This window comes from Suricata suricatta, chromosome 11, assembly GCF_006229205.1.
Source record: "Suricata suricatta isolate VVHF042 chromosome 11, meerkat_22Aug2017_6uvM2_HiC, whole genome shotgun sequence".
NCBI classification, from domain to species: Eukaryota; Metazoa; Chordata; class Mammalia; order Carnivora; family Herpestidae; genus Suricata; species Suricata suricatta.
The window spans coordinates 22,023,463-22,167,641 of record NC_043710.1 but is presented as its reverse complement, the minus strand read 5'-3'; the positions used below and the strand labels follow the sequence as shown (position 1 = coordinate 22,167,641).

The following is a 144,179-nucleotide window of genomic DNA, read 5'->3' as shown; positions in this document are numbered from 1 at the left end:
TGTTGCATGTCCATATGAAAGATAATTTTGAAATTAACTCTTGGTAGGTCAGACTATTATACTTTGAAATTTTTAAATAAGATTATTAGTGATATATCAACTTACTATTTATGGGATGGTGCATTTATTACAATTGACCTGAACCAAGAACTTTGCTAATAAACCAAAAGAGAGTGTAGTTGTTGAGTTAAATAATATATAAACTATTTTCCTCAAAAGAGATAACACATTCTAAAAAGTATGAGAATGAGGTTTTTATATTCCCCAATCCTATTTTATTAAAAACTTATTTTCCTTTTACTTCACTATAAGTATTTTAATCACTTTGCCAGTTTTCTTTATACTTCTAAGTGAATTTTTAAATATGTGATATGTTGGAAAAGCACACAAATTAAAAGGATCCAGCTTGATGTGTTTTTTGAAATAAATATACATTTGTAATCAGTGTCCAAATCAAATATCTTATCTTAGTTCCACCTCTTTTACTTTTTCCTAGTCCTTTGTTTTTCCCAAGTTTACCTCTATTACCCCCAATTTAGGAATTTCTAATTTAACTCTTTAATTCACCAATTAAAAACACATACAGACACACAAGGTAATATAACACATAAGTAAGACAATGGAGACAAAGACTGAAAGAGAAATGGCTGCAGAGATAAGGATTAGAAATGTAACAGCATGCTAGATCTACACGTATGCCAGGGAAAGCTATACGTTTCCCTCACTTGCATTTACCTGATACAGTTTTCTCTTCTATGTTTTGGCAATTTGCTATTCACTGCATTTAGTAGTAGTATTTTAAAAAATTAAAAATCCTTTTTGGGGGCTTTTTTAGCACAAAATTAATGTTATTTAGATATGAAAATCTGAGTATTTATATTTTGGTCAAATAGATAAAGAAATATACTCTCCTCTAGATATTATAACTGATTAAGGGATATCACAACAAATTAGCTAACACCTACAGATAGCCCTCAATCAGTGGTGATCTCTGAGAAAAAGTTTGCTAATTCAATATTGATTTATTCAAAACAGCCTTTTCCACTATTGTTTATCCAAAACTAATTGGAGAAGGCACTCTTAAGAATTGTCCATCTTCGGTTTATTATAAAGAGGGACAAAAACAGCAGCATATTAACATGTATAGGAAGGAAAAATCTCTCATCCAAGACAAATGACAAATTTTAGAAATTCCACAAAATTATTTTCTCTTATACTCTTTTTTTAAAGTTAAAAAAAATTTTTTTTTAATTTATTATTGAGAGAGAGAGAAACAGAGCATGAGTGGGGGAGGGTCAGAGAGAGAGGGAGACACAGAATCCAAAGCAGGCTCCAGGCTCTGAGCTAGCTGTCAGCACAGAGCCTGATGTGGGGCTCAAACCCATGAACTGTGAGATCGTGACCTGAGCCAAAGTCAGTCGCTTAATGGACTGAGCCACTCAGGCATCCCTAACCTCCTTTTAAAAAATACATATTTAAAATTGCATGGTTTAAAGTCCTCTAAGAAGCCTCCTCTATTGTTTCTGTTATGTTATTAAGATCCTTTAGTACAAAGTTGTTATGATTCGCAGTAAAAACAGAAGCACTAATTCGCCAATGGGGACAAAAAATAAATAAATAAACCAACCACATAACTGAAAGGAGAGGAAAGGGAAATCCTAAGAGATGTAGTCTTTCACTTTCCTATTCAGCATTTCTTAAGAGAATCCACTAAGACACATCATGTGCAACAATTCATTGCAGAAAGGAAAATGAAAAAAATCTAAACTAAGAAATAATCAGATGTATTCTCATACCACCAATGAGAAATTTGAATCAATCCACTTAGGAAATTCTACTTCTTATTTTACAACTCATTTAACTTCAGTAATTTCACCAGCTAAAAGTTTTCCTTTTGTATCACAAATGGCCCAAGATGCAAGGGAATGTTTTTGAGACTATAATGCATCCCATAATTTGTCATTGAGGCAATGTTGAAATTTGCAAAGAGGACTTCTGAAGAGCTAGGAGTAGCCAGTGAAGCAGAGGCATGAGATGGTAGGCTAGGGGTTTGGGAAGACATTACCACAGTCACTCACTCAACATTTTATCTAGAATATTCTTTGATGCGATTGGAAGGATGTCTTAGTTTCCTATGGCTAATTAACAAACTATGGCAAACTTGGTGGCTTAAAATAATACGTTTATTCCCTTATACTTCCTTACCTAGAAGTGCAAAAACCTGTTTCAACTGGGCAGATAGAGATCAAGGTGTCAAGCCACAGTGTGTGTTCCCTGACTCCTTTAGGGGAGATTCTGTTTCCTGCTTCTTGTTTCTGGTGGCCACCATCGTTCCTTGGCTGGTGGCTACATCATTCCAACCTAAGTAATAAGTAATCACACCGCCTTCCTTCACTTCTTCTCTCTGTCTCAAATCTCCCTCTGCTTCTCTCCTATAAAGACTGTGGATGACTGAAACCATGGAAACTGAAACCACAGATGGGGGGGGGTGTTACTCTATGGGACATTTTTAGAATACCAGACATTACTTTTTACATAGAATTTCAGAATAAGAAGATATAGAATGCTGCCTTTACCTCAGCCTTATTATAAAAATAAAAACTTAGCCACTCAAAGATAGCAGCTGGCAGGAATAACAATATTTCACTTTTTCATACTCTTAAAATTACAATTGCAATGTTTGACATACATTTTTAAAAAATGATTGCCTCTTTAGAAACCCTTTGAGGCAGATAGGACAAAATTTAAAGATCTCCATTTTGCAATGGGACAACTGAGACTCTGAGAACTTAAGAGATGTACTCAAAACTAAACAGCTAGTAAAACATCTCCTGATTTCAAGTTCAAAACCATCTCTCTCACCTTTTAGCATATACAGTTTTACTATAACTCAGATTTATGTGGGTTTTTTTTTTTTTTACTTCTCACCCATATTCTAAGGAATAAAATATCACAAAGTTGTGACCCAGTGATTTCAAGATACAAAACCAACCTTGCCTATTAACCTCTGTGAGATTTCGAGTTAAACTTTATCAAATATTTCAATAATGGTGAGACTGACTGTGTTTTCTTGCAGTTCAGAGAATTAAGCTCTTCTAGGAATTGAGCAAGCAAGTCAGCATCAGTAGGGGAGGAGCGAGTTCCTGGCCCTTCTCAATTTCTCAGTCTACAACACTCTTACTTTATATGTTCTCCACCCTTTTACAGAGACACAAGCAGGGATGTATCATATACAAACACCATACTTTCTAAAAAGTAAGGATAACTTTAGAGTTGAAAATAGAATCCGGAATTTTCTTGGTCATTTGGGTAAAACGCTACTCTAAGAAAGAGAATTTTCTAAAGAATTATTTTTAAGTTTTATAAAAATTTACTTTTGAGAGACAGAAAGAGACAGCGCGAGCAGGGGAGAGTCATAGAGAGAGGGAGACACAGAATCCGAAGCAGCCTCCAGGCTCTGAGCTAGCTGTCAGCACAGAGCCCCACGCGGGGCTCAAACCCACGAACTGTGAGCCAAAGCCTGAAGCCGGACGCTTAACCGACTGAGCCACCCAGGTGCCCCTAAAGAATTTTTTAAAAAGCAAATGAAAGATGCAGGAAATAGGTTCCCTGTGGGTTCAAGATGCCGTTTCTGCTTAACATTCATGCTCTTGTCTCTTAGGATTTTGTTCTTACTGAGAAACTTAGAAATTAAAAACACAATAATACAGTACATGGGTGCTAATGTATTATTCTTCCATCATTTTCTACAAATGATTAACAAGAGAAAGTAAAAGGTTAATTTTCTAATTACATACTCCCCTGAGGTAAATTATGCACGTTATCACATCCACTGACACGCTATAATGGGCACTTTATGGAAAAGCGATTTTCTCGAAGCTGTGAACAATCGACTGTGTATTTTTAGGAATCAAGTAGGCAGCAGGCGAACCAGTGAAAAGACCCGCTTCTACCAAAAAAAAAAAATGTGTTTGTGAGCAGCTTTTGTCTTCAAAGCAGGCTGCAGCGTTCCCCAATAACTCCATCTAACTGTATTAAATGTGAGTCAAGAGTAAGCTGTGGAGTTAGACCTGGATTTGAGTTCTGGCTCATAGAGGTACATGATCTATAAGCATATTCTTACATTATCTACACATTTATTTCTTCATTGACATACAGAAATTTAATGTGAGGATATAATTCAATGCTAAAATGTGGTGATATATGTATAGCAACTAATGCAGTGTCTGCCACATATTAGACTCTAATACATTATAACTGTGATAATGAGTCATGAGAAAAAGTGAAATTAGGAAGTGAAATATGTGTGCTAAGTATATTCTTAGTTAGAAGTGTGTGTAAACAGAATTGTCTCAGAACATGCTCCCATTTAGTTCTTCCCTTGTGAGGAAACGAATATAATTCTTGGAGACAGAAGTAAATGGTTTTTTGTAGTATTTTTATTTCTAAGCTGATAGTATCTCTATGAAAAACAAAAAAATTAGGGAAGAGAGAGAATTGTACTTTTTGCCCAATTAATATATAAAATTTGTGCTCCTGAGTCTCTTTAAGATCCATCCTCTGGAGCTTCCACTCAAATTATCAGGGAGCAATCATGTTGGAAAAAACATAAATGAGGAGAAGAGTATTAACAGGATGATCAAGAAGACTGGTGAAAGAGAAGTAGCCTAAGGCCAAAGATGTCCCAGGGACTTAAATCTGTTTTATATCCCTGCTTCCATCACAAAAGACCCAAGCTAACAGAGAACACATATTTTAAATAACACCTCCATTCAACTATCATCATTAACATTGATGTGTTCTTGCATTTTTAATCTATCAATATCAGTGAAAAATGAAATACTAGGATAAGAAAAAGATACTTGTCCATTTTAAGAGGCCAATACTTTTTTTCTCTAATGATTTCATGGGAAACGCGTTATATCATACTCCCTTACATATTTTTTTGAAGTAAACTTCTCTCTAATAGAAATAATGTTGGTAATGAAATGGGGATAGAATTTAGAGTAGAGCCTAGGTTCAATCTTACTTTCTCTGTAACTCGCAACAAATGACTTAATCTCTGAATCACAGTTCTATTACTTGTGAAATGGAGACAATGACATCAATATGGGGGCCTGTTAGGAGGATTAAATATAAATACAAACCAAGTACTTGCCTCAATGCTTAACCAGCTAAGTTCCTAAAGGGAAGATTTTGAGTATGTGAACAAAGTACTTTTTTTTTTTTTTAATCATCTATGGATTTTGTTGGTGAGGGAGGATTTCCTGCCCTAGAGTTATGGATAAGGCCAAACACACAGGACTTGACTGAACAAATAACAACCCATTTAATAAAATGGGTCATTTAAAAATTTTTTTTAATTAAAAAATGTTTATTTATTTTTGAGAGAGAGAGACACAGAGCATGAGCAGGGGAGGGGCAGAGAGAGAAGGAGACAGAATCCAAAGCAGGCTCCAGGCTCTGAGCTGGCAGCACTGAGTCTGACAAAGGGTTCAAGCCCACAGGCTATGAGAACACGACCTGAGCAGTAGTCGGACACTTAACCAACTGAGCCATCCAGGCACCCTATAAAATGGTTCATTTGGCTGGGGCACCTTATCCGTGGGAACAGGATGAAGAGATCTTAAATTTAGTCAATTAGAGACCCTCTGAATTTCTCCCAATGTTAGAGTAACACCTAACATTGAGTATTTTTTAGTTCTGAAAGCAAAGTAAAAAGTTTAATCTTCCTGTGGTCATCTTCATCCAATATTTTCCTTAAAAGAAAAAAAATACCAGGATATTTATAGTTTTTAGAATGACTAACAATCCCCTAGATAGTACTGTAATCTGATGACAATTTTACACAGAAAAGAAGGAAGAGGATAAGGAGGAGAATAATTACTTAAGCCAAGACTTCTTGGAACCAATTTGGGAAGTTACATCAAGTGATAATGCTGGGTCTATTGATCTAGTCTTTGAATTAATATTACAAATTTGGGTAGAAAATGCAGGGGGAAAATGGGATAATGTATAATTTAATTATTGTCTGGTTATAGTAAAATAAAATGAAAGTGGGATAAAAAAGGGTTTATCTTTTGATAAGATAGTAATTCGACAGAGCCAAGAATAACAGAACAATGAAATACCATTTGTTAATGTCCGACTTACTCCATCTCATCCATCTGTCATATACCTCAGCCTTCTTCTGTCTTAACCCCCAGCCATCCCTTGTGACTGAAAATGACATCTCTTTTCTTTAACTACATGATTGGAAATTTCATCAAAATTTCCCTTTCTCTAGTTCAGCTCATATTGCATCTCTAAATTTATTCTTTGTCTAATATTTTGCATATTACAGATACAGTAAAGGAAAATTTTAGATCAAACTTCCTAATTTGACAATCCTTTCTGGCTCCAACATCTCTCATTATTAATCAAGTGGCAGCAAAGATTTTCATTCTGTCCTGGTTTCAGAGTATAAGAGAGGAAGAGTAGTGCCCAGTTTCCAGCTTTTTCACTCTTAAGTAGACATCATAAAATCTACAGGAGGAAAAAAGTATCTTAAAATTCACACTTTTAGAAAAAAAGTTCTATGAGCAGCAACTTGAAAGATAAATGGCGTGTGTGTGTGTGTGTGTGTGTGTGTGCGTGTGTTTTCTTCTGAATTCCAAATGGCTTGGCTTGGAATGATCAAGGGCCAAAGCCTAAAGAAATGCAAAATAAAATGTATCAAATAAAGAAAAGGAAAATGAGAAAACAAAGCTAAAATTCCAGAGCAAACTTCAACTTAAAGAAAATTACAGTTCTACCTGCGACAGCAGGTAGATTAGTTTAGAAGCTGTCTGGGTTCCCTAAAAGAAGCCCTATACTCCTCTTCACCACTACTCCCCACTTCTACACCAGCCTTGGGACTAGTGTGAATGAGGTTTGTATTTGGTATAAAGAATATAAGCATCTGAAGAGCATAGGGTGTTTAGACCATGGATGTTAGTAGAGAAAAACATGACACAATAGGAGCCTTCTGAATTACAACTCCACAGAGGCCAGGATGGACAAGTGACAGCAGGTGGTGTGGGATGCCCCTTCTTCCATACCAAGGCAACATAAGCCTCACCTTCCCCACTTTCAAATAGAAAAAGAAGAGAAGAGGAGGCAGAGAATACTAAATTAACTTGGTTGAACTAAAAACTCAAAATTTTAAGCTCAGGAATGATATAACTTGTATGAATTTACAGGATTGATTTCCTTCTCCTGAATAGAAGTAGAAGCTTAGTTTTACTAATTTCCATAAAGTGGTTATTTTTTTGTGCCTTATTAATGACTATCAATTGTAACCTGTCTACATGGATAACACCATTAAAACAATAAGGTATTTTCTTTTAAAGTTTGAAAAAAACTAAAGAAATAAAAAGACACCTGAAACCTGGAAGGTTCTCTCTTAAATATGGCAATGTAACCTATATTGGATGCTTTCTCCTCAGCTAGTCCATTATTGTCTGAATAATCAAATACTAGGCAAACATAAAAGACATAGATATCAAGCTAATAAGAGGTATTTATGAACTTAAAGTCTTAAGGTTAAAGACCATCCATGTATGCAAGAAGCAAGCATATAATATGGAAAGTATAAGATCACATCACACTAAAATAATATAAGAGAAAATGGCACATGTAATAAACTTATGCCAGAGTCAACTCCAAGGCATGGTAAATTGGGACTTAGCAACGTGGTGATCAAAAGATGTGATATCATCAACTTGAGTCAATGTATTCAATGACACACCAACTAGGTGGTGGGGCTGTCCCCCTTCATGCCCTCTACTGCAAACCTGTTTACTACTTTGTCCATTTCGAACACATTGTTGGCTTTTATGGTGTCTTAAAAACATCTTAGACTTTTATTAATTATAAAAAACAAATTTTTAATGCTTATTTATTTTTGAGATAGACACACAGCGCATGAGCAGGGGAGGACACACACACAGAATCTGAACCAGGCGCCAGACTCTGAGCTGTCAGCACAGAGCCCAATGTGATGCTTGAACCCACAAACCGTGAGATCATGATGTGAGCCGAAGTTGGACGCTTAACTAATTGAGCCACTCAGGTGCCCCTATAAGAAACTTTAGAAATCATTCAGTCCAATATTGCAAAAATACAGGAATCTTTTACAGTTTAACTGTTAGCAAATAGGCAACTTCATGAATCCTTCCAATGATGGAACATGTAATGCTTTGTTGGTCAGCTAGATTACTAGAAAGCTAGTAATTTTTTACAGTGTTCTAATAAATGGAACCTGTCCTAGTAAACACTCAAAGTTCTTTTCAAAATAACATGTAATAACAGAAAATAGCATTACATAATGAGCCATTCAATATGGCAGTCATGTTTGACTGCTTTACCAATATGCCTTTAGTTGATTTTCACAATAAGACTACAATCAGTATTAATATTTTCTCCTTTTACTGATAAGAAAAGTGAAGCAGAATATTTAATAAGTTGCCAAAGCTAGCAGAGTGCAGATTTAAATCCAGTCAGACCCTTGAGCATAGTTCTTAATCCCGAACTCATGCTTTCTCCCCAGTGCAACATATATGTTGTGATTACTGTTAATTAAAAATTCTTAGTTATATGTAGTGAATGTCAATAGAAAACTAGTCAGATATAATTTAATTAATCAAATTACCATGACTTTTTCATAATATTGTTGAATATTTACTGAAAATCATTATAAAATAATTGATACCAACCATTGTTATATTAGAATCTGAGACCCAGGAACAAAACTAATGGGACCTATATTCATACAATTTAGTAGTGACCACATTAGATCCAAAATACCTAATCTCTTGGTTTTCAGTACAGTGAATCTTCTGCCAACAGATTTCATTATATGCTAGGATATCAGGGTTTAATATGATGTGTCTGCCTCCATAAACATTAAAATCCAGTTTTAAAGAACAATGTGCACACACAGAATTTCAGTAAACTGCTATGTGAGGCAAATCCCTTCAGAAAGACATATATAAGTGATAGAGTTGTCAACTATGAGTTGATGTAATCCAAAACAGCATCCTGGACTAGGGCAGAAATAGGATGATAGGTTATCAGTCAGCTCCTTCTCTCTAAATGTGCCCTTGCCAAATCAGTTGCAAAACAATTGGAATATTTCCTTAAGATGGTCATCTATGGATTGTACTGAATAATTCTGCCATTGCTGCTGTTGTCTTAGTTACAATTTTCACCAGCATGTTTTATTTTAAGATAGCATCCGTCTTCACGTGTTTGTTTTCTTAAATGCACTTACAGGCAGTATGCACTTTTGATGTGGTGTGTTCTTGGAGATTGGATCTTAAAGTGGACCTGTCAGGCATAACCTGAGTGTGCAGACTTAGACTTGCATGTGCCCTTAGCCTCATCTGTTCAAAACCTGGTGGAAGTTTCTTAATGATGTATGATGTAGTGGCAAGAAGTGAACCATATCATGTTTTCAGGAAGTATTTTTAATGTTTGCTTATTTTTGTAAGAGCACAAGGGGGAGAAGAGCAGAGAGAAGGGGACAGAGGAACCAAAGTAGGCTCTGTGCTGACAGCAGTGAGCTAGATGCCCGGCTCTAACTCATGAACCATGAGATGGTGACCTGAGCCAAAGTCTGATGCTTAACTTCCAACACTCAACCAACTGAGCCACCCAGGCACTCCTGTTTTTAGGAACTTTTGATTTAGCACAGCAGGGTAGATGAGAGCTGCCTGAATTTCAGAGCAAATCCAGGTCTATGTTTTTGTAACAAAATTTTGTTTTACTTTTATATTGTCACTATACAAGGTGAAAAGAACTACTCTGGTTAGGAAATTGTCCTCACCAAATTGTAGTATTACAGTTTCACCTTTCTTTGGTGGCAAATCCTGAAGGAATACAATTTATTTGAATGAGCCTAGCTGATAGCATGTGGACTGGAGTCTTGAGAGAGATAATGTGCAAGCAGGGGAGGAGCAGAAAGGGAGAGAGACACAGAATCAGAAGCAGGCTCCAGGCTCTGAGCTGTCAGCAGAGAGACTGATGCGGGACTCAAACTCACAAACCGTGAAAAAATGACCTGAGCTGAACTTGTACACTCAACCAACTGAGCCACCCAGGCACCTGTTTTTTCTCCTATCTTTAAAATGGAGTGATCATAAAATCCAACACACAGAGTTTTGGTGAGAAAAATGAGAAAAGATGTGAAAACGTTTTTCTAGTGTGCCAAGATCACAACTATATGTTAGTCAACAGTAATATTATCAGTTATTTTGTTTGAAAACACTGTCATTATAAAAATAATAGTTTAGAAAAAAAGTTGTTTTAGATTTTATGTTTTTACATCTATTTATATTTGCAGGGTTTTTTTTTTCCTGTGCAAGAGAGGTCTCACTATTACATGTTAAACACATACAGTATCCCATGATGGTCTCACAATTCATTATCAGTCTATGGGATAAAGCAATTTTATTCCTTCTCACTCATGGGTCTGTTTTTTGCACTTATAGTCCACTTAGTCTCTAATTAGGAAAATAATTATTATTTTCCTTACTCTACTGCTCATTACAGAAGTCAACTTTTTTGCTTAGTACTTCACTAGTAACACCTACTACCTCTTCCTCAGTCCTCTCCCTCCTCCCATAAAGAGTACTTCTTTATGAATAGTAAAAGGTTTGGAGTTGTAAACATTTATGATTATTTAGCAAAAATAAAATTTTCTCATCTCCAAAGAAGAGAGTTATTTTTTACACTCTGAATCAGAAACGGTCTATGAACAATGTATTACCGATCACTTATGAATATTCCTGAATACTAAAACTTTCATCTGTCCTTCATTAGTTTATGATGCATTTTCTACAATAAAGAAATTCTCTTAAAATATTCTAAATAATAACTTACTTAAAATCATCACCATTATTCTAATTTACTTTTTTAGATGTTCAATATTCACTTCTCTGAGGATAACTGATTCCAAAAATACTTGTACAGAAAAACCTCTTAGACTAAAATACATAGGCTACAAATAATGATACAAAGAGTTAAAATTAAATGCAGCATTTTGGTTATTGAAATCTAGTGCAGATGGTTTACCTTGATAACAACCGGCACTTGTCATGCTTCTAATCTGCTCTGCAATTGGATGAGTAATTACTAACTGAAGGTCTGTATGTATAAAAATAGCAAAAAAAAAAAAGGGGGGGATTCCTATGAGATATCTATTTTTTCAGATAGCAACATAGAAATGTCACTTGAAATAGATCTATAAAGTTGTATTTGATTCTAATGTTGGTGCTTGAGAAAAGAGGATAACATATGTTTGGGTTAACATACTTCAGGGAGAGGAGCATTTGGACAGAGTGGGCTTGACTGAAAATGCTATGTTATCAACCATGACCTAGTGAAGTGTTCTACAAGAGTAATTTTTATTGTAGTAAGGCTCTGGAGTGTTGGACCTGAACAGTGAAATTGAATCACTCATGAAGTCATGCCAGATGTTATTCATATCTGAAGCTGATTAAATGCATACACTTCACTTAGAGAAACTTAATATTGAGTTATTAAAATGGGAGGCTGTCAGTTTCAGAAATGATTGATGGCTGGAATTGGAGAGATTTACGAGTTAGGTTTGAAGTATCTAGAACATCCCTAACATGGATTTTTTTCAAGTTGGAAAATGATTGAATTATATATATATTTCATTTTTCTGCCAACTTGCAACGGGGACCGACTATAAACAAGACTCTGAGATGGATTATGACCTATTCCCAGATAAGTGGTAATTCATAGCTAAATGAGTTATGAATCATGCTCTCAAAATCTGGATTAAAAAGTATATGCATATCTAGAGGGACCTGGTAGCTCAGTTATTTAAGTATTTGACTTTGGCTCAGGTCATGATCTCACAGTTTGTAGGTCTGAGGCCCACTTGGGGCTCTCTGCTACCAGCCAGAGCCTGCTTCAGTACTCTGTCCCCCTCTCTCTCTCTGCACCTTCACCACTTGCTTTCTCTCTCTTTCTGAAAAATGAATAAACATTTAAAAACTTTGTTAAGATGGCAAATTTTATTTAAAAAATGTATGTGTCTATTCAAATAGATATGTCATGACTGAATAAATTAAATACTATAAGAAAAGTACACTGCTGAGGTCATTTGCTGTTGGGTCAGTTTCTATTTGAGTTGAGATTAGATGAGTAAGATGTGGGTCTTTTAAGATTTGATCACATAGACCCACCACATGAAAAGTATCCCTAGACAAATGATGATACTGAATTAGGAAAAGGGCTGGCCTGCATTAGGGTCCCAGCACACATAAAGTTTTGGGTGTGTGAGATATGTAAAGGATGGACTTAGAAAGTAAGATGGTTGCAAAGGACGGTAGAGCCAGATCATAGAGAAATCTGAATGACAAACTCAGAAGTTCAGGTTTCACTTCACTGACAGTCCGGAACACCCAGAATTTTTGTTCATTTGTTTTTTTAACAGAAGAGTATCTAAGGATCTAAGTTTTCCTTAAAGAACACAGAGATTTCTCTCTGCTCCCCCAAATAAATTTTAAAAAGAGGGGGCATCTAGGTGGCTTAGCAGGTTAAGTGCCAAGCTCTTGATTTCAGCTCAGTATATGTTCTCATAGTTGTGAATTTGAGCCACATTTGGCTCTGTGCTGGCAGCATGAAGGCATGGAGCCTGTTTAGGATTCTCTCTCACTCTCTCTATGCCCCTTCCCTGCATTAAATTGTACTCTCCCTCTCTCAAAATAAATAAATCAACTTTAAACAAAAGAGCACTGGACAATTCCCTATAGAGAAACCGATACAGTCCTATTGTTGGTTTTGAAGATGGCTTTGACTTTTGTTACAGCCACCAAGGGTGTGCGTTCCAAATTTTTCTAAGTTGCTAATCTTGTCCTCTTTGATACTAGGCTCCTATAGTATATAAAGTAAAATGTTAGAGTATCCAAATTTTCAATGGAATTATAAGGACTTGACTAATACTTTTGGACCAAATAACAATTGAGTTGACCCAGAATTTTAGAACTCTTCTGTGAAAACGTTTTGAAAATAATACCTTAAAAAGCCTTTGATACAAACATAATGCCTCTAGATATAATACAGTGTATTTTCATTTGCATTCAAATGAGAAATTTATACCATGCATATACAACTTTGAAGAATTAAGTTAAAAAAACTTCAGGAAGGAAAAGAGAGAAAAAAACAGACCCCAATTCAACCTGCATTTCAGTATGTAAGCTCTGAGTGGTTTAAGTATCTTAACTGAGAAGTCAAAGTTGACATGAAAAGATAAAACATTTCCTTTATTTTCCCAGTCTGAATTCTGAAGGTAAACTGTATAATTCATGCCTTCAAACTGAGAAAGATGCCCAGTTTGCCTTCTACTATAACTAAAATGCCCCTAGTTTCAGCCCTGCCAAGGGCTTGTTTTTTGGCATTAGAAATAAGGGCCAGATGGCCAGCCAGCATTCTCAGCACCCCATGGCGATGAACAAGTGACAATTTGCTTGGTGATCAAACATCATTTAAGGTCTTTTAACCTTTGAAATCCAAGATATCATAGTGACAGATTCAATTATTATTTAAAGTACAAACAATTACTTGCTCTGCTCCTACCTTCTCCCCACTTATAACCAAATAAATACTCAAAATTACACTGCTCAGGTATTAAGCCTCTTTGCATATCTCAGGTATAAAATGCTTTATCACATATCCCAGATGAGAAAAATGGCCATCCAGGCCATGGACAGGCAGATAAATGGAGATTCAAGCGGCTCCCTGGAAGAGAGTAAACATCCCTACACACAGAAGTATTAAGTTCCTACATGCATGGTCGACTGAGTTTTACAAAAGGTGCCAAGATAACACAATGGGGAAATGTAGTCTTTTTAGAAAATAATGTTGAAATAATTGTATATCCATATGCAAAAAGCAAGCCTGGACCTTTTCCTCACACTATATAGATATATTAAAATGAAATAGGTCACATATCTAAGTTTAAGAGCTAAAACTATATAACTTCTAGAAGAGAATATAGGCAAAAGTCCTTGCAACTTTGGATTAGGCAGGTATTCCTTATATAGAACACACAAGACACAAATCATAAAAAACAAACAAACAGAAAACTATGGGTCCAGTTGCCAATAGGCTTATTTTTCTTTTGAGGGCACTTCCTTCAGAGAGTCGTCATTGTCCATTTTATTCTATGTTATAGTTTTAATAAAACTTTGTATTTTGCTAAACTGTGAGATCCCTGAAGGCAGAAACATTTTTCAAACGATTTTTCTTGGTACTTTGGCATCTAATACAGTGTACATTACTTTAGAAATACTTAGTAAGTGTTTATTAAGGGGGAAAAAATCTAAAAGATAAACTTTTCTCCATTTATTCTATTGCTATAAAATATTGGATCTTATGTATGTTTATGTATTATAAAATATATATAGTATATGTTATATATATGTATGTGTGTTTAATTTTAGATCTAGAATCAAATGTCTGTCATGGAAACCCCAGGGAACAAAGCCAGGGCATTAGTTTCTCCTTATGGGAAATATAGACATCTCAATCATAGATTTGAGCTTTCATAGTTTTATATTAATATAATAAGATGTCATATACAATCTTTTAACCACATGATATTGGATTTCCTTAAACAACAACAAAATGATAATGCATGTCTTTTGCTCCATAAACAAGAACACAGAAAGATTTATTTTCCTCTACCAGTTCCTAGTTTAGACAACCGTGGTTAGAAAAGCATGCTCGTTAGCAGCAAAATAATCAGATCTCATAAATTCTACACTGGTTGAAGTCGGTCGTAAGATTTTGAGGAATCTGCTTTCCCATGGGCGCTATTGATACTAATTCCCCTCCCATTTGATCCACTTACTCATAACAGTAAAGTTTGTCATTGCCCTTATTTTTTGTGCTGACCTCAAAAGCAGGAAGAAGTGTATAGATTTCTGGGAGGGGAAAGGTTACCATGAGCTCTACCCTCTCACTCCCTTCTTGGAAGTCATTCCACTTCAGATAATCACAGTGAATACCCTTACTATTCACTGCATAGAATCATCCTGGAACAAATTTTAACTTTAAAATAAGCATAAATTTTCTGCAAGTCCCAAAGGCGAAGTCAGGGAAACAGATAGAACTCTGGAGATAGATAAATTCTTTCTTTACAAAGTTATTAAATTATTAAAGTTTCATGGTGTGCTATTGCAAGAACAAACTTGTCTCTGCGAACTGGATTAGAAAGATGTCACCTTCAAGTCTCCTCTCATTACTATTTGATGTGTGTTGAACACTAACAGGGAGCTTTGACAGCTTTGGATCATGCTGTATCATCAACATTAAAGATCAAAAGGGAAAAAAAACAAAAGAAAACAAACAACAACAATAACAAAACAACGAGCAGGCCCTCTAATCCCTCATAGAGCTAGACTGGTTCCTACTGAGAATTTGAAGAAACTTTGCTTATACATAAAATACTTTCTTTAGTGACCTAATTTTGAACTAGCCGATGATACTATCAATCTAAGGGGCCCATTCGGTGTTAATCATCCTTTTAGATAACTGTGCATGCAAAATACTGTCTCTTCATAATTCCAAGTCTGTATTACGCTTCACCCTGTAGCTAAAGCCATTTGAGTCCCAAATCAAGGCCTTTCCCTAAAGCTCTTCCTAGTAATGTGTACCTACAACCGGAAGAAAAAACATTGCTTCCTCATCTCTGTTGACTCAACTTAATGTTTTACTAGACTACTGTCCCATATTACTATAATATCTACTGACATCCCAGCAGCATTTCTTTCTTTTCAGAAAAATATATATAGTCCTTCCCTAATAACCCTCCAGGTACACTAGTCTTTTCCTCAAATACATCGTACTTATTCTCACGTTTTCTTTTCCTAGAACCTCTTTTTTTCAAAAATTTGAATGTCTAATTTCTCCTTATTTAACAGGACTTAGATCTGCTGTCATTTCCTTAGAGAAGTCTTCTAGGATCACTCAGTCTAAAGTCTTCTAGGATCACTCAGTCTAAAGATACCCAACCCAGTTACTTTCTATAGCATAGCATAGCATCACTTATTTCTCTTCATATCACATATAACTGCCTGATATTATGTGTGTAGCTATGAATTCCCCTTCCCAACCAAGCCCTAGTCATTACAATGTCATCTATGAAAGCAAAGACCTCATCAGTCTGTTCATACCCATTAAAACTAGTGTCTAGAACAGTACCTAACATCCTATGGATATTTTATAAATGTTTATTGATAAAATGAGACAAAGAATAAAGAAAGATCCCATGTGAACAGGATTTCATCTTGATAATCCCACTACTCATGGAAAAGAAACCCACAGTTCAGAACAAACCATATTTACTCCCACTTATAAAATAAATAGCTAGGAAGTTCTAATTCTGCACAAAGCATGGATACGATGGGGTAAGCCTTAAAAACTATCTACAAACCCTGCTCTTCCTTAGGATCAAATGGTTTAATTGAGGAGATGCTATGTGGTAAAAAGTGATGACGGCATAATGTATTAAAAGAGAAATACAAGCAATATCCATGGGATTTTATACATGGACGAAGTCACCTCATCTGGGTGACTCAGACACCCATCAAACATGTTAGTGTAAAGGTGTTACAGAGATGATCCAGACAGAGCAAAGAGGATACTTGAGCATCAGATGAGCAAACTAGAATAGAAAGGGAGATATTTAGCAGGCTTGGTTTTAGAAAAAAAAGCATGAATGCTATTGAAAGACAGGATAAAAAGTCAAGCTTTTTTAATCCTTCAGGCCAAACCTTCTAAAAACGCAGTACCTGTATCCCAGAATTTGGGGGGTATAAGAGGAACCAAATGCTATACATTCCCCATATGCCTGAATCATCAATTTTACTTCACAGTAATTAATTTAAAATGTGTATTGGAGAGAAATGCAATGTGCATTTCAAAATGCATTAAATACGAAAACACAGCAAGAATTTTTTAAATGTCTAGATCATGGTGGGTTACTTGAGGATATTTTGGTTGGAAAAATATTCAAAAACTAATGTTATAGCAGAGGTCAGCAACCTTACTCACAGGCCATATCTACCTTTCTTGTTTTTGTGAATATAGTTTTATTATGATATATACATATCCATTAATTTAGATACTATCTATGGCTGCCTTTGCAGTACAATACTAGATTTGAACAGTTATAACAGAGATAGATAATGCAAATAGTAAATATTTTAACTATCTGGAACTTTAAAGACATTTTTTGCTATCTCCTGCCATAGGTAATGGCAAGCCACTTAGTATTTTTCAGGAAGAGTGAAGTGTAATAATAGAAGGTTTGAATTAAATTTTATAGAAACATATCATATGAGAGCAAGACAAATATGTTTCAGAAGCAAGACAACAGGTTAGGGAGAAATGAAAGGGTCCAAGTCAGTAGTTACAAGTATCTAGAAGAAAGTGGCAACAACATGGAAAACAAGAAATAGGATAAATAGTTTTGCAATAGAACTGAATACCAAATAAATAATGGCATGGGGAAAAATGAAAGTTGATTGAGTGCTAGAGTCTAGGTTGCTGAGGAGCCAGGGAGCCAAAGTAGGGAACGTAGAGTGATAAGTCCAGGGTAAAAGGACATATTGAATATGTTTGGGAACTTCAGCAGGGTTTACTGTGGACATATTCAATGGACTCCACTTGAGCTGAAAAGCAGAAATCAGAAACATAAATGGAAAACAACAGGTTACTTGGATGTATTACTTATAATTCTAAGAGTTGCAAAGGAAGAATTTGAAAAGAAATAGTGCTAAACGTAGAGAAACAAAATATAAGAATGGGGGAAGGAGGAGAGTGTTGAGATAGACACCTATGCTTATTTTTTACTTTAATTTACCATCTGATTAGTGGGTCTGTTCATTCCTCAACATGCTTCTAGGAGGCAGTATACCTCATCCCATGGTAGGCATAAACGACTAAATTGCGAACCAATGCATGACACATTTCTATCAAGAGACACTACTTTGGTGCTAAAAAATGCAAGGGACAATTTTTCATCTCAGATTCAAATGAGTGGGTGACTTTTCTAGACACAAGAAACAATATACTGTGTCTCAACATAGCACAGAAATGCAACATAGAACACTGGAAGAAGAGAAAATTCTCCTTCCAGATTTAGCAAATAACCAGTGGACCTTTTATTGAGCATATTGAAGAGAAGAGATCTTCACAGAAATTCACAATAAATACAAGAGTGAAAGCCTTCCTCAAATAGAATAAGGGCCTTGAGATAAGAAAACAATCTGTTCCAGTGTGGACTGAATGGTACAAGAACAATCTGGAAGAGAAATAAGTGGAAGCTGGAAAAAAATGAAACTGAATCAGAAAAGCAACACATGGACCTCCTCAAAATCTCCCTTTAACAACTCTAGTAGTGTTCTATCGGTTCTTTATGTTGGAAGTCATGTGATATTTACAATTAGTTGAATACACTTAGAATCAACTGTAGAATTACATTTGGATGATTCTCACTCCTTTGTATGGATTTAGTTGTCATCAGTCAAGCTTTTGGTTAACATACATGGTCACAATTAAATAAATTCTCTAGTCAGTAAAATATAGCTGGCTGGAATGAATCCAGACTGACCATTTTGGTAAAGCCTATAATGCTGAGTGTGGGAACCAGATGAGTGGCTCCCTCTCAGAACACATTTTTTAAAAGAATCATTTCCTTTGGTGTATGTTAGACTTGGCCTTGGCACAAGCCTTCTTTCTCACCTTACTTACTCAATTACACTGAGAAATCCTCTACACAGAGTGTTTGGGGATTTGAGTGTTAGGAACTGCAAAAAATATAGTTGTGCACAACATAGTAGTCATCTACAATAAGCGCACTTGCTGAATTTTTTCCCTTTTACAGACATGTTTCAGTCTGTTTCATCATCTCTAATATACACGGCAGTACATTACTTCTGGAGAGCAATTCTATAAACACACACACATGTTTATATATTTGTATGTATGTGTATGTATACATATGTGTGCATTCACATACAAAAACTCATTTATAGACATAAAATATACATATACACACATGTTTATAAATGTATGTATGTGCACATATACATGTGTGTACACACACAAAAATTAATTTATATACATAAAATGTGTATATATGTGCGTGTATATATATACATATATATACACGCACATATATATATTTTATTCCAAAGATGATGCTGATTCTCTGAAAAAAAACCTGAAAGTATTCACTTTAAGTGTTCGCATCAAATATGTGAGCTCATACACTTAGGGCAGAGAGGATCAGGTGAACATTTTAATCCTGACGGCCCTTATATAGTATAATTGACCATTATTAGCTCAAAGTGGAAAGATGTGGACAACCTACTAGATGTGGCCCATAAATTATCAGTGTCCAGGAATTTAACCTGTCAGTATATTCTCCTGACCCGCAATTAGTCTTGATGTGAAAGCATTTAAATTGATGCATCCACTCGAATTGCTATCATAGTTGATAAAATAGTAGTCTTTGGAGAAAGGTAAAAATGAGGGGAGACTAGCAGGAAGGAATGAAATATGCATGCTTCTCACTATGGATATTTTCAAAGTAAAATCATCAGTCCTTTCCTTCTATTTCATTACTCAGCCCAAATGCCATCAAGCCAAGTTGAGTGGGAATTGTACACAGGGACAGAATTACCATGGCAACCAGATTAAAAATTTGTTTCCCTGCTGACAATTTAGCTCAATAAATAATACTTTGTTTTTACCTTTCTGAAAAATTAGGTGGAAGGTAATTCTGGCACTATGCATAACCATCAATAGATTCAAGCTATGACTTAGGTTAGTTTTCCTAGGGGTAAAAACTATTAATAATTCTGCATCTCCTACAAGATAAAATAAAGAATTACAAGTGGCTAGGAATTCAGACTATTATGATCTGTAAGTCACCGATGTCCTGATGGGTATTTCAAGTGCTGTTTAGTCATTTATTGAAGGTCTCAGTTTTCAAGGATCAGAGCATGGAGTTTCGAGGGAGATCTCAAATAATCATGATATGACAGAGAATGAGATAGACTTTTGTTTCCAGTGGTATGGTGGGACAAATGCCCTGACACACCTTTTATGTGGTTATCTACAACACTGTGAAAATACTAAAAATAAAAGTGAAAAAAGTATATCGTTGCATATTTAACCATTACATATTCCCCTGTAAAACCCAACAGAACAATCAAAAACACTTAAATAAAATGTTCATTATTTTTAAAATCTCAGAGAGCTATGCACATAACAATTCTAAGGACACAAAGCTGCAGAGAGCAATGACCTCTTCCTGAGGGAACAGGAACCTGTCACCTCCGGGGGGCATTTACTGAGTGGACACATTCACAGAGCAAGCCAGCTATAGACAGAGGGATGAGCCTGGCAGAAAAGAGTGCACTTTAAATGGCTCTGGAATAACTAGTTGTACATATGGAAAAAATAAATTACCTGAACACTTTCCCATACCATCCTAAAAACATCTATGAGATGAATCATAGACCTAAATGTAAAAAATTAGATTTATAAAGTTTCTAAAAAACAACTATCTTTAGAGTCAATAGAAAGGAAAAGACTTCTAAAAACACAAAAGATCAAACAATAAAAGAAAAACATAAGGAATTGATTACAACACACTAAGAACTTTTATCAAAGACATTTTTAAAAAGACTGACAGACTGAGAGAAAAGTATCTATACTACATGTATCTGACCAAAAAAAAAAAAAGAAATACTGGGAATCATATGTATATTATCAAAGATCTATTTTAAAATAACTTATATCTGATAAATGATATTTATCTTTTATAAAACCTATATTCATCATATACAAATAGAAAATACAAATCAATAAAAACAAACAACTCAATAAAATTGGCACAAAACACTTAAAGACCCCTCACAGAGGAAGATATGCAGTCAGTAAAGATATGGCAACAGATCACGATCATTATAGGTCTGGGTATGTGCAGGATGAATTGTATTAAGGAATTGTATTTCACTTATCTTGAGCCAAATAATTTAAGGTTTCAAATGGATTTATAAGTGTGACTTCTCACATTGGGATATTTCTTTTCTATTGTTTTAAATGATAAGCTATTTGGATCTTCTCCAAAATCACAGCACATAAGACACTACCAAATTTGTCTTCTGTTAAGACTATACTGATTGAATCAATTTTCCTTTTCACCATGTATATGGAGAAAGATCCAAGCAATCATAGACAATGGGCTACTTGACAGCTTATATCAAATAACTTACAAGTATATAATGATTTTTTCATGCTCCATTTCATTTAATACTACTTTTGAATGCTACCTTCTTGAAAAATTAAAGTTTATTTATTTTTGAGAGAGAGAGAGTGAGAGAGCAAGCTTGAGAGTGAATGGCAGAGGAACCGAGAGAAAGGGAGTCACAGGATCTGAAACAGATTCCAGGCTCTGAGCTCTAAGTACAGAGCCTGACATGGGGCTCGAACTCACAGATGGCGAGATCATGACCTGAGCCAAAGTCGAATGCTTAACTGACTGAGCCACCAGGTGCCCCTTGCATGCTTACCTTTTAATATGAGTATCATTTTTATACTGTAGATGTGAAAATTCAGGCTTTAGAATACCAGGAAATTTGCCCCCAAAGAATACCATTTATAAACATAAAAGACACAAACCTTGAAATTCTAACTTTAAATTATGCATAATTTTCACAAACCACAAAATGTTTGCAATGTTCCAAGTTAAGACTGTCATCAGAAGTGAATTTCATGCTGCCCTCTGAAAGCCTTCCTTTTTATACGAGTGTAAGTGAACTGTACCTGGAACTGAGAGAGAAAAGCAACTTTCTCGTTGTCAAAATAGGAAGCATATCAGAGTATTTTAAAGTACAAGTCCTGAAGCCATTCAGATTTGGGTCTGAATTTCATCTCTGCAATTTAGTTGCTTTGGGACTTTGGAAATATTGCTAAACATTTCTCACTTTAAGTTTCTTCATCTATAAAAGAAGTAGAACAACAGTATATATGATACAGTGATATTAAATGAACTGAAATGATACACAAAAGTACTAGTCGACCACAGACATAAAGCTTGCTATTAGTTACATTAATAAGAATCGGAATAAGGAATCAAAAAGGCAGAGGAAGGAAACCTCTTGGAGCTAACATTTCATCTGAAATTTGTGCTCATATAAAATACTACTCTGAGAAGATTCCTCAGCAGAGGCCTGAGAAACTTGTTATTTAGTACTTGGGGAAATCTCCACCCTACTTACTGTTATCACTTTGATTCATGCTCTTCTGCTTCTTTGTTTTCTTTTCCTGCCATTTTGGTATTCCTCATGTCTGATGCACCTCACACTGCCAATGCACTTGACTGCTCAGCCTTATACATCAGGGAAGGATTATTTATTGTAACCACTCATTTTTGTTTCGGTACATCTAAAGTCAAAAGTCTACACATGTGTCAGCATAGTGATAGATGTATAGTCAACAAAGAAGGGATTTCAGCAAATCCAGGATTCTTCCATAATTTATATATCTAATTTAAGCAAATTGAAGGTGGTAGGTGTTTTACATAAATGTTATCAAGAAAATAATTTCCCCAGACTACACTATTTTGATTTTGCAGTAGTCTAGGTACCTAACTGTATTTCTTTTTTTCCAGAAGAAATTAATGAATTTACCTTTGTTTACTTCTCTGATAAAGCTTAACCTCCAACAGTAATCCTGAAATTGCATATTTCAGTCACAAGATGAATTGTTTTTTAAGTAACAATATAACTTTACATTCCTGTGTGTCTCACTTATCTTCAAAGAAAAGGATATTTCATTTATTCCTATAGAGAAATTAGGTAGATGCACGTTTCTTTGTGTATGCAGCATTAAATAAGTGTTGAATGAATGGCTCATTTAACTGATGGATGATTATCTGATTAAACTGATAATTTTTCTCTGACTTAAGAATACTAACTTAAATTGACTTGTCTTGATACCATTTAAACCACATATGAACTAGAAAAATAAACAAAATATATCACAATTTTAGACTGTCTGGTTTTTAATAAGTGTCAATTACTTTTAGATCCTTAATAAAGGAATAAATGAATATATGTGTATATATATTTTTTTCCACAGAGCATAAAGAGAATACTAGTACCAAGTAATGTGCACAAGTGTGAGTAACTAGTAGCTTTCTTAACAAAACAGAAACAAATTTGCTAACTACTTCTACCATTAACAGGTTATATCAAAATTATAAGTAATTAATATTAAAACTTTCAAAAGCCTATAATTAAATTTTAAATTTGAAATATTTACCTCAGATATGATTTTCTGTCAAAGAGTCCTTATATGGGTACAACTCTAATAGAAAACAAGATTATGAAAGAACTATCTTTAAATTAGGGTATCAGGGGTGCCTGGGTGACTCAGTCGGTTAAACATCCGACTTCAGCTCAGGTCATGATCTCACGGTTCGTAGGGTCAGCCTGCATTGGGCTCTGTGCTGACAGCTCAGAGCCTGGAGCCTGTCTTCAGATCCTGTGACTCCTTCTCTCTCTGACCCTTCCCTGCTCACACGGTCTCTCACTCTCTCTCAAAAATAAATAAAAACATTTAAGAAATTTAAATTAGGGTATCAACAGAAGAACAATAAAGTTTCTTCTCTTATTATCTCCTGTTGTGGCAGTTAATTGGTCTTTTCTAGGCCACATGAATGGCAAACTTCTTTAATTTAGCCTTACAAATATGTATTTTAAGGATGCAATTATAATCAGTCAATATTTAAACCAAACTGATTATAACCAATATATAACCAAACTGAATGTCAAAGAAAGGAAACCAAATAATGTTATGCTTTTAAAACAAAGCATAATTTTAAAAAAAGGTATTTATCTTTTACTTTTACCCACAAGATATCTTGCAAAGTATTGGCCACAAGTTAGGTAACCTATATTAAATGTTGATTGATTCATCCTTCAGTCTAAAGCCTTAGTATTGTTTTAGGAATACTTATTAAAATTGGTAATAAACTCCCTCAAATAATTGAGTCATTTTTCCTTAGACTTCTTTCTTCTACTCAAAAAAAAAATTAAATTTGAACTCAGCAAGATCTGAACTTCTGTGTTGAAGGGGAAGAAAAAATATTCCTCAGTTGAAGGTTCTTCTAGCTGGACTAAGAATTAAATTTACACGAGATACATTTAAAGAAGAAAAAAAAGGTTTATTTTCTGTGCATGGAGGCCCAATGATGAAATTGAGACCTAAACAAAAGACCAAGGCAGCCATAATATTTATATTTTTCAGACAAAGAGTTAATAAATCTATGAGAAATTGACAGGACAAAGAAGATTTACCTTTAGGAGTTGCAGTTAGTAAGGAATTCTATATAGAATAAGGGCTTGGGTAGTAAATGAGTAAAAAGTACAAAGGGTTTTTACACAGCATTGTCAACCCTAAATTTCCTATATCTGGTGATAAGGATGTGTTTTTATCTCCTGGTAAAGAGAAGGTATCTTTCACTTGGGAGATTTATTTTGTGCTACCAAGGGGACAGAGGAGGATCTGAGCATCCTTCTTGCACAGTTTATCTCTCAAGTAATTTGGATTTAATATGATCAATATGCCAAAGTGGCACATTTTGGGTAGCTTGCCCTTGGCCTCCACAGGGTCATACTAAAGACTAAATGCCAAGGTGAAAGCATCAGTTGGGAAGACGATTAGAAGCTTTAAGAATCTACTATTCTTCCATACCTCAAACCACAAAGCATATTTGTTTAGTTGATTCACTGTGCTTTGATTACTTATCATTTGAAGTTGTTAGTAAATGAAACTAGGCATACATTTTATAGATATGAATGCATTATATGTGTTTTTGAGTCCAGCATTAGTCAGTGGTAACTTTGTTCATATACTGCTATTAACTTATGGGTTAAAGCCAAGAAGGACCCTTGGGCAATTTGGAATTCAAATAAAAATGCTTCTTGATTTATCTTCTTCATAATTCAATCAGAAGTGAAATAGCCAAATATATACAACTCAAAAACACTTCTTAAAGTTTTCATTCAATTTTATTGTTTTCTTCCCTCAACAGATTCATACATTTAACTTTTCTATTTAACTTAATAAGGGCATCTTAAGATAAATAATGTCCCGAGATACTTATTGCCAATTAAATTATTTACCAGTTTCATATATTCACAACCCCTACTTAACTGTCAAATCATTATTTTTGTTTCTATTTCTACTAAAGCTACCAGCGCCAAGGTACAACAGAGATACTAAGAATATTCTTAAACTAAATGTTAGCTCCGTACTTATCAGTACAAATGACTCTCATGTAACTTGATATCAAGACAATAGTCAATAGTTTCACTGGGTTCCCATTATGCTATAGTCTGGAAAATGAGCTAGAAATTTACTAATAAAAGATTTCTGGATCACAGGGATATTTGAAAAGAATATATTCTCTAACTTGTAATTTTCATATTAGAAATAGATTTCCAGTGCTTTTTTTTTTGAGATTTAACCTGAAGACTTTCAGTTAGATAATCTATAAAACATTATCTGAACATCTTGCTACATATTACCCCCATTGTAGTAATTTAAATAAATGGTAATATATTATGGTTGAAATGACTACATCTTTGAGAATTCTATAGACAAGGCATATGAGTTTCCTGCCTGTCACATTTATAAATAAACATTGAATTGAATTGCTTTTATAATATTTCATCATTGGATGACATTTATTCCTACTTGAGATTTCAAATGAGCTCAAGTAATGACTTCAGAGTCAAGCCGTGACCATATAAATATAAGCTTTGAGACAAACAAGTGGATTTCCTCTCTCTGTCACAGGATTATATATATTTGCCATTGCCAAGCAAGACGACTTTGCATATGCCAGTAGAATCTCTTTTTGTAATGGTGACCTTATGTGCTTTTGACATCCTCTTTCCATTTGATGAAGGGAGGGACTCAAGTCAGCTTTGGAAGGGAGAAGCCTCATGAATAATAGTTTGACACAAAGTCTTCAGATACAGCATATTATGCTGTGATAATCAAATCCCCCTGGATTTGCATCATCTTTTGATTTAAAGTAGAGCCTACACACCAGAGAGAAGATCAAACTCTAGCACATGTTATTCAATTTTTTGTGTTCCATATGGTCCTTGCATAAAGTGACTGTGTCTTTGCTATCAGATTTAAACATTCTCTCCAGTTTTCCATTAACTGATACAGATTCAACCACACTATATGTCATATTCTGCACTAGTACATTCGCTTTTACTATTAGCCATAATGCCTTTAGCTAATTATTACAAATAATTTTACCAATTAGAAAACTCAACCCTGATCTGCATCCTTCCTGGGAGCTCTTTGATCTCTCTCTTGGAAAACTCCGGTTTCTGTCATCTTGGTGGAAAGTAGAGTGAAGATTGGTTACTCTCATGGTCAAGGCTGGCAAATCATATGAGCTCTCTGGTGGCTCCAAGTCTTGTGCAAGAACATGGGGAGATTTGATAATCAACCTCTGCAGCGGCAATGCCATACTGCAAACCAAATTATCACTGACATTATTATGATCCTTGCTACACAGTGCTCCCCATCTCCCTTGGTCTTCCTCCTATTTAAACTGACTTCTTAGTCTCTTGACTGCTTAAGACAGACTAGAGGTAATTTCTGAATTTGCAACCAAAGTACCCCCGGTGAAGCTAAGACTGTAAAGGAGGTATAATCATTCCTGACATGTAGAGCTGGTAATAGCAGAACAAAATTATGCATTTAGATCAATTCTAATACTGACTCTAATCTCTTTCCCCTACATCAAAGTTTCTCTCTTCAGATAGCTAGATTCTGTGTAAACATTTTTTTAACTCAATAGCTCCTTAACAGAGTAAATATGTTTTCAGGATGAAAACAAATGGAATTAATTCATACAGTGTTTCATTTGTTATCTGTTTTCTCTCATGATGCCTAGAATCACAATTGATGCTCCTGAGGTTATCAATAAATAAAAAGCTGAGAAAAGGTTTATCATAAAATTCAATAAAATTTTGGCATTGAATAAATAAATTTTAATAATATGGAGACAGACCAGCTAATTCAATCACACTCAAATTCAAGTATATAGCTCTCTTTTATTTGGTGTATTTAATATGTACAAAGATGAACACTGTTTTTATTATCTGATCAAAGAAAATCTGAATATGTCTTCTGTATCCATGAATTTTTGTTATATCTTTAGAAGACATGAATCTAAAGTCTTAAAGGAAATATTTTGATTTAATTTAACCTAATTTGATTTTTAATTATAGAAACATGCAAAATAACTTTTATTTAGAGGCTTATGTTTCTTTCAACTGAGGTCAACGTTGAAATACCCACCTGTCAAGCTTCCAGAGCTATCAACAATTCTAATGCTTTGGGTACATACACATTTTAGCATCTTAAATGCATTCCATTTCCTTTCCACTAAGTATTAATTTGATCATATCACAAATTCGTACTTCGTTAAAGAATTCTGAACTAATTCAAATTTAGCTAGATTTCTCCATCCACACCACATTTTTTGATTTAAATAAATTCCTCTAAGGTAGGGATTACCAAGTCTTTGATCTCTCATAAAAAGAGACACGGAAGTATAATCTGGTACATACTTCCTAAGTTTTCTGAATGAATGAATTCATTAAAATATGTATGCCTATATATTTTAATGTGGCTCAAAGATCTGTGAGAATATATCAAAATTAATCTCTTAAAATGACTATATTCAAGATTCCAACTTCTTTCAGAAGTCTATGCTATATGATTACAAAGAAAGTCTGCCCCAAATTTCAAAGACTTGGCAGTGAATTAAATGTAACCTAAACTATACACTGAAATAAAGGTAAGGTCTTTTTCAATTACTATAAAAAAAATCAGGGTACCTGGGCGGCTTAGTCAGTTGGGCGTCTGACTTCGGCTCAGGTCATGATCTCATAATCCATGGGTTCAGGACCTACGTCGGGCTCTGTGCTGACAGCTCAGAGCCTGGAGCCTGCCTCAGATTCTGCATCTCCCTCTCTCTCTGTGCTCCTCCTCCACTCACACTGTGTCCCATCTCTCTTTCTCTAAAAAGTAAATAAGCTTTAAAAAATACTTTAAAAAACCAAACAGCAAAGATTATAAATAGATAAGTAAATTCAATGAATAAATAAAATCAAATTTTTATAACCAGTAAGCATCTTAATTCAATCCCATCATTTCACAAAAAATCACTTTGAATTTTATTTTTTTCTATTTCTAAAATCTACCTTTATCTGAAGTTTTAACTCCATAAAAAATGCTACACTTTCCTTAAACATAAACCCACAAATCTTTATTGAAACCTATCTTGCACAGGCTGACTTGGGTCATATATCAGTCCAGTTGCTGCCCTTGAATTGCAGTGACTGTAAACCACAGCAGTCAAAAAAAGTTATGTTTCCTTCTTTTTTGTGAAGAATTTAAGAATTCTAAAGTTAGGAAACATAGAAGTTTTATGTTTAATGTTTCAAAATTTTGTTTTTATCTGATGTGAAAGATTATAAAACCCACTAAATTTGATAGTCAAAATCACATTTAAAATAATCGTTCTTTTGTGTTTTGGATTGGAGTTTCATCAGATTTACATAAAATGCCTGAATTCTCTAAAGTTGACCCTCCTTTACTTTTTTCTTTCTTTTTTTTTTTTTAGTTAACTTACATGTTCACCACTGAATAGGTCTCTCTAGAATAAACACCCGGTTGCCATAAGATTCACAAATTAGTCCATGTCAATAAAATGATAAATACCTATTAAAGTGCTTCAAAATATTTTCTTTTTCACAGGGTACTGTTTATTCATAGGCTCAAGAAGTGGTATGGAATAATCTAAGGTGTGAAGTAAAATAGTTTGGAGAGGTGTGTATTTGTGCTTAAGATGGCTACGTTAGAGACATAGTTAAAAGGAGTATATTCCTGTTCACTTCCTTTGAAAAAAAATTTTTAATGTTTATTTATTTATTTATTTATTTTGAGAGAGACACAGAGCATGAGTGGGGGAGGGTCAGAAATAGAGAGAGAGGGGGACACAGAATCAGAAGCAGGCTCCAGGCTCTGTTCTATCAGCACGGAGCCTGATGCAGGGCTTGAACCCACAAACTGTGAGATCATGACCTGAGCTAAAGTCGGCTGCTTAACTGACTGAGCCATGCAGACACACCAAGTTACCTTCATTTGAAGGAGTGGGCCAGCAATGGTCTCTAGTCTACAAATTGAATCAAGAAATTTTCTTGGATGAGAAATAAAGGAGCGAGAGGTCACAAACTATTCAAATTTTCCATTAAGACTCTTGGTTCAGGTTTCTCATGCTTGTACTTTCATGTCTGACTTTAAATTTAGTACAACTCATGTAAATGGCATGTGATGTACTAACAGGTGTAACTTTTTCTTGGCCTCCTTCCCAAAACCTAAGATTTCCAGGATAACTATGTGTTGGCTGTGCATCATCTAAGATATCCTAATCTGTACAACTGAATGTTTTCCCCTAAATTCTATGCAACATATTCCCTCACAGGACCTGAGTATTTTACTGAAGGCGAGCTCAGTACCCTGCGTCGTTAATTCAATCTTGCCCTGCCTAATTGGTGGCATAAAATAATCAGTCATAATCCTTAAGTTTCAGTTTATTCCTATATCACCTACAAATTAAACCCTGAAAGCTGAAATGAATAGAGATGTGTCTTGTCAGCACAAAATAGAGAGATCTAGTAAGTATCTTTATCGTGTACTTTAACTAACTGAGTTGGGAGCAGTGGCATCTTATCAGGTCCCTTCCCTTCCCTTCTCAGCTGTCTTCCATGTATTCCAGATCCTTAGAGAAATTTGTAAAATCTATAGAGCCTTTTGTTATACCTCTTGAAGAAATGGGCATGGGAGACAAATCACTATTTTAAAGGAAAGCATATGGAAATTGTTGAAGGACCATGTAGCAAAATATTGGGGAAGAAGGAGTGAAATAGGAGAAAGACCTAGAACATCTATTTAAACTAACAGGTGGTAAGTGGCAGATAAAATTTATTGACAGTTTCCATGAAGGTTTTGAAAATATTTTTTAATTTAACTTGCATGAGGATTTAAGCACACATAGTTCTTAGAATAATGCTTGGCATATAGCCAACACTATGTGTGTGTTAGCTACTATTAACATATTGTTATTATTGTTACTATTTTATTCCTGCAGTCACCTGAAGTACTGGGTTTGACCTTGTGTTTGCTTGTTTGTCTTGTTTTTTTTTTTTTTTTAGTCTACAAATTGAATCAAGAAATTTTCTTGGATGAGAAATGGGTACTACAGAAAAGTGGAAAACTTAAAGACACTTGGGCTACCATACTATGTAGTATCACAATTTTCCCCTCTTAACCTGGCATATTCTCCATTTAAATAGATTAAATGTGAGTGTATATTATATGTATTATACACACATATTTAATCTGTTTATTAGCATGAAGTAGGTAAGAAAAATTATCTAGGTTAGAGCTTTAGTCATAAGCTTTAACCCTCATGGGATCTGTGCCTTGTCAAAATAAATAAATACAGAAATTAAAAAAATAATAAGTTCTTAGAAACTTGACTTCTGTCTCATAGGCCCACTGTGAAAGTTAATTACATTAGCTTTATAAAATCCTTTTTATCCAATTATTCATTAAAAAGTAATTATTTTCATGATGAGCATTATTAGCACTAGAGGAGATAAAACTGTGAAAAGGATGATGTCTGCCCCCATGGAGCTTTTATTCTTGTCATTAGGAGATAGAGAATGAATAAATAAGTACACATAAATAAACAATGTAATTACAAAGTGTGGGGGCACTAATAAAGCAGGCAGGCTGACCTGATAAACAGTAATTCGAATGTGCCAGAAAGTATCTCTGAGGAGGTCCCTTTTGAGCTGGGACTTGAAAGTTGAGTAAATGCCATACAGAGAGAAAAATAGAAAGTGTAAGGAGTCTGAACGTGGAGAGAAGTTGACATATCTGAAGATCAAGAAAGAGGTAAGTATGCCTGGAATGCAGTGAATAGCAAAGGAGATCAGATGGGAGACGGAGGCAAAAGACAGAGTATATATGAGCCATGTATAGAGTTCGATATTATCGGAAATTCAAGAGGAGCCATAGAGAGACTTAATGAGAATGATGGTGGGTGACATATTTGATTTTCTTTTCTAAAAATCACTGGCTACTATAAGGAGAAACCGTTGTCAAGAGATAAACACAGAAACAGGGAAACTGCTTAAGAGTCAGGTGTTAACCAGTCATGTAGTGGCACTAGAGATAGAAGTCAAGGAGGCCTATTTTTATTTTGGAGGTAGAAACAACAAGGATATGTGGATTGCTTATGACTGATGAAAAAAAGGAAACAAAAGTGTCTCCAACTTTTTTAGCTTAAAGATCTCAATGGGGGATAGTGCCATTTACAAAAGTGGAAAATTCAGTGGAAGGAACATGTTTTGATTGACATATTTTATTGCAGTGGGGGTTCGTGAGCTTGAAGACATACACTCGCTATCTTTATGATGCTACACTTCCAAGAGAAGGTGACTCAGACACTCTATGGGATCTGTGGTGACACAGAGTTGGGATCAAAAGCAAAGTGTACTATTCTAAGCATAAAACTGAATGACTTTAACCAAGAAGATTATATACGGAAGCATGATTAAAAATGAACTCAGGAGCATTCCAAAATTTAGAGACCAACTACAGAGAAAGAGAAAAAAAGAAGAAAGAAGAAAGAGAAGAAGAGTAACAGAGAAACAGAGAAAGAGTATGTAGTTTAAAAAAAATAAGCAAGTTATAACACACCAGAAACTAGAAGAAGAAAGTGTTTCTAAAAATAATGGATGGTCATGGGAAAATTACTTAGTGTCTTTGTGATTACTCAATTTCCTGTCTGTAAAACACGATGATAATCTTACTAACCTAAGAGTATTTTTGTTAAGGTTAAATGAACTAATATTTTTAATGCACTTAGAACACATTTGGTACATAGGAAGCTTGATAGAAGAGTTTGCTCCTAAGAAAAGTATAAAAGACTATTGAAGTGCTTGCTGACGGTTGAGTAAGCAGAGGATCTGATGATTAAATTGACGATTGGTTTGTCAGCACGATAGTTGCTGTAGCACTAATTAGATATTTGAGTAGCAAGGATGTTAGTAGATCACAATGTGTCAAAAAGTGAACAAGATTATTAATAGAAGAAGCTACATGGATAATTCTGTTGAGAGGAGTGTGTGTGTGTGCATGTGTGTGCCTGTGTGTGTGTGTCCGTGCGTCCATAAAGGCAAACAACTAGGTGGAGCCTTGAAATGTGTTTGGAGACAGAACTAAAAGAGAAGTTTTAGGGGCAAGTGGGTGGCTAAGTCAGTTAAGTGTCTGACTCTTGATTTTGGCTCAGGTCATGATCTCAGAGTTTGTGGGTTCGAGCCCTACACACTGACAGTGTGGAGCCTGCTAGAGATTCTCTCTTTCCCCCTTCCCCCCCCCCTCTGCCCCTCCACTGCTTGCTCTTTATCTTTCTCTCTCAAAATAAATAAACTTTTAACAAATAAAGAGTATTTTTGTTAGATGGTAGACATTAAAAACAAAACAAATTCTGGAGTAAAGCTCTGAAGAAGAAAATAAAATGCCTTTTATACTAGATTTTCAGTAAAATAGACCTAGTTTTCTCATCAAGGTATTTTATCACGGTCAATCACCAAAATATCATTAAGTCAGTACACTTTCCAGAGCTAACTTAAGAAGTAAATCCATGCTATCTCAAGTTGAATGAGAAAGAATAGATCAACTCATAGATCTGAAATCCCTGAGTAGGATAGCCTCAGGTATGAGTCAAAGGCATCAAATCCCTATCTTTTTTTCTATTGTCCATACACATATTTTCCAGGTCTAATATGCTCCTAGAGTAGAGAACCTGGAGGAAAAAGAAATATAGTAGAACCTTGGTTTGTGAGCATTATTTGTTCTGGAAACATGCTTGTAATCCAAAGCACTTGTATATCAAAGTGAATTTCCCCATGAGAAATCATGGAAATGCAGATGATTTGTTCCACAACCCAAAACTATTCATGTAAAAATGATTACAATACCGTAATATAATACAAAATAATAAAGAAAATAAAAAATATAAAGAAAAAAATCAAATTAGCCTGTACTTACCTTTGCAAACCTTCATGGCTGGTGTGAGGGAGACCAGAAAGAGGAGAATTACTGTGTCAGATGATTTTCACTATCACTAATGGGTGTTAACTACAGGACAGTATTAATAAACTCATCATCTCCTGTATTTAATGCAAGGGAATAAGGCAGCAGAGGAAAGGGTCTATATCTGCAGGCAATCTGACCCAGAATAAAGCAAAGCATTCCTAAGCTTACTCTTGAATGAAATAGCAAAGGACTGTCCACAGGTGCTTTGAAGTGACAAAGTGACAAAGACATCTACACTAGTACCAGTTGTGGGCACCTTCCAGCTTTCTGCCAAAATCACCGATTTCTGCCAAACACCAAGGCCTGAGGCCAAGCATCTGTGCATGGGAGATGATCACATACCATCCTTGTGATAGAGACAGAGAAGAACCATTGGCTCAGTTGTGATCATGTGACGTTCGGTGTCACAAACTGCTTGTATTGCAAGACATCGCTCATTTATCAAGTTAAAATGTATTAGAAACATTTGCTCTTCTTGCAAAACACTTGCAGAACAAGTTACTCACAATCCAAGGTTTTACTGTCTCTGTCTTGATTAATAGTTTTGGTGAAAACATTTGCAAACCTCTGATTTCCCTCTCTAGCCTCAGTCAACACCAACTCCTGAATGTAGCCAGGGACATAGAAGGCTTAATTAAATTGGCCAGGACTGCATACGTTTTGGGGATTCAGGAAAAAGTGGAGTCAACACCAACCTAAATGAATAAAGGGTAAAATACGTTTATTTTAGAAGGGAGAGAAGTTGTTTCCAAGGAGGTGCTCCCAGCCCAAACAAACAAAAAACAAATATGTGTCTATTCCAGCCGTCCAATAAAGAAGAACAGCTCCCCCCCTCAGTTGTACTCTCTCCTCTTTAACTTGGTCTTTGATCTTTTATGTTCTTTCTTAGGGTGACTAGCAGGCAAGTCACCGTGCTCTGCTATTCCAGTTATAGATTACCAGGGCTTTGCCTCTTTCATTACAAATCTTTATGCATTTGAATTCTAAGTCTTTCCTAAACAGTGTTTTTTTTTTCCTCCCTTTCATTTTTCCCCTCTTTTTGTTTTACTGTGTGGTTGCTTCTTTCTCCACTCAATAATTATCCTTTTTTTGGACTCCATCCTAATGAAGTTATATTTATTATTCTCTTCTTGCTTCTCCTCTCTTGGCTCCTGGCTTCCTCTCTCCTATTACATTTTCTATGGACTGGAGTGCCTGGGTAGATCAGTTGGTTAAGTGTTAGAATTTGGCTCCAGTCATGATCTCATGGTTCATGAGTTCGAGCCCCACATCTACTTCTCTGCTGTAAGCACAGAGCCTGCTTCAGATCCTCCCTCTCTCTCTCTCTCAAAAACAAACATTTACATTATCTATGGAGTACTTATTTGTAAAGAGAAATACCAGGTCATATACCCTTCCACTTCCTGGTCAGTGGTAATTCTGCTGTATCATTGGAGACTTCTCCCTACACAAGAAAATATTTTTGTGTTTGTACCCCCAAAAGAAATTCTGCATTTTGTGTGTGTCAAGATCTGGATGCCTCTATTAAAGGGCTTCAAGGGAAGGAAACTTCCACCCTCACTTTGAAGGGAATTTCTTAGAATAGAAAAACAAAACTTCTTTAACATTTCCTATGCTCGTCATTTTTATATGTTGTGTTTTCAAGGCCTAGACAGAAAATGCTATTCTCTTTCTGCTGAATATGCAGTAAATAGCTATCTCTTCTCTCTTCTCCAGTATTCCAATATATCCTTCACATGAGTGGAAGGATGGTGACTGTAACCGGACACAGGCTTAATATTCAACTTTCAATTTGCAGTCTCTGCACAGTGACTCAGACTTGTTCTGTGCAAAAGTCAAAGTACTGCCATCATAAAACAAAATGCTCAAAAATATATTAATTACATATTTAGGAAAAATTCACATTTGGGAAGAGGTGTTCAGCCTCTTTCCGGGTCACAGTTGCATTCTCTGAAGGACGACCTCAGTCTTCTGTTTTAGCAACACCTTGTGATCATTTCTGACTTGCGACATCATGGTCCTCCTTTAGAACAACTTGCCAGAATTAGTGAACGGGTTTTTACTGATTCCTCCAGTGGGGGGTATTTTAAACATTAAGTCTTGCTTCAGTATAGTCCTAAGAAGAGGAGTTTATTCAGACTTAAGCAATGAAATACTTACTCTACCCCCAAAAGCTCTTTATACACTTAATGAGAACACAGGAAAATAATATACTATTTTAAAGTATTTTCATGGAAGGGAGGTGAGAGAGAAAGATGAAAAGTCACCTGGTAACTCACATCTCTTTTCCTGTTCCTGCCAAGGGCACCTTCTCTTGTTCTTTGAATGAATATTCTTGTAAAACTTCAGTTTCTTATCATACCTTAACATAATGATGTGCATTTAAAAAAAATATTAAATGGGACCCCTGGGTGTCTCAGTAAGTTAAGAATCCGTCTTTGGCTCAGGTCATGATATCACGGTTCATGAGTTTGAGCCCTGCATCAGGCACTGCACTGACAGCTCAGAGCCTAGAGCCTGCTTGGATTCTCTGTCTCTCTCTCTCTGCCCCTCCCCAGCTTGTATGCATGCTCTCTCTCTCTCTCAACAATAAATAAATATTTAAAAATTATTTAAGCACATATACTAATCTCTACTTCTTCCCACTTTCTCTCAGTTCCTGACTTTAAAGAAACTACATGGAAAGTTACAGTCCAACACATTTTTACTACTTCAGATCCCAAGAAACTAACAGACTAAGGGAAGCATGATGTACTATGCAAGCCCTACAATTGTGAGAATCCAAGAAGTCAGTTCTTCTATGAAAGGCTGGAGACACGAGGGGCCCTGCCATCAGCAAATTTTCAGACAAGACCACCCTGTCCCAGGCTCAAGGGCATGTCAATATGAATGAGTTTCTCCAACTGAGGCAAACAGGACCTCTTCTGGAGACTTTCATGAAAATAGTTGATATGAACTAAGAGACATATTGGCAACTGGGAGACATCTCTTTAAATCAAACAGGCACATTATTTACAGTTTCACATATCTGAAAAACAAGTGTATCTTAAATGTACAAGAGTGACACATAAGTCAGTATTCAAGTACATCTGAATCAGTTGATTTTACAAGATTAAAATAAAAATTTTAAGTAATAACCAAATTTTCTTTTATAGTTAAATGCCGGCGAACTTTTCTTTGTCATTGGTGATGAAAATAATAATGCACAGTTCTAAGGAATAACTGCAAAAATAAACTGGTGACAGAGCAAAGCTGACATCCTACCTTGGCAGAATCTTAGTAGTGTCTTCAACAGGGATGTGGAGGTAGTAACAAAGGTTTTTTGGACTAGTTTCAGATAAGGGCTTGATTAGCTGTTTTGTTTTTGTTTTTCTTTTGTTTTCTTTTTATTTGCTTTTTTTATAAGCTCTTGATTAGACTTGGGTAAATTAGTGAGTAAGAGTCAAAGAATAGTAGACAGAATGAGGCAGGGCTTAGAAGTAAGGCTTGAAGAGTAAACAGATGTTTAATACCAGCTCACTGACTGCTCTGGGAAGGGGACAGGTACCCTAATAACAGTAAGACTAGTTGCTTGGTGTTCAAATAATGAATTTTTGAAAAATTCCTGAGACAAACAATAAATTTGAGTCACACTGGTAGAACTATGTCATAATTCTTTTTTAAAAATTTTTTAATGTTAATTTATTTTTGAGAGATGCATGCAGACTGTATGAGTGGGGGAAAGTCAGAGAGCAAGAGGGAGACACAGAATCAGAAGCAGGCTCCAGGCTCTGAGCTTTCAGCATAGGGCCTGATGTGGGGCTCGAGTCCACGAACTGTGAGATCATGACCTGAGCTGAAGTCAACCGCTTAACTGACTGAGCCACCCAGGCACCCTGAACTATGTCATAATTCTTATACAGATTAGGATTATAAAATGCCAAAGTTGTGCCTTCTCAAATTACTCACTTATACCAGTTTTATTTATTGTTAAGTTTTATTTATTTATTTTGAGAGAGAGAGAGAGAGAGAGAGAGAGAGAGAGAGAGAGAGAATGTAAGACACCATGAGTAGGGAAGGGACAGAGAGAGAGAGAAAGACAATCCCATGCAGGCTCAACCTGATGTAGGGCTTGATCTCACAAGTTGTGGGATCATGACCTGAGCTGAAAGAGAGTCAGACACTTAACCAACTGAGCCACCCATTTATTAAAGAAAAGGTTAAATTAATGGGCAAAATAAAAGGTATAATCAACAATATGTCTTTTATCACTTTTAGCCTAACTAGATAACCCAAAGGGGGAAAAAGTGCAATTTTTATGCTGGAGTCTTAGCTAGCATCAAGGAAGAGAACATAGGTACTATATTATATCATTTCTAGTGCCTCTACCAACCCACATTTTTGCATTAAAGAGAAATAGGTAAAATATTTATTAATGGTACAGGGCTTTAGGATCAGAAATACCTTCTGGTTAGACTGATTTAGTGATGCTTTGACTTAAAAGGACTAAAAGATAGTGTTAAAAAGGAACAGAAACAATATGGAGTCACTTTTGCTAACTCGCACCAAGAATTAATACCTAACACAACTGCAGTTGCAGCCTCTCCCAGCAGTGGAATTTAAAAAAAGAAATTTAATGTTTATTTATTTTTGAGAGAGAGACAGAGTGTGAGCTGAGGAGGGACAGAGAAAGAGGGAGACACAGAATCTGAAACAGGCTCCAGGCTCCAAGCTGCCAGCATAGAGTCCAATCAGGGCTCAAACTAAAGAACTGTGAGATAAGGGTGATGTCACAGCGATGTCATGACCTGAAACTAAGGGGGACACTTAACTGCCTGAGCCACCCAGGTGCCCCTACCAGGAGTGGAATTTTAAACATATTGGTCTGGAATTTTTAGATCAGCACTAGTAAGGTAATCTGCATGATCAACAACACCCAGCTGCCCCCCGCCCGCGCCCCCCCCCCTCCCCCGCCAACTGCTGCCTTTTCCCCTAAGGGAAGGTGACCTTACCAGAATCAATCCTTCCTTTTCTTTTGCTAAAAATGTTCTCATCCTGCCTGTGTCTGCCTATAAAGGCTTCCATTTTGCTCAGTTTTTCATAGCTCCTATTTGCTAGATGGGATGCTGCTGATTCATGAGTCTTGAATAAAGCCAATTAGATTTTCAAATTTACTCCATTGAATTTTGGCTTTATAACAATACTAAGCAAGACTCTGAAAATTTCAGGAAATATCTTAATAGTGTTAGAAGTTTTATAATTCCTCCTATTATTGTGCTATAAGTATTCAAGGGGAACAGAATTTGCCACACCAAAATACACCTCTTTGAGATAAGGTTTAACTTGAGTTGATTATTTTTAAGAAACAGACACAGGTTAAGTGAAGTTAAACATCTGTAAGAGAAATTTACATTTGTGAGGGAAATCCCCATTTGTAAAGTGTCTCCTTCTCGGTACTAGAAAGAGGAGGAGACTAAATTATTAGAAACTCTCATCAAAGGAGAAGAGAGGAACCTAAACCTGCATAACAACTTTACCCTTGTTTGCTACTGTGCTTGTGGGTTATTCTTCCTTAACTGGCTCTCTCAACCCTTGCAACATCTTCTTTTATCTTTAGCTGGTGATGGTATTTAAAGTGGTCACTTGAACCATTTCAGAGAATTACTCAGTTTTCCTGGACATCTCCCATGTATCCAGCAGGTGCACGTTATTAATCTTCTGTTTGTTTTTCTCCTGTTAATCTGCCTTTTTATTATAGGGGGAGGGAGTCCTCAACCAAGGACCTAGATGAGTAGAAAGAAAATTGTTTGTTTTCCCCCATGATGCAGTGAAATAACTGATTACCCTTGAAAATTTCAAGTTACCGAAACTCTGTAGAGCTAAGTATTGAAATGTCACCTTGATTTCCCCTTCAAAGATATGCTTGAGGGTTGGGCACCCATAGAAGTGTCCAAATAATTTTTCATTTGACACTCAGAACAAGTATACATTATCTCTTTAACTTAAAATCTACAGTATATGAACATTAAAAAAAAGCACTGTAGAACCCTAAAGACCTAACGGTAAGCCCAAATGTTGGCTTCACAACAGAATTACATACTCTCTGGACTTGAGGTGGTGGTAGTGATGAGGAAAAACTCTCTAAAGGCCTAATATACAAGGGAAGCCATTTTGGATTTCTTTCTAAGTCAACACAACTGTAAGTAAACTTTGTTCAAATCCAAAACCTCATTTATGGCCTACCAGGCATGCACTGTACATCTGTTTTGTGAATGAGTAACCCAAAGGAAAACTATCTTGTCCTCAAAATATCGATCATTTCTTCTACTCTCCACACTACTTTATTATTTGAGATTCCTGACTATATTCTAATCTAAAATCTTCTGAGCTTTTACAAGACGTAGAAAGTAAATAACCCTGTGAAAAGTGTTCATTCTCCAGAACACTTTCTTCTCTGTGAAAAGCATGTTTCTTAGGCAGCTGTTTTTAACTCGGGCTCAAATAAAATTCTCTTTCTTGCTTTTAGAGATTCTAAAAGGTTTGCTCAATTTGCGTCAACAGAAGTGGGAAGCAGAAAAGGGTCAAAAACTAATTTTTCCCCTCAGATACAACTTACTGTTAAGCAACAATTCATCCATTCATCTAATTAAAATGTATTATGTGTCAAGCATAATTCTAGGTGAGAGTTGTAGCAAAATAAGCTACTTTGCTGCTCATGGAGTTCACATTCTAACTGAGTCACAGAGAAAAGAAATAATCAGGTTACTATATAAAATCACAGATAGTTGTTAGTGCTACAGGGTAAAGAAAAATAATGACGGGATATTGAGAGAAAAATGATGAAGGAAAGGGAACCCAGAGGAAATTTATTATTCTACATTTCTTTCCCCATAAATTCTCTTTTCTTTAATCTTTCTTTCTCAGTCTTCAATTAAACAGATTATTTATCTTGAACTACCTGTTGTCTTATTGTTTCATTTTTATTTTTCATAGCTGTGCCATTTCATTTTATAATTTTAGAAAATATCTCATTTTTATCTGACTTTTCTTCATTATTGTTTGCTTGTAATATTTTAAATTATTAAGGGCACTCTTTTACTTTGTGATTGCCCCTTTATCATTTCAGTCTGCTCTGGTTTCATGACTGCAATATCTTCTCAAATTTTTCCTGAAAACATTATATATATATATATATATATACATATATATATATATATATATATATATATCTCTGTTTAGGTATTTAAATTGTGCTTTCTGAGTTATTATTGTTTCTTTTGGCATCAATTATTTCATTTATTGACTTTGATCCTGATATTTTTGCTCTTGCTTCCAAACTAACATTGATTTTTATTCATCTTATTGACAAAGTATGAGGTTGGTAGTATTCATTTAGCTCTTGAGGCAGGTAAAATAATGGTCTCTGAAAGATGCCCATGTACTAATCCATGGACTCTTGAATATGTTTTATTAAATAATGGCAAAGAGTAATTAAAGTGACAAATGGGATTAATGTGCTATCAACTGAGTTTAAAGCAGAGAGACAATCCTGAATTATCTGGTGGGTCCAATGTAACTATAAGTGCCCTTAAATGTAAAGGCAGAAGTGTCAGAATGGCATAGGGTAAAAAAAATACTACTGGCCATTGTTGACTTCAAAGGTGGAAGAAGGCCATAAGGCAAAAAATAAAGGTGACTTCCGGAATTGAGAAAAACAACTGCAATAAAACAATAAATCAAGGAACCAAATTCTTCTCTGGATCCTCCAGAAGAACTGCAGCCCTGTGAACTTCTTGATTTCAGACCACTGAGACCCACTTTGGACTTCTGGCCTCTAGAATTATATGATAATAATAAATCTGTATCATCTTAAGCCATCAAGTTTGTGGTAAGTAGCTGAAGGAGCTATAGGAATCTCTTACAGCCATCCTATAAATGGAATTTCTTTCGGGGTTTTCTACTGATCTTCAGGTCTTTTACTGAAGCACATTGTCAGTTTTAACTTTCAGATGGGAAGGGTACAAGGTAGGATGAACTATGAGTGATTCTCTTCTCAGTAGATAAAGTCTATACTGGCTTGGTCCTTGATACGGTTAGCCTGCTCCAAGTATATCATTCAATTTTTAGAGTATACGGATCATTTTAAACTGACAGTAAATATTGTTGGTGCAACTACAGCAGTGGAAACAGAGCAATTAAAGGCCATTTGCATGAACATTCTATAGCTGTTAGCTGGCAGTAATTATTATTTAATATCTGATATATTCCATCTGCTTTTGGTTTCGAGGAGTCCCCCAAATTTTGGATATTCTAATGTTCATTCTCCACCTCATACCTTAAGTTTTCATTTCTGTTCATACATTTTTACTCTCAATGGAATTTAGTAAAGACATATACCTACTAATCAAACTTACAGTAGAAACCAAATTTAGTTCTTCTATTCTTTCCTTTCCCTAGAAGTAACCAGCTCTAGAATGAAAACTAATAGCTGACCACTCTTGAGTGGTTGAAGCCTTTTGGACCAGATACTACTCAATGCTCAGAAAATAAAATTAAGTATCTCCTCTAGGCCCATTAACCTAAAGAAAGTGCTTTTATTACAGAATGTTAGCATCAGAGAACCTATTGTGCCTGAATAGCCATAAAATGCAGGGGCAAGGGGGTTGATTTTTGCTTCTTGTGCCCTCAGAAACTCTTAGATTACCACTTGCAGGATCTTTCTACACATGTAGTTACCTATAGACCATGGATTGCTCTGCTGCATCAAATTCCTGATTCCAATTTATCCATATTCCTACAGATTTTACAGCCTCTACCTCACAATGGTGGTTGCACGTCTTCATCCTGCATGTACCATTTGGCTTTACAATGACTGACCTGGCTTGTCCTCTATTATTCTCTTTTTTGTTATAATGCATGACACTTCATGAAGAGAAGTGGTGATCCTCTTAAACCATTGCGAGCTGACTGACTTTACCACACCACTTACAATTAATCAATAGATTGCACGGACAGAGGAATATAGACATTTTAAAAAACACCATTAGTGGCACCTCGGTGGTTCAGTTGGTTAAGTATCTGACTTTGGCACAGGTCATTACCTCATTGTTCCTGATTTCAAGCCCCATGTCAGGCTCTGTGCTGACAGCTCAGAGCCTGAAGCCTGCTTCAGATTCTGTGTGTCCCTCCCTCTCTCTCTGCCCCTCCCTTGCTCATGCTGTATGTGTGTTTGTCTCTCTCTCTCAAAAATAAACAAACATTAAAAAATTGTTAAAAATCAATAAAACCTTATTCTTAACATTTCTCCTGATAGCAGAACTGTAAGTGATGGTAGATTAAAATATTTCTACTCAGTGGTGCCTGGGTGGCTCAGTCAGTTAAGTATCTGACTTTAGCTCAGGTCATGATTTTGTGGTTCATGGTTCAAGACTTGCATTAGGCTCTCTGCTGACAGCTCAGAGCCTGGAGCCTGCTCTGGATTCTGTGTCTCCCTCTCTCCATCTCTCCCCCACTCCCACTCTCTCTCAAAAATAGACAAACATTTTAAAAAAAGGATTTCTGGAACGCCTGGGTGGCTCAGTTGGTTAAGCCTCCGACTTTGGCTCAGGTCATGATCTCCAGTTCCTGGGTTCGAGCCCCATGTCAGGCTCTGTGCTGACAGCTAGCTCAGAGCCTGGAGCCTGTTTCAGATTCTGTGTCTCCCTCTCTCTCTGTCGCTCCCCTGTTCATGCTGTCTCTCTCGGTCTCTCAAAAATAATAAAACATTTAAAAAAAAAAGGATTTCTATTGGAAGGAGGGCCACTCTAGCAGTGCTGGTCCAGAGTTTATACATACAACAAAGAGTTTACATATATAGCAAAACCTTGTTTCTATTTGGTTGACCATTGTACTAGTCCAAATTAAAACCTTGATTTTTTTTCTATGTTTCTACCTGGTTTTTTTTGGATGTTGAATAGTATATATACTTGCCTGAGAACATTCTCTGACAAAGGCAAGTTTAATCTCCTAGGGACCATAATATCACATTCTAGAGTGAATTAATTCATATACCTTTGAAACCAAATATTCCTTTGAACATTGATTGCAATTGGCAAAATAATATTTACTGTATCCAATCAAGTGGGTACAAGTATTTATAAACAGGTAAGATTTGCTCTCAAAATAAACCAGTACTTTTGGCCAATTCAAACATTTGATGAGCCAAATCCTTAGTTTTCAACCATGTAAAAACCTGACAGATTAAGTTTGCCTGCCTGTCAGAGACCAACCTTCATGTCAGAACAATACCTCAGAGATATGCCTTACATTGTGGGAGTACAATTGATATTCAAGCCAGTTTATAAAATAACAGATATGCTAATTTCTACACAGAAATGGCATTACTAATTAGTCTCTTAAGTCAGACTATTTTAAATGTAAAAATGTATGTGCATCTTTCCTGCAAAATCTTTGCAGAATGGAAGTCATTACCTAATGACTCCAACATATGGTGGAGGTACAAACAATATGTTGGAAGCTGACTTTTAGAACAGTGAAGAGTGAGAGATCACTGCATACATAATAACTTTAATTTCTAAAGGAATACTAATTAGATAAAAATCTAATGAAGGATACCTGATTGGCAGCAGCAGGGAAGGATGTCCCTGCTGTCCAGACTTAAAGCCTACTAACAATTCTCTCTTCTATCAGGAGGATCTTGGGGGAAAAAAGCAGAAAGCATGAAAAGGTAAAAGGAAGAAAGGAAGGAAGGAAGGAAAATAGGAAGGAAGGAAGAGAGAAAGAAAGAAATACAGGAGGAGAGAGAGAAAGAGAGAGAGAGAGACAGAAAGAAAGATGGAAAGATGGATGGATGGGTGGAAGGAAGGAAGGAAGGAAAAAGGAAGAAGAGGAAGACCTCTGCTAAAAGAGGTCAATGTCATTTCTCATATAGGTGTTTTCCAATAGGTCTCTCATATTTAAGCTGAGGGCACAGATGCTGATAATGGTGAACAAGAATCTTTGCAATATAGTAAACAGCTACAATTCACTGGCCTTTCAATATATCTGGCTGTAATATTGTTGAAGCCATTGGACTGATTTGGGCTATATATTTCTAAGAAGTTTAGGACAAATAAAAGGAGTGTATATATGATGTGTAAATAGGATGGGAAGGGAGAGAGGGAGGAAAGGAGAAAGAAGTTGGGTAAAGGAAGACAGTTGACAAATGGTAAGGGCAAAAGAAACTTGAACTATATTCAAGGACTTAAGACGATTGCCAAGAAGTATCATTTCTTGCAGTGAAATTAGTCAATTCCCATTATTTAAACTTAGTTCCTATCAAATATCTATAGAAGAAAAAAAAGAAAAAATGTCATGAGAAAGTAATGGGAGAAGCTTACAACTAAAAAGATGACCCCCTGGAAGGCACAAAGCCAGTTTCTATTAACTGTAGAAGGAATGAAAAAAATCGCAGTTCTCTGTGACAGGAAGCTGATAGCAGGAGAAGATAAAGATTCAGGAGCTGGAGCATCCAGGCATGCAAGGCACTGCCCAGTAACATCTGAGTAAGTCTCTGACACTTGTGTGACTGTAACATCTGAATGAGCACATATTGTTATGGGGAGTCAATAAATTTTTAAATGAGTATATTGTGCCAGTGATAATTTAAACCAACTCTCCCTCTTCAATCCTGAAGTAATTTGTTTCAGCTAATAGTATCCTTTCTTGTGGAACTGATATCCTAAAGAAAAATATGGATTGCTGTGGCATCTTTAAATGGATCCACTTAACATCGACAGTATTTCTGGATATATATTAAATGTCAGAAAACTGTAAGGCTTCATTCTCATTTTTAGTAACAATTAGGTAATAATGATTGGGCCTCATTCTAGAGGCAACCTCAGTTGTGATTAAAAATGACAAAAAGAGGGGTGCTTGGGTGGTTCAGTCGGTTAAGCATCTGGCTTTGGCTCAGGTCATGATCTCCCGGTTTGTGGGTTCGAGCCCCGCATCAGGCTCTGTGCTGACAGCTCAGGGCCTGGAGCCTGCTTCAGATTCTGTATCTCCCTCTCTGTCTAACCCTCCCTGCTCAAGCTGTCTCTGTCTTTCAAAAATAAAAAATAAAACATTAAAAACATGATAAAAAGAACCATGACTGGGGTAGTTTGGTTACTGAATCATTTTAACGTTTATCCTCTTTATTTTTTTTGTCTAAGAAAAGGAGTTTTTTTTTCTTTACAGATAAAGATTTGTTCTTATCCTTAATATTACCTTTGTCTCCAGAGTAGTCTGTCACTTTTAGAGCATGACCGCTTCATCAGAGTTTCTCAAATTGTATTTTTTTTTTTTTGGCTTTCAATAGCAGGTGATTCCTACTTCTAATTGGAAGTGAAACTCAACCCTATCTAACTATAGTTGACAAAGTGGACATTGTGATCACATTAGAGTTAGAGATCCATTTTTTTTTTTTTCCTTTACTTGTCAGATACAGATAGAATTAGATGCCTTTTTGAGGGAAATAAGGGCAAATAGTAGAAATGGATTCAGGAATTGATGTGAGAGGGAATTAAGAGTTCATACATCATAACATAATTGATCTAAAAGTCTCTTATTCATGTGTAAATGTTTAAGAATTTTCCATGTAGAACTAAACTGGGTCCTGTAGCTCTTCCAATATGATGCTCCTCCAAGTAGATCCCAGAATTAAAAAGCTCTATTGACAAGTTCTGGATTTTTATGTCTTTTTTAAAACTTTTTAAAATGTATTTTTAATCTTATTTGAGAGAGAGAGAGAGAAAGTGAGCATAAGTGGAGGAGAGGGAAAGGGAGAGAATCTTTTTTTTTTTAATGTTTATTTTGAGGGAGGAGGGGCAGAGAGAAAGAGGGAGAGAGAATCCCAAGCAGGCTCCATGCTATCAGTACAGAGCACAACAAGGGGTTCAATCCTACGACCCTGGGATCATGACCTGAGCCTATTTCAAGACACGGACGCTCAACCAACTGAGGGTATTGTATGGAAAACAATTTGACAATAAACTATTTAAAAAAATAAATGCTCAAATAAGAAAAAAAATTTCTTTATCAAGTGTTCTTCATTTTGGTTTTCCTGTACTCCGATCTCTTGTCTCTAACTTCATTCATCTGTGACTACTCTGAAATTAAATCATAACTAATAATTACTATATTATGATTAGTTCATTTATCAGATTTTTATTAAGCAATGTCCTAAAAACTGGTTGGACATATAATAGTTCATGAAATGGTATTTGATCTCCCAGTTTTAATACTGCATTGGGGAATCAGAAAAGAAATAATAAACAGATAGTTCAGTTATTTTCAAAGAATAACTTTTCTGAAATAACTGATTGGAGAAATAACTTTATGAAGAAATTAAAAATTTAATAATGAAAAAGAGAATATGTGGTAGGCAACATTACAGAGGGTGTTTAGCCAAGTCTCCCTGGGGGATGATATCTGAACAATGTCAGGAATAACCAAAAGAATCAAATATGCAAAGATCTAAAGAACAGGTATTCCAAGTAGGCAGAATAGAAAATCTAAGTATAGTGAGATAAGAATGAGCATGGCATTTCCCAGGAAAAGAAAGGAGGCCAGAACAACTGAAAGTTAATGAAAAAAAACTGTAGAAGACAAGGACAGAGAATAAATCGAAGCCAGATCTTACAGGCGAGTTTTAGAAGGATACTTTAGATGAAGTGTTAATCATTCCATGAAAACTGGATATAGGGCTGGGGATTAATTATTAAACCTCATTATACTTCGGTGCTCTACAGGCTTAAAAGAAAGAAAATGATACAAAGACCGTTTAAATACCTGTGATGGACAAAAACGTATTTAACTTATGATTGGCTGTAAATAAATACTAAATAATAAATAAATACAATTTCAACTGATTTAGATATTCTTTTATTTATGTTTTGACGGTCTCATTCATTCTATTTAATTTTTCATTTCGGGGTCCCATGCTAATACAGTTGAGTCAAAATGCCCAGCAACAGGCGTTTGATTGCTGTTGTTTCATATGGACAATGCGTTTTCGCGAGTGAACGCGCTTCAGTGTAGAGAGCAGCTGTACAATTTTCTACTCACTACCGGAGATGTTTGTGCAGAGTGGGCACTCATCTCAGGAAATTCAAATCCACTGTCTTCAGCCGTCGCAAGGAAACGGTCATTACGTAGAGGACCGTTCTTAGCATTTCTTCTTCACACACTGGACTCTCACACCACTTCCCCCAAACTCTCCAGCCCAGCCAGGAGCTACAGAGCAAACACCTTCCAAAATACTCAAGACAGGTGAATGCTGTTGTCACAGGAAAAACTAGCCTTTGGAAATAAACTTGCCATCCCGAAAAACTTCACATCCAACTTGGATCTGGGGCCACTGGATTATTTCTCTCAAACTGGGGAAGATCGCATATTTATTTTTAAAAATGAAACATCATGGTGTTTTCAAAATGGATTTTAAAGTAGTTATGGGTGACTATCCTGACAGTATGTGGCAGAGAAGGCAGTGTCCGTTTTAGGTTTCATTTCAATACAGGCAGACACTTATTTCTTGCAGTAATAGTTTGGAGAATCATATACCATCTGTAAGGTTTAATTTTTATTGGTTGTGTTTATAACAAATATATTGCTTTTTTTTCTCATTGGGAAATAATTCGAACACTATGTAATGAATGGATTTAAGTGTTAAAGCCCATTTTCTCTTCCACATGGATCATCAGACAATCCTACTATCCTCTCCAGTGGTAGCCATTAGTTATAGTTTGACGCTTCCTTCTGGATCCCTCAGATTCACCCACAAAGGCATTTAAATACACACACCCACACACATATATACTGTTTCATGTCCTCATCCTTGAACACCAATTGGAAAGGTTGTCTGCTTCATAAAAGCATATTGTGAAGATCTATGAAAGTAAACACAAACTTCATTTTTTTAAAACTTAGCTTCAAATTTCAGGTGCAGCTGTCCCATAATTTGTCAATTAATTATTCTTCTATTGCTAGACATAAAATAATTGTTTTAAGGTTTTCTTCTGGGAAGATTTCTAACATCATGCTTTTATACACCTTTTCTCCCTAAATAAATTTGAACATGAAACTCAGACTTCTCACCATGACCATACCTAGAACTTCACTCTAAATTTCTAATTCAATGGAAATAAAATGACACTATAACTCATACAGAGTTCACAGCAAATCTGAAAGAATGTATCACCCATTACTAATATATGTTGAAAAATAAAAATCTCATTGTAGAAATTCTGCATCTAGATTATTTTCAATTTTCATAAATATGTTTCTTACAAATACTTTTTCTTTTACTAACATTTCATGGATATAATGAGTTGGGCTGAAAATGGCATGTACTACTCTTTTACACAAGAGTTATTTTGCATCTGTTACTCTAATGTCCAGGTAATGGAAGATACAGGGCAATTCAATAAAATGAGAGAACATTTTGTTCCATTTAGCAGCAAATGGAGAGGTTACATTCTCCAAACATTTGCCAGCTAAAAGCTGGATCATCTATTAAAAATAAACGTAACCAATTAATTATGAAAGTAAAAGAGATAAACAATTAATATTCCAGAATAGAGAAGGGAAAACTCACATGGTACACTATCTCAGTCACTAGAAGAAAGTGAGTCTTAGTTGTGTTTATTGTTGTTGTTGTGTTTGTTTGTTTGTTTTTGCATATACCCAACACTCCCCGGATCTAGCAAGGTACAAAGCTAAGGGATCAGTGCGTAGACTTGTAATAATACTTGCAACAATAAAAGTATATTTAAATAAAAACACATATTATGCTATGGACTTTCATAGATATTTAATAAAAGGCTAATACTTCCTTTCTAACATTTTTGGGTTCTCTGTATCTACAATAACCACCCATGAGAGAATATTTTTGCTTACTCTGAGAAAAAAAAATATAATGTTATATTCACTCATACATACAAACATGCACACACATACAAATGTAATGTATGTATTTGATTAAATATATGTGTGTATAAATAAATATTCCTTATCGCAACCCCATAAGATAAATGCTATTACCCCGATTTCTTAGATGAGGGATATAAGTTAGGAAGAGAATATAAGATTTGTCCCAAATCACATAGCTAGCTAAGGAAATATTGAAATGAAACTACAATTTAGTATGATTCTGAATCAAAATCTAATATCCATTCCACTATTCCAAATGCGCACTTGTTTAAAAATCTTGGGGAACCTGGGTGGCTCAGTCAGTTACGTGTCCAACTTTGGATGGGGTGATGATCTCACAGCTTGTGGGTTCATGTCCTGTACCAGGCTCTGTGCTGACAACTCAGAGCCTAGAGCCTGCTTTGGATTCTGTGTCTCCCTCTCTCTGCCTCCCTTGCTCTTGCTCATGCTCATGCTCTCTCTCTCTCTCTCTCTCTCAAAAATAAATTAATTTTAAAAAATCTTAGTTTGCAGTAGATATGATTACAATCAACAGCTAAACTGATGTAACTATAAAGCAAGTGGTTCTGGGCTAAGAGATGAAAATAAACTGAAAGAAAGAAACACACAGAAATAGACCTTTTAGTCATCGTGGCATAAATATTACTAGTGAGACTCCATTGGAATTACTTATGTGTATACATATGTGTGTGTATGTCATCCTAAGTATTATTATTCCAAGAATTTGACATTGTCTCATTCAGTCTTCACAGTGACCCTTGTGTATTTGACTTCTAGGTCTGGTGTAACAAGGTGCCATAACCTGAGTGGCTTAAAACAACATAAATTTATTCCCTCATAGATTGAGAGGCTATAAAATCTAAAATCAAGTTTGCAGTAGGGGCTTCTGCCCTCTGGAGACTGGAGGGGAGAATGCACTCTTTGCCCCTCCCACCTCTGGTAGTTGGCATTCCTGTCCCTGTGTCTCCATCACTCCATCTGTGCTTTGTGGCCACACTACCTCTTCCTCTTCTTTTGATATCAAATATCGGTTTTCCATACTCTTAAAGGATACTTGACATTGGATTTAGGGCCTATTCAAATAACCCGGGATCATCTCATCTCAAGATCCTTAATTACTTCTGTAAAGACCTTTTTCAAATAAGCTAAAAGTCACAGGTTTTGGAGATTACATGATTGACATATTTTGGAGGACCCTTATTTAGCCTATTACCCTCTATAAGGTAGGTACAATTATTACTACTTAATGAGGATGGAAATGAAGCTTATTGTGGTTAAGTAAACTAAAAAGGATTTCACAGTTTTTCTAGGTCAAAATCAGGCTTACAGTGTACATTTGTCAAACTCCTAGCTTATTACATGAAATGCCTCCTAAGAGATCTGATCATCTATTGATTCCAATGTGTGCTAACAGGGATTGGGTGAGGGTGGGAGGCGGGTTCCCACATCCCCAAGAAATTCTTGGACAGTAGCTAAGTGCCCTACAATTCAGCTCAATTCCGATACCACCATCCTGGAGAGAGCATCACCTCCCAGTCCTACAAAACAAGTGTGTGTGCTCCCCCACCCCCACACACTTAAGATGCCAATCACAAGTTCAGAATGTTACCTGTGCTTCTGATTGACCTACTATAGGTTGCATGTTCCAATACCCCCCTCCTTGGGTTTGATTAATTTGCTACTGTAGCTCACAGAACTCAGAGAAACATTTTACTTACCAGAAAACTATCCTTATAAAAAGGATATGCCAAATGGAAGAGATGTATAGGACCAGGTATTTGGGAAGGGGTACGTGCCCTCTCCAGGCATGCCACTCTCCCTGTATCTACAGATGTTCACCAACCCAGAAGTTCTTCAAGCCTCATCCACTTAGGTTTTTATGAAGGCTACATCTCACAGGTACAGCTGATTATATCATTGGCCATCAGTGACTGATTCAACTTCTTACTCCTTTCCTCTCCCTGGGGACTGAAAGTTCCAACACTTTGATCACATGATTGGCTCCCCTGGCAACCAGACCCTCCAGTCTTTAGATGGAGTCCAAGAGTTACCTCATTCACATAATAAACTACAACTTTATTGCTTTCATCATAGCAAATTCCAAGGATTTTAGGAGCTCTGTGACAGGATAGGGAAGAAGACAAAATATATTTATTACATTATAATAAAAAATTATAAATCACAGTATCACACATCCTTATACCTAAAATATTTTATGTGCATGTACTCATTTTTAAAAGGAATTGGATATATTTTTCTTTCTTTTGTTTTTCTTTTTATTTATTTATTTTGAAGGAGAGAGCCAGGGAGGGGCAGAGAGGGAGGGAGAAAGCAAGAATCTCAAGCAGGCTTCACGCTGTCAGTGAAGAACCCAACACAGGGCTTGATCTCACAAGTTCAGAACCATGAATCATGACCTGAGCAAAATCAAGAGTTGGATGCTTAACCAAATGAGCCCTCTAAGTGCCCAGAAATTCTATATATTCTTATTCCATAGAATGAATTAGTCTCTGTGAGTTAATTTCTGGGGTGTTTTGAGGAAATAATAATAATAATAATGCCTTTGAGTATTATTATAATGTAAAGATAGCTCTATTGAATGATCTCAGAAGTGACAACTGGCTAAGTGCCTATTATCTAGAATAGTGATATCAGATAATATAAAGTCTTTTACAACACTAAAAATAAAGCCACTTCCATTATTTCAGTTTATCATTATTGCAGTTTTATAAGAAAATGGATATTGTCCTTAACTTTCCAAGGGCACCTCTGCAACACATTTATAATCATCTCTTTTTATTTAAGATTCCCTAGAATAATTAAGCAGATGAATCATTCATGATCATGAAATAGTTACCTTTAAGTACTGACTAGCTGTTAATGCAAAACTCTCTCTTACTTAGGCTGAAATGCAACCAGTAGGCATTGACACAACCACATACATATGCTGTTAAAACATGAAAATTTTTCTAACAGGGCAGGTAAACAACCACCGTTCAAGCTTCCGAGTGTGCCCCTTCCATCGGCCTCAGATCTTGGTCTATCCCCTGGAACTCACCAGGTCTACCCAAAATTCAGCAAATTATTGACAGAGGCAGAGGCTTATTTTCTGTATGATTTCTGGAACAGATATTAAGCACATGTGATGTATCAGTTAAATTAATCCCCATGGGCTCATATGTTTCTTAAGGACCTATATTTTGCTCTGCTTTGTGCCTCCTACATGTACTACTGCTCAGAAGTCATGCAAAAAAAGGAGAAATAATATCCCCTGTACCCTTCTAGGCTCTTGGCTAAGATTTCCCAATATAACCAGATAGATTAACAAGAGAAAAACAAATTGAATTATGTACCTACACAGGGACCCCATAAAGAGATTGGACTCAAAGAAGTGACCAGAACAGAAAGCTTTTATAGCTTTTAGACAAAGAAACAATACATTTGTGGAGAATTAACAAGACAAAGGGGTTTGGGCTGGAGACAGTAAAATAGTGAAGGAGTAACAAGGTCTGTTAACACAGCCTCCTAGACCCTAAATTCCTGTCTCTAGGGATAAGGATGCTTCGTGATAAGGGAGAGCACTTTTCACAGGTAAGATTGATCTCCTGCTTCCAGGGGGACAAAGGAATATCAGAGTGTCTTATATGTTGGCTGTTTCTCAAGTACCTTTAGTTCAAAACAATCAATATGTCAAAGTGGCTTATTTTAGGGAGACATACTTGGAACCCTTACAGCCACAGTACCAAAAAATGAGTATTTTTGATATATAATAAAGATCTATTAAATTATTTTTCAAATACAAGTATTCTTAGAAGATACTGTCTATCTGATTCACTTGAGTAAGGATTTTTATGACTGCTGATTTGTATTCTTTTCCCCTTAACTATGTATCCTCCTTGAAATTTTACCATTCTGAGTGATTTTTTTTTTTCTGTTGTAATTCACATTTAAGCCTAAGTGCTCATTTCCAAAACACTGTTAGTCAAAGGACATATTCTGGAAGAATGATTCTATGCCTTTGTTTAAAATTCTTTCATCAACAATTTTGATTTAATGGATAGAAAAACCTATGAACTGGAAACAAAAAAAAAAAAAAAAGGAAAAAAAGCAAGAGCAGGGAAAGAAACCCAGGGTTAACAGTAGTCAGCAAATTAACACTTGTCCTGTGATGAGCACATGAACGCGATCAGCAAAGCCAAACTAAAGGAATGTAATTTTACATATATTGTCAACCTATCAATAACTGGGTATTGTACTGTGTAATCAACAAAATAAAGCATTCTTGGGTTTTTTTTTGTTTTGTTTTAAAAACTTCACCTTCTTTCTAAAACTTTAAGATATAAGAAAGCTTCCCAGAGAGAGAAATCTATCCCATCTTTGCCCCTACTCCATTCTTTCCCCTAATTTTGCTGCCATTAATAAATAATATATCAGGCATAAATCTCACATCACAGACCAGGTGAAAAATAAAATTATTTTCCCTTCCCTATAATACAACTTAATTTTTAATTTAAGCTTCAACTCAGACAGGATTTGAAAATTTAGGCTTGGTCATCTCAAGGACTCAGTGATTTAAAGTTCTCACCTGCCTTATGATGGGCTTTAGCCTACTACAGCCTCTTGGAGGCCATTTGGTTGTAAATGAATGCACTGGATAGGAAGGTAGCTATCTAGTCTTAAGTCAATGCCACCTCTCCATGGTGACATATACTGAGATAAACATTGTTCCTTTAATAAACATTTTGTCCATCCACAAAAATAAGTGGGGCAACCTAAGTTCTATCTGGTCTGTAGCCATTAGCCTATGGCTACGTTCTTGACCACAGGCCTCTCAGCTCTGATTTAAGCTCATGTACTTCAGCTCCTCTTGGGCACTCAGGTAACACATCACTGTTTTTACATCCCACTGTTGTTCAAGGAATGCTAAGTATATCCGACCCATTGACTGTATATATCTAACTTAGGCCATCTCTTCTTTTCCTGCTTCTAAAGCATGCTAGGCGTGCAGGTACTCTGTGAAGCTGGCTACCTTCCTGGCTTCTTGCAGGTTGCCCCCTGCTTTTACAGCCTCCAAACCTATTTGGAGTTTCTGTCACCCCTCTAGACCTCTCATTTAGCCTCATTAGGAAGGCAGGGCACAGAATCTATTCTCTCTGATTCCTCTTACCCCTATGTTTAGCTGATGGAATTTTTATCTGCCATGGGTCAGAAAGTCTTTGATATGTTGTTAAAGGCGAAAATAAAATATTCTGAATCTTGCAGAGTTTAAGATGTGAATCCTAGTAGTTAAAATTTTTGCATTCCAAGCAATTTTTTCTGCTAAAAATTATTATGCTATTAGTCTCAAAAGTCAACTTAAAACCCCCAAAACCCATTAGAACATGTCATATACATTTGTCTAAACCCATTGGACTATACAGTTAAAAAAAAAAAGAAAATTATATTGCATTTAAATTATACCTCCTGGGGCACCTGGGTTGCTCAGTCGGTTGAGCGTCAGGCTTCAGCTTAGGTCAGATCTCACGATTCATGGTTTCAAGCCCCATGTCGGGCTCTGTGCTGACAGCTAGCTCAGAGCCTGGAGCCTGTCTTCAGATTCTGTGTCTCCCCGTCTCTCTGACTTTCCCCTGCTCAAGCTGTCTCTCTCTCTCAAAAATAAATAATTTTTAAAAAGTTTTTAATTATACCTCCATATAGTTTATTTTAAAAAGGTAATAAAAATTCAAAATTTACTGTCTCTATTTCTTTGGTATTTTCTCTTAGTCAATTAGCATAGAACACCCTAACTACTATATTATATTTGGAATGTAATAACTGAGATAAGAAGATGCAGGAAGGAGGGAAAATGCAAAATAATATCCTCTGAGATATTAATAACAGCAATAGTGGTTGGTGATGAAAACTAACACAGGTTCCTACTGTGTGCCAAAAAACCCCACAGAATCTGTATCAGCTAATCCTCACTACAATTCTAAAAAATCATTTTATGATTAGCTAGATTTCACAAATAAGACACCTGAGGCTTAGGAGATTAAGATCAGACAGTCTTTGTGGTGAGGAGTGATTTAAAAGCCTACAGTCTAATTTCTAAGTCATCACTCTTAACCACAACTCTATACCAATACTTAAAGGTATTTTCTTCTAGTTAAATCTATGATCATAATACAAATGAAAATGATAATGGTAATGTTATGATGATGATGACATGGGAAAAATACGCTGTTACTGGCCATTTTTAACATCAACACCTGTCATGCTCAGGGTCTCTACATTTACCCATTTACCTCAGTAAATCTACATTTTCTCATTATCTACTCTCAAAAGTCTTGTGACAGTGTTATTTTTATTATCTCAATATTAACAATGAGAAAATTGAGTCTCAGGGAAGATAAATGGCATGCTGGGAATCTTACAGCTAAGAAGCGTTACAAGGTAGACAGGAATGCATGTTTGATTGGCAGTAGACCTCACTCCATCACTTTGGTTCAGTCCTCTCAATAGCTTGTTTCTCCCTTTTAAAGATAAACACATTATTTCTATTGTTACAATGTTTGTATTCCAAAACTGAGAAACTTAACGATAGTCTATTATTATTGTTCATTTGGGGTTGTTAACTAAATAATAACAATAATGTCACTTATTTTCAAGAACAGTACATGCTGTCATCTTGCACAAAGATGGGGGCTGATAAGATGGGGAGAAATAGAACCCCTTCCTCAACTTTGGTTTATATTGATACCTTCGTGTATATATATATATATATATATATATATATATTCATATTCAGCTATCTATCTGTCTTTTATCTGTCTTTATCTATAGTTCTGTTCAATTTATGGTGCTGTTTTGTTTGAAGGCAACATGTGAAGATAAGATGAAAAGCGGGTAGAGAAGGGCAGTAACTTTTTATAGCTCCCTTTTGCTCTCCCTCACTACCGGTTGAAAAGTAATGCATTATAACACTTCTTGAATCCAGAAACGCACATAAACTCACAAGCAATTATTTACTAGTCTCCCATGGGTTCTTAGCACTTACTGTGAAAATACATTGCTCTACAAATTCAAGAGGTTTGGGGAAAAAGGGAAATGCAAGGCTAATGGAATAACTCCAGCCAGGACATTCAGAGCCTCACGTGAAATCCATTCAAAGCAAAGAGATCTTGGCCAGCATTTGAAGATCATAATGATGTGAAATAAACAGGAAGCAACAATTGGATCTTTAGGTTGGACATGTGGATTTGGGACTAAGGTATTAGGAAGCCCTAGAGGGTAGAACAAGGGGAAAATGGAAAGCTTGAGAAATACAAGATGAGCTTTGATGATCTCCAGGCAGGCATGAAGCTAGACGCAGTGTTAAAGCTCCATTTAAAGTTGTATTTTCAGAGTTATTTTCTTCAATACTGCTTAACACTGTAATTTTATTAGCCAGTGGACTGAGACAAAGATGACTTCAGCAGCTCAACGTAAACTGAACATGTCTTAGCAACTCCCATGAAAAGTCACTGCATTCTAAATGACATGCTGCCATGTACAGCATCAGAGAGAAAAACAGTTTTGCTTTAGGGAGAAAATCATGCTCACCCAAGAAGATTTAGTATTTACATACTGTTGGAAAGATCTCTATAACCTCAAAGGCTAACACCATTTTATTCCTCCAACAGTTTTGCAACAATTTGTAACCCTAAAAATATTTAAACAATTTAATTTTGCTTCAAAATGTGAAAACCTATAGGAATAAATGGTTCTTCCAGCTACTGTTATTTGGACAAAAATATATCAAGGATATAAAGAGCATAGGTTTCATGTTCAAATTAACATTATTTATTTTAAATAAGTTTCATAGATGAAAAACTAATTCAAGAAGCCCAGGGAAGCAGTGATTTGCAAAGGTGAATCTGTTCAAATATTAGCTGAAACAACTGAATGATACAGAGTTCAACATTTCATTTCAGGATATAGAAATTAGTCAATTCTGATTTTAACCAGTTAAACTGTTTACAGGTACCCTGTATTAGAATATATTGGCGCTTTTGAAATTAAAAGCAGTACCCAGGCTAAACTAGAATCACGGGTTTATTAAAGTTGATATGCTTTTCTGGTTTATCAAGCCATATCATTATGGAATGAAGTTATTGGGATAGAGAAACTGTAAGAGTAACAGGGGAGGTACATGTAGCAACTACGATATATGGTTGGAACATGTAGGTGAAATTGTACGAGGTTCAACGTTTTGCAACCACCACGTAAAGCCATCAAATTGAACAGCACACACTACCTGCCATTGTAGAAGTACGTGAATGATTAAAAGAAAGAAAGAAAAAGCCCATAGAGATAACATGACTCACCTAAGTTATGGACCATTAAACTTATGATGCCCTAGGGGCCATGGAACCAAACTGCACTTTATTGCTCTCTCTTGCAAGGTTTTCTTTATTTACACCTTTCTTTTCTCACAGATTGGGAAAAATAAAAAGTGAAAGTAAACTATAATGGTCTCAGGTCTGTAGAATTCTTATATCTCCTTCAAATCTTCATAAATTAAAAAAAAAGAATATTTCTCAAAAAACAATAGCACTTTACCAAATTCTCAAGGGGAAAATGGAAATATGTATCCCATGAAATTATTATTTTATATTGAAATGACATTTTCTCTTTCATCATGTAATCACCTTCAGTAGTCTGACGAAGAAAATATAACAAATGGCATGCAGTTGCCACAGTAACATTTTTTTCTTACATATAGACAACTTTTCCCCCTCTTTTTCCATTTCCTTTGCTTCGTTTTAATAGGATAAAAGCCTCTGCAATAAAGGCAATTTTACAATTTCACTAGTCCTAGTTTCTGGTTTTGCTTCATTATCATGAATAAATTTGAAAAAAAGATATACATCCTAATAATAGAATATGTTCATACTTAATTAGTTGGCAGCATTAGTTTGAAGACACAATGCTACTGACAAATATAGTGGTTTCCTGCTTCGTGAGGTAATTAATAGTGTTGTTTATTGTTCTGTAAGTTTTCTCTTTTGTCAGACATAATTTGTTAAGTAAATTAGACACTAAAATGCATATGGACTTAACAGATACCAAATAATAAAGTATTATCAAAGATTTAATGATACAGAAATAGCTCTGGGAAAAAATAGTTATTCTGATGCAAATAGTTGCCATGGAGATAGCTTGAAATCACTGTGTGATTTTTTTAAAAATATATTTTAGGAACATGTGAATTTTACTAACATTAAAAAAAATCTAGCCTATACCAGATTTACCAAAAACTAAAAATAAATTTTAAAAACCCTTAGCTTTATTTTCCAAGTTTTCATATGTTTCTATTTTATATCGACCATTTGGATATCAACTTGTCCCACTAGTGAGATGTTTACTCACAAATATGAAAACCATATCAAATGGCAGAAGAAATTCATGTACTGCTTGAGAGGGATTGGACTAAATGAACTTCATTTCATTACTGAAACCAAGGCTGTGTAGTTTCCCATAGACACACACACACACACACACACATATGTGTATGTGTAGTTTCTGTGTAATTTCTCATGTACACACACACATATACATAAACATGTATAAAGATTATACATATATAAAGATTACACACATAAATATACATATGTAATTTAATAGACTGTAAGCAGGAACACGTGCAGTGTCAAAGTCAAGATTAATCATTAGAAATTCCTACATAAATTATAAAGCATAACTAAAAGCCTCCACAAAAGTCTAAGTGTAAAATACATAGTATATACTCAATAACAGTTAAGTGAGCAAATTAATACTCTTTAGTTATGCCATTTATCCCACCCTCATTTTAATAATATATGTTGAATCCCTGTACTATATTTAGTAATAGTTCCACATATGTAAAGTTCAAAATAAAAGAAAATATACTATCTAAATCCAGTGAATTAATTATACTCTTGGGGATACAACACCTAGTATTGAAAAGCAAGCATCACTTATACAAAATAATAATAGATAATAGATGATCATCCATTATTTTTCAAGATGCAAAGCAATAATACTCGTTAAGTCAAAGGGAGACTGAGGGAAAGGTCATCTAATACTGCCATACATAGAGGAATAATTCAGTGACTATGTCAAATGAGTTAAATTAAAATAAGTCTATGGATGTACTCTTATATATTGGTCTTAGAACATCATCTGTCATAAATTTTGAAAGAATAAACAAATGAGAGAAGACAACCTTCGTACTCTTTCACATTTATTTATAAACTACTCTATGTTTTCCCTGACCAGTAGATTGCTTTCAGATAATATTGAATTATGAAAAATTGAGCCAAATATTTATGTGAGTGTGCATATATATGCATACACACATATAGCTAGTGTATACACACACATATAGCTAATCTTAATTAACTAATAATATTATTTGGCAAACATTTGTTTAACTCTTTAACATCTACCATCACATTCTGGTTGATTACTTTATTTGATCTCTGTAGCAATTCTGAAAAATATCCTTAATGAAGTTTCACTGATTGAGGCACAGAAGCAAAGTAGTTAAGAGTCTGGATCAAGGTAAGGACTCAAATCCAGGCTTTTTGCTTAAGGACCCCACATACTTGCAGATATCATATTTCTTTTACATTGTTTCAGCTTCACATATTTTATTTTATGATTTGAATGTTTCCTCTAAAATCTCCTGGGCCTCTCTAACAAAATCACTGTGTCACAATCCTTTAGATACGTACCAATATTTCTGTGTCACTTCTGATATGTTGCTGATTCAAAGGCAAGTGCTGAAGAGCTGTCCAAAGGGTGTGAAAACCTAGAGCTCCCTGTCAATTACACAGTCTACCCAAATCTTCTCAAAAAGATTATTATTGAAGAAAAATAATATCATTATCAATAATTAACAAAAACATTACATTGAAGCACATATCTGGAGTTTCTCCAATTTCTTACTATTGCAATCTTTTCTTACTGCCCTGGGTAATTTCAAATAGAGGCTTCAACTGTGTGTTTGAAATGAAAAAGAAGTGAGACTAATTTTAAAGAAGAGAGAAAAAATGAAAATATTTAATGGGTATCTAATATGTGCTTTTCATAGTGTTGACTTTTTCTCCACAATTAATCTTCAAGGAGATCATTTTGATACTCACTATAAAGATAAGGAGAATACATGGGACAAAGGGAGATGAACGCTACTCAAAATATCATGCAGTTAATAGGTAACAGCCTTGAGATTAAACCTAAATTTTTTATATTCCAAAGCTCTCACCAAAAGAGCATACTCACATTTCATCATTTGTAAAAATAATTGTGGGGGAGGATTAGAGATGTTTATAATTTATTTAATCTTCATTATAATACTGAGAAGAAGGTATTTCAATTATCATTCCAAATTCATAAATGGGAAAATTCAGTTGTAGAGATAGTTATGCTGCTAATAAGTTACAAAGATAATCTTCTCAATCTTTTAAAAATTCTGGTTTATGGCTAAGTCTGGGATAGTAACTGACAAGAACACATGAAGTTTTCCAACTAACAATAAACATAAACAGAGCAAACATAAGGACAAATCACAACTTCAGTTTACATCTTGATATAGAAGGGTTTTATGAATTTATATCTTCATGGTCTGCAGATATTTGACATAAAAAAGTGAACAAAGAAAGCTGTAGATATATTCTCATTCTTTTCTTTTACATGACCAGAAAACATTTAAACTGATTTCTTATATACATTTGTATATTCTTTTATTTATTTACCCCAAAATTATTTATTTCATGTTCAGGATACTAGGCATATGCAAGTGAATAAGTAAGTGATTATGTTAAGCATAGATTCCTAGAGCCTACATGTTAAACAGAAAAAAAGCAAACAATTAAATATATAATATGTGGGATGTTAGGTTGTTATAAATGAATGGAAATTTACTCAAACAGAACACATACGTATGGTGAAAGCCAGAATGGGGAAAGGATTGATTCAAATTTATGCATAAAATCTTGTGACCATATAACGACATGAAAGAATTTCAGGAACAAGTCTTGCAGGTAGTTGAGCAGATAATTTTCTCAAGTAGGAAGAATAGCAAATTAAAACAAAACAAAAAAAAACTGAAAAACAAGAGGAAACACCAAGTACGCTGAAATGGACTCCATATCCTCCTGAGTATCAGGAGCATGAATTAGAGAGATAATTTGGGGGAAGCAAGGGATGGAGTCAAATCTTATACAACGTCATAGACCATCTACTCATATTTACTCTGAGTGAGATGAAAACAAAATGGAGTGTTTTGAGCAGAAAAATGTCATCTGACATATTGTAAAGGATTCACTCTGGCTGCTGTGTTAAACAAACTAAACAAAGAATTCATTTGAGAGATGATAGTGACTTGAACCATTGTGGTAATAGTGGAGGTTCGAAAAAGGGTTTGGAGTCTAAACATGTCATAAACGTAGAGATGACCATATCTGTTGTCTCATAAAATGTAGGATATTTGAGAAAAAGGAACATCAGGAATAAGTCCAAATATCTAGTCTGAGCAACTGTGAGAATGCATTGGCTGTTAACTGAGAAAAAAACAGAGGTTAAGACAAGCAGATTGTAATGGGACTGGGGAAAAATTGGAGTTTAGTTTTAGACATGTTAAGTGTGAGACACACATTATACATCAAAATGGACAGTTGAGCAGGCAATATATGAATCTGAAGTTCAGGGAACAAGTTAGAGCTGGAAATATAAATTTGGGTTTATCAATGTATTGATGCATATAAAAATATGAGACTAAATAAAGTTGGTAAAAGAAATAATTCTGAATTTTTAAAAAATAATGAGAAAGTATTCAAGGATTGAGCCTTATAGAGATATGGAACATGGTGATGAATCAGCAAAAGTTAGTGACAAAGAAGTCATTAAAAAAGAGTCCTGGGGTATGCATTGTCTTGAAAATCCAGTGAAGGAAGTATTACATGGGGTAAGTAATCAATGATGTCAAATGCTGCTAACATGTCAAGTAGGAAAAGAGCTTAAAAATGACCATTGAATTAACCTCAAAAGGAGGGCGATAAATGCAGTTGATAACAATGATGGTAAGTAAAGAAAGAGGTTTTGTAAATATGAGAGATATTATAGCTGAGCATATTGGTATGACCATCACAAAGGTTGGTCATTCTCAATGAATGATGAAACTGATGATCCACAACAAAATGAGAGAGGAATTAGTGATGTCCTTGAATAGGGGAAATGTGGGGGATTGGCCTTCAATAGAAGCCATAAAAGAGAACAGCAGTAAAAAAAAAATAGTAGTAAAGGAAAGACCAATTATATTGTGTGATCTTATGCTTTCATATCCCCCTCCGTATAATGAGTATAATAATAGCATTTACCTGATAAGGCCTCTGGTGAGATTACCTGAATTAATAGAGGTACAGCAATACCCTGAACACGAGCTAGGTAAAAGGAGATGAGCTGAGAGTAAGGTGAGGGGAGAGTAGTGTTGGAAAGGTGATAATATTTAAAAATAGTTGTAACAAGTTACATGTTATCACTAGATAGAAACCCAATGCTACACAAGTAAGAATTATGGAATATTTATATCTAAAAACTACATGTCATGGAAGATAGCGAATTTTTCAAGATTCAGAGGGGTGCGTAAAATTTTTAAGGAGACATAAGTTCTAACTGGGAAACATATTCTTAAAAATAAAATAAAATGTAGTAAAGAGCTATCTTTTCCCAGTAGAGGAAAAGACTAAATGAGAAACAATCCAAATTCTTCCTGAAATGTCCTTTCCTCTCTATTGCAACAACTATCCATGAGCCAGGTGCACTGGTGATACAACCCTTCAAATTATTAGCTGTAGTTTTCAAATAACCAAACTTCTCATCTTCCCTTTTCTGTCTTACAATGTTCCTTCTCCTTCTGTATTTTTCTACCTGGTAAACATATATCCACTTTTGAAGAATTAGATTAAACAAGTCTCTGTGTAGTTTTATTAATAGTACTTATAATACATTGCATCATCTGTTTATGTATTGATCAACCTTTATGAGACTACAAGCTCTTGAGGGAGAATCTTGGTGCTCTTAGTTTCCCCTCTGTCATAGCAGAGTGCATGAAACATTGCAGATATGGAATAAATATTTGACTAGATGAATTAATTCAGGAAGCTATGAGCTCATTATCAAATAACTAAAATTCTCAACTCTCATAAACCCATAATTGTGATAAATACAGATAACTGACCACATTGTTATAATATTGAGATATCTTTGTGGTACACCAGAAAAAAAAATTTAGATATAGGTATATACTTAAAGAATACATACAGTTAATAAACAAGTGTACATGATGTAATCTGTGCTAATCAGTGGTATTTGAAGTTTACCTAATTTCCCATTTATTATTTTATAAACTGTCTTAGACTACAACAAAGTCTCCTTCCTCTAAATCTGTCAAGAACTTAGCGTCTGTATTATTCACTTCACTATTAATCATGTACTGCCTTATGATCTCTCTTACACTGTTATATTAAATAAATTGAAATAGGTGAAGCGGATTCAAGAGGTACAAATTTCCAGTTATAAATAAGTCATGGGGATGTAATCTCAGCCTAGGGAATATAGTCAATAATGTTGTAATACCGTTTGTATAGTGACAGATGGTAACTAGACTTACCATCGGAATCATTTCATAAAGTATAAAAATATCAAATCACCATGATCATGTACACCTAAAAGTAATAGGTGTTATATGTCAATTGTTAAGAAATATGTTTTAGTTTTTCTCTTATTTATTTATTTTGAGAGAGAAAGAGAGAGAGCAGGGAGGGGAAGGGAGAGAGGGAGACAGAGAATCCCAAGCAGGCTTCAGGCGGTCAGCACAGAGCCCAGAGCAGCAGGACTGGATCCCATGAACTACAAGACCATGACTGAGATCAAGCCGTAGCTCAACCAACTGAGCCAACCAGGCACCCCAATTGTTAAGAAATCCTAAGAAAATCCAGGGAAAATTTCAAGGAAAGTTCACAGAAAAGGTGGGATCTCATTTTTATCTTAAAGGGCAAGTTCAAGTTTTACAGTTGAAAAATGAAAATAGGAACATTCTTAGCCAAAATAACAGAATATGTCAAATAACTAGATATTTAAGTAACGAGGAATATTTCTTTTTTTTAAATTTTTTAATGTCTTTTATTTATTTTTGAGAGACAGAGAGAGACAGCGCGAGCAGGGGAGGGTCAGAGAGAGAGGGAGACACAGAATCTGAAGCAGGCTCCAGGCTCTGATCCAGCTGTCAGCACAGAGCCTGACGTGGGGCTCGAGCCCATGAACTGTGAGATTAGGACCTGAGCTGAAGCCGGCCCCTTAACCAACTGAGCCACCCAGGCGCCCCAGTAACTAGGAATATTTCAACATGACTAGAGAAATATAACAAGCTAAATTGGTTTCAATTTTCAATTTAAATTAGGTTCAATTTATCTGTCCACTACCAATCCTGTCCATGCTAGCTAATTGATCTAGCTCCTAGTTCACGGGAAATACTTGACCTCTTCACTATTTAATATTATCCTGAAAGTCTGTATCTTATTTATTCTTCAGCTAAGATCACATGCATTAGCATATGAAGAAACGGTATTTAAAGGGTTTTGTTGATAGAGATTGCCCTAGTCATGAGAAGATAACTTGTATGTCTTTGCTAGAGTAGAGGAGAAATGATATTGATGGGCATGGGGAAAGGAGACAGACAACAGCACATCCCAACCCTTCTTTAGGCCCAGGACAGTTGAGAGAAAAGAAAAAGTACAGGCAGTAAAAGAAGTCAAAATTGAACTGCTGATTTCTGCTGTGTGAGCATCTATTTGGAGGGTGTGGAGGAGTATGCTAGCTAGGCATGCTCAGTCAAGTCATGGTGATAGAAGTTTAATGATAAGGTTTGAGAATAGAGGTGATTAGCTTCTGTGGTGGTGGGTAAATCATCAGACCTGCAGGCTGGACAGATATCTTGGCTGGAGCTGGAAGTCTATAGATACTCATGGGTCAGGTGAAATAGGAAGAGTTAGCGAGGGAGATCTAACAAGCTACAAGAGACAGATGACAGTTTATCTAAGTCACCATCACCAATGCCAACAGAAGGAGCAACACAAAGGTGGACATGAATTAAGTCCTAGAGATTCCAGGAATAAGAAGGTATTATGCCAAATATTCTGAATCTTCCATTATAGAGAGAAATTCCCTTCATGGGGATGCCCTATACTGGGGAGGGGAATGAGTGGCCCTGAGTAAGGCTGAACATTTGTATCACAAATACTGAAGTAAAGGCTCCCTGAATGGAATATTTAAATGATAAAATCAGTCAAAACTTTAAGCAGGATTGAGCATGTATTTGCATTCTGTAGCTGTTTTCCTGTTATCCAAATAGTAGAAACCTCAAGGTGAGTGGGGTGGATACAGAAACACCAGGTTCTTTCATGGATAAATAGAACATGAGAAGTAATGACTAGAGACCGACCTGTTATGAAATGATAAAAAAAGGAATATAGGGTAACTAAAAGAGGGAAGAAAAGAAAAATTACATTAGTTGTTTGCTTGCATGTTTGATTGTTTGTGAGGGAGGCTGAGGATATTTGTATATTGAAAGGGCAAGAGTCAGTGAAGAGAGATTGATAATATAAGAGAAACGCTTTGGGACACTGTACCAGAAAATAATAGTTAACACCCAATATCTGTTGAGTGGTTAGTAAGTGTCAGGCGCCATTTGAAGATTTTACATGTACTAACTCACATCATCTTCACATCATCACAACCAGCAGATGAGGTGGCACCCAAAATTATCTATATTTTATACAATAGGAAACTGAGGCACAAAGATGAGGATGGAAAGATTGGATAGCCCTGACTTATATTTTCATTATGACTCCATAAAACACAGCCAGTGCTGATGCAATGTGTATCATCAATGCACGATCAAGTGTCAGTTCTATAATAAACACGCCATAGACATACTGGCACAACACTGACAAATGAAGGTTGATGCCTGATGGCAATTTCCCAGCCATCCCATGACATCATTGTTTTAGCACAGACACAACACTGAGCTTTTTATGTATCATGGAATTTTATATGTTATTACACTAAGTGGCGTTGTTGCAAACTGGATTCTCTGGGAGGTAAAAATACAGTATGTTTATTCAGGTGTGTCCCTGAGATGACCTTGTGGAAAAAAGAGATAGGAAGCAGGGCCAGGCAGAAATCGGTGTAAAGCTGTGATACAGGCCTCATAACAGCATTATCTCAATTCATAGGAAGTTTTAGAATTAGAATGACCTTTCATCATTGTCCCCAGTTGAGCCAAGATGGCCAAAGCTTTATACTCCTTCATCTGTCACAGGATCTACGGAGTATGTGACTTAAAGCAAGGGGCTAATATTCAAGTACTTACAGCAGTTTCAAAACAGGACAACAATCTCTCACTGACGGGGCAAGTGGACAGCACATTACAGTGTCTGCCACAGGCTTTTTTATAGATTGAACCATATAAAATTGCCATTTCTGTATTTCAAAGGTATCAGAATATCAGCTCTTTCATATGGTTCAGATTAATATATATTATTTATGGCTAAGTTGTTTTATGTAAAAATTAGAAGGGTACTCTGTAGTCATTTGTAATATGGCTATGGTTGGATAGACCAAGTATATTTCTAAAAGGCCACATAACTAAGATTCCCAATCGGGTGCTAACAGCCTAGTAAAGATATCAAGCTAGTGCAAACTCTAAAGGGGAGAGAATTTTATGCTATTATATTAAATGACATTGTTGCAGGTACAATTATTCATATGTATAAATATATTCCATTTTCATGTTTGTTCTTACCTAGCACATAGTCCTGGAAATTTCACATAGCAAGGACTCCATAAATAAGTTAACTTTGGATAAAATGATCTGTTGAGAACATTATCCATATGTATTGCTGGTTACAGTCTTGCAAGTGTAATATGATACGGTGGAATAGCCATCGGCCTGGGACTTAGAACGTACTTCTTTTGTACTTGCGTACACAACTTTGTTGTTGAGTATATTGGTTTCCTACTACTGCTGTACAAATCATCACAAATTCAGTGAGTTAAAACAATACAAATTTATTGTCTTGAGGTCGGACATCTTAAATAGCTCAGTAAGACTGCATTCCTTTTGGAAATTAGAGAGGAGAACCCATTCGTGACCTTTTCTCACTTCTAGAATCTGTTTCTGAAGTCATAACTCTTGCTGTCTCACTCTGCCCTTCTGCTTTCCTCCTACAAGAACCCTTGTCATCACATTAGGCCCACCTGAGTAACCCTGAATAATCTGACCATTTCAAGTCCTTTACTTAACCACATCTGCAAAGACCCTTCTGATTCTGGCAGGCCATGGACATCTTTGGGTACCCAGTGTTTAGTCTAGCACACGGGGTGATTTGATGCAAATTGGTTATCTTTCTTGGGCCTCATTTTTCTTACCTGGCCAAGGGAATAAACTCTCCCACATATCTCAGGGCCCTTCTAAATTCTATGCTTATGGATTTTATGACTAGTTAAGAGCAATCCGTGCTTTAAGTTTTCTGCTTTACTCTATGGAATTGGTATAAGGAGACATATCAAATTATCATATGATAAAGAATAGTAGGGATAACATCAGAATGTGAATAATTTGTAATGGAATGCTAGCTTGAGAAACAATTGAGAATGTTGAATGTGATGGTCCTCCCATCCCATACTCATACATACTGTTAATTTGAGCATCTTGCACTTTCTGGATGTCTTGTCAATCACATGTCCAGCTCATATCTAAAATATTACAAACTCCAAGATGCGTGATACTCCAAATTACAAAAATATGTTTTATTCAAAAAAATTTCACCATAACTGAAACATAATTGACGCATAAAACTGTAAGACATTTAAGGTGTACCTTGTGGTGATTTGATACATGTATACATTGTGAAAAAATTCTCCCAGTAGTTAATTAACACATCTAAGTCCATCACCTGTCATATTTATCATTTTTAAAATGGGAACATTGAAGTTCTACTCTCTAAGAAAATTGCAATTATACAAAATACTAGAACTTCATCCTTCTTCATCTTACAGCAGGAAGTGTGTACTTTTTCACCAAACTCTGTATTTCACCAACTCCTGCAAGTCCTTGGCAATCACTTTTCTACTCTCTGTTTCTAGGAGTTAATTTTCTTTTGAAGCTTTCCACTATAAGTGATATCAAACAGTATTTGTCTTTCTCTGCATAGCTTATTTCACTTACATAATGCTGTCCAAGTCTATCCATGTTGTCATACACGGCAGGATTTCCTTATTTCTCATGACTAAAACTCTTTGGGAATATAACAGTAGTATGAATTACTTAGGCATACATGTCTGGCAACAAACAAAAAGCCACATCACTTTTCATGTAAGTGGGTTTTTTTTAAATGTTTTATTTATTTATTTTGAAAGGGAGAGAAGCGTAAGCCAGAAAGGCTTAGAGAGAGGGAGAGAGAGGACCCAAGCAGGCTCTGTGTTATCAGCACAGAGCCCAACACTACTCAACCCAACATCAATGGCTAGATCCCAAGAACCTGAGCCAAAACCAAGACTTATATGCTTAACAAACTAAGCCATCCAGGCGCCCATCATGTGAGTTTGTGAGTTTGCTAACAAGAGGAGAAATACTAGTTGTCACTAATTTAATGTGTGTGTGTGTGTGTGTGTGTGTGTGTGTGTGTGTATGGTGTGTGCTGTGATTGCTGTTTTGTCATTCCAGCAACCATTAGTCTTCCAGGCAGTTTATTCCACAAGGACAGTTCTTGGGAATTGAAATTTCCCTGGCTTTCTTTTGTGTGGAGTGTATTGTTTCTTCCATCTTCAGATGGGAAAGGAAAAAGAAAACTTTTTTCTCCCCCTTTGATTGAAAAAAAAATACGTCATATTTTGTTTACTTATTTTAAATTATTTATTTATTTATTTTTAGAAAGAGAGAACGTCTGAGCAGGAGAGAGGCAGAGAGAGAATCCCAAGCAGGCTCCATGCTCAGCACAGAGCCCAATGCAAGGCTCGATCTCACAACTGCAAGATCACGACCTGAGCTTACATCAAGAGTCTGACACTTAGCTAACTAAGCCACCTGGGTGCCTCCAAAACTGTTATATTTTAAAAAGGAATGAATCAATTTTTTCCTGGTCTTAGCCCATTTGGGCTGCTGTAACACAAATACCACAGACCAAGTCCCTTAAACAACAAAAATCATCCTCACAGTTTCAGAGACTGGCAAGTCCAAAATCAAGGACATTATCAAACTTAGTGTCTGGTGAGAACCTACTTCCTGGTTCATAGATGGCTGGCTTGCCACATATAGGAAGGGGAGAGGGAACTCCCTGGGGACTCTTTCTATAAAGGTGCTATTATAATTCATGAAGGCTCCACCCTCATTGCTCAAAGGCCTTACCTCTTAATACTATCACCCTGAGGATTAGGTCTCAGCATATCAATTTTGAGGGGAACACGTTCTGTATATGGCAATTCTGAAATCCAGGTGAATCAAAAAGTGTTTCTTGTTTGCATGCCTTCAGGATAAACACACATACATTCATCTGGGCTGAGGGCTTTCCCACAAACAAGCACTGTACTTTGATTTGCTGACTAAGAAATGAAAACTGGCTTCACAAAGTATTGAGATAAGAATTCATATAACCTGTTGCTTGCCACTCCTTACTACCAATTGATCCTTTTTTTTTTTTTTTTTTTTTTAGTCCCTCTAATCTAATCCTTATAGCCTTCCTTTTAAAAGGCAATGACAGGGGCGCTTGGGTGGCTCAGTTCGTTTAGCGTCAGACTTCAGCTCTAGTCATGATCTCACCATTCCTGGGTTCTAGCCCTGTGTCAGGTTCTGTGCTGACAGCTCAGAGCCTGTAACCTGTTTCAGATTCTGGGTCCCATTCTCTCTCTGCCCCTTCCCCACTTGTGCTCTGTCTCTCTCTGTCTCAAAAATAAATAAACTATTAAAAATACGTTAAAAAATAAAATAAATGCAATGACAGTACACCAATATGTATACATGCTTTATGCAGGCATAAATTACTATGCATACATATTCCTTACGATCTAGAACACTGCGCACAAATTAACAAACATAGAAGACTTTGTGATTTTAATCATAGCTGTAATTTTCATTGTCAGTTCAAGTTCACAGAAGTAATGGGTTCCACAGTAGTACATTCTCCTCCCCAACCTTCCAACGTAAGACGTCTCCCTACACTTACAAAACGCTGTTCATTGAAATGAAGGAGAAATGAACATAATAGTAAGATTCAAACTGGATGATGAATATACTTAAACAATTTTGCTTTTGTTTGAATTTAATTGGTTTTAATTACACTCTGCCTTGCTTTATCTATCAGTGGTGCTTTGAAGTCAGAGTTGAAAAGAGAATGCTGAATTATTCTTTTAAGAATATCCTGATGCATATATCAACCTCAGTGAATGTGAACTGTTCTCTCTCTCAGAATAATAGATGGCCTACTACATTGGAAATGCAATTAAATTACATATTAAATGCATACTCTAACTAACTGAATCCATCACGGTGTCTGATTTTTGTGGGTATCAAATAGCAAAATGAATCAAAGGTTACTGAACAAAAGTGACATTTTTCAAAGTTTTTCCAGATGTTTTCTAATTTCCTTTTTGTGCCTAATTTTCATTTAAAGTTCTGATAAAAGTGCTTTATAATTTGTTGCCTTGTTAACAGTATCTTGTCTTGGGACCTGTTGCTCTTAAGACCATCTTTTTTTTTTAGGGTAAAAATATACAATTTAATACTTGAGGTTGTATGGCACTGAAGCCTTGGTGATGACTTTGACCAAGGCATTAGCAAGTCTTGTAGTCTCTGTCAAAATGGCTCCCTTACTTATGCCTCTACAGTAAGGGCAGCCTTCCCTTAGTCTCTAGCCCATGAACCATTACATGACAGTCCATTTAATGAAAGGTCACATCTTCTAAAACAAACTGGGTCATGAATTATTAAAGCTACACAAAATGAAACAGTACAAGAAAAACACAGTCCTTTTGGTTAGTCCACTGATAGTGTCTTAATCACTCATTTTTTTCCCCACATTTTTATATAAACTTCAGTCAGCTAACATATAGTCCAATATTAGTTTCAGGAGTAGAATTTAGTGATTCATCACTTCCATACAACACCCAGTGCTCATCCCAAGTGCCCTCCTTAATACTCATCACTTATTCAACCTATCCCCCTGTTCACCTCCCCTTCAGCAACCCTCAGTTTGTACTTTACATTTGAGAGTCTATTTTGTGGTTTCGGTCTCTTCCCCCCCTTTCCCTTTTATCTGTTTCATTTCTTAAATTCTGCATATGAGTGAAATCACATGGTATTTGTCTTCCTCTGAGTGACTTATTTCACTTAGCATAATACACTCTAGCTCCATCCACACAATTGCAAATGACAAGATTTCATTCTCTTTGATGGCTGAGTAATTGAGTAATATTCCATTATGAAAGTGTGTGTGTGTGTGTGTGTGTGTGTGTGTGTGTAGAGGTGGACAGATGATTGATTGATAGATACATACACATATAATACATCTACTTTATCCATTAATTAGTCTATAGACATTTGGGCGTTTCCTATAATTTGGCTATTATTGATAAAGCTGCTATAAGTATTGGGGTTCATGTATACCTTTGAGTTGGTATTTTTGTATCCTTTGGGTAAATACATAGTAGTACAGTTTCTGGATTATAGAATAGTTCTATTTTAGCTTTTTGAGGAATTTCTGTACTGTTCTCCCAAGTGGCTGTACCAATTTGCATTCCTACCTATGGTGTAAGAGGGTTCCCCTTTTCCCACATCTTTGTCAATATCTACTGTTTCCTGTTTAAGAAATTCAAATAGTTAAAATTGAATTTTTTATTCATTAACCACAATCCCTCCTTTTAGTAGTAACTGTTTGCATGTGTCTAATTTTTTAATGAGCAAAATTTTAAATATAAATCAATATCACACTACAATCCTATTCTATATTTTAATTCTTTTATTTTGACCTAATATATAAAGAATATTTTCTATATCTTTGAAGAGTCTCACACAATATAATTAGTAACTACATAGTATCAGATGGTATGGTTTTATAATGACTTATTAAATCTTCTATAAGTATATATTAAATTGTTTCAAAAATTTTAATGTATTTAAAACTCCTTAATAAGCATCCCTGTGGAGAAATCTTTCTGCCTTTCTAATTATTTCTTTAGAATGAATCCCAAAGAGATGAGTTGGTGAAACAAAACAATAGTAAATCTTTTTAAGGATACCAATGCATTTTGCTAAATTGCCCTAAAAAATAAATGTATCCAATATATACTCCCATTAGAAGAATGAGGTTATCATCGACCCCAAATTCTCACAATATATATAATAGTTTTGAAAATTCATAAATTGCTAGTGAAAAATGTTATCTATATTTTTAATTCTTATTTGACTACTAGGGAATTTGAACATACTTTGACTAAAAAAAATTGTTCTTCTTGCCTGTGATTCGGGGCAATTGAGAAATACACTATGTACAATTTTTTTAGGTGAGAAATGGAGACCGAGGAGTGACATGTGGAAGGGAATGCAATGTGCTGGTGTTACAATTTTCTAACTTTTTTTGCCGTATACAAATATTTTGATGACAACAAAAGTTACGAAGAAGCAAAAACCAAGAGTGGTGAATCTGTTATCACCCAGTTATTTGGTTTCTTGTTTACATTCTCCATTTCTGGAGAGGTTTTGGAGATATCAACGTAGAGCCCTCTCCTATGGATCAGCTGTTTGCCAAGGCTGAGAGAAACGTCTTCTACATTCTTAGGTGAGGCTGCAGAAGAGAAAAATGCCTTTCAAACAGGACTCTCTCCTGAGGAAGGAAGAGTAACTTCCAAATCGAATACTAATACTGTTGATGTTAGGATCTACAGAAGGCTGACAGTACAGCCTTGGGAACATTTTTGCTTTGGTTTTGAAGATGCTTTATTTTCATCTTTTATATTTTTGAATTTTTAAAAATGAAATAATGATGAGGAAATTAAGTGGACTTGTAAGGAAAACTCATCAGGTGGGAATTAAAGCTATCAGGTGTTCCAAACAGGGAAACCAAACCACTAATCTCTTAGTCAAACATGAATTTTGCCAAAGTAGCACTGTCCACTGACAATGTGCCATTAGAGATAATTTGAGAATACACAGATCAATATAGCATCAGGAAAAAATATCCGGTTGCTTGGTTAAGCCAGAGACAAAACCCAGAAATCTATAGGTCACCTCTAAACCTAAAACCCAATTCACTTAACCAAGTATTTGGTAGCACAGTGTTTATGCTACAATGAGTTCACAAAACTCAGACATAGAGATTTAACATAAAAAAGAGAGAGAGTTCAGATTTCTTGCAAAGTGTTTGATAATAATTGGCTTGAATTTCCACGTAGCAAAGATCGGTTGTTATTGAAAATGCTCACACGTCTTTAGACAGGGCACAACTTTCCAGTTACCACAATCCTCACCACAAGTTACTGTCTCCCTGACACTGAGACAGAATGCCAATTGGCATTTGTCATTTTACTTGTGGCCTCTTTTACTTCCTGTACACTACTTCTCAGACTTTGGAAGAATCTAAGTTTGTGATCCCAGACTAATACGTGTTAGATCATTCACCAATGCATCAGGAAGGAAATAGTACAGAATGCTCCAGAACTAGAAATCATGTATTTTGAGAATTCAGGAAGACATAATTCAACTGGGAATGTTTTTCATTCATTCATTTTCTCTCTTATTTATTCATTAATATTTTTTGAAAACCAACCACGTACCTGGCATTGTGCTGGCTGTTAGATACTGTAGTAAACAGAACGGGTAATGCTCTTTAAACAAAGATAAACCTTACAAACTTGATAAAGTACATAAAGAAAAACAGTATGCTAAGAAATCATATGAGAGGAAATGGATTTTTTAAGAGGGAAGAAAATCAGCCAAGTCCAAACAAGATAGCCAAATTATAAGCATGTGACTAAAACATGATTGATTAAAAAGAGCCTTAAAAGAATCTTATAATAATAGAGCTGAAGAATAAAACATGCACTAATATAAAAAGAGAATATTTACTATATATCATAAAAGATAGCATAGAAGAAGAATCTGTCTATGTCTATAGAAGGAGGTAAAACACATATTAAATTCTGTATAGACAACATATGTATTCAATATATGATATATACATATAGATAAGTATATACATATATATGTGTGTTCGTGTGTCTACACACAATTATTATTTAGCAGGCACTGAATTAAATGAGATGGTATGTATCATCTCATTTCTCTTAACAACTTTATGAGGCAGGCCATATTAATATTCATGTTTTAGAGATGAATCCATTGAGGTTCAGAAAAGTTAATCTTACCAAAGTTTATATAGCAAATGGCAGGATCAGGTCTCAAGCAATCTCTGATTCTAAAATATAAAAATAAAACAAAAATAAAACATCTCATCAGAGTTTTCTATGACCTAGATAGAATATCCCTCAAGATCATCTAGTTTGCTTCGTTTAAAATTGGACCCATCAACCAACCTCCCACCTAATTTTTCATATGCTCATGTAGCCTTCTCCAAGAGAACATGGTGCCCTAGATAGGAGACATGCATTTCTGTCCATGAGAATAGCACATCGCACTGTAAATTCCAGAACTGGCATTTGTTCATTTAACTACTCTTATTTGTTCTTGGATACATAAGTCAATACCCCAGAGTTTAATCAACTCTGGGTGGATTGAAACATTGAGGTTTTGGAGCCTGCAAAGTTTGAAAGTATTGGGCTTGCTTTGAGCTCAGCAAGTGAGAGTCAAACAGATAGGCTGGGGTGGAGAGATGTGCAAAATGCCACTTAATCACCTTTAAAGCCTTTTAAAGTATCTAGCTTTTGATCTGCAGTTAAACTGGCTTGCTATTACTCTGTCCTGAATTTGACAGACTCTTCCATGTAGCATAGTTGCTGGCATAACTGAGCAACCATGGGCTTCCTGCAGGTGCAAATTCTCTTTTGCATGCTGAAGGGTGCTCCAGAATGTACTCCTCTACACTGTGCTAGCTCTGAAAGCTAGGACCCAAAAGGGGCTCAGCCATGCCAGCTCTCTTTATGCTCCCACACTCTCAAGAAGCACTTTATTTGTCTCAGTTCATTTAAAGGCAGAGAGGGCCACAGAGAATGAATAAGAAACAAACACATTCCGCTAAACTCCTGGATGGGCCTAGAAGCAGAGGTGAGACTCTGCAGAGAGCCAGATCCAGCTCATCTGAACCTCTTGCCTATGGAAACTGTAAGCTACTAAATGGAGGTTATTTTGAGGTGCCGAGATTGTGGTAGTTTGTTACTACCACCTCTAAGAATAACTTCTTGAAATATGGCAGACCAAATAAAGGCCAGTGAGCTGGAGGGTCCCGACTGAGCAGGCTACCTTTCTTTGGCTTTAACATTACATCTATTTTGCATATTTCACCTAATTTCTGGTAATTAACCCCTTACCAGATGTATGGTTCACAACTATGTTCTCCGAATCTGTGGGTTGTCCCTTCACTATGCTGATTGTTCTGCTGTGCGGAAGCTTTTTAGTTTGATGCAATCAATGCTGTTTGTCTGTTTCTGCTTGTGCTTCTAGGGTCATATCCAAAACATCATTGCCCACCCCAACGTTAAGAAGCTTTTCCCCTATGTTTTCTTCTAACAGTTTTATGGTTTCAGGGCTTACATTAAAGCCTTTCATCCTAGGTTGAGAGATCAGGCCTGGGCACTGGGGGATTGGGGGTTTGGTCCCATCAGAGTTAACACAGAGGCTGTGTCTACAGGGGCCAGCTTGGCACTGGGTTGGCCTGGAGCCTGAGGCCATGGGGCTGCGTCTGGTGAGTAGATCTCTAAGGCCCTCCTAGTTCTGGTCTTCAGTCTAGAGCCTGAGGGCCTGTTGGCTGGCCTGGTACTGGTACCAGTGCCTGAAGCGAAGTCAGGTACTAACTCCTCTCCCCTCAACCCATGGGGAAGACCTCTGTGCAGGCTGCCTAGACTGTGGACAGGGTGTCGGGAATAATGTGAAACTGTTGTTCCTATCGTCTTGAATAGGTCTTTTCTTGTTTCTGTGCTAGACTCAGATGCTGTAATCTGTCACCTGGAGTCCTTAGCACTTGGGAAGGTATTTTCATGCATGGATAATTATACAAATTGATATTTCTGTGAAAGAAAGAACACTGGAAACATCTATGCTACCATTTTGCTGATATACTTCCAACAACTCTTTATAGAATCTACCACTTTAAGTTCAGCAAAACTTCATATTTGGACTCCAGATTGTAAATGTCCAACAAATTTTGTAAAAGAAAAAAAAGGACTTTGCTATTTAATTTCCAGCCTATATGTATATGGTTAATATTATTATTATTTTAAATCTTTAAGGTGACATGTCTGTATGAAAAGAATTTCGTTGTTTTCTTAATGTGTACTTGTTAATAAAATGTGTTGTGCACAGCAGAATACCTGGGGAAACATTCTATTTTATCGATTGACTCGATTATGTTGCTGAAGAAAATAAATCTTTAACAATAAGAGATATTTACTGTCCTGTCTACAGGGAGAATAATCAAGAGGATTAGCAGCATTAGAATCACTTTCATAGACATTGTAGAAAAGAGGACAATATATTATATATGTCCTAAAACAAACTCCTTGAACATTATTTCTTTCTAATACAGATACATATTTTAAAATTATTTACTTTATCTGATAGAAAAGCCTATCCTCATATAGGAAGCAAACATATTACTAATAAATTAGAATATATAACATATATTTTATAAGAATGGTTACATTTATAATGTGCTTTGTGAAAGCATATAAGTCGCTATGAATATTTGAATAAAATCCCTAAGTCAAATATGTAGATTAAAAAAATAACATAGGGGTGCCTGGGTGGCTTAGTCAGTTAAGCGTCTGACTTCGGCTCAGGTCATGATCTCATGGTTCGTGGGTTTGAGCCCCACATCAGGTTCTATGCTGAATGTTTGCTCAGAGGCTGGAGCCTGCTTCAGTTTCTGTATCTCCTTCTCTCTCTGCCCTCCTCCACTTGCACTCTGTCTCACTCCCCCAAAAATAAATAAATGTAAAAAAATAACATAGATTCAATAATATATATTATTGGGTTTTTTCTATTTCCATTTTCACTAGCCAAAAGTACCCCAAAAAGATGAGATATCATTAAGTAGGGACTTTAAAAAATAAAGAAAATAAAATATGTTCCTCCTTTATTCATAACCATAATGTAGTCATATGAAGAATACTGCAAGTATCTTTAGCATTGGAATTCACAAAATCATGATGATATAACATGGATTTACAATAAAAAATGATGGCAAAAAGGATATAAAAACGTCTTGTAGCTTCCAACTGGAGAAAACACCAGGAAACAAAAAAACCCTTAAATAAGAAACTACTAGAATAAAGAGGGAAGCAGGAAGGGAGGAACTTGTGAAGACAGATAAACAGGAGTGAAAAGAGAAAAAAAGAAACTTCCTTTAATAATAATAATAATAATGGCCATGAAAGTCACATCTGTGAGACTCAAAATTTCAAATACAGTCAAAGTCACATCAAGGATGTAAATAATAATATTGTACCTAATTTTATAACAAAATTACAGTAGCATATGAGATGTTTAATCCCAATAAAACTTTTGTTGATGAAATTTTAGAAGAGAAAATAGGTAAAAATCTCTTTGAGTTTGACCACAGCAATTTCTTGCTTGACATCTCTCCAGAAGTGAAACAACAGCAAAAAATGTATTGGGACCTCATCAAGATAAAAAAACTTCTGCACAGCGAAGGAAACAATCAACAAAACTAAAGACAACCAATGAGGTAGAAGATGTTTGCAAATGACATATCTGATAAAGGGCTAGTATCCAAAATCTATAAAGAGCTCATCAAACTCAATATCTAAAAAAGAAATAATGAAATGAAGAAATAGGGGGAAGACATGAATAGACACTTTTTCAAAGAAGACATCCAGATGGCCAACAGACGTATGAAAAGATGCTTGACATCACTCATCATCAGGAAAATAAAAATCAAAACCACAGAGAAATACCACCTTACACCTTTCAAAATGGCTAAAATTAATAAATCAAAAAACAACAGATGCTGGCAGGATGCAGAGAAAGGAAACCCTTTTGAACGGCTGATGGGAATGCAAACTGGTGCTCCCACTGTGGAGAACAGTATGGAGGTTCCTCAAAACATTAAAAATAGAACTACCTTATGACTCAGCCATTGCACAGCTAGGTATTTCTCCAAAAGATACAAAAATTCTGATTCAAAGGGGGCCATGCACCCCAATGTTTATAGCAGTGCTACCAACAATAGAAAAATTATAGAAAGAGCCCAATGTTCATCAACTGATGAATGGTTAAAAAAGATGTGGTGTGTGTACACACGTACACACACACACACATACACACACATACAGAATGGAACATTACTCAGCTTTCAAAAAGAATGAAATCTTGCCATTTGCAACAACGGAGATGGAACTAGAATGTATTATGCTAAGTGAAATAGGCCAGTCAGAAAAAGACAAATATCATATGATTTCACTCATATGTGGAATTTGAGAAACACAACGGATGAACATAGAGGAAAGGAAGAAAAAATAAAATAAAAATAGAGAGGGTGCCTGGTTGGCTTAATTGGTTAAGTACCTGACTCCTCATTTCTGCTCAGGTCATAGTCTCATTGTTCATGAGTTCAAGCCCTGCACTGGGCCTTGCACTGACAGTGTGGAGCCTGTTTGGGATTCTATCTGTCCTTTCTCTTTTCTTGGCCTCTGTCTCTCTCTCTCTCTCTCAAAATTATTAAACTTAAAAAAGATAAAAACAGAAAGGGAGGCAAACCATAACAGACTCTTAAATACAGAGAACAAACTGAGGGTTGCTGGAGGAGTGTTGGGTGGGGGATGGGGTAAAGGGATAATGAGTATTAAGGAGGACATTTTTCAGAAGAGCAGTGGGTGTTATATGTAAATGATGAATCACTCAGTTTTATCCCTGAAACAATTATTACACTGTATATTAACTACATTAGATTTAAATAAAAGTTTTAAAAAATATATATTTCCTGAGAGTGTTAATACTTATCAAGTCCTTTATTCTCAAATAAGTCCAGAAGTTGAAAATGTACATAGGTTCAGCAACATAATGGCAAAGTTCAGATTAAAAACGTTTAGTGCATAAATAGGTGAAATCAACATGCTTGCTTACATTGAAAGCCTTGATATTATTAGGCATGTATTTTAACAAGTGTCACTTAGTGTCTCAGTCAGAGAAAGAACACAGAGGTCATGAGAAGTTTGTAGCAGACCTAGAACCCAGAATATTCACACAAAATAAGCCCTTCACACATTTTTACTGGACTGCTAGTTTGACCAAAATATATATGGAAATAGTGCCTGGTTAGGAACCTACTATACATTATAGAAACGAAAGTATTTTTCCTTCAGTGCAAATTTAATGGTGAATTTATCAAGACTGTGCAAAGAAATATGTTTTATTAAATATTGCGGGAAAAGCCTGACCCAGATAGATTTAAAAATGAGATGGGCTGGGGTAGGGGGAATTAGGATTATATACTTCAGAATTTTTTTTTTTTTGTTCTTTGAGAGTTTTATGCATTGCAGAGTTTTGTGTTGTAAAACTAAGTCTGTATCGGTTATTATTGAAAGAAAAAAACATACTGTAATTATTATGGAATAAGGGATTTATTGTAGGACTAAGAGGTAACATAAGTATTGAAGAAACTGTAGAAATAAGGGTCAATAAAGAAACTTGTAAGATCAGAGAGAGGTTCTTAAGAACCCTCCTCTGAACAGCCCTCCTGAAGTACTGACCTAAGGACAAGGGCATCTCTCTCTTTTTTAATTTTTTTTTTATTTTTGAGAGACAGAGAGAGACAGCACGAGCAGGGGAGCATCAGAGAGGGAGGGAGACACAGAATCTGAAGCAGGCTCCAGGCTCTGAGCTAGCTGTCAGCACAGAGCCTGACACGGAGCTCAAACCCACAAACCATGAGATCATGACCTGAGCCGAAGCCGAAGCCGGAAGCCGGAAGCCAGAGGCTTAACTGACTGAGCCACCCAGGCGCCCCAGGACAAGGGCATCTTTGCAGCACCTCATACCAGCTGCTACAGTGGGTCTCAAAGGAGAGCTGTGGAGTTGTCCTTGAAGAGAAGTTGCTTGTCTGGTTGTGGGTCTGGAGCCGCCGTTGCTCAGCAGAACCTTGTGCAGAAGGAAGAGCCGGACGCAGAGTGAAGGAAAAGAGAGGATGAGCAGGGATCAGCCAGCACCTCTTCCTCTGTCTCCTGTCACATGAAGCACATCTAACACACTGGGGGATTCTGCTTCCTCTTCCACTTTGCACAGATACACCAACAATTTTTCATTTGGACACCTCTACCTGAAACACTTCCTACGTGATTTGAGAAAACTTATATCCAGCGTAGGCATGTGGGTATAATACAAAAGCCATCACAAAACATCATATGATAATCTGCTTCCTTCCTTTCTTCTTAGTTTTTTTGTCTTTTTTCTTTTTATTCTTCTTCAAAAAACTAAGTAATAATCACTTTCTAAATATCAATGATTATGCTAGGTGTTCCAGTATAAGAATTAGATAGATGGATAGCTAGCTAGCTAGCTAGCTAGTCTCTCATATCATGTAATTTAGTGTCTAGTTTCATGCCTTACTTTCTTGAATCAAATCTCCAAACTGGTTTTCCCTGACTAGGAAAGACCTACCAAGAGAATGGGGCCAAGGGACACATGCCCTAATAATACTTTCAGGAACCAAGCCCATAACTAGAATATGCCAAGAGTCTTGGCATAATATCAAAGGGAATAAAGAGGTTTTTAGGAACACAAGAGTCTCCCTAAGGCTTCCTGGTATAAAGCATAGTATAGCTTCTAAAATCTGCAATGGGGTAGGACAGTATCCTTTGTCTTTTGTATGCTAAAGAAAAAAGGTAGGAACAAATATCCACCAATACAGTATGGCTTCCTTGGATATCATGATTAATATTATCCATGAAGGCAACCAAAAAGTGTTGCAAAGTATAAAAGTTTCAGCACTAGACCCATAATTGTTACAAGCCCATCATGAGAATATTTCTACAAAGCTCTGTCAGTAAAAGGATGAGAAGCCTTCTTTATGTACTTAAACAATATTCGTTCACAATTGAATCAATTTAGCAAATTAAGGGTGAGAAGGCACAACACACTTTTATTATCCTCATTTGCCTGAAAAAAATCATTAAAGCTTCCCATTACCAAAAGTGGTGTTTCCTCTGCCATATGTTGAAGCATGAAATGGGGATGCAAATCTCTCTCTGCTTTCTCTTATACATTTACTTTCCTTCTGCCTAGTGATCACATCCTTCCAAGTCTAAACAAGGGACAATGTCATACTTTTTAAACCCACAGATAAGCTGATATGGAAAAAAAAAAAGAATTTCAAAAAGCTTGGTTCATGGATTTCCACTTTGCTATTAAATCTTTGACAGTTATCCAGGACCCTCAAGGGGGAGAGAAAAAAAAATCCTAGCTTTTTGTTTACACTGAGAAGTTACTGAGGTGGAAAAAGCTATTAGGATCCAAACAGGGAGGTCTGATGTCTCTTACTTATTCCATGGGGCCTTGACTAGATCTGATTCATATTCTAGTGGATTGCCTTTGTGGCCTGCTGAAAGCCATGAACGCTTTGACAGCAAGAATGACTGCATCACAAATGAGCCTTCCTTTCATTTCTCTCTCTGCTCCCCCTGAGACTGACTTTATTATGAGGACTCAAATATACTAGCTTCAGGTTCTCCTTTCTTCTTGATTCCATGGTGCATGCCTTGACTGCCACATTCTTTCTACTGGTGCCTTGAGGGGCATTTTCCAGGTAACTGTCTTTGGTTAACATTCTTTGTTCATTGTCTCAAACTGATAGGCTTGAAGAATCTGTTGGTGTTATAAAGTGTTTGTGAATGAAATCTTGGTAGTGAGGTAGTTTGTCCACCAGAACCCTAAATAATCCTCCAATAACTCAAATACACACACACACACACACACACACACACACACACACACAGGATGACAGTTTCTGATGAACTGTAGTCAGTTTATGTCTAAAACTTAAGTTAAGCTTGGACTCCTCATTGGGCTATCTTCTCTTTTTTGAGAGGACACACTTAAAAATTAATTTGGTTTGAGATAAATATCAGGATAATTTTTAAGGAGTAATAAATGTTTGTTACTGTTAACAAATAATATCTATAAAACTTGATAAAGACTCATTGATACATAAAACATAAAAATAAATATTTACAAAATCCCACCATTAACAACTGTTACTGGCATTTGTTTAAAAATGTCCCTACAACTTGTCTGTGCCTATGTACACATACATAAGGTAGGAGATACATTAAAAAATAGCATTAGGGGTTTAGTTTTACTTAAATTTAACCAAATGAGAAGAAACCAAATGGAACAGAAGATACATGCATGACTAAACTCCAAATAAAATCTCTCTTCCCAAGAAGTCCTGTTGGTTTTTTAGAAAATTCCTCTGAAAATAAGGAAAAATATCCTGACTTCTTTATGAGATTAGATACCTGTTAGTATAATATTATAGTATCTATTGACTCTTTACTCTTGAATAAAGATGTCCACTTTCCTTCTATTGATCTATTATATTTTGTCATTTTTACATTAACTACATCATTATTATAGTTTATAATGAAAACAATGAAAATTCACTTAGCTTGGTGTTAAATAACTTTGGTGTCTTTTATCACTATCACAATTCCTATATTCTCATCTCTTTATTTTTTTAATTTTTTAATGTTTATTTAATTTTGAAGGAGAGACCAAGCATGAGGTGGTGAGGGACAGAGAGGGAAACACGAAATACAAAATGGGCTCCAGTGTCTGAGCTGTCAGCACAGAGCCCAACACGGGGCTTGAACTCACAAACCTGAGATCATGACCTGAGCCAAAGTGGACTCTTAACCAACTAAACCACCCAGGCACCCCTAATCTCTTTATTTTTAATGTATTTTAATCATTGGCTATATTTCATCATCAGGTGGTTTTGTGAAGACAAAACACCTGGGGGCTGTCTCTAGGCTCATTGGCTTTCAAAAGTGAGAGTGTTTTTCCATTGCCCTTGCAGTTCAAGGTCAAATTGGATATATATAAAACCTGTGGACCACACTCTTTTTTTAGGAATGTTATCTATTATTGTATATTCTGCCTTCAGACAATCATGTGACTACCGGTGGGTTCAGCAAAGCCAAGAACAGCAGAAAGAATTACTCAAGACTCCACAAGTCAAAAGAGGTGACAAGGAGGCTAAGGGGAGTCTCCCTGAGCTGCTCTCAAGCTCCCATATTTATTAGGTATACAGATAGGGAAAACATTATACAATATGTCCATGGCTACATGCCAGTAAGAACATATAGAAAGCATAGAAAGTGTACAAAAAAACAAGGTGTTCCCAAGACTATAATGAGACTACAAAAGAGTGGATGTAGAAAGTCGGGTGGAAAACAAGATAAAATATTCCATAGATAGCATGGTCTAAGGAATTCAATGAGAACAGGCAGGATCCAACCTCCATATACCATTAACTAGATACTGGTGAGCTCTTTACAGCAGAGTCAGAAAGCAGTGTAATGCGTTTCCTATAATCTCCTTAACCAGGACACAGCTATTTGATTTCCCACACCACCCAATTCCATGCTGTCCTAAACAACTCACAAAGTGGATGTTTGTTGTTATTTTAACTGCTTATCTATTTAAATAATATTTTTATTCAAATCTTATTAATTTTACTAAGATCTATCTTGCTGTGATTATTTCTACCAATTTCTCCTAGACCATGCATGTCATTTTTAATTGAATATATGGATCTTTATGTTAGAAAAGCTTTATTTTATGTTTAAAATTTCCCCTTTCTTAATAACAATGTGTATGTGGAGAATCTCCTTTCAACCCAAGTATCATCCTCCTTCTCTTATCACTTGTATGTCACTGTTCCTTCAATAGCATATACTCTCATGTCCTCTGTTGTCTTTAGGCCAAATATATATATATATTTTTATTTGTATATATTAAGTTGTTCCCTGGGTTTTGCTACTGCATCTTGCATCTCCTTTCATTGTCGTCTATTCTCTTCTTGAACTTTAATATTTTTAGCACTTTCTGAAAATAACTCACATCGTCTATCATATTTGGCTATGGATAATATTATGTGATGTGTGTTTTTCAATCTTTTTTTTGCTTATGCTCTTTTTCTCACTTAAAAATGTTTAAATTTTGCAGATTTTATTCATGCAGATTTCACTTTATGGGACTCTTTATATTTGTTAATACTCTTGAAAAGGCCCAGCGGCCTGCTAAGGAATAATTCAAAGCGTGGCATGACTGAGTGAGAAACCCTTACTTGGATTTGTTGTTTCAAACACCCTCTCATCCAGTATGTTAATTTTCTTCACCCCAGGAAAGACAGCATTATTTCCTTTTGGTTTTCCTATTCAAGAGTTTAGTGTCATTATAACAAAGCCCTTCATGGTTCAGCATCTATGCTATTCAAGGTGGTACAGCCTCTTCTTTCGCCACCCACTTTAGCTCTGACTGTCCCCTGGCTAGAACATTCGGTCATTGACAATAGAAATAACTTACTGTCATGTTTTTCCTGTTGTCTCACCTCCTATCTGACATTCCGTGGTACTGAACTGTCTCTAGAGGGACATGGCCCACCTTCAGAGAGGCACCTCCACAGGCTGAGACCACCTGCTTTAAATCACAGCACCAGTGAATATACCTTTTAAGATGATGCCATTTACTTTGCAGGAAATCTGTATGCTGCCCAGCCATCTTAGGTACCATGCGTAAGCTCCCAGCATGGACCCTGTCATATACAGTATGGCATTTGGCAGATGTACTACAAGGTTACTGGCTTAGGGCTATGACATTTCTCTTTGTCAATGCCTCTCTTTCTATCTCTCAACACTTTACCTATTTATTATTTATTGTGGAATGTAAAAGAAACCAGTAAAGTAAAAAGTTCCTATTTGATGATCATTAGCTGAAAACTACCCTAAATATTTTCAAATGGAAGACTATAACATTATACACACACACACACACGTGTGTGTGTGGATTCAATTTAATTCAATCCATATTTACTAGAGATCTATTGTATTTCAGCCACTGGAGATAGAAAACTATATATTAAAGAATGAAACAAAGGGAGAATCAGATTTTGCAAAAGGCCAAGACAGTTGATGAGAGGGAATGCGGCTCTGGAAAGGCAGAAAATTTGCAGAAAACAGATGAATATGATAGCACCTATTGGCAAAACATTAGTTTTTGTTTTTTTCTATATTAAAGCATTTATTGCCATGTATATCTCTAGTGAACGTTTTGTTTGATAAGACTCAGCAAATATGGCTTATAGGTCATTAAATAAGACACTAGTCTTGGCAGCATGAGGAGAGACGGTTACCTTTTATCTGAGACTGCCTTAAAGAATAACTACTAGCTCTTCCCCAACCTTCACACACCAGGTGGTCTAGTGTATACTGGAGGCTGATTATAAGAAGTTTGCTCTCCAAGTCCTATGTATCATCGCAGACTGTAGAGCAAACCATCAGTGTTTGCAAGTAGTAATAAAAATAATCAACATTTATCAACTACTTCTGATATAAGGCCTTTTCCCAAGCACCTTATTCATGTAATCCTTGCAGAATGACTTGTGAGGTCAACACTACTATGGTCATTATTTTACAAGTAAAGAAACTGAGGCAAGAGAGCATAACTGGCATAGGGCATTGCATGGGAAAATGGCAAAGCTGGGATTGAAGGAAAAAAAAAAAGACTGATTTTTTCCATGCTCAACAATCTCATCGGTTTTTCATGATCTAAAGAAACTATTCCTAAACCCAGCTAGTTCTCTTTGTTGTGGGCACATGCATTTTAGAGGAAATGCAAAGGTACCACAGAAATAAGTTTTATTCTCAACTCCATCCTAAAACATATATGGAAAGAAAATACTCGTAGCATTTATGTGTGGGGTGAGTTTGCAGGTCAATGAACACTTCTACATCCTGGTCTCACTCCTTTGTTCTATAGTGTCAGGTGCTATGTGTGCACAATCCTTGTAACACCTTTAGATTCAGCTTATCTCTGAGATGTAGCCCCTTGACAGGAGGGACTTTTTGAGTCCCCTCAGTCCCCTCTGCAGGAGCAGTAGGAAATGAGAAAAGCTGACATCACATCATCCCTGCTGATGAGTTTTTTGCATATAAGCCTTTCCTCTACAATAAGGCTTTGCATAACTATTGCTATTATTTTATCTTATAAAAGGGTACGTTGTGTCCCATTCTTCTGTGAAGTTAATATGATATTTGGATTATAGCAGAAATTTAATAACTCTTTGATGAATAAATCAGGAATAAATTATTTTAAAAAAGACTTTGGGCAAGTTGTATTTTTAAAAAATTTAGTGTAGTAAGCTTGAAACAGTTGTGCAGAAATAAATAGAGCACCTCTTGAATCCCTTTAAAAATTATTTTTCATTGTCATTAACATAAGTTCATTCAAGGGGTGCCTGGCAGAGAAGGACAGATACCATATATTTGCACTCATAGGTTTAACAGGGAAACAGGAGAACCCTACCTAATGGAGGACCAGAGGGAGGGGGAGAGGGAAAGAGAGTTGGGGAGAGAGAGGGATGCAAAACTTGAGAGACTATTGAATACTGAAAACGAACTGAGGGTTGAAGGGGAAGGGGGCGGGGGGATGGTGATGGAGGAGGGCACTTGTGGGGAAGAGCACTGGGTGTTGTATGGAAATCAATTTGACAATAAACTATTTAAAAAAAATAAAATAAAATAAAATAAAGGGGTGCCTGGGCAGCTCAGTTGGTTGAGTGTCCAACTTCAACTCAGGTCGTGATCTCACACTCGTGAGTTTGAGCTCTGTGTGGGCTCTGAGCTGACAGCTCAGAACCTGGACCCGGCTTTGGATTCCGTGTCTCCCTTTCTGTCTCTGCTCCTCCCCAACTTACATTCTGTCTCTGTCTGTCTCTCTCTCTCTCAAAATAAACAAATGTAATAAAAAAAAGTTAAAAACAAAAACATAAGTTCTTTCAAGAAAAAGAGAAATCAACCACAGATTATTGGAGTTTTCTTCCTGGCTCTGCTACTTTTTAGTTAGGATAATCTGGACTTTACATAACCTCTCAAAATGATAACTTAATGATTTAGAAAACTTTAATAAAGTACCTGATCTAATATTTACCCAAAACATGACTGTGTATTCCAAGTCAATCATATTAGGTAGATTACAGAGAGACAAATACTTTCCAATGTTGAAACTTATAAGATTTCACATAAATATCTAGGTTTCTGGCTTCTTTTTCATGAAAATCAATAGAATATTCCTTTTAGTTTGACATAGACCTACTACTCCTTAGAGTTTCTTACATGTAGTCCCTTAAATTTATTACATACCTTCCTATGTATGTAGGCACATGAGTTTATGATCAAATCGTTAAAACCACATTAGTTAGACATTATTTTTATTCTACTGGGCAGGTTCTCTCAACAGCTGCTACAAAAATAAATTAATTTTCTTTAAGCTGGCTTCCTGAGATGCGATAAAAATGACCAAACTTGACTTTGAATTCATTTATTCTTTCATTTAGTTATTCATTCAGTAAATACTTTCAGAGCATCTTCTAGGTGTCAGACACGTTAGGTACTCTACTGAGTATTAGGACTTCACCTCGCAAGTAATTAGCTGGCTTCCCAAGCACAGTCACATTGTTAATTCACAGACAGAACAGAATCCTCAAGCACAAGGCTGTTCCTTTTTCCTTAAGACTGAAAAAGGACATTTTGGTGGCAGAAATAAGAATTGATCTAAGCCTGTCCTGTCCAATAGCATGTACTGCAGTGAAGGAAATGTTTTATGTTTGTGTTCTTCAGTGAGATACCTTTAGCCTCATGTAGCTATTGCAACTGAGGACATACCTTTTTAACTTAATTCAATTTCAACTGACTTCAATTTAAATTTAAATAGTCACACGTGGCCAGTGGCTATAGAGTTGGACAGCACAGATGTACACTTTATCGACTTTTTCATGAACTTATGTAAAGAAGCAAATCCACAATAAGGCTACTGCCACGCTTGGTGTTCTTTTAAGACTCAGATGCAATATTAGAGACAGAATGCTGATGAAAATAGAGAATGGGTTCATAGACAAGAATATTGGGCACTGGGGAATCATCAGTGGAAAAAAGGACCATGGAATCCATCATTCATTAAGTAAAATGGGTTCTAATCTACAGAGAGAATGAGGGAAAGTTAGGGAGACCCTTTCAACATCATCTCATTTAGTCTTACTATCTACATGAGAAAAGTGAATCCTGGTAGACGTGATTTGACCAAGATCACAATACTCGCCTGTAGTGAAACTTGAACAGAAACACATGCCTCCTGACTCTTGATCCAGGGTTCTTGCCATGAATATTTTTGTCAACTTGGAAGCATAGTACAAATGCTTTGGCTGAACTCAAATCTATCTGCTTATTCATTTATTAAAACTGTGCATATAACAGTTTTAAAAAGCATGATGACACTCTGAGCATCATAATTATTTTGAAGACCCCCACAAAAATTTTTAAAAAGGAATAATATAGACTTCTGATTATTAATAAGCAAATGCTATTCCATACATGCTTTTTTATTAGAAAAATAATATAATAAAAATATTTTTATTAGAAAAATAATGAGAGGACCAGAGAGCAGGGCAGCTCTGTCATATGCTAACTTCTCAGGTAAAAGCAGCTTTCAAAATACACTTCAACAGAATCCCAGTGATGCTGTTACCGTGGAGACAGCAAGCAGTGAGAAAAGGCTTTAAGAGGAGGGTGCGGGCAGACACTCAGAGCCCTGTTTTACATGCAGAGCCGTCATTTGACTCTATTTTATGCAGCACTGTTGCAATTCCTGATCATACAAGGGCAAAATGGTACCAGTCTTGACAACAGCTCTGTACAAAAGGTCAGGCAGCTTTTGACTATGTTTCTTGTCTTTTCCCTTTTTTTAATCAGAGGCTGTAAAAGAGCAGGAGAGGTTTCCCTTTAAGTAGCCACAGAAAATAATTTAGATACAAAGTGTGTGTTGATTTTAATCAATTCTGATATGGGTAGTTTCTAGCTTTAACCCCTTTGCCCTATTATACCAGTGAATGGCATGACAAAACCATGGACCTGCCTTTGTTTTTTGTCAGCTGCCTTATATCAAAGACACTGGGAGAGAAGGACATCAGATAATAAATCTTTCTGTATCTATAATGAACATTATGAACATCAATTCACTGAAGTAATATTTATTAAGCACTTTAAAAAAGTATATAGGCAGAGCTCCATTACTGGAATTATAGAGGACATAAAGAATTACCCCACTTGGCTCTGATTTTTTTTGAAAATATCAGTTTACACATCCGACTACGCCAGAGTGCAAGTCCTCACTGAGAGTGATGACACTGATGTATTCATCTTTGTAAATGACTGGTATGATGTCTGTCACAGGGAAATCACTCAACAAATGTTTCCCCAGTGGAGGATCACTGAGGTATAAATACAGTCCCTACTTTAAGGGCCTTGACTCTCTTGGTAAGCAGTCTCCCAATATGATTTTGTCCCACTTGATGATTTTTAAACAAGCTGTCTTTGAATGACTTACAAGTGAATGAATGAACTCAAACTCACCATTCAACTTATTCATGGATCCATTCATTCATTTAGTGCCTAAACTCCGGTTATATGTTCAACAAATCCTTTCAGTTTCCCTGATGTTCAACCAAAGTTGGCAGTGTAAAACCTTCCTTGTAGAGAAAATGTAAATAAATGGTAGCTCTAAGTGAAAAACGAGGCAAAGCCTAAGTTCTGAAATGCACAGCACCAAGAAAATGGCACTTGACTCATTTTTATTTCTTGCCCTAGGAAAGAATAGGCAGCTTAAATTTAGGTCTCCCAGGGCAACCAGGATATGAATTAACTCAGTACCACCTACTCAAGCTAATCTCTGCCATCCGAATCACGATGGCTTCTATGTAAGAATAATGCAATAAAAAGAAGATGGCTCTGGGGCATGGTTATAATCTGCTTTATAATTTGAAAACCTCATTTTAAAAAGTAAATTTAACTCTGGACTTGATTATTGTAGCAACTGACATCTTCTGGGAATAGGGAGAAAACTTCATCTTCACATAGTAATATATCTTAATCCTGATCCTAAAAGAAACACATCTGCAAAGGAGAAGCTATTTTGGTCCAAAAGATCTTCAAATTTCTAATCTCATTTGTCGGCATATTTCATAAATTTTAAAATAATAAGGACTCTGTAGCATTCCAAATTTTGAGACCATATAAGTTAGTTCCCTTCAAAAGTCTTTCAAAAGTTCCTTTCAGGTAGTTTGGAGATGGAAGACATTTCCATATACTTGTAACTGATTATAGCACTTCCATTAAAATACTAAAGCTGGAAATTTCATTTATTGATTCATATGTATTTGGAATCAATTCTACTTATTTATTTTCTATTCATAAAATCTTTGAAAAACTTCATAGATACTGGTATTTAAATTTATTTTTAACTTATTAGCAAGACAGGAATATATTTTCTTTTGAGTGATACATTATAAATGAAGCTGGAGTTTCAATTTCTCATTACCCACTTTTATTCTTCCCTTTACTTCTGCCTTCTCTGAGGTATAACTGGAGTAGATATGTAGATATTTATCTAAAAATAAAAGATATAGAGACTTATGTTTTTATAATATATGTTTTATATAAATCTGTTTCTAATAAATAAATATTTAGTTATATGACTATACTGCATCTTATTATCTATTTCACAATTAAAAGGAGTATATATTCCTCACTCCCCACCCCCCACGTTTTTCTTTATTATTACACAGTATACTTATGGTCAGACTGTCTTAAGTTATGTGCTATGGTATATTTTATTATTACCAGAATATAAGGTAGCACATTTTTCATTCCCCCTTCCTCTCTTCCTTTCTATTCTTGTTATTTTCCATAAAATTTCTACCAATGGGAGTTTCTGACTAAACACAGCAGAAGCTGACTGTCTGGGGGGGGGGGCGGTGCAGAAAAAAAATTTTTTTTCAAGGATATTGGGAGCATCACAAGGTTGCTAGGTGCCCTGGAGATATTCCTGAATGGAGTCTGTGCTTCCTGAAACCGTGTCCCAAACTAGCTTTACAGTAAACCCACAACCAACCACTGCAGCAGCCCCAGGGAGCAATAGGGGGAAACTACTGATATCAATTCTGCCAGTGAAACTTTTCCAAGCAGTCTCAGTGTACCCTTCCAGACTGCCATTATCTCCGCTGGAAGGAGGAGCGGCTGCTGCTACCTGGGCTTGAAGAGATGAGAGAGCCAGAGCGAGAGAGTGACTGAGGGAGAGAGAAAGAAAACGGACGAATGGAAGTCCCATGCCTAGCTTTTTTTGTCTGCATTGCTCACTTTGCAATACAAGTTGGGTAATAGTGGTTCTGACTGATGGCGTTGGGGTCACAAGTCTGTGCTCAACATAAAGGCGAGGCTGGAAGTCAGAGCCCTGAACTGGAAGTCCGAGTGTTAGCTCTAGGTTAAGAAAGTAGAGTACATAATGTTGAAATATCCTTAAATGGGGTAAAGCTATTCAAACTTGACTGGTCACCATGAATGTGAAAGATGTTCACTTTACTATGTAACGGACCTGCAAAGAACGAAATCAGCTCACAGTACCCAACAGTAAATGATGGTGCCCAATTTCCCCATGACTTCACAGAACTTTGAGAATACAAAACATTTTGACTATTGTCAAATATTTTCTATTTACAATAGAAAATACATCATTTTCTAAGTTTGGTTAAAAAACCATTTGACATCTAGGCACCTAGGTGGGTCAATTGGTTAAGTGCTCATTGCAGTTCAGGTCACGATTTCATGTTCCTGAGTTCAAGCCCCGCATCAGGCTCCATGCCTACAGCCCCTCCCACATTCTCATGCACTCTGTTTTTCTCAAAAAAAAAAGAACAAAAACAAAACGAAAAAAAAAATTGAAACATTGGGCATCACTGTATATATTTGTAAGGCAATTATCTTCTTCTGTGAATCTTTTTGCCCACAGCTTTTGCATATTTTTTCTAAGTGATAATTTTTTGTTTGTTTCATACCAAATGACAGATATTTTTATATTCTGGTATAATTGTGTTACCTGTTATGTAGGTTGTTATCAATTTCTCCCAGGCTATTGTGTGATTTAACTTTGTTTATACTGCTTTTATTTGGTATACTAAAAGCTTTGATGTTCAGTTTATTAATCTTCCCTTTAATAATTTTTATTTTTGTGATTTTAAAAAGTTGTCTTGTTTAAACAAGGTGGTAACACTATCTTTTGATATTTTTACATAATAATTTTTTAAAAGCAGTTTTGCTTTGGCTTCTGTTTTTTGTCTTTAATTCACCTGGAATTGTGAAGTAAGGAAATGAAGTAAGGAACTAATTGTGGTTAGTGTGAAGTAATGGAATTTCTTTTTCCTATGATTATTCAATTATCCTGAAATCATATAATATTTTATTCTTTCTTAATGAAGTAGAAATGTGAACTTACTCCTTTTCTTCAAAATTTGACTGAAAATCATTAGATATCCTTCCCTCTCCTTTCTACAAAACCAACTTTAACAATCCCTCAGGTTTCAACATAAACGGCACCTTCTCCCAGAAAAATTTCCTAAATATCAAATCCAAACTGCTCTTTCCCAGTTTGGATCATTTTAGACCTTGACTGAGTAGTGACTAGCCCTTTTCTTTCTATGGGAACATAGATGTAAAGCATCTAACATAGACAGAGATGTCCAGTGAGGCTTCCTGGAGGAGGTGACATTGTGGGGAGAATTCAGGAACAGGGAAACATACTTCAGGAAAAAGCAAAGCATCTTCAGCTTCTGTTATGTATCTCCTTGATGTTATGTAAAAGTTCTTGAGCAAAAGGAAAAATGTCTATAATTTCAACTTTCTCCATAGCATTACCCTTAACTATTTAATTAATATTTGCTAACTGATTTTCTAATTAAAGCAGTCATTCCACATGGGAATTAGGGTCACAAATCACCAGAGGGCAATATCTAAATATATATTATATTAAAAGACAATGTATATATATTATAATCCCTCCACTTGTATTGGGCAATGGGACTATGGCTAGAAACAATGCAGAATTTACCTAATTATTAATAAAAAAGTGTTTTACATCTTTGTTAATTTGAAAAACTTCTACATGGCTATATCTTCAAATTAAAAATAAAGAAAGAAATTGTGTATGTCTCTACTGCACGTTACTTATACTTGCTTGCTCTGTGGTCATTATAAGAACCTACTTGCATCTAGTATGTTGTAAGTAATTTTAATATTTACCAAACTTTTACTTTTAACTCATGAAAGTGCCAGTTAAAATCACCTTCCCAGGAAGCACCATAATGCTGGATGCTGCAAAAGTAGAATAGTTTAAATCATTTACATGCTATTCCCATATTCCCGTCCCTACCCACCAGTCTTGATAGGCAATGCCAAATGGACATTTCCCTGCACCTTACTTAACTGTCTAATGTATTTACAAGAACACTGTACCAGTGAGTGGATGGAGTATGGGGAGAAGGTGGGACAATGACTGGTGAGAACAACAGGAAAAAATATAAAGGGGCAATTCACAAGTAGAACTGACAATTTAAATCTATACTTCAACTGAAGACATACCTGCCATAAAAATGGAAAATACTGACAATGCTCCCATCTTGACTCTCTAAGGAAGAAAATCTTGATTTTTTCTTTTTAATGCAAGAGTATATTTAACTTAGAAAATATAATGATTAATGTGAATGAGGATGAAATGCGTTCCATCACCAAGAAGAAATGAAAGGTACCCTCTTAGCCAATATAATTCATTAATTAGCCAGGAAAAGGGGTGTGCAGGTCACTGCAGTCTATCTTACATCTTCCTTCCCTTATCAGACACTGTGACAAGATCACATGCATTTCTGCATGAATATTAAAAGTCTGATTTCCACAAATAGATCTTTTTCCTCCAATAGAATTAATCTTAGGTATGTTAAGGCATGTATTATTTTAGAACTCAAACTATTAAATTCATTGCAAAAATATAATACATCACTATTAGCTGTTTTCAAGATATATATCTGTATTTGTGATTATGGGCACTTGTATGGTGTTTATGCCGATGGTTGTTATCTAAAATCTGTCCTCAGACAAAGAGCTTCTGAAAATGCAACATGTTATTGTCATAAGCAAGTGAAGAGACAAAGTGTGCGCAGCCACCTTTCCAGCTAGAACAAAGAAACATGGCCGATCACTATAAATCAAAGAGGAGTAATGTGGCAGAGACGCACAGTCTGGGAGGTTAAAAGCAATTAGTAAATAACAAAGGTGGCTTTGAGGCTGTGAAGCTCACTCTGTGGCTCAGTTGGGTAATGTCAGCAGTGGAGTCTTTGTCACGCTTTCAGCCAGAGATATTTACAGACTGGGACACAGGCTGTCATGCTGAGTACTACCTTTTGTGGTGTACTTGTATTTTCTCTGATTAAAGATGGAAAAGTCTCCAAACAAAGATAAACCATGAGGCTGGTTATCCTTCAGTAATTTGAGAGCAAAAGATGTCTCATACATTGATATATTCCCAGTGTCCATTATAATCTCTGGACAGAGTGGATCCTCAAGAAATATTTGCCAAAGAAACACATAAATGAAATGCAAATACATGAACAAATGACCACATGGGACAGAACACCAGTTGGTACTACACTTCAGGAATTTGGTAACGGTCTTGCAGTACGTGTCCATTGACTTACCCCCTTACCCACCCTTCATTCACTGACTCAGTTCAAGTGAATGGTGTGAGTATCTACTCTTTGCCAGATACTGTGCTATGTACCAGTGACACAGTGATACAAAGATAAATGAAATATTTCTTGAATTTTTAAAGAATTCAAAAACTATAATGTAATATAATAAGACTAAAACAGAGCTCAATATAAGTTTCCAACTTCTTTCCACAAGATGGAACACCAATCAAATAGGTTGGATGAGAAAGATCTGACAAAGAAACCAGTTCTGAGGATGGGTAAATTGTGCTGTGTTGATATATGTGTGATAAATAGTAGGATATTCTGCCCAGAAAAAAAAAATGGCATGTGCAGTGCCATGAGATCTTCAGAAAGTATGATGTTTTGGGAGAACAAAACGCTAGGAACAAAAGTTTAGACAGCAATGAAAGATTGGAAACATTTACAACATATCCATTATGCTCATAACCATCCCTACCTCCAACGCACACACATAAAGCGTTAGTGCAGAACCAATTGAAAACAACACAGGGCCGAATTGCAATGGCCATTGGACGGTGCTACGCTGAAGTTTATGAGATTGCTAGAGTTTTTAAAGCTCACAGAGGCATGTTTATGTGGTAAACAGTCTTATCTAATTCTCAAAGAAAAGGTAACTCACTGAGTTCCCCACTGGGCCATCCTATTTCTAGTGCTGTTTCTTCGTCCGTCACCATTCAGTGTCATCCAAGGAGGACCTTTTCTTTTCCTGTTATGAGAAGGGGTTTCATGGTTTCTTTAAACCACAAAGCAGCATTCATTTTGTGCTACAAGGAAGACTTTGTGCTCTTTCACTCCCAGTGGTGATAAAAACCTCACGCAGCACAGTATTGCCTGAGATGCCAATATCACAAACTCACATCGTTTTATGTCCTGTTGTGACTTTTTTTTAGGGACAAATGTGAAAGTAAAACTCCACTTTCTACATCATTTCTAGTGGGTAGTGAATATAATCCTCATGGAAATGAAAAATTAATGGCCTTTCACAAACTGACTCAAAAGCTGACTTCAAAAAGAATGCACTCAGAACAGACCCACTGCCTGATGTGTAGGAGAAAGGAGGTTAACAGGGAGAGAGAGGCAGGCCATAAACACATGACAGAGTTCTTTCTGGCCCCAGCTGAGGGTCACTTTTTGGCATCAACTCAACGAATTCCACTATGACACACATGGTTTCCAGGCCTTGAGCTCATGGAGAATCTGCTCCCTCGTTAGTGTGGAAACCTCTTATCTGTTCAAGAGTGTGCTCCCTTAGAAGCTAGGATCTATTTTCCATTGTGAAAGAAAACACAGGACTGTGTGCAGCACTAAGGCACAGATATGCCTGACCCAACTGTCTTCTTCCTAGTCTACTTTTATCAAAAACTTAATAATGCAGATTAAGAAACATCCAAGTTAGCCAATAGTCAGAGGGCCATATGTGTTTATTGCCTTTTGTAAGAACTGTAGCAAACTAGTCTCAAGCACTGGCCCAATCTATTTTTATGTTTCAAGGAAAAGACCAATGTGATGAAGGGTTGACATCTATATACCATGGTGATAAATCAACTGACTCACTTACATTTTGTAAAATAAAGATTTATCCATACTGACAAAGTATCTGTGGGAATTTTTATTTGATAGAGAGAGAGAGAGAGAGGGAGAGAGGGAGAGAGGGAGAGAGGGAGAGAGGGAGAGAGGGAGAGAGAGAGTGAGCGAGAGAGCACATCCGAGTGGGGAGGAGCAGAGAAAGGGAGGGAGAGAGAAAATCACAAGTACTATCAGTGCAGAGCCCAGTGTGGGGCTCAAACTCCTGAAACACAAGATCATGATCTGAGCCAAAACCAAGAGTTGGATGCTTAACCGGCTGAGCCACCCAGGCGCCTCTGTAGGTACTTTTTAAAATCAGATTTCCACCAAGTGTGCTATTATTTAAGCTTAAAAAAATCCATTTACTGCTTTAAAAATAACATACAATTTTAAGAAAATATTCTTACAAGAAACAGGCATGTTTAAGAGTATACTTTTATTGTCCAGCCAATTCATCTTAATCCATCTGTGAGGTACATGTTCATTTACTTTAGATGCTCTTTTAGATCGGTAATTTTTAGGAGATACTTAAGAACCAGGAAAAAACGGCGAACAGATGAAGAGTAAAATCAGTCTCACAGGGGCGCCTAGGTGGCTCTGTTTGTTAAGACTCAGACTGGATTTTGGCTCAGGTCATGGTCTCATGGTTGTGAGATCTGGCTCTGCGTTGGGCGTGGAGCCTGCTTAAGAGTTTCTTTCCCCTCCCCAATTTACACTTTCTCTCTTTAAGAAACAAAACAAAACAGAAACCTAGCCTGACAGTACAATTTAGGGAGTAAATTAATGTGAAAATGGAAATTCGATACCACTCATTCAGCATAATAATTTGAGGCATCTGGTAGAGAAAGGAAGAATAAAAGTTGTTTTCCCTTCTCCCCCCAATTTCAACTAAACACGGTTAGGACATACATATATTCTTATTGTCATGTTTTCAAAATGCACCAGGAAATGCAGAATTACTACGTTCTCATCTAACTATTCATGAAGTACTTTTGTGGTCTAGTGAGGAGTTATGAAGATTTCCTCTCCCCCTACCCGATTCAACAGATTGTAAATTTCTGTTCTGATCGTCTTGACTTCTTTTTAAATCAGTTATCAAAAAAATTTTAAATAAAATAAAAATAAATAATTTGGTAGTTATCCACTGCTCTAATACAGTCTACATCAGAAACTCAAAAGTTGCCTTCAGGAAAAAGCTGACAAACTCATTTATTCTTAGAGCATAAAAAAATCAAACACAGTTCAAAGCATTATTCTGTGAAGGGATATTTGAATTGTAATGAATATAAAAATTTATTCAACTAGCATATTTCTAATGGTGTCCTCATAGGCAATCCGTAAAGGGAATTTGGGTGAGGAGATTCTTGGGCTTTGACTCATTTCAATTCTCCTGGAGGCTATTTTGTCTCCCAGGAAAGCCAGTCTTAAGCCTATGTTGTGGCTGCCACTGTCTGTACTCACCAATTAAAGCTTAATATTTTCTCCACAGAACCTACTTGGACTTTCCATAAACAACTAGAGGCGTGGAATGAACTGTGTCCCTCAACAAGATACATTCAAGTCCTAACCTTGGGGACACAGAATGTGACTTTATTTTGCAACAAGGTCATTATAGATATAATTAGGTAAGCAAAGAAGAAAACATACTAGAATAGGATGGGTTCTTAATCCAACATGACTGGTGTTCTTGTAAGAGGGAAGATGATGTAAACATAGGGGCACTGGAAGAATGTTACATGAAGAGGGAGGCAGAGACTGGAGTAAAGCACCTACAAGCCAAGGACCATCTGGGACTACCAGAAGCTGGCAGAGACGAGGAAGAAGCATCCTCCCCTAGAGGCTTTGGAGGGAGAGCAATGCTGCCAAAACCTTCATTTCACCCTTCTAGCCTCCAGGACTGTAAGAAAATACATTTCTGTGGTTTTAAATCATTCCATTGCGGTACTTTGTTTTGGTAGCCCTAGGAAACTAACACAGCAAGTAATTTCCTTCTGCTTTCAGTCTTTTTCTCTTCTTTCTTTTCTCTCCTTTTCTTATTTATTTAGTCAACATCCACTTAAGTTCTTCATTCACAAGGACAAAGAGAGGGACAGGAGAAAATCAGTCTTTCTTCCCTTTACATTAAAACACTAGGAAACCTGCTCAAAGTTGCATCTGCTTAGTGGATTTCAACTATCTGTAAAAATAGGTTAATAAAATTTATAGAGGATTGCAACTTTCAAACTGTTTAACACAGTGTAATTCAGATGAAACATTATATGGCCCCTCAAAATGTGAAAAAGACTTAAAAATTACACTTTTCATATTGAGGGAGGGAAGGGGTCCCGAAATTGTATCATCCAGCTGTCTTTGGTTATCAGTTCCTATCTGAAATGACACCAGTGACAATACAATTATAGCACCTATGTTATCAGAAAAATGTTTTCAGTATCTGATCAATATATAGTTAAAAATATAGTAAGGGGGGTAGGTGGGTGGCTCAGTTGGTTAAGCATCCGACTTTGGCTCAGGTCATGATCTCAAAGCACGTGAGTTCAAGCCCCCCGTTGGGCTCTGTCAGCTCAGAGCCTGGAGCCTCTTTGGATTCTGTGTCTCCCTCTCTCTGTTTGCACTCTACCTCTTTCTCTCTCAAAAATAAACATTAAAAAAAAGAATTTATTAGGGGAGTGCCTGGGTGGCTCAGTGGATTAAGCATCCAACTTTGGCACAGGTCATGATGTTACAGTTCATGAGTTCAAGTCCCACATCCGACTCACTGCTGTCAGTGCAGAGCCAGCTTCAGATCCTCTGTCCTCCTCTCTCTCTCTGCCCCTCTCTTGCTCATACTCTCTTTCCCTCAAAAATAAACATTTAAACAAACAAGCAAACAAGTAAATAAGATATTAAGGAAGCTTTATTAAGATTGAAGGGGAAAAAACGGGGGTTACTATTATTAGGTGAATACACCTGAAGACTGGCACTCTAAGACATGCATGCCTCTCTTGACTTACATAACATGACAAGGAAGAAAAATATTCCTACTTGTAAGTATTTGGCCATTGATTCAGCAGAAGCTAATGGTTCTGCTGAGTAAACAGGGAGGGTCTAAACAGAGAGGCTCTTTGTTGAATGCTGCAAGTATCAGTAACCATTCTTCTCCCATCTTACCAACTAAGTCACTGAGGCTGTGACTTGGCTTCTGCAATATACCCACAATCACAAAGTGAGGCAGAGAGCCAGGATCCAAAGCCAAGTCTGAAGAACATACATTGCCATGAACTGCACGCTCATGCTCGAGGGACTGGAGACGTCTTTTCCCTGTGTCTTTTGCTTCCCTGTCTCCTGTAATCAACATTTCATCAGGGTTAAATCTCTCATGGAGGTACTGGGTGAGATGATCCTAGACAAGAGAGTAATTATGGCTCTTTCCAGATATCCAGACCCCGGCAGGAAACACCAGTAGTGGGTGGCAGATATAAATGCAACAACAGGTGGTGGGTGGATACAACTACCTGTGTGGGCAGGTGCAGCAAGAGACAACTCCCTGTGTTTTCTCCTTGCCGCACAAAGAGTTTTGTTTTCACCTTTAATCTCTGAGGACAGGCATCATATTCAGAGCAGATCTCCACTGCGGTGCTAAAGCAGCAAGCATATCCTTCCTCGTCCCATACTTGCACATTCTATATAAAGTTATGCTCACATGGCCCTGAAATAGACGTTTTTATGTTCTACAAAAATACCACTGCAAAATGGCAAAAATGCCATAACTTGAAATAGATTATCTTCTAAGATTAACTCTGCCTGAAGAACAGATTTTCCCCACACATTCATTCTAAAATCTTTGAGTCCTAGAAAAACTGCCATTAATTCCCCACTCCTTTGATCTCTGCTGTACTCACCCTTACCTTGACTGTCTTTTCTAGGAACGATGCGGACCAGACGATTTCAAAGCAGACTGTCTCCTAGCTCTGTGAACTTGGGCTATTCTCTTTTAGTCTCTAAATCATGATTTCCTATCTGTAAAATGGGAATACAAAATTTTTCATTATTTCTTGTGTATTTTGCTTCCCTAGGTCTCCCCTATAGCATAAAAATTTCATGACAATTACTTTAAAAATTACAACAGAATCTTGTACATACCATTATGTCATTTGGTCTTACATGTGCACACACACATATATGCACACACACGCTTTTTATGTCAGACACATTCACAATCAATAATGGATTTTAAAAAACACATTTCTATCTGCTCTACTTCTGTCACATTCCATAAGTTTTAGTGTGCTGTTTCTGTTTTAATTCTTCTCACATTATTTGCTAATTTCCCTTGTGATTTTTTCTGAGGCATGTATTATTTAAAATGTGCTGCTTCATTTTCACATAATTGTGTATCTCACAACTTTTTTCTGTTATTGATTTCTCCTTTCATTTCACTGTATTAAGGGCATAATACACAAAGCAAAAACTAACAGAACTGATTGGAGAAATAGAAAATTCTCTAACAACAGTTGAACTTCAATACCTCATTTTCAATAAAGAATAGAACAACTAGACAGAAGACCACCAGGGAAATAGAAGATCGGAACATTATATACAAATCAGTCCTAACAGACATCTACCAAATATTCCACTCAACAACAGCAGAATACACATACTTCTCAGGGTACATGGAACATTCTACAGAATAGACTGTAAGGGAGACTATAAAATGAGTCAGAATAAATTTTAAGTGACTGAAATGATAGAAAAGAAAATAATTCCTAAGTGGGAGGGTCACCAAAAGGGTGAAGTGCTTTTGTTGTTACTTCAAGTTAACATTAATTGAACATTTACTGTAGGTTGGCACTGTGCTAGACATTGGGAACAAAGATTATTAAGGGATTTCCAAGCCACAGGAGCCCAACATTCTAGTGGAAAGAGGAACAGAAAAACCAACAACCCTCAGTGAATTATGATAACTCTAAGAAAAGTGTCACTGCTTTGGGGGCTTAGAGTAAGCACTGGCCCACAGCCAAGAAGGGAAGGCCGTCATGTCAGGTTTAGAGAAGTATCAGACAGGTTTACAGAGAAAGTAAGATTTGTGAAAAGTCTTGGAGATCTCAAGAAATATGTATTTGCAAAGGGGCACAGGGGTTGAAATCTCACAGAATATTTGGGAATAGTGGTTAATGAAACTGCAAAACACTTCAAAATCATCACCAGAGTTCTTTAGAGCACACTCCAGACTCTAGCCTAGTTCCATGCACTCAGGTTTACAAGGAAGGACAGAAAATAATAAGGCATAGATAGCACATTTAGTAAATTTGTTGGAAAGGCAAAACAGGATTACACATTTAAAGCTCGGGTGTAGACTAGTGTTTTGGGTCTAGCAATCCCCAGAAATACTGAGCAGCTTGAATTCCAGTACATATATCACGTGTTCAGTTTGATTGAGCATTGTATAATTTTAAGCCTTAGATAATTAAGCCATGTCCTTGGCTTATGGAAGTGGGTAACACTGAGCATTCCAATGGTGGTATTTTCCATTTTCAGAGACCGAAGGTACACTGGCAATGATTTCCTAGTGAGTTGTCACATTTCAAAATTACTCATGGAAGTGCTCCTAATTACCTGTCTTAGTGTGCAGCAAATAACAGCCTGACGAAATTAGTAATGCTCAGTGTGGTTTAACGACCAGCCTTGATATCTAATTCCCTTATAACATGTGGATTAAACAGAAAAATGATATTTTTCATCTTAAAACCTATGACAGTCCACAACCTAAGCACTTAGTTCACCAGTGACATACTCTTCTACCTCCTCAGTGATAAAGTGATAAAGCTGACTCCCATGTGACAGTCTCTTCTGAAGTGTCCTAGGAAACCAGTGGCATGTCAATTTTCCCTATAATTCATGGTTGAAGCTTGAGCTGTAAAAAAGTTAGAGAAGGAGATTTACCCTTCATTCAGTTAAGAATTGCAATTACTGTCTTTTTTATTATCTGACAAATGAGCATCTCAAATGCTCAATCTTGAGACAGACAAAAAGTAAAACACAAAGTAAAAAAAAATAAGGTCTTTTTTAATAGGAAGCAAAAACTAAGAGGCCTTGGAGAGAAAAGATTTCTAGTTTAAGTTAGTTTTCTAGAGAAAATGGGACATAGCAGAGAAGGATGGACTTTCTGCTCTAAGCAGAGGTGGGATTATTTCAGTGTTTAGTCTGTAACCTTAGCCCTATAATGTGTGTTGCACATTTTAGTTTTCTCATCTCAAAATAGGGACAATATTACCCACCTACCCATTTTATTATCACAAGTAAATGATAGGTAAAAGAGCTGCAAATTTTCAAGTGCATTAATATCAATATTCTAGTAATTAGGCCAAAAAAAAAGTCAGCAATAGCAAGTAAGACTATATTCATAGATTCAATGTCTCTTGTGTAGTGTTTCTTACTAAAAGTAGTCTTGGTACCATAAGGTTGAGCTCTGCAAAACAGAATATAAAATACAACATATAGTATAAACATATAGATAAATGGATACTAGACATAATGCAAGATAGGTTATTCTAAAAGTATATATAGCTTTATATTTGTCTCTTTTCTTTTTCTCAACTTCCTCTAATACATAGTATATATATATGTATATATATATACATATTATATCTCATATTTAAGCTAAATACCTTTTAATTTTATATTTAAAACTAATGAATAATTAACAGTATTTAACACTAGTCTTGGTTCTTTTACTGCCTTTCTCAGCTCAGGGGGAAAAATACACACATATACATATAGACAGATACAAAATAATTATCTTCTCCAAAGCTTATTCTGCCATTTACAAAAGATGGGATTTGGGCTAAATTTTATCTAAGACCTTCTGACACATTAGCTGCCTTCAATCTTAATTTTACCCATCATCCCTAAACCTACCTCTTTCCAAATACCTAACTATGTATTTAAATATCAATCTGGAAAGGAGGGGAAAATAAGAAAGAAAGAAGAGGGAATCTAGAAAAAATGGCTAGAGAAAAAGTACTAGGATTAAAGTTGTAAAACAAAAGAATTGAAGCTGCAAAAGACAAATTGTTCTTGGTCTCTCTGGCATCAAAGATTCATTCAAGATTTTTTATATAATTAAATAAATTATATTTGCTTGTAGACCAGCTATTTCTAGGCCATTACTTAAAAATAAACTTGATAACAAACTGATGGTTACCAGACGGGAGGTAGGTGGGGGAATGGGTAGGGCAGGAGATGGGGATTGAGAAGTATACTTGTCATGACGAGCACCAGGTGATAAATGGAACTGTTGGATCACTATTGTATACCTGAAACTAACACTATATGTTAACCAGAATTCAAGTAAAAACTTAAAAAAAAAAAAAAAGGAAAAACAAAAAAAAATGAACTCAATGTCTATAGTACAATTGTTTTTATAACTCAAAGTTATGATGGGAATTTATACTGTACAGATAGAATATTTAAAATCTTCATTTATTTATTTCCATTTTCAAAGTCTCCAATTATTTAAGCTCTGAAAATTATAGGAGTGGTCTTAAAAATAAGTTGTTACAATAAATAAAGCTAAAAGCACAAAAATTTTAAGGTCCTTGGAATATATCTGTTTGGCAGAATGGATCACTATCCTTTTTATGATTCTTCTTTAAGGGCTAATTGTGATATTGATCAGTGGGGCTACGTGGGAGACTCCAAGGGAGATATAGCATCTCAAAGCACTGAGCTTTACCAACCTTAACATTTCAATTGTGCTTCACATAACATAGTTTTCTTACGACCAAGAAGTCTGGAAATTAACATCATTCCACTGATACAGTTCTGCGCTCCAGAACTGTGTTACAAGGATGCCCAAGTACTAGGATTAAAGTTGTAAAACAAAAGAATTGAAGCTGCAAAAGACAAATTGTTCTTGGTCTCTCCAGCATCAAAGATTCATTCAAGATTTTTTATATAATTAAATAAATTATATTTGCTTGTAGACCAGCTATTTCTAGGCCATTACTTAAAAATAAACTTGATAACAAACTGATGGTTACCAGAGGGGAGGTAGGTGGGGGAATGGGTAGGGCAGGAGATGGATACTTGGACAAGGATGTCTCAGTATTTATTCTGCAATAGTATGGATCATTTGGGCAACTGATTTTGTGTCTGGGCAGATATCATCTATTTTAGCATCAGAATTGGCCTCTTTCTTTAGTCTCTGAACAAAAATACTAAACACATAACTGTTGCCGAGTTTCAGAAATCTAAAATTCCTTGTAACATGAGGGAAAGAAAAATACATTTGCTTGATTTCTACTGTCTCCTTCTCCAAGGCAGTACCACAGGGAATAGAAAAGGGATCTAGAGCAGCAATTCCCAGGAGAATGGGGCACCTCTGGGCGTGCTGGGATCCATAATGGTTTGAGGGGGAATATTAAGAGCATTATTGCTATATATGTTGAAACTCAAGGTTTTATTTTCTATTTTGAAATATATTTCACTATCTATTATAATACTAGTACAATAAAATATTAATCATTTTGATTACATACACAAAGAAGCCAAGTTACATGAAAAGGTGCTTGATATCACTAATTATCAGGCAAGTGAAAATCAAAAACACGATAAAATATCACCTTGCACCTTGTCAGACTGGCTATTAGGAAAAAGACAAAAGACAGATACTGGTGAAGGTATGAAGAAAGGAGAAATCTTATATTATACACCATTGCTAGGAATGTAAATTGGTGCAGCCACTATGGAAAACATAATGAATTTCCTTCAAAAAATTAAAAATAGAACTACCATATGGTACTGCAATCCCACCACTATACAGCATGGTGACTAAGTTAATAACTATATCATGTACTTAAAATTTCTTAATAGAGTTTAACATTCTCACCCCACATATGCACACACACAAAAGGTGACTGTGTGAGGTGATGTATGTAACCTGATTGTTGTAAACATTTGACAATAGACACATCTATCAAATCATCAATCACACTGTACACTTTTAATACATATATTTGTCAGTTATCCATCAATTAATCTGGGGGAAAAAGAAAATATTTGTAACATACATGACAAAATGTTAAGATACTTGTTTTGTAATGAGCGTTTCCATATCTATGAGAAATATGTTATATAAATGAGTTATATAAACAGCTCAATACAAAATTAACAAAAGGAGTATACAATTTCTAGCAGAGAGAAATGTAATTGATCATTTTATTTACTAAATTTGATTACCCTCATTAATTATTGTAGATTTATTTTTATTTTTATTTTTTGAGAAAGAGAGTGAGTGCATACATGCGAGCAGAGCAGGAGCAGAGAGAGAGAGAGAGAGAGAGAGAGAAAGGCTCCCTGCCCAGTGCAAAGTCCAACACAGGACTCAATCCCATGACCGTGAGGTCATGATACTGCAGGAAACAAGGGTCAGATGTTCAACTGACTGAGCCACGTAGGCACCCCAAGTATTGCAAATTTGAACAAAAATATGATAGCCTCTCTAGAAAATGTTGTTGAGAAACAACACTTGCTGGCAGCAGTGTAAGTCTGGGTATTTCTTACGTTTGCCATCTTAGTGTAATACCTAAGTGGGGATGTCCATTAGTCATAAGTTCTACTTATAGAAATTTATCCTGAAGAAATAATCACACAAGCTTGGAAAAGATGTCCATAAAATTATAATAATGGCAAACATTTTGTTTCATCATATGTAAGTCATCTAATTTAATCATCATAAAACACTACAAGTTATTTTTATCTATTATTAGCCCACTTTTATACCTGAGGAATCTCAGGATAACAGAAGTTAAATAACCTGATCAGTATCAAAATAACTGTGATGTTGAAATTAGTCTGCCTATCTCCTGAACAGCTCTTTTCAACTAGGTAATTTTAGCGACTACAGTAGACTGACTCAGCCTCCATTCCACCCTTTTCTGGACCTTCCTTTACTGTGGAATCAGGAAAGCTTAAATACATATCATCACAAGGACTCATTGAAAATAGCCATCCTAATGTGCCAGGGTCAAGGATCAATTTACCCAGGCATACTCCTTTGAGATTTGGAAGACAGGATTCATGTGAAAGCCATGTTAACAGTTCCTTCCATTTTTCTGCTGGCAATGTGGGAGCGCTGGGGTTTTTTGTACCAGCAGCCGAGAGACCAATCAGTAATTTCATAGGAGTCAAGTCCTATGACATCCACTTTGCCAGTGTAAATCTTAAGTGTGGCAAAACTTTGGATCTATGTACAGAGTCTCTGCCTGAGGTTCTTGATACTTGAATCACAGCTCAGGAGAGTTTTCTTGGGACCAACAGTAAGATGACAGCAGTGTCATCCTGATTCTGGAGACAAGAGCTTCAGGGTTCTATTCCAGAGTCAAGAGTTTCATGATTGGATTATACATCAGAAGTTCTATGAACTCAAAGGACTGCTTCCTGATGTCCAGTCTTCTAGATTATGGAAAAGATAGCCATTCTCTGGGTGCCCTGGTTCAATGGTATTATTCTGAACTATTCCTTTAAGCCTAGTCTAGAATTCACTCTTCTAGCCATGCTAATGATTTTGATAAAAGCTCAGAGCTTTCTCATTTCTACAATTAAATACTTGACTAAATGGTTATCCTTGGAACTGTTCTGAGTTTGATCATAATATTTAATAGTTGAAAACATTTTAAATTAATATGATGGGGAATTGGGTAATATAGGTATATGAAACATCTATTCAATGATACAGAATCCAGCCATTAAAATTAAAATACACATTTACATTTATTTATTAACACAAAAATATAACTGAGTGAAAATAGTATTGAGTGAAAAATCAGGCTATAAAATAGGAAGTTGTGTGTATATTGGTGTCTGTGTTTAGAAAAAGCAAGCTATCTAATAAAATAAAATAATCATCTTTAGTATTATTACTTTTGGTAAATCTCACTTTCTTCTTCAGAGCTTTTTTATATTGTGTGAAATCTTAATGAGTACCATTTCTCTAATAACAAAAATAAAAGCTATTTTTATGTTGGGCAAAAAAAGAGAGACATCATCATTACTTTATCTTGGGTATGTAGAATAGCATATTCTCACTACTCTTCTTTAATAGTCTCTACTTTTTTAACATATAATTTTATATTAGTTTAATTGCACAAGCCACATTCAATTCTTTTGAAAGATTATAAGTTTTAAAGGCTAGGTTTCAAAATGAATAATCGTTATAGACTAATTCTAAAAACTACCTTTAAATGGCATGGTTTCTCCTTGTCCCAGTATATTCCTCCACATGGCAATCTTGCCAAGTCACCCCACATACATTGACTGTAGTATGCCTTTTGACTTAATTGCACGATTGTATGTTCTTGGTATCAGATTCAGAGTTAGGAGTTGACAAACCCTCAAAACCACTCCTTCAATCCTCTCTGTCTCTAATAAACTGAGCCACCCAGGCACCCCAGTCCTCAATTTTTTTAATCTAATCTGGTTTACCTAGATTTTATTCATTACTCCCAAAGTTTTCCCCACCTTTTCACTATTATAAAAATTCCAAGTTAGTATTTTTAGTCCAGTCGGCCAAAACTGCAAAAAATCTGCTCCAAAATATTATCATAAATGTGCATAACTGCTTAAGGTATTTCTTCTCCCAGAGAAATTTTTCTTAGGTTTTGAGCTACTAAGTCTATCTCAGACACTTGTACTTCAAGCACCTGAAGCTTTTAAAAGTATAACACTTAGAACCTTGTACTTTATTTTCTGTAAATTTATTCATACCCACCACCAGCCTATAGATTTCTTGAGTTCAAGGAACACCTTTTACAAGTCTTTATAGTCCTCACTTTCTCACTGAGTGCCTGGACAATAGTTCCTGAAGCTCTATCTGTATTTTGAAAGCTTATTTAAACTCAAAAGAATGACTATCTAATAGGAGCATCAGCTGTGTTTGGACAGTGGCTAATGGTAAAATATTGGAGAAATGGTGGTCAGTATAGAGAGTATTTGGATTACGAGCTTTCTCATACTTCGCATAATGAATGACATTACTGTGTAATAATGAGTAAAAGACCAGCTATCCTTAGAGCTAAATGGGATCTTTCAATGCATGTAATTTGAATGTCCTTGAGGAAGATCACACAAATAATCAGAGAATGATGACCAGTTGGAGGATGTCCAGAAGTAGGTAAAATTGAAGGTACTCCAATTTTTTCTTTCTTCCATGTTTCTTATTCCTCTACACCTTGGATATATTCTTTCATTTTATCTCAAGCCATCTGAGTTTTCTCAAGGACTTTTATTCATACCACTTAGGTTTTAATGTGGTTGATGCCATGGCCTCCTATACAATATCTATTTTTCTTTCTTTTTAATTAATACAAGGCCAACATTTTCAAGACATACATGTGGAATATATACATATACACATGTATATACACGCTTACATATGTGTATATATGTATGTATCTATGTATGTATATTTCACCTGAATAAAAGGGGAAATCTGGTGAGCCTAAGCAAAGACTCTTGAATAGAGCTTACTGAAATACCCTTTCTGTTTTGCCTTTTTCTTCTCTCTTCTTATTTTTGACCTCAAATATAGTTTAGATAGCTACAGTCCGGCCTTATTTTGCACCATAAGATGACCTTCAATATGAAAAGTACACACAAATGGCTGTAGAACAGAAAGAGAAGAAAATTCTATCTTGCTGAACCTTCATGGAAGTACAGACTTATTTAGGAGTAATTAAAAACAAGCAATAAAACCTACAATCTGTTTATGCCCGCATTTTGTGTTGCTACTTTTGTTCAGCATAACTGGTCCCAGTTACAGTGAAACACAGATCTTAACTGACAGTTTGAGTTTCTCCTTGTCTCTCCTTAGTGGAAGCAGAACATAACTAGTTCCCATCATCTGGATTTTATAGCCAATATATATTTGAATTCTATTAGACATTCCCTCTATTTTTCTCATTTTATCCTTATATTTCATTTACTTGATCTTTTTTCTTCCATTACCCAACTTTGTGATTCTTTCTGAATCATCTTTGAGTTTTCCAAACTGCTCCCATAAAACTGTAATTTTAATAGTAATATGATACTATTATGTGCTTATGACCCAGTGCCATTCACTTCAAATTTGTCGATCAGTGAAATCTGTTATAGAATAAGAATCATTTCTCTAACTCTCTCTTTTCCCTCTACATAAAACAGACTTATTCCTCTAGAGATGTTCCTGCAAAGGTCCCAGAATGTAGTACAAATAATAGTTAAGACAACAGTGAAAACCTCAGCTCACCACTCCATTCATTGATGCATAGAACTGTAAAACGTTTTAAAATACAGCCTTAACTCCTGGCTCTGTGCTAATACACAAGCAACAGCAAGGTTCACGCTTCCACATTCTGTCTCAACACTAAAACCTTTGTTTCACCAGTCACTTCCTTGCTGGCATTCAACTCATCACTTTGAAAACCGCTTTGATAAACAGATACCTTGAACAATGAGGGATCTATTTTAAAAAGGCTAAATTTCTGGTTTAGCTTGTTAAAATTCCATTAAGAACAGTTACTGAAATAGAAAACATGACAATTACTTACAGAGAAAGTTTCTTAGGGTAACAGGAGAATAAAATGGTATTTTTTATTTAGATTACTCAGAGGAATACATGTTTATCTGTGTTCCTCCTTTAGGAAAGGAAAAGTTGTATTGTAGCTATCTTGAGGATTCATTGCTTCTTAATCTTGTATTAGGTGCCCACTAAACATCTTATTAAGATATTATGTATATGCCAAACCCATTGATATGGTGGTAAAGTAGATTTGAAGATATTAAGCTAAAAAAAGGACATTTCTAAGCTATCAATATATAGGCCAGAAATGTACATTTCCAAGGAGCCCCTGGGTGGCTCAGTCAGTTAGTCATAGGACTCAATTTTGGCTCAGGGTCACGTGTTCCAACCCTGAGTCCAGCTCTGTGCTGACAACACAAGAGTTTGCTTGGGATTATCTGTCTCTGCCTCTCTCTCTCTGCTCCTACCCTGTTCGCTCACTCACTCTCACTCACTCTCTCTCAAAAGCAAATAAATAAACATTAAAAAAGAGAGAAATGCACGTTTTCTGTATATTTACAACAGAAGATAATGTGCCCACAGACTTTAAGGATTCAGAACTGTGGCTGATTTGGTTTTGTTGTTGTTGTTGTTGTTGTTTAAATCTACATTGTTTCAAATTATCCCGATCAAAGAGAAACGTATATTTTCTGTATATTCACAACAGAAGATCGTGTGCCCACAGATTTTAAGAATTCAAAGACATGTGGCTGTTTTTTCTATTTAAACCTACCTTGTTGCAAATTATCGGGATCTAATGTGTTTTTTTTTCTCCCTCCAGTTTTTCAGTCACTGGGCTATGTTTACCAACTTGAAATAAAAGAATCTAACTTCTTCCAGGTATGACCTATTAACAAATACACCTAGTTGGTCCAAAGAGAAAGCATGCTTTTATCCAAACTCCCAGAGCACTGTGCAGAAGCACCACGGTTAGGATATACAGCCTAAAATTCCTATCCCTTTAATTTTACTTAGACCTGAACACCATTTGTCTCTTTCTAAATGTCTGAATCTGTCATGGACACTGAGGGTCCTTTAGCAGTGACCATGGATGGGAAAGCTTGAGCCTGTTTCTTGCCTGCCATCACAATGTTACCTTTATCATTTATTCAGTAGAGTTAGATGCAGTATTATAAAATTGTATCCATACAAACTACTTATTCAGGAAAAGGAAAAACAATTCTGCCACCTAGCAGTAGCTGCTGTGGCCAGTTCTGGACATTGTCTTGAAGAGCAGTCCTCCATTCCTTGATTCTTTAGCATCTTCGAACATCTTTTATTGACCGAGCACCATATTCAAAGCTCTGACAGTACAAACATGAAAAATGTGTTCTCTAAGGTCAACATCTTAGGAAGCTCCTTCCAGCTTAAAATTTCTATTAATATAATTATTCTATTTCAGGTATTATGTCATAGTGCCTTTCTTAGAAGAAACTTGTATCTTTCTAAAAAAGGGGGGAGGTAGCTAGAAAGTTTCCAATACACAGAAAAGTTGCAAGAAGTGTAAAAAAAGGAAAACAACAATGTGCTTTTTATTCAGATACACCAATAACTGATATTTTGTCCTAATTTTATTTTTCCTTTACATTTTACATCATGCTTATTTTTCTGAAGCTTTTGAGGTTGAGATGCATATACCATGTCTCTTTACCTCTAAATAATTAAGTGTATATTTCTTTAGAATAGCATATCCTATTATATAAGTATAATACAACTCTCTTTATCAAATTTAAATGCTATATAATCATATATCAGCCATATTCCAATTTTAAAAAAAAAATTACCCTTTATAGTACTTTTTCTACCTCCAATACAAAATTCAGTTTAAGACCCCATATTTTAGTTGTCATCTTTTTTAATCTCCTTTAATCTGGAATACTCCTCCAGCATATAGTTTTCTTTTGTGACACAGTTTCAAATGCAGTATTTTTTTTTTTTTTTAGTTTTGTATTTATTTTTGAGAGACAGGGAAGGGTCAGAGGAGAGAGGGAGGTACCGATTCTGAAGCTAGCTCAAGCTCTGAGCTAGCTGTCAGCATAGAGCCCGATGCGGGGCTCGAACCAGGAGATCGTGACCTAAGCTGAAGCCAGACACCCAACCAACTGAGCCACCCAGGCGCCCTTATTTTTTGTTTTAATAAAATGTTCTGCATTTTGAGTTTCTCTGATGTTTCTTTGTGGTTAAATTCGGGTTATGCATTCCCAACTGGAATACTCTATAGGCAATATTATGCCCTTCTCAGGCCGTCACAATTGAAGGCACATAATGTCCATCTGCTTTTCTCCTCTCAACTTTTAATAAGCTTCTATTTTGAAATAAATTCCAGACTTACAAAAAGGTTTCAAAGAGTACAAAGGTTTCCCATGTGCTCTTCTCCCAGAACTGAAAAATGAACATTGGAACTTTTCTGTTAAATAAATCAGACTCCATTCAGGTTGAACCAGGGTTTTCACAAGTATCTTTTCTCTTCTAGAAGCAAGTCCAGGATAGCAAATTGCATTTAGTCAAAATTTCACCTTAATCTGTACTGATCGGTATTAGTTTCTTGGTCTTTCCTCATTTTTCATGACTTAGTTTTGAAGAGTGAAAGTCATATATGTTGTAGACGATCCCTCAGTTTGGGTTTTTCTGATGGGGTGTGCATTTCTTTTTTTAACTTAAAGTAAATCACTCAGAGTGTGCAGTTTTCTACTGCATTGTTCTATTTTTCCTTGCTACTAATGAAAAGTCTGTAGGAAAACATCGCAAATATCTTTTCCTATCAAAACGCCTTCTCTCCTAAATGTAGCATCTGCGATGATTTTTAACTGAACCAATCTTTAAATGATGGTTGGAAAATGAGACATCTGAACCTACTACCCTCTCCAAATTTATCAGTTGAATTTGGTGCTCTGTTACAAGCAAAACCCTATCTCTAGCTCTCTTTCTGTCTCTTTTTACCTATTTATTACTGTTACACGCTAATGGAGTTACATTTTGTGAGTGTCTTGTCATTCATTATAGTCCTTAGTTATTTTGGTGCTCAAACAGTTCAAGATTTACCCAGCAGTAAGCCTTTCATGCCAGTTCCAGGATCCTCGTAACATCTCCCACCCTGTCCACCTTAGAAATACTTCTTTTCAGTCTGGATGAAACAAAACAGTTCGAGCTCATCTTATCCCATTCCTATCTGAGCCCCTAAATCAGTCACTATCCAAGGAAAAGTCCTTTCTTAAATGTTGCGTGTCACCAGCAAAACAATGCTTCATAGTAGAAACTAAATTAGTGATGTCAATGCATTATTAATAGCAATCGTTCTGTCAAATTTAGCTTGGCCTACTAAATATTAACTAGGAGTTACATGGATATTTCAAATTCAGATACCAGTCAAGAGCTTCACTTATTTCTACTACATTACAACACTATAGGAAATAAATATTTAGAACCTCAAGAAAAGGTAATCATGCATACTCCTGCATCCGATTCACACCAAACTCAGCTAAACATACACATACCTCAGATCAACTGTTCTTCCTTGTACAACTATTTTCATGTTTCCTGTGCCTTTACCCACGGTTCTCTGTCTTGCTCTGACCCTGCCCCACACTTTTCCATTGTGTATGTCTAAGCCTTTCTTAATGTCTTCATAGAGTACTTTGCTCCAATCCACCTTAACAAAAAACATCTTTTATTTCCTTCCAACAGCAGATACCTCTCATCATTCCTTAACACCTTTCTGCATATAAAAGGCACAAAACTCAGTAAGAACATGGCTCCCATTTCCACCTTCTGACAGTCATTCTTCCTTCTTTGTATGTAAATCCTTCTCCTTTAAGGACCTTGACATTGAATTTTCTTTCTATATCACACTGTCATTATCTCCTGTATTTCCTGTTGAGTTCCTACAGTCACTGACTTATATTGACACTATTATTTTTCTTTTATCCCCGATTCTGTCACAATCTTCTAGGGTATTAGTGTCCATTCAGAGTCATTCTAAGCCTTAAATACATTAGTCCTTGTATTCTCAACTGCACTTATCAACTCTGCTTCAATTTACTAATTCTCAAAAACAAGCACATGATCTTTTATATTTAAGATGATTCATTTATGAAGTAAACTCTAATACATCTTTTTAAAAACTTTTTTTATGTATTTTATTTATTTTTGAGAGACAGACAGTATGAGCAGGGGAGGGTCAGAGAGAGAGGGAGACACAGAATCTGAAGCAGGCTCCAGGCTCGGAGCTAGTTGTCAGCATAGAGCCCAATATGGGGCTCGAACCCATGAACCATAAGATAGTGACCTGAGCCAAAGCCAGATGCTCAACCTACTGAGCCACCCAGGCACCCCATCTAATACATCATTTTTTAATGACTCATTATTTATCCCTCTAGGAGTCTCTCTCACTTCCTCTTCTTTCTTCTTCCTATTTCTCTCTCCCATTTTTAAAACTGTTCCTCATCAATTTATACTCTCTTTTCTCCTCTTTATCAGCACTACTTCTAGCTCACTTGTACGTCTACCCAGCTTCGGTTTTAATTTCTATCATTTCATTGCTTTTCTACTAGCACTATAGTCACTGAATGCCAATGCCTTTCCACCATACCCACACTGAAAATTTAAACCCTGAAATTTAAATTCTGAAAATTGAAATTCAACTGTCCCCATCACCCTTTCCAAAATAGAGATGCATAAAATGGCAAATCTATGTAGGTTGATGCCACAAGTACAGGACTAATCTCAAATGGACCCAATCCCACTTGGAAATCCTTTTACTTGCTAGCAATCATCTCCCAGTCCTGTCAACAGCTATTCTAATTTTTTCCTAAACTAATTTTGTCCTTTTTTTTTTTTTTGTAGCATATAAATTGCCCGTGAAATTCAGCAAGAGAGCAGACACTCTGAGGCATTAACATCATTAACTTCCTCCTCTCAACCTACAAATTTGCCTATTTGTTCACAAACCCGATACCTTTGCCTCTCTATTAGAGCAGGTCTTCATTCTCTTATCTAAATCCTTCTCTTCTTCCCAGGATCTTGGCCACCCTCAATACTGCTGCTTCAACTCTCCTCTGCATTTTCAGTCTCTTTCTCTTAGTGGATTCTAAACTTTCAGCCTCTGAAACCTCTAAAGGCTTTTTCATGCTACAAAAATTTCCAACAAAGTTGTTAACAGTTGTATTCCCAGGGCCTTCTCCTTTCCTAACCAATCTTTTATAATGTGTGTGTGTGTGTGTGTGTGTGTGTGTGTGTGTGTGTGTGTTTAATCTCCTTTTCCTGACCTTTAACTCAGACTGGATCACTGCTTTCTGGATTCTATACCCACATCAGTACCACAATAGTTTTATATATGGTCACCACAAACCACCTGCTTACAAAAGTGTTGATCCTTTTCTTTTTTAATCTTTGACCTCTGTCTGACATTGATTGCTTTTGATGGCTCTGTGTTCCTCTGTTGCCTTGGTGTCTAATACCCTTCTTTCTTGTGGTTCTTCTCTACCTTTCTGACCATTCTTCGTTCTTCCGCTGAATGCTCATCTTAACTTCATAGAACACACTGTTCCCCATTGCTCAGTTATGTGCCTTTTTATTTCTCTACTTAATCTATATTTTCTTGACTGCTTTATCCAAACAGTTATGTATAGTTTTCATTACCACACTATATTCCTAACCACAAATTGCCTATTTTTAGCTTTAATCTCTCATCCAATATTCAGAAATTTGCACCTTCTGTCTAAAAGATTTATCCTTTTATATAACCTGATAGTACATTAATCCAGTCTTCTAAAACCAAATTATTTTTCTTCTTTCCAAGTTCCCCTATTTTTACTCTTTTGTGTACCCTATTCTAGGTACTGGAATCTTCCTAGTGGCAAAATGGAATCTGTCTTCCTCTTCTCATCCCTCAAAGTCAATACTGAATCTCTCACCAAATGCTGAAAGCTCTACTTCTCTATATATTTTTGGCATAGGCCCCACTGCCTTAGTTCATAGTCTTGCCTCTTATCAATCCTTCAATCTGTTCTTTCTAACCAAAAATTTAACAGTGTCTCTACTCCTACTAAATACATCAATTAAGAAAGAAATGGATATAAAGAAATAGTCATACCATTTAACTAAGAATCCACAGCCAGTGATTCATATGTGATTCAGTAACTCTATTATCATACAGTAATGTACACTGATGTACCTACCCTGACTGACCAGTTAGCCCCCTGAAACCATGGTCAATCTGACTGTGTATCATCACCTTGATAGAGGCTCTTTATGTCACTGAAGCAGCAGAGCACCACATCCCTGTAGTGGATGCCCTATATATGCAGAAGACCAGTTCTAGCCAGCCTAGTACTTAGGCGAGCACTAACCAGCAAGCCAGGATATCTCCAGTTAATTACCAACCCTAGGAGACTTTGCTTTCCTAGGATGGGAGACAGAGAGAGAATTTGTAGTCCCCTGGACTTAATAGCTCCATGCCCAGACTTTCTGCTAAACTGGGTTAAATGTTGAGTAGTCAAATTTTTCCATTATCTACTTCATCATTATCATTAGAATTTTTTTCCCTCTTTAACAACATTACAAATTAAACTCTGTAGGAAGACATTCCTGTCCTTTTTGTTTCTCTCTTTAGCTTTATATCCTACAATTACCTCTTACCACAACATTTCCATACTTTTTTCACCTTTCAAAGAGTAGTACTAATATTTACACTAAATTACTTCCCACTGTGACCATGCACAGACTTTTTAATTTCCTGGTCCCTACCCATTCTTCAAAACCTAATACAAGTATCTTTGCTTCTCTGTAGCTTCTTTCTTGATCCTACGAAGTATGAAGTACTATATATTCTGTTCTACCACTTACTCTAATGCAAACATTTGTTACTTAGCCCCTTGCTTTATAATATCATTTGCTCATGTATAAGCCTACTGGTCTATGAGATTGTGAAACCTTTCAAAGCAGGGTACATTTCTGATACTGTAATGCCCAAGATTTCAATATCACCCCAAAACCAGAAACCACCAGGGAGACTGAGTCACACATGTGAAAGCAGAGGGCATTTATTATTACGGCTTAGGCTGACCTGGTCTAAGTTCGGTCTCACAGCCTTCACCAATGCAGTGGGTCCGTGCTGAGAGCCCTGAACAAGGGCGGGGTAGGGGATTTTATGGGGTTTAGGAAGGGGGAGTTACAAGAAATTGTGACATCCAATCATTATTGTATAACAGCATTGGCAGCAACTTTAACCATACACATTGTTCAGAGCATTAGTTACTTTTGGCGGGACCCAATTACAACATTTAGAGTACCTTTGAAATTAACCAATTACAGTGCAAGTTGAAGGTCTTGTTTGGTGACTATCGAGTTAACTTTAACATTAGGTAACAGGGTCCTATCTAAAGTTTCTATCTGTAGGCCTCACCTTTAGGAATGTGGGGAGAGGTGGCTGGCCTTTCCTGATTGGGTACCGCAAAGTGGTCTCTTCTGCCTCGGGCAATGTGTAACTGCCTAATAGTTCTGGAGAAACTGAACCTTAGACCTTCTAGTTTAGAGGGGAAACTTAAAGCCTGTCATGGCATCTGTTTGGTTCAGACTCGTGTTCTTACAATACAACTATGAATCCCCATTCCTAACATATGTTGCCTTTTTAATAAATGTTTAACAGTTTTAAATAATAGGATACAGCCAGTGAAGACGTGTGAGGGAAGAACATATTTGACTAGAGTAGAACATATAGATGCTTGGAGAAAACAGTGCTATTGACATTAATATTTCCTCTTTAATTTTCTATCAGCACAATGTATTATTTAATCATAAATAGGTTTATCATTTCATTTCATTAAATTTGATGTAATACAACTGGAAAATTTGTATTTAAATGGAAATGGTGGATCTTTCTGAACATAAATGAACCTAAATGATATGTTAGTGGTTCCTCAACATCAGCCTAAGAGGAAAATCAGAAGGTCTTTATTTTCTCCCTTTTTTTCATTGTCTTCCTCTTTTTCCTCATATATCCTTTTCATACCTCTGATTCCTCCCTTTTATTCCATGTTATTCTTCCTAATAGTAGCTTATTAGATAAGTTCCTCAAAGACTGCACCCCTAACAATCAGCTAACACTCAAATCAATCAAAATTATTATCTTATTTAACTCATTCAAGGGTTCTTCATGACTGATTTGAAAATTCCAAATTCCTTCTGATCCATCTGCCCCCTGTGTTTTTCCTTCTTTTGCAAGTCCAGTTTCCTTAACACTTTGACTCATTTGTCATGCTCCAGACAATTCTGTTGTGGTCCCTCACTTCCTTGCCTCTAATACACACTATTGTCTTTCTCTGAAATGCACTCTTTTGTGTCCTAAATGGAGCAGTTTGGTGTAGTGGGAGGGGTTGAGAAACAATGGCTTTTGAGAAGGATTCCTAAGTTCAAACTCTGTCACTTAACAGCTCTGCTGTGAGCTTCAGCAGATTTACTCATTTCTTTGAGTCTTGGTTTACTTATCAACAAAGTTATAATATTGTGTAGCTTAATGATAAATTATGTAGAGCATGTGCCACCTAGAAGACACTAATGCCTGGTAGTTGCTAAGAAGCATCACATTGCTTAAGGGTTCTTTACTTTTGTCCACACGGATCTTCCCTCCTAGTACCCACTGCCATTTTTCCACTTATCTCCAATTACTGCAGTTTCTTATTACATTTTTATTTGCTCTTCTACATTGATAGAAGATACTTGCCTTATTCAATTTTGCATTTCCTGAGTTTCTGATAAACTCCAGAAATATCTCAATGAATATCTAATGAAATGAAGACAATTTGTCTCATCAAAATATTTAATTCTAAATTACAAAAAACTTGGCAAGATACAAAATAACAGAACACATACCATTTCTAATATACTAAAACTATAAACATAATTTATCATTTTTAATTCATCAGTGTTTCATTCTTTAAATGGAGAGTGCATGTTTAAGCTATCTGAGAAGCTGTTAGAATTATAGTGTTGGTGATAGTAGTTAAATCTCATTCAGGTCAATACACTCTCACATTCAAGAGAATGTTCTTCTGAATTAGGTGAAATTGCTAATGGAAAAGACATTATTTCAAGACCATTTTCTCAGCACAAAGCTGAAATCAGATGCTCAGTTGGATCAATTATGTTCTAATTGCTCATTGCCCTTTGAATGCATGAACAATAATTTGTTTTCAATGAAAATCACACAGGGTTAGTTAAATGGAAAGAGGGGCCAATATACAGAGGCACAAACAGTATATGCTATAATTTAATAATAAACATATTTATTTACTTATTCAGAAAATTCAGTGTTTTCCATAGGTAATCAAATTTTCTGGAATCAAGAAAGGCATTGTTGACTCAAAAACTCAAAGTATAAGTGATAGAAAAAATATATTTAATATTTTGCCAATAACTTTTGTGGTAGGGGCAAGGGCATATTTGCCAAAAATTCTAGTGGTAATCACAATTTTTGTCCCTTTTGTTCATTTCACTTCCATTAGCAATAAAATTAAAGCCCTTTATCTTATATCATGCTTTCTATTTGGCACTGGGGAAATATATTTATGATTAAAATGCCCCCTCCCTCTAAAATGGGAATATTAATAACTTTGGTCACATCTATTTTTTTAAATTAGAGAAAAATAGAAAAAGAGTGAAGATTTATATGAGTTGATGAAAATGATTAATTTTACCACCAAGGAATATGAATTTTTAACATGCTATTATATAAACTTGCTTTGTCACTGATACATCATGAGCATCTTCACATGTTAGTTTATCTAAGCCAAATATGTTCTATTAAATAAGATCCACTGGTTGTGTGTGTCTTTCTTTTTCTTTCTTTCTTTCTTTCTTTCTTTCTTTCTTTCTTTCTTTCTTTCTTTCTTTCTTTCTTCTTTCTTCTTAAGGATCTACTACTGCCTTACTGATATGCATTCATTTAGTTTTAGGTTTATTTGGTCTTTTGGTCTTTTATTTTTATTCAGACATGGTACTAAGAGAAATAATCCTATTATTACAATGAAATTCTTTGTATACATCTCTCTACACACCTGTCTCATTGCCTCTACATAGCAAATTTGTAAAACCGGAGTTGTGTAAACAGATCACTCTGCAGAACATTTGTACCTTCTGTGTATATTATACTGTATAAGACAATGGCTGTATCTGCAACCTTTGTAACAAAGAATATCTCAATCATGTCAATTTTAAACACTAATTTAAGAAGTGAAAAATCATATCACATTTTAATACAAATTTTATGCACATCTTTTTAATGTCTAGAGATTAGTTTGAAAATCTTCATACATCTATCAACTTTGATTTTGGCATTTTACTTACTTTCTTGTTAAATTCTACATCTTTTTCTCTTTCGTATTTTGTACTATCCAGGTGTAGAAAGATCTTTTTAAACCCATCATTATGATTACAATATTCTTATTTTTTCTGTAATTATCTGCATACCTAGGCTCTCTAATTCTTCATAATTCAAATGTATAATGTATCTATGTTGTTAGATAAAGTAGGACTTTCATCTAGATTTTCAAATTTATTAAGTATATGTGGAATTCATGGGGGGGTGTTCATATATTTTTGAATCATCCAGAAATTTAGAACGTTTTTTGAAAAATAAACTATTGATATTTGACCCAAGAGTTTGGATTTTTTTTTTCATCTGACAGGTACAGATGTGGGTGGTGGAGAAAAACTCTCAGAATAGATGGCCTTGGCTTAAGAAACAGAAAGGAAGCCATGAAAAAACAATTATTGGAGACTGAAAGAATGATAATCCATGTTATCTATTTTTAATGTTTATTTATCTTGAGAGAGAGAGAGAGAGAGAGAGAGAGAGAGAAATGGGGAGAGTCAGAGAAAGAGGGAGAGAGAAAATACCAAGTTGGCTCTGTGCTGTCAGTGTAGACCCTGATGTGGGGCTCCGTTTCACAAACTGTGAGATCATGACCTGAGCTGAGATCAAGAGCCAGAAGCTGATCCAACTGAACCACCCAGATTCATGTTACCTAATGCTGAATTAGTAAAACTATGATTTGGAATAACATGAAAGGAAGTACTTATAAATATTAGCCCTAAGATAAGAGGATAGGAAAAGTGAAAGAATTTTAATACCATGTGGTGATTACTGCTGCTTGTACTTGATAAGCTATTAAATGAGTAAGATGTACTCCAAAAAGCAAGAATCACTTTGCAAGAAAAACAGAAGAGCGAAGATTTACAAATAGCTGGACTTTGTAGAGTCTGAAGAGATAACTAACTTCAGGATTCCAAATGACAAAAGCTGATAGAAACCCAACCTGAAAGGAGTGCCTGCATGTCTCAGTCTGTTGAGCTTTCAACTCTTGATTTCTGCTCAGGTCATGATTTCAGGGTCATGAAATAGAGCCCCATGTCATGCTCTGCTCTGGACATGGAGCCTGCTTAAGATTCTCTCTCTCCTTCTGCCCCTCCTTCAATAGCATGTGTGTGCTCTTTCTCTTTCTCTCTCTTAAAAACAAAACAAAAACAAAAAGAAACCCAACCTGGCAGAAGGGATCCAATCTAGGATATGGGCTTTATTCCTGATGTTACAACCTCTGAATGGATTAAAATCCTTCAGCTAGACAAAACAGCGCACAAGGAAAGAGTGACTAAATGTGGTTCTTCCACCAAAACCCAAAGAACTACATTGGAAAATAAAAAGAAAAATACAGGTTAAAAAAAATCTATATTAAATGCATACACATGTGAAACGTGTGTCTATAAAAGAACTGTTGCTATGTCTATAGGTTCATGGAGATTACAGAACTCTCCCGAGAGACTTATACTGCTAAAAATACTGCCAGGCTGGATTAAAAGATAGTGTGATTGTCTAAGAAGAATTAGTGATAGCGTAAGTCACCAAGCATTCATACCATGAGTGAACTTAGGAAAGTATTTATCCCTCAAAAAGGTCATCTTCTCCAATGCCCACTATAAATGCAGCTTAAAGAAAAAGATTTAAAAAAAAAGGTAAAATTCTCTGAGTTCAGAGCCAAAGATCACAAAGAATGGATGGGTAAACCTCTTCCAGAGAAGAAAGGAAGCCAAATAAAGGATAAGTCTCTATCCTGGAGTAAGCCACAATGGAAACATTGTCCAGGATTTAAGTGTAATGACACATCAATGACTGGTATGTCAGCCTTTATTCATTTTTTTTAAATAAATGGCAGATGTTATCTCTTCTACAATATATTTGGATTATGTGGGTTTCAATTAACTTGCCTTTTTAGTCCACCAATTTCTATGATTGACATTTAGAAGTACTACACATCATTCCCTATGATGGTGACTACTGTGAACCATACAGGGATCTTGAACTAACTGATTCTGATATGGATAAAACTTTGCTTTATCTCCCTTGGTGAGTGGGAGAGTGTGTTTTATGGAGAGGAGAGTGAACCAAATATTTGATGATTAGAAGAGCAAACTCCAGTAGTCATCAGTGTTGTTCAATAAATCTTTCTAACTTTCCTCCTTCCAGGTACCTCTGAAATTTAAGTGGGATCTCATGACTTTCTTTGTCCAACGCCACATGAGCAGCACTAACATATAGCACTCTGGGTTAAAGCCTGTACAAACTAGTATGCAAGGTGCCTGGGTGGCTCAGTCAGTTGAGTATCGGAGTCTTGATTTCAGCTCAGGTCATGATCTCATGGTTCCTGGGATGGAGCCTCACACTGGGTTCTGCACTGACAGTGTGGAGTCTGCTTGGGATTCTTTCTCTCCCAATGTCTCTGCCCCTTCCCCATTTGCACTCTCTCTCCCTCAAAATAAATAAACATAAAAAACCAATATGCGTATCAACATACCTCTTCTTATTGTTTTGGAGGTTGAGAAAACATGTTCAGATATAGCTTCTAAAATCTAGTGCGCTTTGTAACAATGATATGCAGGTGGGTCTTAGCTTTTACCACTGACTCAAATTAGACCAAAAAATGAACTAGAAATGTATCATGAACTAGAAAATGACCTCTGTCATTGCCTTAATCCACTGAGATTTAAGTACTTTTTTTATTACTACAACATAAATTTCTATTCTGAATAGTACTGCATATAATACAGAGCATCTTTTTTTTCTAATTATTTTAATGTCCTCTTAGCCTGTGATTAATTTTAATTATGGGAGTATTCTAAAATTGCACTCAAGTTTCCACCCTCTTGTATATTAATGTACTAGTGCAGTGCATGGCACAAAAATAATATTGATTATATATGGATTAACTTAAATCCAGAGAGAAATTATAATAAATAATTTAGCAAAATTCTACCCCTATCTCTAAGATCTTCACTTCATAGAATCTCCCTTTTCTGTGACTGTTTTAGGGAATCTTACAAACACGATCAGCAAGAGAGAAAAATGTTTTCCTAATTATTGTACTAAACATAAGGCAGTACATGTTAACTCGGTTTGGATACTTACATGTTACAACATAAATTATTGTGTTGACTCAAATAACACGTTTTGGCAGCCTGAAGGGAAAATCTATAGAACAGAATCAATTTTAAATACCTTTTCTTAAATCGGTATTTCTAACATTCTATGTCACACTGATTCTCACCATGGCTCTTCTTCCCTTTCTCATTTTGTTCTAATTTCCTTTTTTACTTTTACTACTTTCTTTCTAAAGTAACTTTCAATTTACTGTTGTTTTTAATTAAATTACTACCAGTTTCCTTGTTTCAGTTAATTCGTTAGTAAATTTATGTTATCTGAGACGTTGACTCATGATATCAAAACATTTAAACTTACAGAAATTGGAAACAATACAAAATAATCGTTATTGAGGGTAGAAAATGCAGTCACAACAACCTGGGTAAGTGTGACTGAATTAATGTTACCACCAGTCTGGAGGAAGAAAAGCTTGAAAAGAATGGCCTGTTATGCTGTTTTAAATTTTATTTTCATATACCTATGTATGAACCAGGATGGTTCAACTAAATTAATAATTATTAATACAGATATTTACATATTCTATATGTGTAATATACATGTTAATAAATATATATTACACACATAAATACATATATATGTAATACACACATATATAATATATGAATATATACATAATATATCACACACATATATAATATATAAATATATTAATATTAATAAGTACCATATGCTTTAAATTTGAGTCAAATAAGACTATAATAAGAAATTTTTAAGTTACAAATGACCAAAATTCAATCCAAACTGGCTTTAGCTGAAAAGATTTTCCTTTTAGTTTTTTATTCATATCATTGAAAGAATGGAGTGCTCAAAAATATGCTGACAGGGGGGTGCCTGGGTGGCTCAGTCAGTTAAGCGGCTGATTTCAGGTCAGGTCATGATCTCACAGCTTGTGAATTTGAGCCCTGCATTGGGCTCTGTGCTGACAGCTCCAAGCCTGGAGCCTGCTTCGGATTCTGTGTCTCCCTCTCTGCCTGTTCCCCTACTTGTGCTCTATCTCTCTTTCTTTAAAATAAACATTAATTTTTTTTAAAATATGTTGACAGGAATCAGTCTCTATCTCTTGTTTTACTTTAGGTGGGCACCATCTCAGATAAGCTTATTAGAAGTGGTCAAAAATAGCTAACAGCAACTCCAAGCCTATCTTCTAGAAGCCCAGTAAATACCACATACTCTCAAAACCTAGTTCTAGCAACCACCAGGTCTGGCCCTCAAGTCCCGACTTGGCTCCTGTTTATATCCCAGAAAGAGCCACCCAGACCACTGTGGTGGAGTATGAACATCTGAGCTTTATTCATGAGCCGCTTGCGTGCATGGCTTGCCTACGCTCTCAGCACACTGTGAAAGGAAAATCAGGGTCAGATAAGCAAAAACATGAGATGAGGGTCGTGGCAAGGTAAGGACAGCTAACTACTATAGAGACCCAGGATATCTGTAAGTACTGCTCTACTCTTTAATGGGAGAGCAAACACAGTCACAAACGTCTAACCCAAGCACTTTTCTCTTGGGACACATTGATTAAAATTCATTTGCATTTCTTTTATGAAGTCCTTATTATGAATATTGCTCTTGCTATAACCTTTAACTGTTTTTAATTGTTCTGTTTTGGCTTAAACTTATCTATCTCATCTATCTATGTATCTAGATATAGATATAGGTAGAGATAAATATGTAGAGATAGATATATAGATTTTTTTATCCACAAACTTTAATGGATTAAGCTTGTTTCTATGGTGATGACTGAATATAAATATCATTTGAAATAATACCCACATAAATCATTGATGGGTACTAATGGCACCAAAAAAAATAAGTAAAACAAAACAAAACAAAAGGCAGGATGAATAGTTTGCTACAAGTTCATAATGGAACTGAAGGACTTTGATTAGGTTAAGATGAAAGGTATTAACTGTTCTCACTAGAGACAGATATCTTAGGCTGCTTTATAAGTAAACATACTTTCCAGTCTGTGGTATCAAGGGAGTTGCTGGAAATCAGAATCAGTGGACCAAAGAGAAGACCTTGCATCTTTCACACTAATTGAGGAAATGTTAAATAACATACATACTGTCATCTTCCACATGATCAATTGTTATATTCATCACTGTATTCCAGTAGAAAGCCATAGATTAAAGCATCAAAATACTGGGAAAGAGCAAAAGATGACAAGGAAAAAAACCCTGAAAACACTGAAATCAGTCCTATAATTTAGGAAAGCTTTAGGTACACATTAAAAATTCAAGGTCAGCTCAAAAGACATGCTCTACAAAAGTCAAGGATAAAACTGGAGTTACAACAAGTAGTAACGTTTAACAGTTAAGGATGAATAAATAAGGAAACAAAATAAACCTAAAAGTTCACATTTTCTTTAATATTTTGTTCTCTGGGCTTAAGGAAGAGTATTTCTAAACAATTATTAATACTGCACCTTACTTTCTGAAGAGAATTTCATTTTTCTTTTCCAAAGTTATCAAGAGCAAGTACAAATATATTCTATTATCCTCAGCTGCAAAAACTCAACGTGTGAAACGGACACACTATATTATCACCTACAGCAATATATTTTAATCATCTGTGAAGTACCTAGAAGATAATAAACAACACAGTGAAAGCTTATGCAGTAGACAGCTAATATCAGAGAAATTCATGATGCTATTGCTCACATTCACTTTTTACAAATATAGTAAATATTTGTAAATCAAGAGAACTAATAAAAAAGCACTTTGTATACAAGACAGTACCAGATGCCACAGCAGGAAGTAGAAAATAAATAAGTAAAAGCCAGTGTGCCTTGCTCTTTATGAGTTTCTAATCTAGTAGACAAGATAAACTTCACATAGAAAAAGACTTGCAAGGCGACTTCCCAGCTAGGAAAGAGAGACAAAAAAAGATTGTTGCCTTACTGAAGTCAGAAGTCCTCAGTGGAAAAGCTGTTTTTATATGTCTCACTTTTGCATCGTGTTGTTTTGTTTTTAAGGAAAACACAGGACGTGTATCATCTCAATAGAAGAGGAAAGGAGGGGGTTTTTGGTAGTAGTTTTCAACATTATTCTGTCCCCTCCCTCATTATCTATCATCTCTCTCTATGCTCCTGTATTGATTTATTTTACTACTTTAGCTTCCCCAGACTCAATCTTGTAGCCCAACTTACTGCCCCTGCACAATGCAAATGAGATAAAAGAGTTCTGTCCATTTCAGTGATGGAAAATTTATTTCAAACCGAAGTATAGTGCTTTGGGAACAAAGACACAGGGTCTTTACTGTGGAGTCTCAAGAAACTATTTCCTTAGTCTTGGTTTGGTTTCCTCAATTTTAAATTTTAAAACATTTGAAAGGTTAACTTCAAAGTTATTTTTGTTCCATTTTCATTACTCATCTAGTTCTTCAATGAATGTTTATTAATCACCAGCTACGGGCTGTGGATAGTCTTTCAGGTTCCGCACGTATGAAGTGAGCAAGAGTCTGAACGGCATGTTCAAGTCATTCATATTCTTGTGTGGGGACACAAACAATTAAAAACAACAACAATAACAAAATACATTGTGTAGTGCTATGATCAGGAGAAATACCATGCCAGAGGTACATCACCTAGGGTCCTCAGAGAAAGCCTCTCCGAGCAAGTAACCTTTGAGTTGAAACCCGAATTGAAATACAAGATCAGCCGTGCATTAGATGATTATTTGAGCAGTCTTAGGTCTCAACTGCAAGCACTCAAACTTATTTCCCAAGCTCCTGACCCTTTCATCCAGACGAAGTCACGGAGCTTACCAGTGAGAACAGTTTTCTTTCCCCCTTTGCAGTTCTTCCATTATTATTCTTGGCACACAGGATTATGATTGCAGCTCATTGTCTATTGTACAGACTTCATAATGCAGAGGGAACAATAAAATTATGACTTCATGACAGATCTACTTTATTGCCAAGGTATGCTGTAGCTCTCCATTAATTTCATTGTTTCTCTTCTTTCTGTCTGTCATTTTGTAGGAAGCAAACAAAACTGAGGCTTTCAATAACAAGCAGACGCAATGAGAAAACACCATTTTTAAAAACAAAAGCATAATGCTTCCCAAAGTACCTTCAGATTCTGGCAGTTCAAATTGCAAAAATGTTTAAGAACTTGCTTGCCACTCATTACCAAACAAAGGACATGGAATATTAATCATAATTTCTCTTTGTTTTTACAATCTTCTAAAATCTGTCCCTCTGGTCATTTTTCTTATAACATGCAACCTAAGAACAGGACAGAATGTGTCTATAAACACACATCTCTGAGTGAATAAATGAGAAATTTCACATGAAGGAAACCATGTATATCATTTTTTTTTTTTTTTTGGTCTGTGATACCTACATGGGATGTTTGAAGGTCATGAAATCAAATAATTACATTGTGGTGATTATTAAAGTTTTAACAAGATAAAACTTTGGCTCCCACATGGTATGTATTCTACATCACAATGAACAACCTTATATACTTTCAGGTATATATTCAGGATGTCCTAACCCAGAAAGAAAACAGAAAAGTTCAAACTAAGTAAAAAAAAATAATAATAATTAAAAGAAGTAAAACAGAAAGGGAAAAGAAGTAACACACTGAAGATGAAAGGAAAAAAACACACTTGAAAATTCTATGAAGCATCTAAGAGAAATAAAATCTTAAAAATGGAGAAAGAAAGGGAATACAGGATGGTTGAAGACTATACAATCAAAATGGGAAGTAAGATTCATTACACATATATACACAATGCTGAGTGAAACTTGTATTATCACGTATTTCCTATGTGCCACATAATATGCTAAGAACATTCAAATGCTTACGGATTCAACTTAACAACCCTTTGAACTATGAATTACAATAGCATTTCAGAAAACTTCCGGAGTCTTTCTCAAGTACTCATAGCTGGCAAGGGATAAAAGCAAGGTATAAGGGCATGCTCTGTGTCTCTAGAGTTCATGTGTTCCTGCTAAACCCTGCCGTCTACCAGTGAAAGATTCCTTATGTCTAGGACAACCAAGCCCATTTGAGTTTGTTGCCATTTTTAGCCGCAATTATTGAGCTCCAATGGCCTCTGGGGACATGGTGATGAATTTGACTGTACTGTCTTTAACCCTCCTAGGGCTCGTATCTAGCAGTTTCACTCAAAGGTCCATCTCCAAGATAACTTCAGAAGGGTGGGAGCAGGGTCATGGTGGGGGAGTAACTTAAGCTAATGCAGCGTGTTATCTGAGCAGACTACTTAATGAGAAACAGACCAGAGTTTGGAGTTCTAATCTAATTGAGAAGATTATTTTCTGGGACTTACTTATGCTGAACATATAAGTGGGGATTATATATATTACACAGACACACATACATGTTTAAATGACAAAATGAGTTTTAGCACTTTTAAATCCTTTCTAGGATAAAAATAAGTTATTTGGAGAGAAATTTAAATAAAAATAATCAGATCTTACAATAATAAAAACAAATGGTGTTGACTGTTCATTTACATATGCAACAACAATCTGGAGATTTGATTAAATATAGAAGGAATACTCTAATACATTATTTAGATTAAGACTGTGTGTGTGTGTGTGTGTGTGTGTGTGTGTGTGTGTGTGAGTGAGAGAGAGAGAGAGAGAGAGAGAGAGAGAAAGGGAGAGAAGCAAATAGTATTTGTGATCAGGGCTATGAAGTAGCACTGAATCTTCATTTAATTACTGCTTACTTAAAAAAAACATCTTTTTATTTAAGTACAAATGCTTTCAACTGTCATTTTCTTAACTTCACATAAATCTGTTTTCATTTACTCTTTATGATATATTCCATTTAAATATTTTCACAAGGAAGAAGAAATGTCAGGGAGAAAATGTAACAGGATCTAAAGATGTCATGGGGTGTTTGGGTGGCTCAGTTGGTTAAGCATTTGACTCTTGATATTTGGTTCAGGTCATTGTGGGAAAGCTCTGCACTGTGTGCAGAACCTGCTTGGGATTCTGTCTCTCATCTCTCTCTGTCCCTTTCCAACTCATATGAATCCACATGCCTGTGCTCTACTCTCTCTCAAAATAAATAAATAAAAACTTTTAAAAAATGTCTTACAGGTCAAAATGTGTCATTGCTGATTTTACATGATACATGATAAATATGTAGAAAAAACTGTGTAGAGTACTAGACTTGGAGGCATAATAGAAATTAAAATAAACTATTCACACCATAATAGGAGTTCCTGGTAATTATACTTTAATAATTAGGCAAAATGTTTAGCAGGAGCAATAAAATGGATTAAGATAAATGATATCATTCATTTTGGGTTACACAATCCTGCCGTATAGTGATACAGGCTTATGATGTCATCAAATGTAGCAGTGAATTGACTCATCATTCAGTTTCCGAGGGAGTCAACTTTATTTTGCTTTCTTTTTAAAAAAAAATTTTTAAGGTTTATTTTTGAGAGACAGAGAGACAGAGCATGAGTGCAGGAAGGCCTGAGAGCAAGAGAGACACAGAATCTGAAGCAGGCTCCAGGCTCTGAGCTGTCAGCACAGAGCCCGATGTGGGGCTCAAACTCATGGACCACGATATCAGGACCTGAGCTACAATCAGACATTTAACTAACTGAGCCATCCAGATGCCCCATATTTTGTTTTCTAATACAGGAGTGCTCCATATTACTTAAACAGTGCTCCGGGGATGAATAATTATGTTTTACGTACCAGAGACTTAAGATTTTATATATATTATCATTCTATTTGAACAAATTGAGATTCTTACACATATATGAGTTCTATTACAAGGTGAAACTTGAATGGTGGTATTGAAAACTACAATTGGCAAAATATTGAGCTTTATGGGGATCTTGGCCATGACTGATGCACCTACACTTAGCCTGCACTGAACTTACACACTAGTCAAAGAAGTATCTATGTCACTGAACTTACACACGAGTCAAAGAAGTATCTATGTCACTATGAATTTTACAACAAACTGTTAATGGTGTCTAAATAGTGTATTAAATAAAACAAAGGATATTGAAAACAGTAAGAGATATTTGGGATACATTCCACTTTAAGTTTGCAGCAATAGCTTGACTTATACTTAATTATTCTTCCAGAGCTGAGTGGTTAAACCTAGCTATACATAAAACTGATGAGTTGGTTACTGTTACAAATGTCTTTAGTTTCATGACGAATAACAATTCAAGCTGGATAAAAGTAAAACCTGTTAATTTTAATCTGCCACCTCTGTGTTGCTTGAGAGGAAGATTGAGTTATAAAACATTTTATGGACTGGTACATTATACTTATTTGGAATATACATATTTCTGTTCTATTTGGGAAATGCATGTCCTTCAAACTCAGGGAGGAGGCAAGATACTTATACCAATACTGTTCTCCCTTTGTTTCAGGTCCTAAGAAGAATAATGACAAGTTTCTAGAGACATTCGGTGTGAAAGATAATCTATTAACTTTTGCTCATAAATGCACTTAGAGATAAAGCATTGGAGAATTATTTGAATCTCCCAGCCTTAGAGAAAATTGACTTCAATTGCTTATCACAGATCCTCACACTTAACATATACTAGTTCCCCTTTCTCTCACTAGACATGAAATCCCTTGTTTCTTTAATTTTGATGTCTTAAGTATTTATTGCATTCTTTTTTTTTAAAATTTTTTAATGTTTTATTTAGCATGAGAGGGGGAGGGGCAGAGAGAGAAGGAGACACAGAACCGGAAGCAGGCTCCAGGCTCTGAGCTAGCTGTCAGCACAGAGCCTGACGCGGGGCTCGAACCCACGAATGTGAGATCTGACCTGAGCCGAAGCCGGAGGCTTAACCGACTGAGCCACCCGGAGCCCCTTATTGCATTCTTTTAAAACCTATTGCTAGAATATAAGCTCTGTGAGGGAAGGATTTTTCTTCCGTTTTTTTTCTTTTTTTCCCTAATACCTAGACCAGAGATACAAATTAGGTATTTAATAAATGTATTGTGGTTCAAGGAATAATAAAAATTGCTACTATATATTGAATACTTAGCATGTCCCGAAAGTAGTCTAAATATTTTAAATGACAGTGTTTTATTTGATCCTCACAACTATCCAATGAGGTAGGTATGATTCCTTTTATTAAAACAACAATTTTTAAGTTTATTAATTTATTATTTTTGGAGAGAGAAAATGAGCATGGGAAAGGGAGAAAGAGAGAGCGAGACTCCCAAGCAGGAGCCCCATTGTCAGTGCAGAACCCAAATCTGGGCTCAATCTCACGAACCATGAGATCATGACCTGAGCTGAAATGAAACGTTAGATGCTCAACCAATTTAGCCACCCAGGCATCCCAAGGTAGATATGGTTCTTAATTCCATATGAGGAGATGAATGCTGGGATAAAATAAATAACTTGTCTAAAATCACATATTTGGAAATTCCAAGGTCAGATTTTAACCCTAGGTCTCTCTGACTATGAACCCTGTGTCTTAAATAATATCCTTCTCAAACACTCTATGTTAAAATGTATTCCTCCCAACGGGAACCAACACTACGCACTGTGTCTAAGAGATACACAGTGTTTATGAAATTATGTTTATTTTACATTTTGTGTATTTTTAAAAAGAATTTGAAATTTGGTAAATTGTCCTAGAATAGGGTCTTTCAAAAAAAGTAGGTATTATAAAATATACATATTTACTCAATGAATAGCATTAAAAAATGGATGTATAAAAGGTTTGTGTTGTTTTCATGAAAGCCTTGCTCTTCTCTAGCACTGGCTACCAGTTCCCTTTTTTTTTCGTTTCCAGCATTTCTTTTTACCAATTAGGGCACATTTAGCTGCAAGTATCATAATGCCCAAACAATAGTGGCTAAAGTCACGTAGACATACATTTTGTATAAGCACTCAGAATGTATTCAGATATCGGCAATTCTTCTTTCCTCTCTACTATTATCAATGTGAAAACATGGTGGTGGTGTTGTGGTCTATGAACTTGTTATCACATGGTTAGAATATGATGGAGGAAGCTCCATGCATCATTAAACTTATTGAACCATGTTGAATATAAGAAGGAGACAGCATTTTGGATTTCTGATTTTGATTTTTATCCAGGTTCAAAAACTTTCCCAGAATTTTGCACTTCTTGAATACCAAAGACCTACCTTTATATCAAATGACTAAAACTAGACCACACATGCACCTAAACCATACATTAAGTGGATTGGTATCACTGTTCATGGAAACAATGGAAGATAACAACTGTTTATCTTCTGTGGCTGGTAAAGGAGGTGATTTCCCCTGAGTTTTTTCCTGCCAGAACAAAAGTGGGATAGAAGGGATGAAAGACTTTTGGTAGTCAGTCATCACTGTCCACCTCGTTCAAAGTCACCTTGCCAATTTCAAACCCATAATTCTTTTAACAAAAAATATGCCATTGTTGTGTTAAGCTCATTCAAGCAGTACCCTCTTTAAATTCTGATACCATGTCTCATCTGAGAGCTACAGACTGAAACCGTGTCACACTACCACATTTTACCCATCCTCTGCCCTTATCATAATTTGTAGCAGCTATTAAAAAGGAGAGAAAGTTAAGTTGTGTATCAGGCATCTAGACTGAATGGAATAACAAAATACAACTGGTCGGAGCAAATAGTAACCTCCTAAATTCCATGCACTAGAGAGTTTTTAAAGAACGCTACCCTTAATCCACAAGACACTTGACAAGGAAAGTATTATCCAAAATTTCTACTTGAGAAACTTTAGAAAAGTTAGCTATAAATAAGGTTACTCAGCTGTTTACTGTCCCTCCCTTCTTCTTCTTCCGTTACAGCTGAATCTATAGCACATCCGTTCTCTGCTCTATCACCCTACCTGCATAGGGAACAAAAATCACTCAGATTGCAGGCCACCAAGATGGCTACCCTGTAGTCCCTTTTATTAGCAAACTTTCTAAATTACACCTGCTTCTGAAAGAGTTATGACAGAAATTGGCTTATATATGGCATAGTTGAAGATTCCAAAATACTCCCAACTTGTGCCAAGGGGCTGGCAGTGAGAGACAGAGAGTCTGGAGTATTAACCATTTCTATCAACACTACAATGAGGAAACTGTGTGTTGATTACCCCAAAAGGATTTCATTTCCATAGCCAGACACCTTGGCAGCCATCTTTTAAACACACAATTTGATGTCACGGTAGTTTCTGAGTTCAAACGCATTTTCCTTTTGCTTAGGTTTACATATGATATTTCTGCTAGTTTGTTCTTCATTCACCTTTGTTTCTCTGAGGGAGATAAGGGAAGATTATCCAAGTGGCTGGACTCAAGCTAAACTGGAAAAAATAGTTCCACTTGGGTACATTGTGAAGAAATGATTCATAAGTTACTGCCGTAATCAAAGAGATCATATCACATTTTTTTAAAAAAGACCACATCACATTTCTATCCTAATTTCATTATTCTTATTGAAAAGCATTTGGGGTTTTCACTGACTTAGGCAGCATATTTGTTAATTCAGTGTCATAAATCAACTAAAGTATATATGGAAGGCAATGAGGAACAATAAGTGTACATATAAAAAGGTGACATTAATCATTCTTCTCCAGGAAAGCTTTTGAAAATCTTTCTTATCTGATTGGCCTTATTCTGAATTCCCCTTGACTCTAAAGGGGAAAATAATGGGTCAGTGGACAAAACACATGTTTGAAACTGCACTGAAGTGTCACTTTTTGTTTTGCTTTTAATTTATTTCATTTTTATTTATTTTTGTTTGTTGCCTTTGGCTTGTTTTGCAGAGTTGACTTTGGAGAATTTATGCTTTCTGATGACTGACAGTGACATTTAAAGTATCATCATGTTCTCCCTGCCATAAAGGTTGTTTTATCAATGAATATGTGCAGCTGCAAAATAAAGTACAAATTCTTGAAAAAGACATACACACACACACCAAACACAAACATCTCTTGGTGTTCTGGCTCCTGCTTCATATTCTCCAGACAGTCACTACTTCTTTTAACCATTCCAAGGCAATCCTTTGGGAGGGGAACAAGATTTGTACAATCCTAAGCTCCTGCATGCACCCTTCCCCTATCTGCTCCTTTCCCTGGCTAACTCTATTCTATGTGAAGACTCTACTGGAAGATAATCCCAGCCAGAAAATCTTCTGTAATGCCCTTAAGGAAGTTAAACTACTGGGCACACCACATTTATATCTATAGCACCCCAGTATGGCCCTATCTTCTGATAATGTGTTTTTGTTCCTATTTGTATGTTTATCTTCCTCCCCAGACTCTAATTATCTGGAAAATCAAAGCTATTTATTGGTTTTTGTGTGCATTCACAGTCTAAGGCACAATCTGAGAGACTGCATGCCCCCAATTTTGTCTGAATGAATAAAAGATAAAATATGCTTTTGCATTTCTTTATGTGGGAGAAACAGTTTGGACAGGAAATACCTATGTCCACCAATATCCATTTTTCTCTTTTTCCTGTAATAATGTCCCTCTATATTAGGTGTGCCTGTTTAGACTAAGTTCAAGGAATAGAACTTCCAGGATAACCTCTAGTATGATTCTTCCTCTCTAAGTTCATCAGTCAGTTGGAGGCAAATAATCCAGAGTTAGAAGATAGCAGACATACAAAAATGGAGGATCCTGGTTCCCTAAGCAGGAGGGAATCCAGACCCTCAAGTGACTTAATGAAAAGAAGCTGAATTGCTCACTGACTTGGTGAAATAGAGCCCTGTGGGAGCCTGGGTGGCTCAGTTGGTTGAGCATCCGACTTCGGCTCAGGTCATGATCTCATGGTACGTGGGTTCAAGACCCATGTCGAGCTCTGTGCTGACAGCTCAGAGCCTGAAGCCTGCTTCAGATTCTGTGTCTCCCTCTCTCTCTGCCCCTACCTTCTCTCTCTCTCTCTCTTTCCCTCTCTCTCTCTCTCTCTCTCTCACTCACTCACTCACTCAAAATTAAATAAACATTAAAAAAAGAAATAGAACCCTGTGTTGATTGATCTGGGCCCTGATATGATAAAAATAAATGTCCATTGTGTTATAGTATTGAAACTGGAGGGCTGTTTGCTTCAGAAATTAGAGCTATTAATTAAAAGACTTTCAGAACACTGCAATGAGATAGGCAAGTGAATTTTATATTAGGGAAAAATAATATTTCTTGCACTGCAGCTTGATCTACATTACTTTTCTTGATCATTTATTCTCGCTCTAAATTTTTAATCTCTGTCTCATTTGTCACACCAGTGACCTGTATGTGAAGAGCTTGACATATTGAATGGAACCAGGAAAGCTGTTCAGCAGCATAGATCCAATATTCTAATAATCTTTAGCCTCACATCTACTTTCAAGAAGTCCAAGGAGACTAAAAGGTGGCTTGTAGACCAGTTTTTCATGACAGTGTCAGATTTTCCCCACCTTAGGGTAGAGGACTCATTAGATCAAAGGAAGAAGACCAAGCACAATATTCTTGCTTCATACCTATAAAATATCCACTTGCAGTGCTGCACAAGAATCACGTTTTTAGTAAGTTATCATTCACCTAGGTTTCTGTTTACGTGTTCTTTTGGTGGCTTTCTTCTGGGGTGCAAGGAGTAGGGCTATCGACAAACCTGCTTTCTAAGCTCTCAGCACACTTTGTGTTAGTTCCCACCACCAGACACCTCTATTCTTTTCTCTTCTTGAGAGACAGACAGAGAGAGTGAAAGCGAGAGCACAAGCAGGGGAGAGGCCAAGGGAGAGGGAGAGAGACAATCCCAAGCAGACTCCATGCTCAGCGCAGAGCCTGATGCGGGGCTCAGTCTCATCACCATGAGATCATGACCTGAGCCAAAATCAAGAGTAGGATGCTTAACCAACCGAGTCACCCAGGCACCTCCCCTTTTTTTTTTTTCTTTCTTAAAGGCGCTCATGTTCATCTAGGTTTTTGAGTGTTTATTTGTACAATCTGAGTTTAGTTTGTTTACAAAAAGCACCTGGTTGATTGTTAATAGCTTAACACCACTATGTAGTTCCCATCCTCATTCTGGAAGAACAGGATACACCCCTCTCTGCGGGGAGCTCTTCTCTACAAGCCCTTACCACCCACTCACCTCATCTTCCCCACAATTGGTGAGAATCTCTTGGAGAGATGCTACTATTAGGGCTGTATTGCTGAAACCAGCAGCATAGCAGTAATAAGCACTGAGAATTACTGTATTAGCCAGTGACCTTGGAGTGTCATGCATAAGTGGGAAGGGATTTCCGTGGGTCACCCAATCATCCCAGGGTCCTATAAATGCCATCACAGAGGCTTGCTTACTCAACCTAAACCTCGCATGGTCTTATTTCAGACCAGAACACCAGCTTTTTAAAATATAGATTTTAAAAAGTTAGTTGGTAAAAGCAGTGTGTACACAAAGCAGGCAGGCAGTAAAATTTATTTTTAAAGTCCTGGTAGATAATATTATATAGAGATTAGATAGAGAGATTGCTATAGATTTAGAGATTAGATAAAGAGTTAGATTGATATAGATAGATAATAGGTAGCTAGGTAGATAGGTGATAGAGAGAGAGATGGATATTAGAGAGATAATGATGGGGGAGAATCACTGTGTTTAAGTGAAATACACAGAGTTAGGCAATTAGAAGTTCCTTAATGTAAACTCTTAGGGTTGACTTTGACTTTTTTTTTCACAGATCAGTTCTAATCTACCCATAATCCTGATATCCCGACCTTTACAATATTTTCAGAATATGGTTACTTACCACCTCTACCAGTTTTGTCCTATTCCAAGCCACCACTGGAGCTCTCCTCTACTATCACAATAGTCCCCAACTTGCTTTCTGCTTCTACTCCGAACCCTATACCTGATTTCAACATAGCAGTCAGAGTGCTCTTGTTAAAATGTAAGTTAAATCAGGTAATTCTCTGGACAGAGCTCTTCAATGACGCCCTGTAGTAGTTTCCTACTGCTACTGTAACAAATTATCGCAACTGTAATGGATCAAAACAACACATATTTATTATCTTACAATTCTGGATGTCTGAAATGAGGCTTACTGGGGATAAAATCAAAGTGTCAGCTCCACAGGAGAATGATTTTCCTTGCTTTTTCCAGTGTGGAGAGGTTCCCTACCTTGCTTGGCTTATGTCCCTTTCCATCATCTTCAAAACACATGCTCTAATACCTGCTTCCTTAGTCAAACCTTCTTTTATGGACTCTGACCTTCTTGCTCCTTGTAATAACCCCTGTGATTAGGCTCACACTAATAATCTAGAACAATCTTCCCATCTTAATATCTATAATCACATCTGCAAATTTCATTTTGTCATATAAGGTAACATATTTGCAGGTTCCAGGGATTAGACTGTGGACATTTCTGGGAGCCACTACTCTGTTTATGATATGTCCCTATCTCAGTCAGATTTTAAAAAATAAAAAAATCCTTAGTGTCTTTCAATGAGTTTAAGCCTACAATAGTCCTAGCCAAAACATGACTTAAAATATGGCCTCCTTGATATTGCAAAATAAGAAAGGATAAAATATTTAAGAAATGGTGCTGGACAAAATATGTAATAAGCCTCTATCTCATGTTATACAAAAACATTAATTTCACGTGGTGTAGATTCTTTTGCAATGGGAATCAAACCCATGAAACCTGAGATTATGACTTGAGCCAAAGCTGGATGCTTAACCTACTGAGCCACCCAGGTGCCCCTAACTTTGAATGTTCTTAATTACTACTGAAATCACACATCTTTTCACATTTCTGTTGGTTGTTTTTAGTTTTCCTTTTTTCTCTGAGATGCCTGTTCACGTCTTCTGCCCATTTTTCCTGCTGAGTCACAGGGATAGTTCTCTTTGTTCTAGATGTCAACTTTTTATCAGCTATATATGTTACAAGTGTATTTTCCTAACCTGTCATTTGTTTTCATTATCTTTGATGTACTTTTTAAGAAACAACTTCTTGGGGCACGTGGGTTGCTCAGTTGGTTGAGTGTCTGACTTTGGTTAAGGTCATGGTCTCATACTTTGAGGTTTTGAGCCCTGTAGGCCCTGTGCTAACAGCTCAGAGCCTGGAGCATGCTCTCTGTCTCCTTCTCCCTCTGCCCCTTCCCCACTCCTGCTCGCTCATGCTCACTCGTTCTCTCTCTTTCTCTCTCAAAAATAAACATTAATTTAAAAAAAGAAATTCAAATTTAAATTTAGTCTTCTCAAAGCAAAAATTAAGAATTCTGATAGGGGCATCTGGGGGCTCAGTCAGGGGATTGTCTGACTCTTAATTTTGGCTAAGGTCATGATCCCAGCATCGTGAGATCCCGCCTATCATCAGGCTCTGTGCTAAGCATTAAGCCCGTCTTCCTCTGCCCCTCCCCTGCTCTAACTCACCTGTGCTCACTTTCTCTCTCTACACAAACAAAAGAATTTGGACAATGTGAGGTATCAAGGAATCATGGAATATCAGGAAACTTTACATCCTGTTAGTGAAAATGCAACCTGGTAGAAATTCTTTAAAAAAATTGTTTATCAGTGTTTTGTAAAGTTGATTGTATATGTGTTGAACAACCAAAAATCCTACTCTAGGATATATAATAAAGAAAGTGTTGCACATGTATACAAACAAAAATATGCAAGAATATTTCTAGTAGCATTGACTGTAACAGTAAAAGAAAACAAAAACTGGCCCCAAATCCAAATGTTGGATAGGAGGATAAATTAAATTTATAGCATTTACAGAATAAAATATTATTCATCAATTAAATAAACATCACAATCACCAATATGGATAAATGTGACAAACATAATTTCCTCGAAAAAATAAAAACAAAATAAAAAATACCATGATACTAATTTTATAGTGCCCAAACAAAATAGACAAAGTAGATATGTACGGATATGTGTATTTATAAACACAAACACATATTTGATAAAAAAAACTATAAATATAAAATGGCAAATAGTATTTACCTCTGAGAATAGGCACAGAGGTGAAGTAAGGGAAGAGCATACTGGTAGATTCAACAGCAATGGGATATTGTAGATATTAAGTGAAGTGTCTGATGTGCAGATGCTCACTATGTACTTTGAATTGTACACGTAGACTAGTGGGTAATAAGTTAAATAGTTAAATGTATACAAGGCCATCTCTATTCTTGTGGTCCTTAGAGCAGGTCAAAGGGGACAAGATGATGGGACAGTCTAGGGTGACAATGGTGAGCAAGCTAAAAATGAGAGAGCTAATTGGATCTGAGAAATATTTTGGAGATAACATTCTTTAGGTGTGGAATGAATACAGATATTAAGGGCAAGAATACATTAATATGGTCTCCATATATTTTTTCTTGAGCAGCTGGTTTAATTAATGAAGAAATTTAACTGAGATTAAGCATCAGCTAAAATATTTCCTCCAAAAAGACATATTTTGTCCCTATCTAAAGGGGCTGTGCCCACCCCTACAGTCACTCCTAATTTACCTCATCCTGTTTTACTTTCTGTACAACACTTATCACTGTTTGAAATCATCTTATTTACTTAGTTGTAAACATGTTTATTGACTTTCAATTCCTGCCTGAATGTAAGTTTCCTGACCAGAGGGGCCTTGTTTATCTTGTTAAACACTCTATTACAAGCACCTGACAGAAGGAAGGTGTACAGGAGGGGATCATACATATTTACATGAAATCGAGAAGGAAAACAAAATGACAAGCAAGGAAAAAAGACCTACCTTTTGGTAGGATAGGAAGAAGAGGGAGTGAGAAGAAAGGAAGGATATAACTACTGGACTAGAGAAGATTCAAGAACTTTCCATTTAAGGGGCACCTGGGTGGCTCAGTCGGTTAAGCATCCAACTTCAGCTTAGGTCATGAACTAGCTCTGTTGGTGAGTTCGAGCCCTGTGTCAGGCTCTGTGCTGACAGCTCAGAGCCTGGAGGCTGCTTCAGAATCTCTGCTTCCCTCTCTCTCTCTGCCCCTCCTCCATTCATACTGTGTGTGTGTGTGTGTGTGTGTGTGTGTGTGTGTGTGTGAAAAATAAAGATTAAAAACATTTTTTTAAAGAATTTTCCATTTAATATAAGGGCACAAGAGGATATCACAGACTAGTAAATGCAATATTCCTTCTTCAAAGATTTAAACTACTCCATGGTGTGTGTAGATCTACGCACATGTGCATGTGCACAAATGTGAATGTGCGACTGAATGCCTAATATTTTTTAAGTTCTGTGGACTGTCCTACTCACATGTACATGTAAAATATGAATACCATCTATGCTGGGATCATGATACAAGTTGGTTGTAATGGCTAAAATGGCACAATCACGGTGAAATAGGAAGATCAGGTCATCAGATCAGAGTCACACAAATCAGAGATCTTACCTAGGTTTTACTAATAATTACTAATCACCAGTATCATGAGGCACAGGTAGAACTGGCGGAGTTCCAAGACCCTTAAAGCACATCAAGGTAGATTCTGGCCCAGATCCTCTGGAGGGAGCCAGTTTAGTCATGGACCTCCATGGTTCGACATACTCAGGTAGCTTACATAAACTTGTGCATCGAGACGTGCCCCACAAATTCATAGATTCTAGGTGTGTTTATAATGAATGATCCTATATGGAGCAGGTACATCCTGTTAAAAACAATTCCAAAGATAATGACTCTCCCGCTAAACACTCCTGGTGTGTTTATCAGGACGTCTGTCATTAGTAGGTATACTAATGACACATTCTTTCCTTCCTTGAGTGGAAGGCTCATGGATTGCTATTTCTGAGCCATTTCTTTCCCCGCCCACCCTCTCACTTCAGTTTCTACTTTCCATACATTTGTCAGATGTCTTCTCATCTTTGAACACTGTTTTATGCAAAAGACCAAAGTCCCCAGCACCCTTGAACAATGACCAGTATTTGAACCATTCAATTTGGATTAGGGAATCTCTATTTATAAAATAGATTAAGTATAATGATATTGTTTCAGAGTTTTTTTATTCTCTCAGATCAGGTTTTATTTTGCCCCCTCCATTATCCACGTCAGTGTGACTCCTTTTACACTTGATCTTTTTATATGTGATGATGGAGACATTTCTCTGCATAATTGTTCTAAAACCAAACTCACCTCCTATTTCATCAGTTTGTACTCCATAGGTATTCTATTAATTGTGGGTTTGGGATCAGACTCTCACAATAGAAGGTATAAATGCACAAGCCCTTTGTTGCACTACGTAAATTGAGGTAGAAAGATTGAAGTAACGTGAATTATATCACATTATCACCTAAAATGACAATAAAAACTCTACTTCTTCCCAACAACAGAGGCTTTTCTCATGTACCACATATCTAGTGACTGGGTCATAATTGGAGAACCTTTTGCATATGAAATTCTGTATTCATTAATATATATTTTACGGACACCAGCCACCAGCTTCCAAATCTTCTTTGCACTACCTCTTTGTCCCCCATAGCAATGAGGAAGTGTTTTTTGTTTGTTTGTTTGTTTCCCTTTGTTTCCTGTAGAATCCCAAGCAGTTGCACAACAGGAAAAGCAATTTTCTTTTTATATGTGGCACCAGGTCATTAGAGAACAATGACAAAGCCAGACTGTCCAGTGATCCTGTCATAACTTAGGCTTCACGTTATGCTCTTTTCCATGAACCCCCTTGGCCTGGCTCTTTAGAGCTTTAGGAGGACAAAGACATCAGATCCTGTAGTGATGAGAACATAGTGTATGAGATTACAAGCTTCCTCTCAGGTTGTTGATGTGTGTGATTTCATTAAAGTCATTATTTGATTAGCCCTTCTTTTCCCTCACAGCCTGCAAACTGCAAACTGAAGCTGAAGTCAGTGATGTGCCAGTTGAGCAATCATATTTTTTCCTCCAAACAATCCAGATAGTTTTTATGTGTAGTTTGAAAGTCAGGGATCTTAACTTTTTTCACCCTGAGAAAACCAATCTGAAGGTCTGTTTCTTCCTTATCAGCAAGTCCTATGAGATTCTAACTCTTGTAAATCTCAGAACTCTCATAAACTGGCTAGCTCTAAAATTTTAGTCAGATGTATCAACTACTCTCCATTAGCTGTATTGGTAACTATAGTCCTTAACTTCCTCTGAGGAGGCAATGACCATGATGTTATCAAGGTAGACCACAAACATGTACGTAAAGAGTAGCAAGTCCAAATCCCACTTCATTACATAAGGCAATTTCCTTGAGAAATAAAATAGGGTTGTGTCAAATGGTAAACATATACTATGTTCTCTTCCATAGCAATGTAAATTTTGTTTGTCTGGACTCCAAAATTCAAACCAAAAAGAAGGTGTCAGACTACCAATCCCCTGTGGTTTGTCATATTCTCTGTACATTCTCTAGCATATCAGTTACAGCTAAAGTATTTGGAGGGACTAGTTTAATCCTTGGTCATCCTTTATTGACTCTGTGAAAGGACTAGACAGAGAGGACTATTAAACAAGGAGTTACTGGGATTCCATACTCCACAGCTTGAATAAGGAGCTAGTGGGATTCCAAATTCCTGACTCAACCATTTTCCTAACCAAGGTAGTGGTCAAATCACCTCCCAAAACCTCCGCCTGCTTACACCATCACATTGGGCATTAGGATTCCAACATTCAGACCATGGCAAGAGCCATTTATTTCATACAACTTCCCTTTTAGCCTCAGATAGTTACATTGTCTAAGGGATAGTTTCCAAAGAGCCAGGTCTCATAAATTCAGATTTCATATTTATTATCCATAAGCAAAGCCAGACAGGGCAGGCACATCTCGTTAAAGCACCCCCTGGACAGGACTCTCCAGCTAGTACCTACCATTAAGAGTGTTTGCCAACAATCCTGTCATTAATCTGTTTACAAGGATATTGAGTGAGTCACATTTCCTGCCAAAGAAGTCAGCAACATTATTCATCTTTTGAGAGCCAGTGCCCCAAAATATCATTTCTCTTTTACCCAAACAGCCTACCAATAGCCAAACAAATGATGCCTAAAATACTGAATTAGGTATTATTAGTGAGAGGTAGTTTCAAACCACTTGCTGACAGCTGCCCATCCTCATTACTCTTTTGTGATCACCATACATCTAGTCCCTATAGAGAAATTAGGGCTATTAGACTCAAAGTTAGTGTCTTCTGTGGAGAGCAAGCTGAGATAATTTCAGAGCATATGAATGATGAGTCATATGTGGGCAGCCAACAAAGGCAG

The 144,179-nt window shown here is 36.1% G+C and overlaps 1 long non-coding RNA gene across 1 annotated transcript; it reads right to left on the bottom strand.

The window, feature by feature from the left end:
• Positions 1 to 55,760: 55,760 nt before the first annotated feature.
• On the bottom strand, positions 55,761 to 102,802 carry LOC115306224. Its single transcript, XR_003915255.1, has 3 exons — positions 102,744 to 102,802; positions 74,749 to 74,798; positions 55,761 to 55,784 (listed from the first exon to the last, which is right to left on the bottom strand). It is a non-coding gene; the product is annotated as an uncharacterized LOC115306224 (long non-coding RNA).
• Positions 102,803 to 144,179: the final 41,377 nt, after the last annotated feature.